General features: G+C 42.2%; 6 protein-coding genes across 21 annotated transcripts in view; 3 read left to right on the top strand and 3 right to left on the bottom strand.

Annotated features, from left to right (window-relative positions):
- The window catches only part of LOC110527111 (SLIT-ROBO Rho GTPase-activating protein 2), a 127,596-nt gene extending 119,439 nt beyond the window's left edge, over positions 1-8,157 (bottom strand). For both annotated transcript variants that reach the window (XM_036983320.1, XM_036983321.1), the window contains exon 1: positions 7,647-8,157. In XM_036983320.1, coding sequence (XP_036839215.1) covers positions 7,647-7,713 — 67 coding nt within the window. In that variant the 5' untranslated portion in view covers positions 7,714-8,157. The remainder of the gene's footprint in view (positions 1-7,646) is intronic.
- Positions 8,158-9,325: 1,168 nt separating this feature from the next.
- Positions 9,326-14,293, top strand: LOC110527846 (protein FAM72A). The gene is made up of 4 exons (XM_021609398.2): positions 9,326-10,570; positions 10,813-10,890; positions 11,391-11,515; positions 11,950-14,293. The coding sequence occupies exons 1-4, from the start codon at positions 10,425-10,427 to the stop codon at positions 12,042-12,044; spliced, it is 444 nt and encodes a 147-aa protein (XP_021465073.1). The 5' UTR covers positions 9,326-10,424; the 3' UTR covers positions 12,045-14,293.
- A 21,406-nt stretch (positions 14,294-35,699) lies between these two features.
- si:ch211-222l21.1 (prothymosin alpha) lies at positions 35,700-38,533 on the top strand. The gene is made up of 5 exons (XM_021609397.2): positions 35,700-35,995; positions 36,744-36,830; positions 37,210-37,300; positions 37,423-37,508; positions 37,641-38,533. Exons 1-5 carry the CDS (start codon positions 35,945-35,947, stop codon positions 37,707-37,709), a joined length of 384 nt encoding a protein of 127 aa, XP_021465072.1. The 5' UTR covers positions 35,700-35,944; the 3' UTR covers positions 37,710-38,533.
- A 959-nt stretch (positions 38,534-39,492) lies between these two features.
- On the bottom strand, positions 39,493-52,876 carry slc45a1 (solute carrier family 45 member 1). Of its 15 annotated transcripts, none has more exons than XM_021609396.2 (10): positions 52,561-52,719; positions 44,826-46,258; positions 44,562-44,654; positions 44,228-44,452; positions 43,125-43,996; positions 42,879-43,032; positions 42,537-42,713; positions 41,738-41,943; positions 41,288-41,513; positions 39,493-40,389 (listed from the first exon to the last, which is right to left on the bottom strand). In XM_021609396.2, the coding sequence occupies exons 2-10, from the start codon at positions 45,259-45,261 to the stop codon at positions 40,364-40,366; spliced, it is 2,415 nt and encodes an 804-aa protein (XP_021465071.1). In that variant the 5' UTR covers positions 45,262-46,258; positions 52,561-52,719; the 3' UTR covers positions 39,493-40,363. The 15 variants fall into 15 exon arrangements, 13 of the variants coding, with proteins under 13 accessions (XP_021465071.1, XP_021465070.1, XP_021465066.1 ...); XM_021609395.2 differs by having other exon boundaries at positions 39,498-40,389; positions 41,273-41,513; XM_021609391.2 differs by having other exon boundaries at positions 39,500-41,513; positions 44,826-45,303; positions 46,037-46,258.
- A 7,614-nt stretch (positions 52,877-60,490) lies between these two features.
- Positions 60,491-68,168, top strand: prxl2b (peroxiredoxin like 2B). Its single transcript, XM_021609388.2, has 7 exons — positions 60,491-60,672; positions 61,851-62,055; positions 62,637-62,688; positions 62,803-62,866; positions 63,028-63,103; positions 63,980-64,098; positions 67,630-68,168. The coding sequence occupies exons 1-7, from the start codon at positions 60,613-60,615 to the stop codon at positions 67,654-67,656; spliced, it is 603 nt and encodes a 200-aa protein (XP_021465063.1). The 5' UTR covers positions 60,491-60,612; the 3' UTR covers positions 67,657-68,168.
- A 350-nt stretch (positions 68,169-68,518) lies between these two features.
- Positions 68,519-114,262, bottom strand: mmel1 (membrane metallo-endopeptidase-like 1). Its single transcript, XM_021609387.2, has 24 exons — positions 114,033-114,262; positions 106,070-106,359; positions 105,517-105,561; positions 101,818-101,877; positions 101,494-101,655; positions 100,822-100,902; positions 100,562-100,657; positions 98,452-98,570; positions 98,272-98,337; positions 98,051-98,185; positions 97,700-97,789; positions 93,487-93,623; positions 93,161-93,254; positions 92,925-93,053; positions 92,651-92,749; positions 92,464-92,547; positions 92,251-92,354; positions 92,081-92,139; positions 74,381-74,500; positions 74,101-74,234; positions 73,284-73,349; positions 73,047-73,142; positions 72,053-72,129; positions 68,519-71,957 (listed from the first exon to the last, which is right to left on the bottom strand). Exons 2-24 carry the CDS (start codon positions 106,224-106,226, stop codon positions 71,858-71,860), a joined length of 2,310 nt encoding a protein of 769 aa, XP_021465062.1. The 5' UTR covers positions 106,227-106,359; positions 114,033-114,262; the 3' UTR covers positions 68,519-71,857.
- Positions 114,263-114,889: the final 627 nt, after the last annotated feature.

The following is a 114,889-nucleotide window of genomic DNA, read 5'->3' as shown; positions in this document are numbered from 1 at the left end:
ACACACACAGTTCGAAACACACACACACAGTTCAGCAATAATTGACTATGGGTCATTAGGAGATCGTACTAAAGTGGACAATGGGAGATTAGGGGAACTTAATGACCGCTTCCCAAAGCCTCTACTAGCATAAACATACATACACACACACACACACACACACACACACACACGCACACGCACCAGTACACACACAGGCAAGTAATCATGTATGATGATGACAGATTAGAAGGTAATTGCAGACGGGGCCAGTGTTTCAATAGGTTTGAATTCTATCGGTTTGACTAAGAAACGGTCGTCTGGCTTTCGGTTGCCCTGGATACAGACGGAGAGGCATTGCACGTTCTCACGTTGCTGTAAGACCAGCACAAAGCCGCGGTGGACTACGTTGTCAGGAAACGGAGGAGGTACGTCGACAGTTCTACCTGGACTTGTCCCGTGCCACATTCTCCCCTGAAAAAAAGACAGTTCTAGCAGCAGATGGCCTCTGCTCTCTTCATTTTTCCCTTTGTCTCTCTCTCTCTGTCTCTCTGTCTGCTGGTTGTGACCCATTTAATAGCAGACTCTGCTATAGACATAACACACTCAGTATTCAGCTGGCCCACTCTTTCCCTAGTGCTCCGTCTGATCAAATATACATTAAGTCAGACTGTGAACACGCAATGCGCGTAGAGTAGAGGTACCAGAACACACTCTTAAAAACTCACATATTGTGCCTCCTCCATTTTCCGCCATTGTGTGGAAGCAAAATCAGCCTTTCACAATCAGACACACACACACACCGCTGACATCATACGTCTCCAAGAGAGTTACTTAAGCTCGCAGACCATTTTACTATGGAGCTTAGAACTGTTCGTGTGGTGTGTGTATGTGTAGACGCGAGTGTGTGAACCCATAGCAACTCTCCACCAAGTATCTTTTGGGGGGGAGACGGGGGAGACGGACAGCCTAAAGCAGATATGAACTACGATTTCTCATTTGTTGTCCCCAGAATGGTTCCCTACGGAATCAGGGCAGCTCAGAGCTCAAGAGTTCAGCCTTCCAACACTCAGACCTCATTCCAATCAATATTTCTATCAGGAATATAAATGGATTCTTGTTTGTTTGACCAATGCAACAGGGAGAATTTAAACCCTTTCTCAGACATGTGATAGGGTTTATTTCTAGAGAGAGAAGACGGAGGATCTCCCTAGGAAAACAACCTGATGCCTCTTTGAGTGAGTGGTTCTCTCTCTGTGTCACACTTGAGACCGTTGTGTGTGTGTGTGTGTGTGTGTGTGTGTGTCCATTTGTGTGTTGTTACTGTCTAACTGCGTTTTGAGTAATTGTGTCGTAGTCGAGATGGTGATCACGATTACGTTTCCTCTTAACATTTGAGTCCCTGCATCTCCGTAGGAGTGACATTCCTTTCTCTCTCTCACACACACTCACACACACACACACACACCACCTGGGATTGGACTGGAAATAACAGGGGGGGGGGGAAAGTCTGCCTGTGGAATTCCAGAGCTGTGAAATGGGGTGTGCTATTCTGCTGAGCTGCTGGTTCTGGGAATACAGGACTGAGGAGTTGCATACATGCATTTTTCCAGAGTCCCAGAACAGCCCTGAGGACGGAGTGAAAGAGGAAGAGGGGGAGAGGAGAAGGGGGAGCTGGGGGAAAAGACAGACAGGCAACACCTCCACATCCCATCACCTCCTCCCCCTTTCAAGAACCTGACAGAATAAACTGTGTGTGTGTGTGTATAGCTGCCATGGCACAATATTGCTATCAGGCCTGTAGATTTCTATTCATTTTCCTTGGAGGCGACATGTGCTTTCCTTGCAGGGTGCAGATTAATGTCTTAGTGGGGCTCTGCTGGGATTGAGAGACACCACAGCTATACAGAGAAAGATAGAGAGAGAGATACAAGCAGAATTAAGAGAGAGGGATAGATAGGGGAATATAAACAAATAAAGATGCTTTGTTCACTAGACTTTTTACACTCGTAAGCACAATAGAAATCCTTTCCAAACTGGTAAAACACAGACGTGTTACCCTGTACGCTGTTTAAAGACAGCGATGACAGGTGTGGTAGGGGAACAGGAGGCCTCGGCAGGGGAACAGGAGGACGCGGCAGGGGACAGACACACAGCTAACCCAGCCTGCTGGAGACTCACGAGTTTCAAAGCCCTAGCACGCCACTGATGCCAGGGTGCCAATCTGTCCACACAGGCTGGTCACAGGAAAGAGCCGTCGATTTGGGACGTTTGAAAAGGTCCCGAGGACGTGGATATATGCCTTCGTCGGCGCTCACCAAAACAAAAACAATGGCACAGCGCTGGAACTGACAAGGCTCAGAGCCAGAGCGCGACCCTTAGACCACCGCACAACGGCAATTCACAATTCTCTAACAAGCAGGGAGAGTACTTGATGATACTTAAAACGCATCGTTTTTAACATTTATATTTGAAGCTTTCCCCAAACCATAGCCCTAACCTTAACCACTCGAAATGTAAACCTAAACTTAACCCTTTGAGTGGTTTCTCTTTTAACCCTGTAACCATGTGGAATTAACCCTGTAACCACGTGGAATTAACCCTGTAACCCCGTGGAATTAACCCTGTAACCACGTGGAATTAACCCTGTAACCACGTGGAATCGATCCACAAGCTCAACACTGCCATGTTCAATGGGCATCAGTGGTGTCGTGGAGGATATACACAGCTATACGCTGCATATCCACTTGTTCTTCAGAGGGCATTGCGTATACTCACTTCTTAATCCCCATGATGCCTATCAAAGTAGTGGGGTGGAGGCCTACGCCGTATCAATGAACAAGGCTGATGGAACAGAACAGAACGCTTAGCTTCAAGTGTTGATGAACTGTTATGTCTTCACATTTTAGGCGCCGCGGTGTGCACACGGCAGTAGCGCGAATGTTACAAAATGCAATTTGCGGAAAGACACCGTTCTAAAATGCACACGTGCAAACGGTTTCATGGACCGAGATGGAAATATCGGTTAGACATTTAGAAAGCGGGGAGATCTAAAGATGCAACAACTATTATGGGTTGCTAATGTGACTAGGAGAATGCCTTTGGCTGCTAGACAATGAAATAAAGTTGAAAGAAAACCAATAGAACAGGAGAACGCATAATAAGGAAGTCTTCGTAAAAGAATTGCCTCCACGTTTCCATGGTGGGATTTTGGTTATAGGTTACTTTGAATCAAGGTGAGACATGCCTCATAATATGAAGTAAAATGTCCAGGTTTAAAACAATTAAGGTATGGGAAAAAATATATAGTGATGCTAATGACAGGCCTAATCGTGTTCTTGTAGATGGAAAGGCTTTCCCAGAAACCATCTCAATGAAACGTTCACAAGCTACAGAGTAGCCTATGCCTACCTGGATGAATGACATCATGGTTACTTGCGACCTCCATCTCATGTGCTACAGGAACACTGCTAACTAAACAGCAGTGTTAGGTGCCTGTGCACTTGAATTAAAGGGTAACTACACAACAACAAAAAATGGGGGAAAAATAAATAAATCGGTCTCCTGATGTGGTTTAAGCATAGTTATGGACCTTTTCTATTTTTCTATTAAAAATACGTGACTTTGAGAGTGAAAACCTGGGGGGGGGTTTCAAAAATCAGAAACATGTGACTCCGTTGACAGGCTAATTTATCTGTTTTAATAGACGGCCTACTATTAGCCTACTTGCACAGTACAGCTTGGGTTGGCCTGACTCATAGACTAATATGGGATTCCTCATTTTAGGTCATTCAGAGTGTGTTACTGTTTCTCATAGAACTTCACACAGATCACCTTTCCTTCGCTGGGTGGTCCGTTTGGGAAAACGTTGGCTACATTAGAGTATATCCAAATCTCCTGGCGCCACTACACCACCGATGGGCATGAAATGGGAGAAAACATGAAGAAAAAGAGGACGTAGGTGTACTCCCTGAAATTGTTGTACATTCTTATAAAACTTTAGTAAGAACACATTGTCTGCTTCAGAAAGCAGACTCACTGCAGCAACCTCAGACACTTGGCCAGGCATGAAACCCATGTCATTGTAGGAACACAGCAACAGCCTTCAGGGCAACAAGCAGTGTTGGGGAAACTACTCTGAAAAGATACTTTACCAAGTTACAAATTACTTTACACTGAAAGAAGCAGTGTTGGGGAAACTACTCTGAAAAGATACTTTACCAAGTTACAAATTACTTTACACTGAAAGAAGCAGTGTTGGGGAAACTACTCTGAAAATATACTTTACCAAGTTACAAATGACTTTACAGTGAATGAAGTTAAGCTACACGAAAGCTACCCTTAAGAGAAATATAGTTTACTTAACTACTTTCTCAAAGTAACTTTAGTTAACTACATCCAAACTAATTTGTGAAAAATACTCATATGTAAATCTGAAATGTCAACAACAAACTACAAGACCAGTTCACTTTGGGGTCATATGTTAACAGAATGTGTAATTTAGCTATTAAACACAAAAACGATGTTTCAAGTGAGAATTAGGCAGGTCTGATGCCAAAAAATGAAGGAAATGATTGCCCATATCTTATTTTTGCAAAAAAAAAGTAGTGTGTAGTTCCAGTAGTTATCTAGACAGCTACATGGCAAAAAAAACAGTTATTAACTACTAAAAACACCACCTAGATTTGAATTCAGTTCAAATACCACGAAGCTACTTCAAAATGTACTTAAATTACTCATTTAACTACATGTAGTTCACTCCTCCCCAACACTGGTCAAGAAGTCACTGCCAACAACTCAGATCCTACAGGGTTATGGCTCCATTGAGATGCTGCTAAGCAATAGAGAGCCATACTATCTGTGAATACATCTGACCTGCTTTCATGCTCCATTCCCTGGGTGGGGAGAGAAAGGGGGAAAAGAATGAAAGAGAGAGAAAAGGTATGGGGCCTACTTCCCAGCCTCCTCCTCATTGGACCATGAAAGCCTCTCTTTCTACCCCTCTGTTCTCTTCTGTGTATGGCAGCCGGAAATACATTCGTATCCCTCGTGGACCGGTTCGTACCTAAAACATTTTCCATTCAGGCTGCATAGGCTTCGATCTCCTCCTTAACGTTATTTAATGGTGAGAAAAGAGGAAATAAACTGGTCAAATATGTGTACTTTCCTTATGAAACACCATTTTCCACCACCATGCAAGAGTGGCTAAATGCTAATCCTGTGTATTGCGTTCAGGCAATCAGGCTAAATCTATATGACCAGAGGTTAATTTATTTTATTTTACGCCTCCTGCAGTTTCTTTTGACGCGTCAAAATGTGCGTGCGAGAGTAAAGAGCGTCAATTCACAGGCACCGCGTTGCCAAAACCAACTTAAATGTCAAGAGAATCCATTTAAACAGTTGTATTTGTTATGTTCGCTATGTAGCCCTTACATACTATTGTTGTGTGTTCGTTTTGACTCGCCTTATATGTCCTATGGGAGCTACTGTACCTGCCTGCCAGCACCAAACAGTTGTTATGTTGGCTCACCAACTGTGAGGAGAGTTGTAGATACATCCTAGCAGTTCATGAAGAATTTAGCTAGAATTTAGCTAGAATTTAGCTAGTCTCATCGTTTAACATAAAAGTATTCTCTCTTATCTCTCGATTTTTCCAGCTCAGCCTGCCTAGGCTATAGGCTATAGCTATATACAACTAGACTATATACAACCAGGCTATATACGACTAGGCTATATACAACTAGGCTATATACAACTAGGCTATATACGACCAGTCTATATACAATTAGGCTATATACGAGCAGGCTATATACGACCAGGCTATATACGACCAGGCTATATATGACCAGGCTTGAGAACAATACACTGTTGACGCTTACGCCGGTTTGTTTTCTCAGTCACTACCAAAAACACTTTTCGTTTGAGTTGGGCTTCAGCAGCATCGTATTAGTGGAAACCAAGACTGTTCTCAGGGCAGACCTGGTTGTAGATAGATGTGTTTGATTCGCGTTGGGGACAATTTTAACATTTTAGCTAACCCTAACCCTTTTCCAAACCTTAACCTAATTCTCCTAACCTACTGCGTATGTTCTCCTCACCTGCTACGAAAAGGGTCAAAACCGACAGACCCGCTCTGAGAAGAGTCTTGGTTTCCACTAATGAGATACAGCCCTGCATTAGGTTAGGGGTGAAAAACCAGACTGCTGTAACATGATTGGCTGAACACGATACACAATCGTCTGGGATTAGCATTCAGCCACTAGCATTGTGGTGTAAAAATTGAAATATGCATAAAGAGGAAATCGAAGCCTTTGCAGCCTGAATGGAAAATGTTTTTGGTAAAAACCGGTCCACAGGGAAACGAATGTACTGCCGGCGGAATACAATGCATTTGGACGGTAAGATGACATGACTCAATATCGCCATCTGCCAGCCTCTGGGCTAGTCTTAATGGTCTGTTACAGTCACAAACACACTGTGCCAACTTAATCAAATGTTTCTTCTCCTTCTCTCTCCTGTTCTTCCCGTCTGTCCATTGTTGGAAACCTGTCCATTAATTTCTCCTATATGGATGGATTTGGGTATAGTTATAGCAGGGGTTGTGAATTAAAGATGTAAGGAGAGGGGGAGCGCTTTCAGACTCTTAGGATGCAGCTAACCTGACTAGTTTATGATGAAGTGGTGTCTGTCCCCCTCTCTGTCTCCTTCTCTGACCCATAACAGGGGGGGGGGGGGTCACCTAATCTTCTGTGGATGCAGTGCTGTTCATTAGGAAGATCATATCCTGTCCTCTCTTTCACTCTACAGTTTCCTCTCCAATCCTTATTACCACTCAGATATAAATCTAGTATGACTGACTCTCTAACTACGAAAATACCACGATCCCCTTGACAGCAAACATCGATAAACCATCAGCGAGTAAACAGTTAACCCGCTAAACACTACCCCTCTCATCCTCTCCCCACTCCCCCGTGACAAACCTCGCCAAAACCCTCCCGTGCGCCCATGTCCTTGGTTCAGGCGACATTCGGTGAACCTCGGACAGACCCTCGCACGTGAGGCGACGGGCCATTTAATTCATAATTCTGTCCTCTATTCCTAACGTTGTTCTGAATGCCTAGCACCACACCAGAAGGCAGGGAGACCTGCAGGGAGAGAAAACGCCCTGCGTTGTTTCACAGGCATGTGGAATCTGTAGGCTACATACATAACATCCCCATGGAGAGCAAAAACACATTTCATACTGTCTTATTAATGCAGTATATGGATGCACCGATACCGCGTAATTCAGACATAAGGCTATCGGATGTATTTTTATCAACTGTGGGCCTGATGATTTGGTAGGCTACTCTCGATAAAATAGGTTATCAATATGTTATTAATAAACAGAACGCTTCGATGTGACACCACGGTAGACTATGATGACAATTAACAAGAATAATCTGCCTACTAAACCCGTCGAATAGGAACCACGCGGTGTTACCCTTTGTAAAATGAATAGGCTATTAGTTTGAATATTGGGGTAGGCTTAGACAGGAATAACTGATCCACGTTGACGTATCCACGAAGCGGAAAATAAATGCGCCAAGGCATTGTGGGCTGGATAGCCAACATGGGCGCAAGGAACAGCATTTATAACAATATAAAACTTGGTAGAAAAGTATTACCTTTGGCTTGAGTCTCATATTCGGCTACGATCTCCTTGTCCTTTCGGAATTTGGCCGTAGACATCATGGCTTGTTCTTCTAATCAAAAACACTATTCGTCGCAATAATGGGTTATAGGAGCAATCAGAGAAAAAAAATGGAACTGTAACTATTCGCTTGGAAGCAGACCCCACTGAAATATTGATAGCGAGCAGCCCCACAGCCCGTGGAATGGTATTGTCTTCTACCCCCTTCACTCTGGCCGCATTGCAAGAGTTTGGCGCTGCCGTATTCCCATTCGTGTGGACCCCTTCCTCAATGCGTTCCCAAACCCGTTTATAAAGCAAACAGAGGAGAGATGCATTCCCCTAAACCAACAATAACCAGTCAGCCAGCACGGCCGGATGCGGAGACTCCCAAAAAGTTTAGTCCTTCAGTGAGTGGCTGTAACCACGACGGTCGGAGGATGGCTTGGCTCCGTGGCTCTCTGCTCTTCCTCCTAGAGTCAGAGTGGGGTACATGGATGAGCTGGGAATGGGAAGCCAATGCGCAGGCATGGGGAAAAGCACACACACCATGCATGTATCGCATTTATTTGGTTGATACATAAACTGCTGAGTGCTTGTCCATACATATTCATTATCACACTAGCCCAGTATTTAATACTGTGTATGTATGGATAAAATAGTGGGCTTTTACACATCATTCAAACCTATAACAATGGGCAACTTTATTGATACTGCAGTGATTCGGCCAGATGCTGGGTGTTGCCATGTGTCTGGGGGTGGGTGTAGGGCCTTACAGGGTTGGGAGGGCAGTCAGATGATATCCAACTGTAGTTCTGAACAGTGACGGACCCTTGCCTACACACTACACTGTAATAACACATAGGGCTAATCTGACTCAATATAATAGCTGTACTCTTGAATTGTGATCGACTAATTATCCGGCCGGCAGAAATGCATTACATTGTTTTAGGGTGGGGTCATATCTGGCAGAGCCCAGAGAACATAAAGCTACAAATATATTTCAGTTCAATGTGGTCCAACGTGCCCATGACATTGACAATATAATTGACTAAAAACAGTTTAACTCCGGGTGTGTTGTGAAAAGCAAAAACTCAGAAAAAGGTAAGAACACTTAAAAACAAACTGGGGTACCTTTTATCCCCTATAAAAGGTACCCCAGTTTGTTTTTAAGATAAAAGGTACCCCAGTTTGTTTTTAAGTGTTCTTACCTTTTTCTGAGTTTTTGCTTTTCACAACACACCCGGAGTTAAACTGTTTTTAATTTTTTTGTAAATTATATAGGCAGTTACACTTTGTATTAGTTTATTGGTAGCTTAGAACACGTTACAGGTCATATAGCCTAGGCCTATATCATTGTGTGAAATAGAGTCATGTGGTGCTTGCAAAACATGGGCATATCGCAATGTCAACCAATCAATGAGTTATAGCTGTTTTACTAAACTAACTATAGCAGCTGAGCGACAACCCCTTTAAAGAAGGTGCAACTGTTGCATTTGAGCATGTGTGGCATAAGAATGAAAGCCCTGTGGAAGCAGCCTGTTGCTAAATTCACAAATATTTCCTTTTCACTCATCCATAAGTGAAGGGGGAAATAACAGTGATCAAGCTATATACGAATAAAGTATTTCGCTTTTTTTTTGCCATAGAAAAGTCTCAGGACCAGAGGTAGGCTAAGGAGCTAGCTAGTCAAGTCCACTGAGATATAATAAGAAGGTACAGTCTCCGGGACACCGTTAGCCAACTAGCTAGATACCCATTGTCTTTCTACAAACGTTGACATACATCCAAGTTATAAGTTGCAAAAGTTACTTTTCTAACTATTTGTGTCATATAAACGCATACTGCATCGCACACGCTTTACAATGCAAGTTGCTAAAAGCCAATCTTATTCATGCACCACATTGATAACCACAAAATAACCCCGCCTCTTCATGGAAATATATTAGATTTTACATCTTTCGATTGGTTGAATTGATTATGAATGACATAGCATCCTTTAAATCGACTGTCAAGATTACCTAGGTAGGCGTGATTTACGATTATTACCCAATGGAATAGTCATTATTGTCCCCGAGAGCCAATCGAAATTTGACATAAAGCCGTTTAAAAAATGTTTCAGGAAGTATCGGCAGCTAACAGGAAGTTATAAACAATCAACACAACAGTGAAACTAGCTGGCTACTACTACAACAATTGACTGAATCTGTGAATGCAACGACGTAACTGAACAAAGATTCAGGAAATTGTTTCATATGAGAAGAGCACGTCGAAGATAAGTTGAAATGGCAACAGACCATTGGCTATTTTGAACATCGGATGCTGTGTTATTGTGGTCACTCGTTACTTTAACGAACGTAGCTAACGATAGCTATCTTGCGGCTCTGTGTTGACAAGTAGTTAACGTAGCTAGCTTGCTATCAACAAGAGTCGGTAGCTATCTAGTTAGCTAATTATTGACACCTCCAATATAGACGTGGAAACGTTAACGGTAGCTATATGACAACGTTACGCCATCTGATTTGTGGCGTATGTTTTATAACCAACCTGCTGCTAGCGACGTCCAGCTAGTTGTTGCTAGCTAAGTTATCCACTAAGTTATCCAGTAACAATAGTGTTTAGCTAGCTAACTTAGGTAACAGTTAGCGATACATTTTTATTTTTGGTAACGTTCGCTTCAGAGGAGCTACCATTGCTACATTGATCGATCTGTTTTGACACATTTCCTCTGGACACTGGGATTCTGGGGCTAGCAGAACAGTATTTGAAGAGCATGTCTACCTCCAACTTCAAAAACAAATGTGTCACTCAAGTGAATTGTATATACTGTGAGAGTCTACTCTGCACAAGAGGAATGAAGGCAGTACTTCTTGCAGACACCGAAATTGAGCTGTTTTCTACGGACATACCTCCCAACAGGTAAGCAATACCGCCACTATGGTGTTATGACATGATCACTGAATGTGTGGATGTAGTTGTGTCTAATTAGCTAATATTATGTTTTCTATTGGGGGAGGGGATCGCTCAGTTGTTTTTGTTTGAGTGTTTGTGATTACAGTGAGATATAGTGAATACTTTATACATTGACATAAGTTCTTATCAATTATCACACTCTATGGCTAGAATGAGATGGTGCCCCTTTGTTCTCTCCCCCCTTCTAGGACTGTTGACTTTGTGGCCAGCTGCTACTCTACAGAAAGCTGCAGATGCAAACTGAGAGATATCGCCTGCCTGAAATGGTGTGTATTTAACCTTACTGTAATCACAGATTTGCCTACTCCCATCACTCTAACCTGTTTGCATCGCCATATAATCCTACGTGCTTTGTGTTTACAAAATAACAGTGCAACACTGCTGTGGCTGTTTTGGTGGGGGTGTTGTTTATTCATGTTTATAATGACAAATACCAATGTAAATGTGTGCAAATGTCCATGTGTTGTGCTTCAGTAGGAAGTTGTTCAGCCAGCAGTTTGGTGGGTACAGGGAGGCTTTTGTCAGGCCCCTTTTGTTTCTCCGGTGCTTTGTTGTTGTTCACAGAAACGCATTGGGTAGATAATAGACACCTACTGCCTACTGATAGTTAGCACTTTCACAGGTGCTCCCTATAAAAAGCTGACATGTTTTTTTTTTTGTTTCTCTCTCTCTCTTCCCTGTCTCTCTCTCTATATATATATTTCCCCCTACCCCTTTCTCTGTATCTATTTCCCACGCTCTGCCTCCCCTCTCTCCCCCTCTTCAGTGGTAATGTTGTGGGGTATCACGTGGTCGCTCCCTGTAAGCCCTGCTTGCTGTCCTGTAACAATGGCCATTTCTGGATGTTTAACAGTGATGCTGTGTCCACCCTCAACCGACTGGATGTTACAGGTTAAAACTTCTTCACTTACTGTCTCCCCAGCACACTGCCCTCTTACAGTGCCTGCTCATGAACAATACAGACTGTATCACAAGAGGAATGTCCTGAACCCAAAGGAGTTAGTTAAAGTAGATGTAAAGAAGAAATTCCCCTAAATACATAGTTTGTGACAAGACACAGTACCCTCTGCCAGACCGACTGACACAATGTTTGGCATTGTATGTGTACTCTTCCTATCTCTACTTCCACATCTGTAAGCACCAGCAGAAAAAAAATGCAGAGGTTGAATATATTACTTGGGGTCGTTGTGCAACGCCTGGATGCTAGCCTGTTTCCGCTTTGGCCAATTTTTGATTGGCTTAGCGAGTTGGCGAGACTTAATTAAACTGCTGCACCACAGTCTGCCACACACAAACTTTGGTGTTGACTTTGTCTTTTGTTGCAGGTTTAAACTTGTTGCTGTGGGGAGACCTTCCCGAGCTAGAGGACAGCGAGAACGAGGAATCAGAAAGCCCATCAGAGGAGGAGTGTATCAGGTAGAGAGGGATGAGAGATGGAGGAGCGAGATGTTACCCTGTGACCTACCAGAACCCCCAGGAACAGACAGAGAAGAAGCAGTGAGCGGAAGAGGAGAGGGGGGGCTTACCCTGTGACCACATCCCCCTTCCCAACATCTGCCCGTTAGAAACACACTCTCCTCTCATGGTCCAATCTTTCTCCCTTTCACTCTCTCTCTCTCTCTCCCTCTTTGGGTGAAACCAATGGTAGAACTGCCCTCTCTCCTCAAACTCACAACTGAACCCCCACTCAAACAAACTCATCTTTCTGATTCACCGACGGACTGCCGGATGGATGGATGGATGGTCTTACCATTTCACATGGCTATTTTATACCCTTTGGGTTGCCTATTGCCATTGGACACTGGATTAAACATTGTATGCTGTGTTTTAGATGTTTGTCAGTCCTGTGTTGCTCCTTGAACAATCACGATGATGTTGTGTTTAAGTTTCAGAATCTGACATTGTTTACATTGAGTATTTGCCAGTTTATCTTGTCACTCTCTCACGAGGAGGGCCAGTGTGATCAACAGATGGTACTAGAACATACAGTATAGATACGAGTTTGGTTCTAGGGCGACTCTGGTGGGACTAAAGATGCTCTAGGAAAATAGATTAGGCCTAATTACGCGCATGTCATCTGAACTTGGCGAAGGAGCCGGGCAGAAAATACATGATCGTGAAAAGGAAAGCTGATGTCCACTCACTACATTGTTGACATAGTAACAATATTGCAGCAAAAACAGTGAGAAAGTTGCAATCCAAACCCTGTATGATTGAAAACTTGAACGGTTGTGTGCTTGTCAGAGCACTGTATGAGTATACTGTATAATTGAGTATGGATCACTTACATAAAGGAGTGCCTGTGTAGAGCAGAACTTTCTATTGCTGCTGAAGCTTTTGCTTCAGCCGACCTTCTCAACTTGTATTCTAATGGCCTTGGATCTGATTTTTATTCTGTGGAGAGCTGTGGGCTGACTGTCATTGCAGGAGGTCATGCTCACCCTCTCACTGGAACTAAAATGTGTTCGCTAGCATTGTTTTGATGCATCGGTGCCCAGCAAGTACTGTCGCAATGAGTGACATATCTTACATTAGCGTTAATATACCTCCCAGTTCAAGCAGACAAGCTATGCCTGTGTTAAAAAGATATGTTGAAGCTTACATGGGATATTATTTTAGGGGTCATAACGAGCATTACAAAAGGTATACCTACACACCAAATACCTGAAATGGCAGTCACCAAGGCCCAGCGCAGTCAAAAATGTGATTTTTATGTTTCTACACTGAGGATGGAATAATACTGTGAAATTGTGAATATGATGATAATGCCTTTTTAGAGTAAAAGCTGTTTGAAAAGACCACCTGAAATTGCAGCCTGTTTTGGTGGGATGGAGTTTTGACGTGCCTGGTATCACCACCGGGCAGTAAATTGGTTAATGGACCAATAAGAAAGAGTTCCAAACCTCTCGGCCAATAACAACTAGTTTTCCGTTTCCCCTCCCCACTCAGACCACAAAATTCTTGCTTGAGAAATTGCTCTTTGCTAAGAAGCTATTTTAGTTTTGAATTAAACATTGTCAAAAATAAACTATCACATCAAGGTACTTGATTGTTACCCAGAAGTGAGTTCATATTGAGGTGAAAGCAGTTGCATTGGACCTCATTTTAAATGATGTTCTAAGCTCTGGTTTAGTGGATCACGTCTTGTGACGTGATTAACAAAATGATTAGCCATTTATCTAAATCCCACAGACAATCTCTTTCCACTTAAATGTTCCTTTTGTTTAATTTCCATTCACAAAAGCAATGTTTTGTAGTGTACTGTTAGTTTTTATTTTTCTCTTGTTTATTTCACATTTCACTTGCATTTGAGTGTTACGTTTGGAGGCTGGTTTTTGTTTTGAGGTTTTACCTTAGTGACGGTATCACCTAAGAGCTTCCTATAGCATAGGACAATAGGGAGATAATCAATGACCATCAAAACCGTGACCAATTAAAAAAAATATTAAAAAAAAAAAAAATCTCCCTTGAATATGATTAACTTAAGGAGCGTGCTTTTTATTTATTCATTTTAATGTATGTATTTATTAACAGGCATTTGCTGTGTTTATACTGATGTGACTTGCCCTGCTGAAAAAATATGTATATTCTGAAACTGCACTGAAACTGCATTGGTAGTTTGAAACGTTTGTTATGTTTAAGGCTTCTTGTATTGATAATACACCTTTTTCCAAAATATCTATTGTTGTGTGAACTTTTTGGTCACAAAGAATCTTCAGGTACTGAAGCAACTCTTCACATGTGAGTTCTCTAACATTGAGTTCAGTCCTAACTGTGTAGGTGTGTAATGTCTGTGGATGTGATGTTGGAATGTTGCTCTGACTGTCCTGGTCCTGATCTGCCAGCCTGCCATGGCAGCTCTCAAGTGATTCCGCCAGCACTGGGCTCCCTGCAACACACAATACATACAGCACAGCCATGGTAGGAGTCCATATGCACACTCAGCAAACCTGCGTGTTTAGGTTTTACCAGAAGTCCTCACAAGAACAGTAAACCAACAAGAATTCTGAGAAGTGAGGCCATTTTGCCATCCACACTTTGAGAAAGGCTATTTTATGCTTAGGAGTTAGGGTTAAAATTAAGGTTAGGGAAGGATTTTTAAATGGAAATTGTTGGTCCCCAAAAAGTCCTAAAGTATAGTAAGACATGCTGCCTTCAGAAACTATTCAGACCCCTTGACTTTATTCACATTTTGTTACATTACAGCCTTATTCTAAAATTTATTAAAATGGGTTTTTTTTTTCCCCTTCATCAATCTACACACAATACCCCATAATGACAAAGCTAAAACAGTTTTTCTAGACCTATATTTACATAAGTATTCAGACCCTTTACTCAGTAGTTTGTTGAAGCACCTTTGGCAGCGATTATAGCATCGAGTCTTCTTGGGTATGACGCTACAAGTTTGGCACCCGTATTTGTGGAGTTTCTCCCATTCTTCTCTGTAGATCCTCTCAAACTCTGTCAGGTTGGATGGAGAGCGTCGCTGCACAGTTATGTTCAGGTCTCTCCAGAGATGTTCGATCGGGTTCAAGTCTAGACTCTGGCTGAGCCACTCAAGGACGTTCAGAGACTTCTGCGTTGTCTTGGCTGTGTGCTTAGGGTCGTTGTCCTGTTGGAAGGTGAACCTTTGCCCCCAGTCTGAGGTCCTGAGCGCTCTGGAGCAGGTTTTCATCAAGGATCTCTCTGTATTTTGCTCCTTCTCATCTTACAGCATTAAGATCAGGACCAGTCTACTGTCAGTCTGTATGTACACACACGTCACACTGTGCAATGTAACCCCCTCTCTGTTTCGTCTCACAGGATATTGATGAGGAGTATGAACCAAAAGGCCTGTCCTGATTTTTCTACTGGGTTAGAACCCAGACGTCACCAGACTGAATATCATCATACAGCTTCCAGTCACTGGGTTGGTACTTTTGTGTATTGGTTTTAGCTTGTGTGTTTCTACATGTACCCTGTGTGTGTGATGGCGCTCCTCAGGGATGACTATAACACGGAGGAGTCTCCACTTACTGACGAGGAAGAGCAGGAGAACTACGCCAGAGAATCGTACCCTTCCAACAATATCATTTTTGGTTATGATACTTTGCAATCTTTGTTTTTCATTCCCTTCACCTTGATCACCAGACTACTAAGACTGTCGATGATGATCAAACCGTTCCAAACATCCTGTACTTTCAACATGAACCCTCTCAATTACTGTATGCCCGCTATAAGTGATAATGTTCCATAGGTACTGCTGAAGGAGGGATCATTGCGTCATGCAGGAGCGAGGAGAAAGATGAGTTTGCCGTCCAACTGCCACCGGCGTCCCCCAGTGGCTTGAGAGGAGCGGCACACACAGACAGCCATAGCTACCCACCAGGTGAAAGACCTCGGCCCTGGGGCGAATGGCTGCTCTTGTCATATAGTAATATCACCTGAATTTCAACCAAGAGTAAATTACCAAATGTCTCCGTTTCAGTTCTGATTTAATGTATGATAGACTTGCACTTCTATAACACTTTTTTTTAAATTATCAAATTAAAATAAAATGTTATGTCACATGCGCCGAATACATCAGGTGTAGACCTTACTGTGAAATGCTTGCTTACGAGCCCTTAACCAACAATGCAGTTTTAAGAAAAATAAGTGTTAAGTAAAAAATAGATAAGTCTAAAATAATAATTCAAGAGCAGCAGTAAAATAACAGTAGCGAGGCTATATACAGGGGGTACCGGTACAAAGTCAATGTGTAGGGGCACAGGTTAGTCAAGGTAATTGAAGTAAAATGTACATGTAGGTAGAGTTGGTCACTATGCATAGATGATAAACAGAGAGTAGCCGCAGTGTAAAATAGGGGGTGGGGGGACAATGCAAATAGCTGTTCAGGAGTCTTATGGCTGGGGGGGCAGAAGCTGTTAAGAAGCCTTTTGGACCTAGACTTGGCGCTCTGGTACCGCTTGCCATGCAGTAGCAGAGAGAACAGTCTATGACTAGGGTGGCTGGAGTCTTTGACCATTTTTGGGGCCTTCCTCTGACGCCGCCTGGTATAGAGGTCCTGGATGGCAGGAAGCTTGGCCCCAGTGATGTATTGGGCCGTACGGACTACCCTCTGTAGTGCCTTGCGGTTGGAGTTCGAGCAGTTACCATACTAGGCAGTAATGCAACCATGCTCTCGGTGGTGCAGCTGTAGAACTTTGAGGATCTGAGGACCCATGCTAAATCTTTTCAGCCTCCTGAGGGGGAATAGGCTTTGTCGTGCCCTCTTCACAACTGTCTTAGTGTGTTTGGACCAAGATAGTTTGTTGGTGATGTAGACACCAAGGAAGTTAAAGCTCTCAACCTGCTCCACTACAGCCCTGTCGATGAGAATGGGGGCGTGCTCAGTCCTCCTTTTCCTGTAGTCCACAACCATGGTGCTGCTTCATGGTCTGTTTCAACAAAGTGTGATTTGTTTAGCTTGAACTAATTAGGTTAGGAGACTTCACTCAGTCTGGCAGCCAGCTGTTTTTTTATGTGTCACAGGCCACCCGGCTGCCTATTCAAGTCTGTTGTCAAGACCCCCCTGCTGTCCTGCTGTCCTGCTCTCTGACAACCAAACACAAGAGGGCAGCATATCATTGCCATTCCACTCATTGTAGGTGCACATATAGATTGATAGCCACAAAGGACAATCCGCATTGTTAAAGGGCTTCAAAGGCTTTAATATGTGATGAAAGAGTTTGAATGATTTTGAATGACAATGTGTGTCAGGTGGTTCCTACCTCTATCCTTCCGGGTCTGTTTCCTGCTTGTCACTTACTGGTACCGAGGGACTTTTAATTTCCTTTTCATATCTAAAAGTTTGATCATGAATATTTGTAGGATATTGTTTTACGCCTATTCAAACAGATAGGGAACTATATATAAAATGTGATTGCGGTCCAAAAATGCAATTATATTCCTCAATGCCGAGTCTTTCCAGATCCTTGCCCTCTTCAATTCAAACCAGAGGTTTCCAATGGGGTTCAAGTCTGAAGACTGAGATGGCAGTTGCAACATGTTGATTTTGTGATCAATTACCAATGACTTAGTGGATTTTCAGTTGTGCTTGAGCTTATTGTCTTGCTGTATGATTCACTTGCGTCAAAGTTTCAGCCTCTCGGCAGAGGCAACCTGATTTTTGCCTAAAAATGTTCTGGCACTAGGTGAAGTTCATGATGCCGTTGACCTTAAAGGCCCCCAGGACCAGTAAAAGCAAAATGGCCCCATAACATCAAAGATCCACCACCATATTTTACAAGTAGGTATGGGGTTATTTTCTGCATATTTCTTTCATAGCAAAAACCCACCACTGGTGTGCGTGGCCAAAGAGCTCTATTGTCATGTCATTCAACAAATGTAAACTCCAGGAGTTTGGCTAAACGGCGTTGGCACTTGGATTGGAACCGGTGCTATGGTCAGATGACATGAAAATAGAGCTCTTTGACCACACACATCAGTGTTGGGTTTTGCGGTTTAAAAAATCTGCATATACAGAGAAGGGCTACTGCAAAATATGTTGGCAGCAACAAACCTGGATGCCTCTAAAAGGAGGCTGAAATTTGGCCGCAAAGTGGATCTTCAGCAAGAAAACAACCCCAAGTACCAATTACAATGTGTTCCAATAACCCCAAACACACATTAGTATCAAAATAATTTCCCCCCAAAAAAATTGCATACAATAATAGCTCAGTATTTGTATTATTTTATGCAGTCTTTTTTTGTTCATCTTTATCAAGGGTGCTAATCATTTTGGACCTGACTGTATCTGTCCCTATACAGAGAGATTTGACAGCAGTTTGTAAAGAAGGGAGACTGTGACTAATCCACTCTGAAACTCCACTGTGTAACTATGAATAAAAGATTTAAAAAATCAAAGATAAAAAAGGAAATATGAGAAAGAGGCAGGGCAAGAGAGATGATATGGAGGAGGATGTTTGCTTTGAAATTCGACTCTTACTGAGCCCCCTCCACGCCCAACTAAATTCTCTGTGCGCACAGCTCGCTGCATTGCCATAGAAACCTTCCCTTTAATCACAACAGAACCTAATTTCTTCCTCCTGACAAAGGCTCCACATCTGCCTTGGAGACCGCCTGCACCAGCCAGTCCCCAGCCCAGTCCCAAGGCCCACCTCCTACTCTCTAAGCCCTGCCAACCAGCAGGCCACCACTACTCTTCCTACTCTCTCCTCTTTTCACTGTCTCCCTCACTTTCTTATTTCCTCCCCATTTTCCTTCTCTTATTACTCCCATGCTCTTTCCATTCACTTCTCCACCTTCTGCCCCCACTATCCTTTTTGCCGTCTACTCTGATTTGAGCCCCTATTCTTATCCCTATTTTGCTTCACATGAAATATTGCGAGTAGTCTCAGACAAAGCATAAGAGCAGCTAGTGGAAACTTGCTGAGAGACATTTTACACCCACACTTGCCAGACCTGCATCTACAGGAACACTCTCTGTCTCTCTCGCTCTCGCTCTCTTATCTGAGCTTTCCAAACTGGCCTGTTTCCTGTTCATTTTTGCCATTTCTATCTCACCTCCTCTATGTCCTTATCAGTTACAGTCAATGTCCTGTTTTGTATTATTTTTTTCCTGTGTTTTTGCCTTCACTCTCTCTTTTGGCTCTCGTCACTGTAGGTCGAGTCAAAACGACACTTAATTTATTTTACGTAATACTTGCATGCAGTTCGTCAATCCTTTCCAAATCCGTTTAGATATGTGTATGTATGACAACATATTTTCCCTCTCCCCTGGTAGGATTCACTTTTTATATGGCATGTTATCAGCTTCTAAGCACAAGAGAGGGCAATGGATTTTTATTGCTCCGATAAATCACCTCCCTTCACACAAACCAGAAATATAATTTATTTGCAACAACTCCGTGATCTGCACCGGTTAAGACTCTCACCCTAATTCCCTTTTCTCTCTCTCTCCTTTTCAGATTGTCTTTTTGGGAATTGTGCCAGGTATTTCCCTAGTCTGCCTGCTGCTCTGGAACATGACTAAAGAGCCCAGAGCCCTCCCCCCATTCCCCTCCAATTCACCCACCAATATGTGCTGCTAGGCAACCAGCAGACCAAGAGTCTCCAACCAATCAGGCTGTGCTGTTATTTTTCAAATCCGTTGATTGAACCTCTACCTTCAGATACCATTTTATTCATGTTCTGTTTTAGGTTTTATTCTCACTTTAAAGGGTCAGTTTTCCAGGCTTTGTGTATTTTGGGGGGTGAATGTTGTGCCTAGTCCTATACTTGGCATAAAGGCAGTCCACCACTAAGCGGCAACACTAGCAGTTTACCTTTGCTTTCAGCTGGGCAAAAAAACAGGCTACCGGGCAGTGGATGCTAAGTAATCTAGATCCTTTACCTGTAGATATTTTGTAATTGACTGTGTGATTGACACAGATGTCCGTTTAATATGATTATACAACGTTATATCATTATCAGCAGTGCTACTATTGTCAGTACACTTGCATTAAAGTCATGATAGTCATCACTTTTCAGTAGTTCTAAATTAAAAAGCAAGCGATGTTATTATGCTCTCTTTCATAGTGGTTTTCCCTTCTATGAGAGGACATACATCTGAAATACTTGTGTTCTGGTGTGGACTTAAAACCCCTCAGTTTGTGGTAAATGTGAAATGTTGAGATGACCAAGTCTGCTGGAACCAGAACAGGCCCTGGGCTAGGTTAAACATTAGTCTTGATCAGCCTTCTGAGTTTCAGTTGACTTGGCGTCATTCTGCCATTTACAGGAAGTTTGCTCATGAATAATTACAGCGGCCCTCCATTTCACAGGCTGCTAAGGGGGTTCTAGTTTGTGTGTCTGAGGAGCCATGTAAATCCCCCACTGGTGGAAAAAGTACCCAACTGTCATACTTGAGTAAAAGTAGAAAATGACTCAAGTGAAAGTCACCCAGTAAAATACTACTTGAGTACAAGTCTTTGGTTTTAAATATACTTATGTATTAGAAGTAAATGTAATTGTTAAAATATACTTAAGTATCAAAAGTAAAAGTATAAATCATTTCAAATTCCTTATATAAAGCAAACCAGACAGCACCATTTTCCTGTCCTGGTAAGTATTAAAAATGTAACGAATACTTTTGGGTGTCAGGGAAAATGTATTGAGTAAAAGGGCATTATTTTCTTTAAGAATGTAGTGAAGTAAAATTAAAAGTTGTCAAAAATATAAATAGTAAAGTACAGATAACCCAAAAAACGACTTAAGTAAAAAATACTTTAAAGTACTACTTAAGTACTTTACACCACGGAATTCCCCTGAGCCCCAACTTTATTTCACCATGTGCACTGGGGACCACTGCTTTTTACGAGGGCTCCGTATTCCCTGTTATTACAGGTCCAAACATCTATTCTCTTATTCCTCCTCGTCCTTTCATTCCACTTGAATAAGTTTGCCCTAAATATTTCAAAAACTAAAAGTTTGTATTTGGGACAAATCATTCACTAAACCCAGACCTCAACTAAATCTTGTAATGAATAATGTGGAAATTGAGCAAGTCGAGGAGACTAAACTGCTTGAAGTAACCCAGGATTGTAAACTGTCACGGTCAAAACATACTGATACCACAATAGCTAAGATGGGGGATGTCTGTCTGTAATAAAGTGCTGCTCTGCCTTCTTAACAGCACTATCAACAAGGAAAGTCCTAAAGAGGGACTTAGGAAAATTACAATTGGTATTGAAATGTTGAATACTCAGAGCTGTCTGTTTAAACTACAAGCACACAGCTCAGACACCTATGCATACCTCACAAGACATGCCACCAGAGATCTCTTCACAGTCCCCAAGTCCAGAACAGACTATGGGAGGCGCACAGTACTACATAGAGCCATGACTACATTGAACTCTATTCCACATCAAGTAACTCACGCAAGCAGTAAAATCAGATTTAAAAACAGATAAAAATACACCATATGGAACAGCGGGGACTGTGAAGAGACACACACACAGGCACAGACACACGCATATACACACACACATAATAACATACGCACTATGTACACATGTAGTTTGTGTTGTAGAAATGTAGCAGTAGAGTAATGGCCTGAGGGTACACACTTAATGTGTTGTGCAATCTGCTGTGAAATGTAATGTCATGTTTTTTTGTATAACTGCCTTTATTTTGCAATACCCCAGGAAGAGTAGCTTCTGCCTTGGCCACAGCTAATGGGGATCCATAATAAATACAAATATCTCTCGGCCAGCCCTGGTTCTTTCTCTGTCCTTCCTTAGTCTCTATGCTCCTATCAGTCCCTCCCCCACCCTATCCCCCAAGTGTCCCTCCTCGTCTCTGCTCTCTGGTGGCTGTGCAGATGGTTCTTTGTTGGTGTTTCATTATGGGGCCGAGGTCAGTGTGCCCTAACATTAACCCATGGACACTCCTCCCTCGGTTTCTCTGTCTCACGGCCTCCGAATGGTACGCCATCATTTCTCAATCAACGTTCGCTTATCTATGACGTCTCCTTAACTACAGCTCCACCAATGTTTGAGAATACACAGAATGTCAGTCTCTCGCTACCTTGGTGATGAGGAAGGAGCTTTATAAACCCCCAGATAAAGATCTAGCCAGTAGCCACCCTACAATTCAACTGTTGTGGTTGTGACTGAAAGGAAGAGCATATCTGTATTACCAACCATAATTTACCTATTACATCAGAAGATAGTCAAATTTCAGAAGAGCTGAGACATTTCAATTTGGACACCGTCTCATTGGTGTTCAATCTACACTGAACGAAAATACAAACGCAACATGTAAAGTGTTGGTCCCATGTTTCATGAGCTGAAATAAAAGATCCCAGAAATGTTCCATATGCACAAAAGCCTTATTTCTCTATAATGTTGCGCACAAATTTGTCTACATCCCTATTCGTGAGAATTTTTGCTTATGCCAAGATAATCCATCCACCTGAAGGGTGTGACATATTAAGAAGCTGATTAAACAGCATGATCACAGGTGCACCTTGTGCTGTGGACAATAAAAGGCCACTCTAAAATGTGCAGGTTTGTCACACAACATAATGCCACAGATGTCTCAAGTTAAGGGAGTGTGCAATTGGCATGTTGACTGCAGGAATGTCCACAAGAGCTGTTGCCAGAGAATTGAATGTTAAGTTCTCTACCATAAGCCATCAACATTTTTTTTTAAATTCAGTACGTCCAACCGGCCTCACAACTGCAGACTACGTGTATGGCGTTGTGTGGGCGAGCGGTATGCTAATGTCAACGTTGTGAACACATGGTGGGGTTATAACACAATTGCACAGAGATACATTGCCATGCCATTCATCCTCCGCCATTGCCTCATGTTTCAGCATGATAATACACTGCCCCATGTCACTTTAATGAAGACGCAGAGAGTCAGGAAGCAGGTACAGATGACTAGTTTAATAATGTCCCTAGAGCGTTACAAAACAAGAGACGCGTCTGACATGAAAACAGAACCAATACTGCCTGATGACTGAGGTTGGTGAGGGCTATAATAAGGGAGAGTAGTCAGGGTGGTGCTGAAGTCCAGGTGTGCTTAACGATGGGAGCAGGTGTGCGCAATAATGGTTGCCAGGTGTGCGCAATGTGGGTTGCCAGGCCCGGTGGTTAGTAGACAGGCAACGTCGAGCGCCGGAGGGAGGAAGCAGGCGTGGCAGTGGCAAGGAAGGATCTGTACACAGAAGCTGAAAATGTTCCAATTCTTCCATGGCCTGCATACTCACCAGACATGTCATCCTTTGAACATGTTTGGGATGCTCTGGGTTGACTTGAACAACAGCGTGTTCCAGTTCCCGCCAATATTCAACAACTTCGCATAGGCCACAATCAACAACTATGTGAAGGAGATCTGCATGATGTAAATGGTGGTCACACCAGATACTGACTGGTTTTCTGATCCACACCCCTATCTTTTATTTATTTTTACCCCCTTTTTCTCCCCAATTTCATGGTGTCCAATTGTTAGTAGTTACTGTCTTGTCTCATTGCTACAACTCCCGTACGGGCTCGGGAGAGACGAAGGTCGAGAGCCATGCGTCCTCCGAAACACAACCCAACCAAGCCGCACTGCTTCTTAACACAGCGTGCATCCAAACCGGAAGCCAGCCGCACCAATGTGTCAAAGGAAACACCGTACACCCAGCGTGCACTGCGCCCGGCCCGCCACAGAGGTCGCTAGTGTGCGATGAGACAAGGATATCCCCACCGGCCAAACCCTCCCTAACCCGGACGACGCTAGGCCAATTGTGCGTCGCCCCATGGACCTCCCGGTCGCGGCCGCTGCGACAGAGCCTGGGCTCGAACCCAGAGTCTCTGGAAGCAGCTGCGATGCAGTGCCTTAGACCACTGCACCACCCAGGAGGCCTATCTTTTATTTTTAAGGTGTCTGTGACCAACAGATATCTAAACTCAGCAAAAATAAATAAAACATCCTCTCACTGTCAACTGTGTTTATTTTCAGCAAACTTAACATGTGTAAATATTTGTACGAACATAAGATTCAACAACTGAGACAAACTGATCAAGTTCCACAGACATGTGACTAACAGAAATGGAATAACGTGTCCCTGAACCAAGGGGGGGGTAAAAATCAAAAGTATCTGGTGTGGCCACCAGCTGCATTAAGTTCTGCAGTGCATCTCCTCCTCATGGACTGCACCAGATTTGCCAGTTCTTGCTGTAAGATGTTACTTAGCTCTTCCACCAAGGACAGTTGTTGTTGCCATCCTGTACCTGTCCCGCAGGTGTGATGTTCGGATCCACTGATCCTCTGCAGGTGTTGTTGTTACGTGGTCTGCCACTGCGAGGACAATCAGCTGTTCGTCCTGTCTCCCTGTAGCGCTGTCTTAGAAGTCTCACAGTACAGACATTGCAATTTATTGCCCTGACCACATCTGCAGTCCTCATACCTCCTTGCAGCATGCCTAATGCATGTTCACACAGATGAGCAGGGACCTTTGGGCATCTTTGTTTATGGTGTTTTTCAGAGTCAGTAGAAGAGTCAGAGTCAGTATCCTAAATTTTCATAACTGTGACCTAAATTGACTACTGTCTGTAAGCTGTTAGTTTCTTAACGACCGTTCCACAGGTGCGTGTTCATTAATTGTTTATGGTTCATTGAACAAGCATGGGAAACAGTATTTAAACCCTTTACAATGAAGATCTGTGAAGTTATTTTGATTTCTACGAATTATCTTTGAAAGACAGGATCCTGAAAAAGGGAAGTTATTTTTTTTGCTGAGTTTATGTTCCCAGTCATGTGAAATCCATAGATTAGGGACTAATTCATTTATTTCAATTGACTGATTTCCTTATGTGAACTGTAACTCAGTCAAATCTTTTAAATTGTAGCATGTTGTGTTTATATTTTTGTTGAGTATAAATTGGAGGCAAAATGTCTGATCTACTGGAGAAGGAAATGTAAATGTATCATCTGTTCTGTCATCCCACAACAGCTCTGCCTCATCATTGGTCAGAGCCACCATTATTGAGCCATTAGCCACGGATTCTAAGTTCAACAGCGATGCTGACTGACCCCACGGGTGATGGCGTTTTGCACCTAGTCCAAGTGTGTGTGGTCAAATCTGTTCAGAGAAAAATAAAATAATACTACATTTGAGAGCAACAATCAAATAAAATGTTATTGGTCACATACACATGTATGTTAATGCGAGTGTAGCAAAATGCTTGTGCTTCTAGTTCCGACAGTGCAGTAATACAGTACCTTACAAGTAATCTAACAATTCCCCAACAACTACCTAATACACACAAATCTAAAGGGGTGAATGAGAATATGTACATATAAGTATATGGTTGAGCGATGGCTGAGCGGCATAGGCAAGGTGCAATACATGGTATAAAATACAGTATATGCATGTGAGTAATGTAAGACATGTAAACATTATTAAAGTGCCATTTTTCAAAGTGGCATTGTTTAAGTGACTAGTGTTCCATTTATTATAGTGGCCAGTGATTGGGTCTCAATGTAGGCAGCAGCCTCTCTGAGGTAGTTGCTGTTTAGTAGTCTGATGGCCTTGAGATAGAAGCTGTTTTTCAGTCTCTCTGTCCCAGCTTTGATGCACCTGTACTGACCTCGCCTTCTGGATCATAGCGGGGTGACTGATTTCCTTATGTGAGACATGTAAGCATTATTAAAGTGCCATTTTTCAAAGTGGCATTGTTTAAGTGACTAGTGTTCCATTTATTATAGTGGCCAGTGATTGGGTCTCAATGTAGGCAGCAGCCTCTCTGAGGTAGTTGCTGTTTAGTAGTCTGATGGCCTTGAGATAGAAGCTGTTTTTCAGTCTCTCTGTCCCAGCTTTGATGCACCTGTACTGACCTCGCCTTCTGGATCATAGCGGGGTGAACAGGCAGTGGCTCGGGTGATTGTTGTCCTTGATGATCTTTATGGCCTTCCTTTGACATCGGGTGCTGTAGGTGTCATGGAGGGCAGGTAGTTTGCCCCCGGTGATGCGTTGTGCAGACCGCACCACCCTCTGGAGAGCCTTGGGTTGCCTGCGGTGCAGTTGCCGTACCGGGCGGTGATATAGTCCGACAAGATGCTCTCGATTGTGCATCTGTAAAAGTTTGTCAGGGTTTTGGGTGACAAGGCAAAATTCTTCCGCCCTGATGTTGAAGAGGCACTGTTGTGCCTTCTTCACCACACTGTCTGTGTGAGTGGACCATTTGAGACATGTGGACCATTGGAGACTTATATCTCCCTCACTAACTTCAAGCATAGCTATCTAAGCAGCTTACCGTTCGCTGCAGCTGTACACAGCCCATCTGTAAATAGCCCATCCAATCTACCTACCTCATCCCCTTATTGTTTCATTTACTTTTCTGCTCTTTTGCACACCAGTATTTCTACTTGCACATCATCATCTGCACATCTATAACTCCAGTGTTAATTTGCTAAATTGTAATTACTTCGCTACTATGCCCTATTTATTGCCTTACCTCCTCACGCCATATGCACACACTGTATATAGACTTTTTTTCTATTGTGTTGTTGACTGTACGTTTGTTTATTCCATGTGTAACTCTGTGTTGTTGTTTGTGTCGCACTGCTTTGCTTTATCTTGGCCAGGCCGCAGTTGTTAATGAGAACTTGTTGTCAACTGGCCTACCTGGTTAAATAAAGGTGAAATAAAATACATTTAGTTTGTCTGTGATGTTTACGCCAAGGAACTTTAAATCCTTCCACCTCCACTGCTGTCCCTTCAATGTGGACAAGGTGTTTCATGTTGTTTTGTTACATAACAAAAAAACACTTAAGGCATGACTTATGAATATAGATTCGGAGGAAAAGGGTAGTGAGGAGGGTCCACCAATGAGATGTCTCTGAGCAGGCATTACACAGACCAATAGTCGCAGTACGGAACAGGTAGAATGAAGGCGGGAAACCTAGAGGGAGTTGGAGAAACTGAATTAGTGGAAATTTCCACTTTCCTGGCAAGGCAGGAGTGTGGGTGGGGCTTGAGATGGAATAAGGTGGTGTTGTACAAACACAGGGCACATGGAGTCATTCCCTTTTCTCCTTACTTCGACTCTGCTACTGGGGTGGGCTGCCATTAACCTTTTTCTCTACCACAATCTCTCTATAGAGCTCACCTTATCTATAGGCTATTCTTTCTACCTGCCACAGATGTTTGCACTTGGGAAAGCAGGAGATAACACCAAGAATAGAGTACAATAAGAATTCTTAAAATAGCGCTCAGCAGGTTGGCCTATCGGGTTGAAGTAAAACACATTTTTTTCTCCACTTGCTCATCCATTCAGTACTTTTTCCTCTCTCCTTTACACTCTGTCCCTTTTCAGTCTCTTCACAAACTCCACTATTTTGGTACTAGCAGAAATAAAAGGTGGCATCCATTTTGCAAACCTTTCCACCCAGTCCTTTTCATTTCAGTCCTCTCTCCTTTAATGCTAATTTGACAAAACGAGAGATTAAATCAATGATTACATGCTTCAATGTTCCTGTCACCTTAAAATGAGCCGGACACCTCCGGGTTGGGGCCAAGGGGCCACATTCCAGGAGGTAGCCGGCCATGTGGCTTTGTAAGTCCACAGTCTGTAAGGATACAGAGAATACATCATGCAAGACCAATTACAGTGGTGAAGGTACGATAGCAATCATAGGTGTTTTCATTGTTGCATGTACAGTGCCTTGCGAAAGTATTCGGCCCCCTTGAACTTTGCGACCTTTTGCCACATTTCAGGCTTCAAACATAAAGATATAAAACTGTATTTTTTTGTGAAGAATCAACAACAAGTGGGACACAATCATGAAGTGGAACGACATTTATTGGATATTTCAAACTTTTTTAACAAATCAAAAAATGAAAAATTGGGCGTGCAAAATTATTCAGCCCCTGCGATTACAGCTGTAAGTCGCTTGGGGTATGTCTCTATCAGTTTTGCACATCGAGAGACTGAAATTTTTTCCCATTCCTCCTTGCAAAACAGCTCGACCTCAGTGAGGTTGGATGGAGAGCATCTGTGAACAGCAGTTTTCAGTTCTTTCCACAGATTCTCGATTGGATTCAGGTCTGGACTTTGACTTGGCCATTCTAACACCTGGATATGTTTATTTTTGAACCATTCCATTGTAGATTTTGCTTCATGTTTTGGATCATTGTCTTGTTGGAAGACAAAAATCTCCGTCCCAGTCTCAGGTCTTTTGCAGACTTCATCAGGTTTTCTTCCAGAATGGTCCTGTATTTGGCTCCATACATCTTCCCATCAATTTTAACCATCTTCCCTGTCCCTGCTGAAGAAAAGCAGTCCCAAACCATGATGCTGCCACCACCATGTTTGACAATGGGGATGGTGTGTTCAGGGTGATGAGCTGTGTTGCTTTTACGCCAAACATAACGTTTTGCATTGTTGCCAAAAAGTTCAATTTTGGTTTCATCTGACCAGAGCACCTTCTTCCACATGTTTGGTGTGTCTCCCAGGTGGCTTGTGGCAAACTTTAAACGACACTTTTTATGGATATCTTTAAGAAATGGCTTTCTTCTTGCCACTCTTCCATAAAGGCCAGATTTGTGCAATATACGACTGATTGTTGTCCTATGGACAGAGTCTCCCACCTCAGCTGTAGATCTCTGCAGTTCATCCAGAGTGATCATGGGCCTCTTTGCTGCATCTCTGATCAGTCTTCTCCTTGTATGAGCTGAAAGTTTAGAGGGACGGCCAGGTCTTGGTAGATTTGCAGTGGTCTGATACTCCTTCCATTTCAATATTATCGCTTGCACAGTGCTCCTTGGGATGTTTAAAGCTTGGGAAATATTTTCGTATCCAAATCCGGCTTTAAACTTCTTCACAACAGTATCTCGGACCTGCCTGGTGTGTTCCTTGTTCTTCATGATGCTCTCTGCGCTTTTAACGGACCTCTGAGACTATCACAGTGCAGGTGCATTTATACGGAGACTTGATTACACACAGGTGGATTGTATTTATCATCATTAGTCATTTAGGTCAACATTGGATCATTCAGAGATCCTCACTGAACTTCTGGAGAGAGTTTGCTGCACTGAAAGTAAAGGGGCTGAATAATTTTGCACGCCCAATTTTTCAGTTTTTGATTTGTTAAAAAAGTTTGAAATATCCAATAAATGTCGTTCCACTTCATGATTGTGTCCCACTTGTTGTTGATTCTTCACAAAAAATACAGTTTTATATCTTTATGTTTGAAGCCTGAAATGTGGCAAAAGGTCGCAAAGTTCAAGGGGGCCGAATACTTTCGCAAGGCACTGTACTTATGAAAGTGTGCATGACCAACACCCTTGTTGGCACTGATAGCAAAGACTGAGCTCCCCCGCTGGCACATCCACTGTCTAGGAACTCTTCAGAGGTTCTGTGCACTCTGTCACTGTGTAGCAGTCAACTTATATGTTGTCCTGCTTCTTTATTGGATCTGCCTGGAACTCCGAGAAAGCCATTCAGAGCGTGCAAGACACCACTGTTCAGAAGAATAGAGCCCAGTTAGCCACTGCCAATTCTTCTAATTATGGGGACCCTTGCCCCTCCTAATTCTGACCTCTGCTCTTTGATGCCCCCCGCTCTGCTCTCCCCTCAAGCACTGACATTCCATGGATCAGGTCTTTTGTCTCCCTGTTTGTCAGGTGTGATTGATTGTGAGTAACTCTGTTTTATGTTTATTCAGATTTTGAGGGGGTACAATCACGAGCAAAAAAAACTCTGACGTTGAAAGTTCTTTGTTTTGTGATGGTGGTGGTGGTGGTGGAGGGGATGCCTGATGGCCAAACGACTCACTTTTGCCTGTCATTCTAAAACTAAAGATCAACTTCTTGAGCACAAAGACTCTATTCTCTCTGCCTGGCCCCGACAGTTATAGAGACTCTCTGTTGCACCGCATCCGTTCATAAGTCAAAATAATGTTCCGTCATGGCTTTCTAAGTCGTGTAGCAACTGTGAGGAAAATACTCTTACTGTGTCAGAGGGTAAAATGGAACACTGCCCATGATTCTGAGACCTTCTCCTGCAAACCGTAAAGATGATAGATCACACAACCGTGAACAGCATACAGATGTAGGATATTTCTCTCACTCTCTCTTCACTTTTTGCTCGAACTCACTCTTTCTCAGTGAACTTCTCTACCTGTTTCAAGCAACCTACTACAAGGGACCAGCAGGGGGACATTTCTGGAATAGGTCCAGTATCCATGGAAACAAGTTGAGGTGGTAGGCATATGAAAGAGAGAGAGAGAGAAAACAAATGACAGGAAATTATCTCACAAACACTCCCCTCTCTGATTGCCCCCATTTTCCAGTCACAGAGAATGAGTAATGCTTGGACTGACTGCTTTTTTTCGGGCAGTTAGACTGCTTCTCTTTTGGTTCCGGACTACGCAAAGACTGGGATCATTAGATTGCAGATGTCTGTTTCAGTGCTCTGTGGTCTCCATGTGGTCTTCATTTCCAAAATAAAAGGACTACCGTAACTGTAGGCCTATATATACACTATGTCAGCCTTCATTGAATGCATTTCCTTTGCTGTCGTCTATTGATTTAGTGCCATTAATGACCAGGAAATATTGGGAAGTATTTGATTAAACTATTAGTGTAAGTATTTACCAGTTAAAGTTTATTTTTATTTTTATGATGGACACAATAGTTTTCCTCTTCCCCACGAAAAAAACAAGATTCCCAGACACAAACTCCCATGGACTGAGATAACCCACTATGACACTGACACAGCCCTTTGATCTCGCCATGTAATTATAGCTGTTTTCCACCGGTTATAATTACATTTGAGTCAAATCTGGGATTAATGACTGAATGAGCTCTCTGAGGCTTCCTCAAATAAAGCTTCTGTATTCTGGTGAACATAATATAACCAAACCAGCCAGCCAGGGTAATACTCTTGAGGGTGCCCTGAAAATAAAGTCTGGGCCTTCATTTAACACTTGTTTTGATATTCTTCATATATAAAGGGTGCACATGCATGAGTCCCAATCATTTCAACCCCGAGAGTAGAAATATCAAAGCTATGGATATGGAAGATGAGCAATATCAGCAAAAAAAATGCAAATCATCTCATAAATTCTCTCTCTTGTCACTGTTCTATCATTTTAAAGGTTGTCTCAGCCTAATGCCAAAGAAGGATATTCATATACATCAGTAAATGTTGGCCAGGCGGAGACAAAAGCTCATGTAACAAAAACGCTCTCCATCTAGGACCTCAAAGAGGGCTTTGTTATCAATCTTGGTGATCTCTGACATCTCTAGTGAGCACCTGGAGAGAAGCAAATGAAAATATTCTGCCTAGTGGCCCCTACCGAGCTGCGACACAAGCTGTTACAGCACCATGTTCAGGTGATCCCCGTTTTTGGTGGCCTGTACATACTTCCTGAATCAGCCCGACTAACCGGTGCCTGTATGTAGCCTCGCTACTGTTGTAGCCTCGCTACTGTATATGGCCTCGCTACTGTTATTTTTCACTGTCTTTTTACTGTAGTTTTTATTTCTTTACTTACCTATTGTTCCCCTTATACCTTTTTTTTTTTTGCACTGTTGGTTAGAGCCTGTAAATAAGCATTTCACTGTACGGTCTACACCTGTTGTATTCGGCGCACGTGACAAATAAACTTTGATTTGATTTAATCACCTTGAGATCAGTTAAGCGTGTTCAGTGGGATGGCTCTGGGCACGTGATGTGCCATATGTCGCGCCCTGAGGTTAAAACCATGAGATGAGTGAGAAACGGAGCAGAAGGGCTCACCTTAAATTACCCAGGAGAGAGGAATCAGGTGTGATCTGTGATATGCAGTACCACTTTCTAATACTCTGGAGCAGGTGCTCACCCCACCCTCTTAGTGGGGGACAAATGAAAAGTCTCATTTCATAATAGTAATAATAATGAAAACGGTTCTTAATACCGTGATACTAATGACATACATGTATCATATCAGAGGCAAAACTGGAGTTATCGTATTTGAGCATTGATTGTATGTCTGGGTCTGGGTAGAGGAGATTGACAAGATAATATTCCACAGTGAGTGAGTCTGCATTATACTGGAACAGATGCTCAGTGTAGCCATATTTGCAATACAATAGCCCCCACACAACAAGCTAAACGAAACGGTGACCATAAACAAAAGACTCCAAAGTGGCTTGGCGTGGTGTGTGTGTGGTGCCTGCATCTGTGTGTAAGCGCGTGTGTGTGTGTGCGTTTGAGTGCGCGTGCAAATACACAGGCATAGAGCCCCAACCTTAGACCAAATGATGACTGTGTGAGGGCTCACCAATGCCACACTCAATTATCTAATTATATTTATAAAAGCATCCAGGTGTTATAAGGAATCAACTTTAAACGTACAGTGGGCAAAAAAGTATTTAGTCAGCCACCAATTGTGCAAGTTCTCCCACTTAAAAAGATGAGAGAGGCCTGTAATTTCATCATAGGTACACTTCAACTATGACAGACAAAATTAGAAAAAAAATCCAGAAAATCACATTGTAGGATTTTTAATGAATTTATTTGCAAATTATGGTGGAAAATAAGTATTTGGTCACCTACAAACAAGCAAGATTTCTGGCTCTCACAGACCTGTAACTTCTTCTTTAAGAGGCTCCTCTGTCCTCCACTCGTTACCTGTATTAATGGCACCTGTTTGAACTTGTTATCAGTATAAAAGACACCTGTCCACAACCTCAAACAGTCACACTCCAAACTCCACTATGGCCAAGACCAAAGAGCTGTCAAAGGACACCAGAAACAAAATTGTAGACCTGCACCAGACTGGAAAGACTGAATCTGCAATAGGTAAGCAGCTTGGTTTGAAGAAATCAACTGTGGGAGCAATTATTAGGAAATGGAAAGCATACAAGACCACTGATAATCTCCCTCGATCTGGGGCTCCACGCAAGATCTCACCCCGTGGGGTCAAAATGATCACAAGAACGGTGAGCAAAAATCCCAGAACCACAGTGAGGGGGACCTAGTGAATGACCTGCAGAGAGCTGGGGACCAAAGTAACAAAGCCTACCATCAGTAACACACTACGCCGCCAGGGACTCAAATCCTGCAGTGCCAGACGTGTCCCCCTGCTTAAGCCAGTACATGTCCAGGCCCGTCTGAAGTTTGCTAGAGAGCATTTGGATGATCCAGAAGAAGATTGGGAGAATGTCATATGGTCAGATGAAACCAAAATATAACTTTTTGGTAAAAACTCAATTCGTCGTGTTTGGAGGACAAAGAATGCTGAGTTGCATCCAAAGAACACCATACCTACTGTGAAGCATGGGGGTGGAAACATCATGCTTTGGGGCTGTTTTTCTGCAAAGGGACCAGGACAACTGATCCGTGTAAAGGAAAGAATGAATGGGGCCATGTATGGTGAGATTTTGAGTGAAAACCTCCTTCCATCTGCAAGGGCATTGAAGATGAAACGTGGCTGGGTCTTTCAGCATGACAATGATCCCAAACACACCGCCCGGGCAACGAAGGAGTGGCTTCGTAAGAAGCATTTCAAGGACCTGGAGTGCCCTAGCCAGTCTCCAGATCTCAACCCCATAGAAAATCTTTGGAAGGAGTTGAAAGTCTGTGTTGCCCAGCAACAGCCCCAAAACATCACTGCTCTAGAGGAGATCTGCATGGAGGAATGGGCCAAAATACCAGCAACAGTGTGTGAAAACCTTGTGAAAACGTTTGACCTCTGTCATTGCCAACAAAGGGTATATAACAAAGTATTGAGATAAACTTTTGTTATTGACCAAATACTTATTTTCCACCATAATTTGCAAATAAATTCATAAAAAATCGTGCAATGTGATTTTCTGGATTTTCTTTTCTCATTTTGTCTGTCATAGTTGAAGTGTACCTATGATGAAAATGACAGGCCTCTCTCATCTTTTTAAGTGGGAGAACTTGCACAATTGGTGGCAGACTAAATACTTTTTTGCCCCACTGTATGTACAATATGAACCACAAAACGATGAGAGACATGCTGTACAATCATGGCCATGGGACACAATCTATGTTGGACATGACATCAAATCTGTGAAGGAAACATTTAGGCCTACTTTTTTTGAATGACTTCCGAGGCTTTGGTAGCGTTAAGTGAGAGAAGTGGCCAACGGTCCATACAAGTGCAGTAATCCAATGTGCCGAGCAAAGTTTCTCCAGATTCACAAAAAAAGGAGACCACCCTACTCTCCTCCCCTCACACCCCATTCTCCTTCCTGCCATCATTGTCTGTCAGACTCAAATCAGACGGCCACACCTTAATTGCTGACCCTACGACCAAAGACATTGTACTGCATGTGGACTTTCCTGCCATAGAACACAGACCAATGATTTCTGACCAGCCCTCAGCCTGTAGTCCATTGCGTTATGTTTCATAAAGTTACTGAACACGGATAAAGTATTGGTGGGACACAGAATCAGAAGTTTTATGAAACATGTTTCGAAACAACTTAGAAAAGAACACATAGGCCTAGTTGATCCCATGATTCCCATCATTCATAGATGACCCTGCTGGTCATCTATGAACATTTGAACATCTTGGCCATGTTCTGTTATATTCTCCACCTGGCACAGCCAGAAGAGGACTGGCCACCCCTCATAGCCTGGTTCGTTTCTAGGTTTCTTCCTAGTTTCTGGCCTTTCTAGTGAGTATTTCCTAGCCACTGTGCTTCTACACCTGCATTGCTTGCTGTTTGGGGTTTTAGGCTGGGTTCCTGTAAAGCACTTTGAGATAACAGCTGATGTAAGAAGGGCTTTCTAAATGCATTTGACTAGACATGCTGCTTGTTTCCCAATTATTACTCTGGCCCAAGAATTGCAATGGTTAACATTCACATGGATCACCATTTGTGCTTTACAGTTCAGATATTTCATATTACACAGACAGTCACAGACACAGCGAATAAGTGTAGGTAGCTTACTGGCTTGCTTGTAATAGGCTTATGTAGGCTAGCTATTGTATTCAAATACAAAAGCCTCCTTCTCATTTTTTTCATACGAGGCACTGTGTTCCTGACCTTCATGTTTAAAATAGAGAAGTCTAACCGAGGCAAGAGGTGTGGTTTAGTTAGTAAATGGTTTCACATCATATCATCTTTGTGCTGTAATTTGATACTTAGGCACTGAAGACAAAGGGATTAGAGTCTCTACCGGGCTTTACACATGTTTCTAGATGGACGAAATCAAGGACAACTTGTTTTGAATACAAATATGTCAAAATCAAGACAAGAAAGAACTACAATTGGCAACAGCATTAATGATAAAAAAGATTGTTGTTTTTGAATGTAGGGAATGCTTGCAGTCACACAAAGGAACTGCATTCATCAACGCGCACTTCAAGCACGTTCTTAGAATAGGCTATTGCTTACATTAAACACCATTAATATGTCAAATGTAATTCATGAGAGAAAATAACAATGTTAATATCCCTAAAATACTTTCAATTTAAATAATTTAATGTTATCACATGAACACTTTCTTTCTGCTTTACATCAGACTGCACGCTTTACATTTTCAACCAATTAGGAGAAGGACAGCTGGGAGGAGCTTGATAATCGGGCTCAAATTCGGAAGATTGACAACAATCTGTCCAATAAGAACCGCTTTAGCGTGTTTGTTACTTTAGATTGTCCAATTACGTTTTAGATCGACGGTCTTCATTCTAACTAATGGACTACAGTTGAGCCTAACAGATGTCGCTGGTGTTCATAACTCTCTCCTCAGCGTGTCATTGAAACAGGCTTATATCACTGCCATACACATCAAACTAAGTATTTATTTCGGAAGTATATTATACCCTTAAATTAAACTAGCTATGGCTGATACCGCAGTAGAGACGACCACAACCACCGAGATTTCAGCAAAGGTGAGTTTGATTAATTTGACTAGCTAACAACTTTACTCTTCAGCTAAGCCTGCATTACCAGCTAGCTAACTTGAGCTGTAATAGCAAGCTACAGTAGCCAGCCGTGTAATAATAACCAAGTAGCTAGCTAACATTAATGTTAGTCACTGTCAATGGCTGAAACATAGTATGTACTTCTCAAACATTTAGTTAGCTTTTTAACCTATTCAATAACTTTCTTTAGCTCCATTAGTAGTACTACATTGATTACTGCGTTGTTTTGATTTTGCAAGAAAGAACTTTCACTGTACTTCAGCACGTGACATTTAACTTCAACTATTGGCGACTTGGCCTGTGACTAACTATCCTAACCAGCTAGTTTTATCGTCACATTTGCAATGTGGCTACTGTAGCAAGTTTAAGTTATTACTAGTTAGTAAACGTTAGCTAAAAAGCACCTCAAATTGAATGCGCTCGAGCTACACTGTTGCGCGATGGCGGGAAGGGATAACGTTAATCTTTCACAGTGCGAGAGGAGTGTGCACGCTTATCTTTCTCGTAGGGAACAGCGATGCTAGTTCCCGATGCCTTCCGTTGTGTGCACTTTGGCAGTGGTCGGGCATGCGCCGCTAGTAAATACTGGAGATATGTAGAAAGGTTACTACAATTTTAACCATCCGAATTAAAGATGGCGACGAGTATATGGCCACATCGTGGTGGACATGCTTCAGTTGTGTCAGTGAGACAACCAAGAATAACATATTTTTAGGAGCTTAAAGAGAAGAAAGAGGTTACCGAGGAGGTGATGGTGGAGAAGAAGGAGAACGGCAGTGGGGACGTACCTGGCAATGAAACAGTGAGTTGATGCCGAAGTTTATTTCCTTGGGAGCCTCATGGCCTTTTGTCTTGGCGCCATCATCATACAGGTGTCTCTAGACTCAGCCCCAACTACCCCACCCCCACTCCCTACTCTTTGTTTATTTTGTGAAATGGCACAAATGTTTCTTAAGACATGTGTTGGACGTCATTGCATTCCCTTTCCTTATTCTCAGGGGGAATTAAGTATAAACTGCAACATGTGCCCTGTTTTAACTCTGAAGCGTGTTGGCTGGTACTCTTGGGTTAACTTTTTCAGAATACTTTTCTCAAAGAAATTCCTTATCACTCATGCATACAATTAACCCACATTTATGTGAAATATTAAAGTTTGTCATTATTTGATTCCTTCCCTCTAGCACACAAATGGTGCAGAGGAGACAAATGGTGCAAAGGAGAAGACAAATGGTGCAATTCATTCTGAAGTAACTCCAGAGGTTGAAGAGGATGGTAAATTCATGTCCCTCTTTGGACTAACAGCTGGATAAAAAAAATGAATGTTTAATGGTTATTTGATACATGTGAGGTGCTTGAAGCCCATGTTTTTACTTCATATATGAATGTGATTGCAGGAGAGGGAGAGGATGCAGAAGAAGATGCAGAAGAAGCTGCTGATGAGGAGGTTGACCACCCTGTGAAGCGCCCAGCTGAGGAGGAGGTACAGTTTTGTCCGATTTTAAAACCGTCAATATACAATAGTCTCAGTAAAAGTTGAGCCATCTTTATTACTGTTTTATATCTGGCCACTAAGTTCTCTCCTCACTTAAAAAATGTTTATGTTTGCCCTCAGGAACAAGGGGAAACAAAAAAACAGAAAACAGAAAACGATGACTCAAAGGAAGCTGAAGTGGAGGCCTAGAACACTCCGCCTGTACCCTTCCGCAGCTCTGTCTACATGACGTTGTCAACTTCACCTTGTAGAGCTTGTGCTTTATGTATGTTTTACAGATTTTGTTTGCCCCCAAGATATTACATTGCACTGGAGTCCTTAAACATAGTGGCCTCCTCCCTTTTTTTATAAGATGTTATTTATTGGTTTCTTACGCAAAAAAAACTTGTGCAAATAGGATCCATGCTGTTTTATCAGTATGTTAGTTTGTGTCTGTATGAGTTAAGCACATTCTCTACGTTGTTACTGCTGACCAGTTGATTCAGGCAGGCAGCTGCACCCTTCTCCACATTTTCAAGGTGACCTCAGACTCACTAAAGACCAAAGATAAGTTTTAAGCAGGGGCTAATGGACTATTGTTAGCATTATTAGTTCAGGCTTTTTTAATACCTTTTGTTTAGTGCTGCTGCTAGTAGTTAATCCTTTGTCTGACTGATCTGTTAACACAACAATGGCACAAATAAAATAACACCTCCGTGATCAAAGATGGCTTGATCCTGTTTAGGGGTCTGGCTTCTGCAATGTTAATTACCCCCTGTTAATTCTTAAGGCGTTGGTCATATGTTTTGTATGCATTTTAAAACAAGTTTGTACCCAAGATACTGTTTTTCTGTTTTATTTTCAGTTATTTTTTGTCTGGTTGACTCAAATTGTCTACAATGGTCTTTATCAGAACAACATTCCCAACCTAGTGTTCTTTCTCTTCTAGTGCAGTTATATTTCATGATTGCTTTGGCCACTGCTTTGTATATTCTGGTTGTTGATGATTAAATAAGTCAGTCTTGTCTTTTTAACCATGGTGTTTTGTTTTTGCATACGCTGTAGTTAAATGTGCTGGATATTTCACCTCTGTTTAAAGGGCAATTCTGCCACTTTTCAACCTCTTATTCTTGATCTCCAGTGCCATACTAGTGTCTCCATGGTCTGCGGTTAAGGGCCTAAAAAGCGCTTCTCGGTGACATCGCAGGGTAGATTTCAAAGTAAAAAATGTAAATGTCAAACCCTGCCACGAGTTTCTAGCCATAGAGGATATTTTCTTACTCCCCACGTCACTACGAATCTCAGGGTTTTAAAAATCATTGCTTTAACTTTATCGGGTCGAATTTTGTAACTTTTTTCTACAAAACAGTAATGCGCTGTTAAACACATGTAGACACTGGTATTGTGCTGGAGATAATGAAAATGAGGTTAGTGGTGGAATTGCCATGTAAGATGCTTTACACTTGTTAACACCAAATTACAATTGTGCCTAACACTAGTGTTAACAATGAAATAAGGGATGCTTTCAGTTAAAACAGTCCTAGCCATGTAAAGTATCTGATGTCAGTTGACTTAAGGCATAAGACTGAATATGGATGGGAGTAATTCCCAAGATGATTTTGTAACTGGGAAAGGGGTGATTCTTGTCATCTGGATTTTGGCTACTTTTTTTTCTCCATAGAACTACACTACACGTCAATCAATTGAAGTTGTTGCAGTTTAGACCCATCTAGTGGTGTAAACTGGTACTGTAGGTCAATTCAGGGTAGAATTGATTTTTGAGAATCGTTTTTATTTGATAGAACCCCCATGTGGATAGAGGTTTTCTGATAATGACCAGTTATGAAGATTACATAGCTGTAAATCTAATACCAATATTTTAAAAGGAAATTAAGCCTAAAGTACACATATGCATAATTATCTGCATAGAGGAGACCTCTAAGATGTGTGAAGTTCTATGATAGTGAGCTTAATAAAAAAGGACAATAGCCCAAAAAGTAAAAATTATCATTTTAATTGAACTCAACCCTAAAGTAGCTGTTACAGTAATACAGTTAATATTGGAATTAAGGATGAAGAACATCAGAAAACACTTTATTGTAAAATACTAGAAATGTTGTGTTGAATTGAAGCAAGTTGCAACAGCATGATGATCCATACAGTTGCTGTTTTCTCAAAAGAAACCAGTCAGAAACATGACATCATCATGGCACGTGTTCAGTCTGTTATGGAGGCTTTAGTGGTAGACCCTGATCAACATTCCGCTGAGGCATCAGCTCTAGATGACTCATGACAGTGGGGTGTTTCACGGTGGTGGGCATTTTAGTGAAACTTACAAATGAAGCTGAACGCAGGCATGAGTTATTGATAACAATTCATTAAAAAAAATGCCCCGAAACAGTCTCGGTGTCAACTAAGTGATGTTCAAGGTAAGCAATGGCGAGCAAGTTTTTTTAGCCTGTCATAGATTTTCTCAATTGAAAAGTAATTATGATTTCACCAATGTTTTATAATTGGCTGATTACATGAAATGTTATTTGAGCTGTTTATAATCAAATGAATTGAGTGAATAAATGCAGCAGCGTGTGATGAGACTGGATAACTAACCCAAATGTGAGAGGGTCACCAGTGAGCCAGTTTGGGTCGTGTGGTGAAACAAGCCTAAACCTTAACTAAAGCATGCGCCTTAGCGGTGAAAATAAGCACTTGCTGTTGGCAAATATGAACCCAAAAGTCTTCCCTCTCAAAGTTGTCCAGCGCCATCTTAAGTATAGTTCACATGCATCTTCCTGAATTCTTTCTCGCCACCAAAACAACAGATTTGTTGTTCTTCTTTTTTGTTCGGTTTCCGATGGAATGCCGAATCACACCCCAGTTTCAACTTCTCTTCCTGGTAATGACAAGAATCACTGTCATTACAACAGTCACGCCAGGAGCAAGGTGACAGGACAGAGTGATGTCCATGGCTTAGTAAAGGGTCCATCTCTGTGTGTATGTTTGTAAACGCATTAGTGAGTGTCAAGTCAAAATGGTAATAAATAATGACCATAATAATCTGAGTGCCTTGTGTGAAAGATGTAAAACCTCAGAGGCACAGTTTGGCTCTTTATTGTTCACATAGTACAAACTACATTGAGTGAGGGTGGTCCTATGGCTTGCATGTGTGTGTAAATGTACTGTAGATATGCTACTGTGCTTACATGAATTCAGGGCTTCAAGCAAAAGGTCATTGGTGACACATTCAGACAGTCCCTAAGCCTGCCTACAGTGGGATGATAGTGTGCTGACAGAGAAACAGGCAGGTAGACATTCCCTCGGACATCAGACCAAAACAGAAGATGCAGGGCATTGAGGCTACAGCGCATGCATATATTAGGCGAGGCCAAAACAATTAACCCCTTCAAAGATTGTTACATTTTTTTCCTGATGTCCTGGGGAATAGGAGCTGTAGGGCCGTAATTATTTAGGCACGCACAAAATTAACATAAGTGCCGCTTTTTAGTGGAAATTATGGGAGAGAAATACATGGACACACTATAACACACTGACGCCGCAGAACAGTGGCCTCTGTCAGTCTAAGCTCTAAGAGGAGCTATGCTAAGTAGTGCGAGAGAGTACAGTACTGTATGTGCTTTGCAGAGAGACAGAGTGTGTAGGCTATACGCGGTGTGCGTTGTGACAGAAGGCTGCAGTGTGATAGTGTGTAGTGCAGTGTGAGACAAGGGGGGGGGGGGGGGGGGTCTAAATGTGCACCAGTAGTGGCTGGGCCTCACTTTCGGAAGGCTCACCCTCAGGGGGGGGCAGGTGGTACACCACGCAGAGGGAGGAGTACAGACAGCCCACGAATGACATCGCGCTAGAAAAGTACATCACTCCCTGGGCCCCGCCCACCAGCGAGGTCAGAGGTCCCATCGCCACGGAGACTATGATCTGAGCTAGGAAGTACTGGCAGCTGAGCAGAGAGATGTCCACCCCCATCCCTCTCCTGGTCCCTTCCTCTGACGAGCCACAGAACTACACAAACGGAGAGAGATGGCACATGTATGATTGATACTGTGAACACTTTTACAACAAACACATTTTTACAAATAAATCTATAAAGACACAGTACTGTGCTATATCAAAACACTTGACCAGTACTGTATAAAATACTTTCACAAAAACCCAATTCAGAACATTATATAATATGTTCACATTTCTGTGTTGTATTCAGTGTATACCCATTCATATTCACTAACCTGTGGGCTCTGGTAGTATTCACACAGCAGAGAGTAAGGCAGTGTGCACAGAGAGGAGAAGAGCACCCCGTAGGTGACACAGAGCGACAGCACCACATAGAGGTTGGTGGAGAGTGTAGCAAGGCCCGTGCCAAGGCCAAACGCCAGGTAGGCAAAGAAATAGAGAGAGCGGAGGGAAAAACGCTCCTCCAGCTTCTCCAGTATGGCTATGAATAGAAACAAGAGGAGAGGAAGATAACAGAAGGGGAAAGCCTGTAAAACAACTATATCTGATAAAGAATCTAAATGATGGCTGTTGTGTGAGGTGTGTGTTCTATTTCTGTGTTTTTGTGAGTGTGGAATGTTGAGTGGATTTACACTTGCTACCAGACTGAATAATCCGCTGAACATGCTCAACAGTGACGATGCGGCAGTTAGCCAGAGCCTTCCTCCTTCCTCCGTCAGTCCATAAGGTCCCACTGGCCACGGACAGTGGCCTCGGACAGTTAGTATCACTGATATTTGGCAGTCTCTGCAATGTATATAGGCTCACAGTACTTGGCCTCCATTTTGCAGGCCTACCTAAGACTTAAGCAAAGTAACTGGCTAGGTATGGTTCTTTTTCAGCTGTAATAGGCAGCATAGCTGTTTGGAAAACAGGGTGTTTTCTGTATCCTTAAGTGTCCATGCATACAAAGACCTTTGAAATGTTTGAATCCTTCTTGAAAGTAATGTGATTTGTGGATTCAAATAAAGTATTTAAAAATGTGTTTTTCTTTTTTTGTTTATGAGTGTACTGGTGTGTGTGCGTAGGACTCACCTGAGTAAAAGGCAGCACTGAATGCATAGATGCACATGCCCCAGCAGCCCATGCTGACCCCAGCATTGTAGCGTTGGTAGGCCTCAGAGTCATGGGGTGCTCTGGGGTCTCCCTCAAACACTACCTCCCCCATGAAGTCAGTGTAGAACAGCAGCATGCCCTCAAAGGACAGCCAACCTATAGGATCAAGACAGGGTGGCAGATGGCTCATGTTTACATAGACATACTCACACAGCTTCCACTGGAGTACAGATAGGTTAAAATCATCAGTGATGATGTCACCGCAACCTTAGTGGGCGTACAGACAATAAAACACAAGCACATGAGTGACAAGACTCTCACCCAAGAAATGGTTAGTGCATAGGCTGCGCAGTGACGGAGGCATCCTGTAGATGGCGATACACAGTAGCCTCATTGACATCTGTGAATCTGCTGTCTCCACATTTTCACTCAGGTCACTCTCATAGCGCACCCCATTCAGCAGAATGTTTGCCACCTTTATTACAGGAGGAAGAAGAATCAGAAACATTAATTATCTCAACATGATGATTTGTTAAACTAATCAGAGGAATTAAACTCCAGGCTGACCTGCTGACTGAAGGTCACGGTTCTTCTGCGGCCATTTTCCAGCCCTTCACTCTGGATCACCATTGGCTCCTCCACAAGCGCAAGGCTCTGAGGGCGCTTCAGGATACCAGCGGACGAACCTCGATGGGACCCTGCCTCCATCTGAGCCTCCCCGGCCTGAGCCCCGGCCTGGGATCCTGCCCCAGCCAGGGCTGCTGTCCCAGCCACGGTTAGTGCTCCAGCCTGGGCTACTGCTCCAGACTGTGACCCAGTTCCAGGTTGAGATCCCTGGGGAGGTGGGGTGTCCCCTGGAGGCAGTGGTCGGGCTGCAGTGTCCTGGTCAAGGGGCTGTGGAGATGGCTGTCCGGTGTAGCAGTCGATGAGCACACTGTCTATATAGGAGGTTCCCAGGGATGAGGCGAACTCATTGATGCCAGTGAGAGAGTTATCCCGACTGATAAAGCTGCCATATTTAGGAGTAAGGGGGCTGAGGGGGGAGATGGGGCTGGTGAGGCCGGCACAGAGGCGTGCATTGGCACTACAGGAGTGTGCCATGGGGTTAGGGTTTGAGGGGCAGGGTTCAGAGAACTGGTAGCTATAAAGCCTCTCCTCTGCCTCTTCCTCCTCCAATCCCAGGCTTGCCCCCGGAGGGACGGGGGGAGAGGGAGGCAGAGGGAGGATGGGGCTCTTTAGAGAGTTTTTAGAGTTCTTCTGAGGCTGTGTCTTTGGCAGGGGCCGCTCGGGGATGCTGTTGAGGGTCATGCACGTGGCAATGACTAATGTGACACTGGTGAACATGTAGATGACTCGAAGTTGACCTCCCATTGACCTCCCAAACTCAGTGTGGTCCCAGTTAATTCCACCCACGATGTACCCGAATCCACCACCCAGGCCTGCATAGATTGAGTGGGACATAATCATCATAGAACTGGTCATCATATCAGTGACATTGATTATGCTATCACATCTTAAACTTATTTTATATGTTATGTTTAACTCTACATTGTCAGAAGTGTTTTATATGTACATTTTACTGTCTCACCTACCAGTGGTGAGTGTTATAGCCAGCCAGTAGTGTATAGCGTTCTAGTGACCAGTAGTTAGTGCATACAGTGCTCTCTAACCTGCCAGCAGTGCGTGAATATTGAGGCCACGGTCCTGGTCCTCTGGCAGGCACACGTCCATCATGTAGGCGTGGCTGGGATTATCTGCCGAGTCCGCACAGAAGTCCATCAGAACCACTCCACAAATAGTTAGTATGATGCCCCACTTGTGATTGGTTGCTGTGTCTGCCACCGCAGCTCCAATGTCTCGCCCATTCAGCACCATTGTCAAACCAAGCAGAGCTCCTATAAAGTTAAAACAGAGAACTCCACTTCAGGACTACAATATTAGTTAAAAACAGGAACAGAGTTTCACCAGAGGAGGGAGAGCCTTGCAATACAGAATATTCCTTACCAATAGCCAAGGCTAAAATAAACGGTCTCCGACGGCCAAAGTGGGATGTACAACGATCACTCCAAGCTCCTAGGAGAGGCTGGACCAGGAATCCTAAAAACCATGAGGAGAAATTAGAAGGATTTAGTGGCACTCAAATGGGCAATGCTGATGGGAACAGCAATATAATCTAACTCTACTATTCAAAGCACAGTTATGCATTATCTTTATCTAATCAAACAGGACTTTCTGTATCTACTTCATCTCTCCCTGCCACTTCATTACCCAATATAGGACTGATGAACCACACCAGGCTGTAGAACTCTTCGGGCAGACCCATCTGTAGCAGGACAGGGGTGACATAGGCCGTCTCCATGGCGTAGCTGAACTCAATGCCAAACAGGACACAGCCGTTGAAGAGCAGCTCAGGGAAGGTGCGGCGAGGGGGCATCTCACTGAGGTCCAGCTGATCTAGGGGGCAGGGGGTGTTGGGCGGGGGGGGTGGGGACGGTCTTATAAGCTTCCGCCGCTTCGGGTGTCTCTGGAAGTTGTTGGCACGGTGACTCAGGAGGCGTGTGGTAGACGATGGGAAGCTGACAGTCTTGGGCATGGAGCTCCTCCAGAGGCCATCATTTGTGGCACCCAATGACCTCTCTGATGACCTCCCTCCTGGGCTGGCCAACAGGGGGTCACTGGGGGTGCCCATTCCTGGAGATGACATCACTCTGCTGGGCCCAGTTTACTCTGGACACACTAGGAGATTCTCATTCATAGATCAAAATGCAATCACATTAAAGTCCAAAAGATAAATGTACCATTGTATGAGGAGGAAGACTTTACTGGAAGGATGTAAGGAGGCAAATCAATAACAGAATTGCAGTAATTACATCCATAAAGTATTAGTAGCTTGGCAAGCTACTTTTAGAGGACACTCAAGGTAACATCTGCTCATATGGCTAGTACTGTAAAACAGGAGAGGAATAGTAGACACCAAGGTAACCGGCGGTAAGGCCACTGCCAGCCTATGATGGCACTATACTCCTCATGGGCAAGACGCACTGCAACAAATGTGCATGTTGATGGTGATGTGCACAAAACCCATGTGCTCTAGTACAGCAGTGTGGTATGCGGCATCGTCTCTTTTTCCGTTTAGATTTTTTTTATGGGTGTATTTTGCCCATGTTACAAGCTAATCGGATGCGTAGGTGCTATAAAAAGCCATTGGCACAAATCGTCTCAAATAATACGTTTTAACATGCAAGGCTACACATTATTTATTTGTGAAACACACGTCCTTAAACATTAAACATGTTTGGCATGTGACTACGGCTTGATAGGTCTGGTTTGTCATCATTTATTTTCCAATTGTCATCGACGTTATGCTCGTTGACTTGAAAACATTTTTGTTCTCGAGTCAAGGTGAAGATTATACAATCGAATTAACACATGGTCTTAGACGGGGCAGAGCGTGCAAATTGAAACGTTAAATAAATTACCTTATCACCGTTTCTCTGTCATTTATTTCAGTTTTCTCTGTTGGTAAACAAGTCAATCATATTTATGATTTAGAATATTTACGTTGGATGAGAGAAATGTGTTTGTTTTTTCCTTAGATGCAGTCATCTCCCTTCTTTATCCTCCGTCCCTTTTCCTTCCCGTCCCTCAACCGTGACGTCACCATCACCCCTCCTGTTCCCTGCGCTTGGTTCTTGGTAGACCTGCAGCCTCAGCACCAATACATATGAAGTTAGCGTCATCCATATTTAAAGGCCCAGTGCAGTCAAAAACATGACTGTGTTAAATATATCCACACTATGAGGTTGGAAGAATGGCACTGGAGGGGATGGATGCCGTTTTATGGCCTACTAAGCAATTGTGCTATTTTGTGTGTTTTTCCGTGTTGTTTGTAGCTTATTTTGTACATCATGTTTATGCTACCGTCTCTTATGACCAAAAAGAGCTTCTGGATAGCAGAAGAGCGATTACTCACCTCGAAAGGGACAAATATTTTTTCTTTAATGAGTCTGACCCAAAGGATATAATGTTGCTCCCGGACAAAGGCCAAATCCTCATCATTCGCATGAAGAAAATAAGTAAATACAGGGGCCTCAGGTCAGGGTGCCTTGTGAGAATTCGTCAGTGAGTGGGTAACCCGCTTCTACCATCATTCTATTGGCCAATGTGCAATCACTGGAGAATAAACTGGATGAGCTCGGTTCGAGACTATCCTACCAACGGGACATTAAAAACTGTAATATCTTGTATTTTACAGAGTGGTTGCTGAACGACAACACGGATAATATACAGTTGTCTGGTTTTTCCGTGCATCTGCAAGACAGAACAGCTACGTTCGGTAAGACAAGGTGTGGGGGTGTGTGTTTATTTGTCAATAACAGCTGGTGCGCGATGTTTAATATTAAGGTAGTCTCGAGGTATTTCTTGCCTGAGGTAGAGTACCTCATGATAAGCTGTAGACCACACAATATACCAAGAGAGTTTTATATTTTTCGTAGCTGTCTATTTACCTCCACAAACCGACGCTTGCACAAAGACCGCACTCAACAAGCTTTTAAAGCCATAAGCAAACAAGAAAATGCTCATCCAGAAGCAGTGCTCCTAGTGACCGGGGACATTATAATGCAGGGAAAATGAAATCCACTTTACCTAATTTCTACCAGAATGTCACATGTGCAACCAGAGGAGGAGAAAAATAAACAAAAAACTCTAGATCACCTTTACTCCACACACAGATGCGTACAACGCTATCCATCACCCCCCATTTGGCAAATCTGACCTTAATTCTATCCTCCTGATTCCTGCTTACAAGCAAAAACTAAAGCAGGTGACTCAGTGACACACTTAATACGGAAGCGGTTAGATGACGCGGATGCTATGCTACAGGACTGTTTTGCTAGCACAGACTGGAATATGTGCCGAGATTCATCCAATGGCATTGAGGAACAGTGGCGTAAAGTTCTTAAGTAAAAATACTTTAAAGTACTACTTAAGTCGGGTTTTTTTGGTATCTGTACTTTGCTATTTATATTTTTGGCAACTTTTACTAAACTACATTCCTAAAGAAATAATGCACTTTCTACTCCATACATTTTCCCTCACACCCAAAAGTACTCATTACATTTTGATAGGAAAGTGGTCCAATTCACACACTTATCAAGAGAACATCCCTGGTCATCCCTACAGCCTCTGATCTGGCGGACTCACTAAACACAAATGCTTCGATTGTAAATTAGTGTTGGAGTGTTCCCCTGGATATCCCTCAATAAAAATTGTGCTCTCTGGTTTGCTTAATATAAGGGGAGTTGAAATGATTTATACTTTTGATACTTAAGTACATTTTAGCAATTTTATTTACTTTGATACTTAAGTATATTTAAAACCCGAATACATAGACTTTTACTCAAGTAATATTTTACTACTTTACTACTATTGCGTGACTTTTACTTGAGTCATTTTCTATTAAGGTATCGTTACTTTTACTCAAGTATGACTATTGAGTACTTTTTCCCACCACAGTTGGAGTATTTTATTTTATCTTTAATTAACTAGGCAGGTCAGTTAAGAACTAATTCTTATTTTCAATGACGGCCTAGGAACATTGCGTTAATTGCCTTGTTCAGGGGCAGAACAACAGATTTTTACCTTGTCAGCTCGGGGATTCGATCTTGCAACCTTTCAGTTACTAGTCCAACACTAACCACTAGGCTACCTGCCGCCCCTTGAGGAGTATACCACCTCAGCTTCATCAATAAGTTCATTGATGACATCGTCCCCACAGTGACCATACGTACATATCCCAACCAGAAGTCATGGATCACAGGCAACACCAACACCGAGCTAAAGGCTAGAGCTGCCTCTTTCAAAGAGCGGGACACTAATCCGGACGCTTATAAGAAGTCCCGCTATGCCCTCAGATGAACCATCAAACAGGAAAAGTGTCAATACAGGACTAACATTGAATCATACTATACTGGCTCTGACACTCGTCGGATATGGCAGAGCTCGCAAACTATTACGGACTACAAAGGAAAATCCAGCCACCTGCTGCCCAGTGATGCGAGTCTACCAGATGGGCTAATTGCCTTTTATGCTCAAGTGAGAGCACCAGCTGTTCCGGATGACTGTGCGATCACGCTGTCTGTAGCCGATGGGAGCAAGGCCTTTAAACAGGTCAACATTCACAAGGCTGCGGAGTCAGACAGATTAACAGGACGTGTACTCAGAGCATGCGCGGACCAATTGGCAAGTGTCTACACTGACATTTTCAACCTCTCCATGACCGAGTCTGTAATACCTACATGTTTCAAGCAGACCACCATAGTCCCTGTGCCCAAGAAATCGACGGTAACCTGCCTAAATGATTACCGCCCCGTCGCACTCACGTCAGTAGCCATGAAGTGCTTTGAAAGGCTGGTCATGGCTCACAACAGCCTCCTCCCGGACACCCTAGACCCACTCCAATTCGCATACCACCCCAACAGATGACACAATCTCAAATTGCACGACCCTATCCCACCTGGACAAAAGGAACACCTATGTGAGAATGCTGTTCATTGACTACAGCTCAGTGTTCAACACCATAATGCCCACAAAGCTCATCACTACTCCAACAAGCCTGGGACTTAACACCTCCCTCTACAACTGGATCCTGACGGGCCACCCCCAGGTGGTAAGGATAGGCAACAACACATCTGCCACACTGATCCTCAACACGGGGGTCCCCTCCTGTACTCCCTGTTCGCCCACAACTGCGTGGCCACACACACAACAACATCATTAAGTTTGCTGACGACAACGGTGGTAGGCCTGATCACCAACAACGATGAGACAGCCTATTGGGATGAGATCAGAGACCTGGCATCGTGGTACAAGGACAACAATCTCTCAATGTGAGCAAGACAAATTAGATGATCGTGGACTACAGGAAAAGGAGGGCCCGAACAAGCCCCCTATTCACATCGACAGGGCTGTTGTGGAGCGGGTCGAGATTTTCAAGTTCCTTGGTGTCCACATCACCAACAAACTATCATGGTCCAAACACACCAAGACAGTTGTGAAGAGGGCACGACAACACCTTATCCCCCTCAGGAGACTGAAAATATTTGGCATTGGTCCCCAGATCCTCAAAAAGTTCTACAGCTGCACCATCGAGAGCACCCTGACCAGTTACATAACCGCCTGTTATGGCAACTGCTCAGCGTCTGACCATAAGGAGCTACAGAGGGTAGTGCGTACAGCCCAGTACATCACTGGGGCCAAGCTTCCTGCCCTCCAGGACCTTTATACTAGGTGATATCAGAGGAAGGCTCCAAAAATGGTCAAGGACTCCAGTCACAGACTCCAGTCATAGACTGTTCTCTCTGCTACTGCACGGCAAGCGGTACCAGAGCACCAAGTCTTGGTCCAAAAGGCTCCTTAACAGCTTCTACCCCCAAGCCATGAGACTGCGGAACAATTAATCAAATGGCCACCTGGACCATTTGCATTGCCCCCCTCCCCCTTTGTTTTTACACTGCTGCTACTTGCAGTTTATTATCTATACATAGCCACTTTACCCCTACCTACACTACTGTTCAAAGGTTTGGGGTCACTTAGAAATGTCCTTGTTTCTGAAAGAAAAAAACTATTTGTTTGTCTATTAAAATAACATCAAATTGATCAGAAATACAGTGTAGACATTGTTAATGTTGTAAATGACTATTGTAGCTGGAAATGGCTGATTTTGAATGGAATATCTACATAGGCGTACAGAGGCCCATTATCAGCAACTATCACTCCTGTGTTCCAATGGCACGTTGTGTTAACTAATCCAAGTTTATCATTTTAAAAAAGGCTAATTGATCATTAGAAAACCCTTTTGCAATTATGTTAGCACAGCTGAAAACTGTTGTCCTGATTAAAGAAGTAATAAAACTGACCTTCTTTAGACTAGTTGAGTATCTGGAGCGATTACAGGCTCAAAATGGCCAGAAACAAAGAACTTTCTTCTGAAACTCGTCACTCTATTCTTGTTCTAAGAAATTAAGGCTATTCCATGCACGAAATTGCCAAGAATCTGAAGATCTCGTAGAACGCTGTGTACTACTCCCTTCACAGAACAGCACAAACTGTCTCTAACCAGAATAGAAAGGTGTGGGAGGTCCCGGTGCACAACTGAGCAAGAGGACAAGTACATTAGAGTGTCTAGTTTGAGAAACAGATGCCTCACAAGTCCTCAACTTGGTGTTTTGCTGGCCAGTCTAGTTCATAGTTCTGTCCTTCACGCTCATACCATTCCCCGACAGTCCTAGCAAAATTATTGCTTGAGAAATTGCTCTTTGCTGTGCTATTGTCGTTTCTTTTGTGTAATATTTCAATTGAAAACAATAGCAGTAAGGTACTTAACTGTTACCCAGAAATTATTTTATATTGAGATAAAAACAGCTGCATTGGACCTTTAAAATTTTTGCCAACAATAACTAATAGTTAAAAGCAGTACCGATATGTCGACCATTTACCATACAAATAAGCCTGGGCTCAGACTACCTAGACAAACCTCTGCATTTGGTTTTTGTGGTGTCCAGACAGTTTTAGCCCAATACGCAAGGGAGTTTCATAGAAATGCTCTCTGGTAGAAGTACAGTAGCCTAGTAGTATAGTAACCTAGTAACCATAATGAGCAACATGAAAGCTGATGCCAATACTGTCTCCTCCTGTTAATCTTTGATCTCACCAACATTTCATAATAGAACACTTGCCACACCTTTGTTAACTTATGCAACTTGTAAACCCCAGCCCCTATCGAAGCACAAGGTCTCATAACACCAGGCTCAGAGAGTTTCTATCTACAAGCCATCAGACTGCTGAACACTTGAACTGGACTGACAACCTGCTCTGATTCTCAGCAAATTAGCACACATGCACTCAACTCACACTACCACCCACCACAGACATGCACTACATCCACGCACACACATCTGCTGCTACCAAACTCTTATTGAGTACCACAGTATGAGTCATAATACCCATAAAACCTAGCGGTAAAACCCAGAAATGGTTCCAATCATTTTTCCACCATTCATTTTTCCATAGGGGATTTTAGAACTACTGCATTTAAGGTCTGTGTTTCGTGTAGGCTTACTCTGGCTTGATGTTTTGATAACCATGCAAATCTCTCTCGGGCAAGGAAACTTTTAACAATACATTTGCCTGTAATTGCCCCCCCCCCCAAAAAAAGTAATACTAATTAGCCGCTAATGTAGCTATCATACAGAACTACACATCCTGTCCCAAGCTTTGATGTAATCACTCAAGGTGCAGGGTGGGGAAAAAAACTCCACATTTCTCCATGCAAACTCTCATCGACAAGCTTTAAGTAACCTAACAAGTAAATGATAGCCTTTGTTTGTGTAAATAATTGATAGGGATACAGCTAGCTAAATATCGCCTGGTGGGCTAGCAAGTTAGGTACCTTGGTTGGCTAGTTGGCTACATTAGCTAATGTTGTACTCTATCTCACCATGGGGTAGTCGGACTTTCCCAATAGGCATATTCGATAGCATGTTAGCGCTAACGTTAAATATTCCTGCCCTGGTGGACTAGTTAGCATGTCACCATCCGTGGTGTCTGGGGGAAACTTTGACTACACGAATGATGAGCTAATGTAACTACCTAGCTAAACATTACCTAAATATTCCTGCCCTGGTGGGCTAACATTAGCTAGCATGTTACCACATGGCAAAGTTTGACTACACGAAAGGTGAGCAAAAGTTAACTGGCTAGCTCACAAAGGACTTGTGGGCTCAATGTTTTCCCATTCAAAACAAATGCCTTTGTTCCAGGAGTGCATCTGTTGTACATGGCTAATATGTGTGAAGTCAGTTATGCATGTCAGCAGGGATGGAAATCAGGCTAGTACTTTTCAGACTGGAATAGGAGACAATGTGCCAAATTAGCCTGACACAGCAGTGAAATTTTGCATTTCTAAACATTGCATGCCACAGATTTAGGACCTGAATGTTACCGGGGCTGGAGGAAATCGTAGTCTGCTGGCCAGTACATCTCAGGCTTTTTCAGAGGATCCCCTATTGCTGTTGGTCCTTCTCAGTGACCTCATGGTTAAGGGTTGTAACTTTCCTCTTTAGAATCAGAAGTACAACCATATACTGTAGCTAATTGCAATACTTACCCTAGACTGATCATTTTTCCATTCCAGCAGAAATGTCCCAGCCACATAGTTGTCATGTCTACTCCCACTCCTCCTCGTTGTTGCCAGTTGTCTCATCATTGCGTACACCTGACACCATCGTTACGCGCACCTGCGCCTCATGACACTCACCTGGACTCTATCACCTTCCTGATTACCTCCCCTATATCAGACCAGCCTTTGTGATTGAACTTATGTTAACTGCATTACTTCAGTTGGCTGCTTTGAGTGAAACCTCAAGGTAACAGAATCTATTCTAGGAGCCTGTTTGTGTATGGTCTTTATTAATTGTTCACTTGTTTTTCAACCATGTCAGCTACAGGCAGGGATGACTGGGGCCTTCAAGTGAAACAGGGGTTAAGAAATAATTGAAACCTCACAGCTACTCTAACTGAAGCCCATGGGGAAAGTTAAGTAAATTACCCTTATTTAGGGTTGCACATTTTGGGGAATATTCAGAGGTGGAAACTTTCCATGGGAATTAATGGAAATATATGGGAATTAATATGAATACCATTTTAAATGTTTATTTTTGCATTGGATATTTTATATGGAGACAGAAACATAGACCTTAACATAAGTAGACATAATTGCAAATGATTAAATCCTTCCAATAGAGAAATTAATGTGGTGTTACAAAATGAACTTTAAATTAGTTGACTCTTCACATGATGATTTCACTGAACAACAAAAGGGAATATTGACTGTCCCGTGTATGCTGTGACGTGCATGGTTCTTCATGCTTCTTTATGTATGTCAGGACTGCAGTTTGTTCTGCTTGAAGCAACAGTGAAGTGGGCAGGGCAGTACGGATTTCTTCTTACACCTGCAAGCAGCATCTGAACATCAGACAGTATGGCATTGTCTCCCTCAAGCTGTGCAATGGCTACTGCTATAGGTTTCAGGCTGCTTACCACTCTCTCCCAAAATGCTTCAACCAGAAGGATCCTCTTGATGGGGCTGTCCATATCAGCAGACTGTGACGTGGCCATTTCTTGGCGAGACTCCTTCCCCTCCAGGTGACTGTCAAACTTGACAACACAACCCCAAAGGGTGTTTATGGACAACTTCAATATGGTGCTCTTATTCTTCTCACTTTGCTTGGTGAGGTAGGTTGCTGCTATAACTTGATGACCCATCACATACCTAACCAATTCCTTGGTTCTCTTGTAGAGTTTCCTTTCAGTGCCATGATGTCCTTGAGGAACAGATTCAATGCATGAGCAGCACAGCCAATGGTTGATGTGAGGGTTGGACTCCACTTTAGACCAAGCAGCCTTCACGTTCGCAGCATTGTCGGTCATCAGTACAAATACCTTCTGTGGTCCTAGGTCATTTGATTGCCTTCAGTTCATCTGCAATGTAGAGACCGGTGTGTCTGTTCTCTTATAGAATACTGGTTGAGGGGTGGCGATGTAGTTAATTATTCCTTTCCCACAAACATTCGATCACCCATCAGATGATTGCAATAGTCTGCTTTCTGATATGCTTGACCTTCACTTGAACTCTATTGAACTCTGCATCCAGCAAATGAGTAGATAAAGCAAGTCTGATTGGAGGGGTGTATGCTGGGCAAAGAACATTCAGAAATCTCTTCCAATACACATTGCCTGTGAGCATCAGAGGTGTATCAGTTATGTACACAGATCGAGCAAAACATTATCAGCATTTCTGACTAGGTTCCTCCATTTGAGTTTTAAAAAATTGGATTCTAGGAGGACCATGAGCTGTTTCTATCGAATAGAAGTAGAGGGACTTTTGTCAGAGGCTGCTTGTTGTGAGCGCTGAGGGAATTTTATGCACTTGGCCAAATTCTGCGTCTTTGTTGCGTTCTTCACATATTTGGCACAGTATTTGCAAATGTACACAGCTTTTCCTTCTATATTAGCTGCAATGAAATGTCTCCACGCATCAGATAGTGCCCGTGGCATTTTCCTGTAAAGATTAGAAAAAAAGGTGTAAAAACACAATTAGTTAAGCAGATAGATTAAACAACTCCTTTGTAAGATAAATGTTTTAAAATGAAACATGTATGTTAACAGGTTTATTAACACGCAGTTAGCAGGCTCAAGCAAACTAAAACCCACATGGTAGCAAAAACAAACTAGAAGAAATTGTTAACAAGTTAGAAATGATTAAAATACACTTTGCTGGAGGCTACTATTTACTAGTTAACAAAAAATAATGTATGTCATAAAATACATTCACCCCACCCAGTATTGTAATCAAAACTTACCAGAAACCATGCAGTCCTTGGCTCAGACAGTGTAGTAGTATGGGCTCGATAGCATCTCATTAGTGCAAGTTCTTGATAATCAGCTGTATGTGAGGGAAGAATGCACTGTACATGCAGAGGGTTGCAATTGGGGATAGTTTAACCAAAATATGCCCAAAGACCTAGATGTGGCTTGTGTATCCAACAAAGGTCCACTGTCAAGTAACTTTTGTGGTGATTTTTAAGCAATTCCCAGTCTTCCCATGGAAATGTTTGCAACCCTACTTGTATGTAATATAACCTTTTCTGGGAAGTGTGTGTGCACGTATGAACTGTGGAATATTTGTGGACCATTGCCTTCCCTGAAAACAGGTCCTGACAGGAGGAGGAGCAAAATGAGTGTCAGAGGTTGTCATGCTGGATGTTGCTGGAGGCTTTGGTTGTCCACACAGCGAAGACGCATGTGCTGACCTTGGTGCCAGTAAAGATGGTTTTCACGGAGGCTATAAAACCCTCTGTCCTTGCTAGAGAAATCCTTCTACTTCACTGCCTCTTCAATGGTAAGGTCCCTTGCACCGTAGGTACACTTGACCTCCAGCACTGCTGTGGTGCCCACCAGACCATCCAGTGAGGCACCCAGGATCCCAGACCTGTGACCCCAAGCCCTGACTCCTGCACATCCATCCCTGTAGCCAGGGATGAATGCCTTGATTCCCTCTTTGTAATCTGTGCCCCAATTTACAGACCACACCCCATCCATTGATTGTGATGAGGACCCTTTTTAGCAGTGAGGGGAGTAACCACTGCTCCATATTTGCTGGCCGTCAACCTCCCTCATGATGTGCCAGTTGGGGTTGGTGCGCTGTCCAACTGTTGCCTGCCGCACAGCCTCCTGCTGCTCCACTGATAGCACCATGCCAGCCAGAATGCCTGCATGCCCCAGGTGCCCCTTTTTTTTTTTTTTTTAACAACACCTGGGTACTGATGGAGGATAGCGTTTTTGTTCTGGCGCAGGTTCAAGGAGACACGCCATTCCACTGAACGTGCCCCGGAGATGGTTTCTTAGCCACTGAAGATCCTCCTCTGTGGGCTCTCGGGACAGAGGGCTGTGTACAGGGCCTCTACTGACTGCACCTGCTTGGGCACAGCTGGCTTCCTCCACTTGGATTCCACATCTGCAAGGTCAACATTGTGAACCGCCAAGATAAGCTGCATGGCTACACTTACAAGCTCCACGGAGTCATTCACATGTGGTAGAGGGAATCCCCTGGCAGGATGTTAAGTGCCACATGCCTTTCAATGCAAGAAATGTGCTATATACTGAATTGATGTAAAATATATCACTAGCCACTTTAAACAATGCTACTTAATATAATGTTTACATACCCTACATTACTCATCTCATATGTATATACTGTACTCTATACCATTTACTGCATCTTGCCTATGCTGTTCTGTACCATCACTCATTCATATAGCTTTATGTACATATTCTTTATCCCTTTACACGTGTGTGTGTGTGTGTGTATAAGGTAGTAGTTTTGGAATTGTTATTACTCGTTGGTTAGTACTGCATTATCGGAACTAGAGGCACCAGCATTTCGCTACACTCGCATTAACATCTGCTAACCATGTGTATGTGACAAATACATTTGCTTCGGTTTGAATATTTAGCTTTATGACATTGCACCTGTAGAATACTTAAGCTGTCATTTTCACATGCAGTTTTTCCATAAACTTTTAATTGTTAACTTGGGATTTTACCACTTGACATATCAATCATATATTGGGAAGGATCCTATAAATCAAGACTGAATGCATGTACCACTGACTAAATACTGTGCTTTTCAATATTTGTCTCTGGTCATGAAACTACAATACAGGCTGGATGTCTAAACAAAGTCAATTCTGAATGTCAATAGACTTTGATTAATTCTCATTAATGACAACATTCTAGAACTGAGTTCTTGCAATATAATCTGGTTAGTGATTATATAATTAAGTGGTTCTTTCCCTGAATGTTAGCAGCTATACAGAACACATTGTATTGCTAAGATGCTTTAACTTAACTGCTACACAACTCAATGGCATTGTGATTAGTTTTGGCCCTGAGAATGGAAGGTTGTGAGTTCAATCCCTGGCTGAGTCATCCCAAAGACTAAAAATGGGACATGATGCATCTCTGCTTGGCACTCCGCATTAAGGAGACAGATTGGAGATAAGGCTCTGCGATAGACGACGGTCATATCCAGTGGGTGTACTTGTACATCAAGCTACAGAAACAGGAGATGGGCTCCTGCCCTATGAGCCAATGCTACTTCACTCACCAACCCAAATGTTATCCCTCACAATTCTCCACATGGACAGATTTAGGGGTCCTCTCCCCTTTCAATGCTCTTATGCTCATCCTTAAATTCCATAAGGTCTGAAATGGACATAAGTCGACATACTGTACAATTATCTAGGCTAAGTAACACAATCTACTATAACTAGTTACTAGTTAAAGTGTACTTAGTAGCTAGCTGATACGGAAGAAGTAAAACCCTTTAATTTCCCTGGGACGGAACACCTCCCTCTGCAACTGGATCCTGGATGTCCTGACAGGCCGCCCCCAAGTGGTAAGGGTCGGTAACAACACATCCGCCACGGGGGCCCCTCAGGGGTGCGTGTTCAGTCGCCTCCTGTACTCCCTGTTCACTCATGACTGCAAAGCAAGACTCCAACACCAAGTTTGCTGACGACAACAGTGGTAGGCATGACCAACGACAACGATGAGACATCCTATAGGGAAGAGGTCAGAGACCTGACCGTGTGGTGCAAAGACAACAACCTCTCCCTCAACGTGAGCAAGACACAGGAGATTGTGGACTACAGGAAAAGGAGGACCGAGCACGCCCCCATTCTCATCGACAGGGCTGTAGTGGAGCAGGTTGAGAGCTTCAAGTTCCTTGACGTCCACATCACCAACAGACTATCATGGTCCAAACACACCAAGATAGTCGTGAAGAGGGCACGACAACACCTTTTCCCCCTCAGGAGACTGAAAAGATTTGGCATGGGTCCTCAGATCCTGTACATAGTCCATCTGTAAATAGCCCACCCAATCTACCTACCTCATCCCCATACTGTTTTTATTTACTTTTCTGCTCTTTTGCACACCAGTATCTCTACTTGCACATAATCTGCTCATTTATCACTCCAGTGTTAATCTGCTAAATTGTAATTCTTTGCTACTATGGCCTATTTATTTCCTACCTCCTCGTGCCTTTTGCACACACTGTATATATACTTTTTTCCCCTACTGTGTCATTGACTTGTTTATTGTGTTATTGGCTTGTTTATTGTTTATTCCATGTTACTTCATGTGTAACTCTGTGTTGTCTGTGTCACACTGCTTTGCTTTATCTTGGCCAGGTCGCAGTGGTAAATGAGAACTTGTTCTCAACTAGGCTACCTGGTGAAATAAAAAAAAAATAAAAAAATCCTTAAAAGGTTCTACAGCTGCACCATCGGGAGCATCCTGACGGGTTGCATCACTGCCTGGTATGGCAACTGCTTGGCCTCCGACCGCAAGGCACTACAGAGGGTAGTGCGTACGGCCCAGTACATCACCGGGCCAAGCTTCTGCCAATCCAGGACCTCTATACCAGGCGGTGTCAGAGGAAGGCCTTAAAAATGGTAAAATACTCCCGCCACCCTAGCCATACTGTTTTCTCTGCTACTGCACTGCAAGCGGTACTGGAGCGCCAAGTCTACCCGCTTCTAAACAGCGTCTACCCGCCAAGCCATAAGACTCCTGAACAGCTAATCAAATGGCTACTCAGACTATTTGTATTGCCCCCCCCCCCCCCCCCCCCCCCCACCCCCCACGCTGCTGCTACTCTGTTATTATCTATGCATAGCCACTTTAATAACTCCACCTACATGTACATAATTACCTCGACAACAGTGCCCCCTGCACATTGACACATTGACTCTGTACCGGTACCCCCTGTATATTTACTGCTGCTCTTTAATTGTTTGTTATTCTTATCTCTTACTTTTGTAAGGATTTTCTTAAAACTGCATTGTTGGTTAAGGGCTTGTAAGTAAGAATGTCACTGTTATTTCACTGTTTTGTATTCGGTGCATGTAACAAATACATTTGATTTGATTTTAATTTGGCACATGGATTAGTCATGAATTGGGCACAGGTCTCTGATCGCGCTGGTGAACGGTAGCTGACAATGTTGACTGATAATGACAAGCAGGAGCTTCCTGCAGGAATTTGTAGTCTTGCTGAGTGAGCTCTTCTCTGTAGCTAATTAGCGTTTCAATTTTTTTTTGTAAATTCGAGGTGAATATATCGAGAATACTCACCGTGTCCATGAGAAAATTACATGGTAATCAAAACATCACGCTGAGGTAGGCCTACACCAAACACATACTTATTTTGAAGTGTTTGTAAAATTCACAAAGTGAAACATTAATGCTGAAAAAACGATTGGAACCATTTCGGTGTTTGACCGCTAGGTTCTATGGGTGTTATGACCTGTCTACTGTGCAGGACTATTACGATTGCTAAATATTGCACAATTTGAATACTTGCCCACCAATCCCACCTTCCCCAAATACGTGTAAATATTGGACAAAAAATGGTGGCTCCTGTATTAGATTTATGCTAAAATATGTATTATATTCTACAGGGCCATTTACTTTTTGTTCGTATTCTTATCTTTTATTATTTCTAGTTGTTGCATTGTTCGAGAAGGAAACCTGCATTCTACCTGTATGCAACCTGGACTCAGGGGTAGACATAACATAATACATGTAAACACGTGATATTTTAATTAGTATGATATGTTTAATTTCATATGGTATGTATTATTTTGTGGATGTCCATCATCCATTTCATATGAACTACTACCAATTACAATGTGTATGGTATGCTACGAATTAGAATTACTACTATATGTTACAAATTCCAATTTGTTGTAGCTAACGTAAACCTTAGCTAGATGGCTAAAATTAGCTAGGCTAGTGGTTAGGTGTTAGGGTTGACTAACATGCTAAGTAGTTGCAAAGTAGCAAGTACCTAAAGTTGTCTGTAATGAGATTCAAACACGCAAACATTGGGTTGCTAGACGTTCACATTATACACCTACCTACTGTCTGCCTTAAGTAACCTTCTGTCTTACGTAACCAAAGATCATATCATACTAATTTGAGAGTTCCGGATTTAAATTGACTGTGTTACGTCTAGTTTATGAGACCAGGCTGGTGTAAACCCGTACATATAGTAATAATACTTGAAACTTGAAAATATGTCTGTTTTGTGCTTCAAAAGCTGCGTGAAATTATACCATCTTTGAATACATAGCTATATATAATCCCAGCTATTCACTTTACTCAACAATACTGGAAATTAGAATATAGGCGACTTTGTATCTGCTCATAAAAATGTATACTTTATGTTATCAAACCCGCCCACGTGCGTTCATCGCGCCAGGGTGCTGTTCTCGATTGTGATTGGATATCAATATGGAAATAGGCGTGGTCGTTGTACATTCGCTTAGCCGGCTCGTTGTGCAACTAGCGTGTCTACTATAGTCTGTTGTGTAAGTCGTTTTTACTCACGTATTTTGTCTCTAGCCAATTCAATACATTCTGTGGAAATGGCCAAGATTGAACTAAAGCCAGTTGGAACGAACTTGTTGAAGAGTGTTTCTGGAGAGGTACGTATGTGTTGAAACGTCAATGTGTGTGTGAGATAATGGTGGGTTTAGGCTCCTAGCTAGTGTAAGCTAGCTGATTTGGAAGATGTAACGATCCTGGGTTTATAAGCGAGGATATCGACTCTGCCGCACCAGCATGGTTTTGCGACACAGTCGATAGCGCGCTGGACTTTGGGATAGAAGGTCGAGGGTTCGAGACCTACTCCCTCCTTGTGTAATTTACAATAATAAGTAGATATAGACCCAGGTTTTTACTGGTTTGAACAGATCTGTTTTCTCTTTATCAGGTTGTGCCAGGGTTAGAAAGGTCGTGAACGGCTTTCCTAGCCAGCTAACTCGCTACTTTGCGAGACACAAGCAGCACTTTAATGATTGATATAATCCCTCCATTGCTGAAATCACAACCTTATCATTACCTCTTCATCCATATTATTATTGCAGCAAATTGTAAATGGCATCCCCTAGGTATGGGTCAAAATGATCAATACAATTCAGTAGAGGGAGCATAAACATTGATCTTCCCCATCTCAACCACTCCCTATCTATCACCTCCCTCAACGTTTCATACCTCCCGCTCTCCCTTGCTGACTTCTATCCTGCCTCCCTCCTCACTCTCTCAATGTTTCATACCTCCCACTCTCCCTTGCTGACTTCTATCCTGCCTCCCTCCTCACTCCTTCAATGTTTCATACCTCCCGCTCTCCCTTGCTGACTTCTATCCTGCCTCCCTCCTCACTCCTTCAATGTTTCATACCTCCCGCTCTCCCTTGCTGACTTCTATCCTGCCTCCCTCCTCATGCTCTCAATGTTCATATCTCCCGCTCTCCCTTGCTGACTTCTATCCTGCCTCCCTCCCCACTCCGTCAATGTTTCATACCTCCCACTCTCCCTTGCTGACTTCTATCCTGCCTCCCTCCTCACTCTCTCAATGTTTCATACCTCCCACTCCCTTGCTGACTTCTATCCTGCCTCCCTCCTCACTCCTTCAATGTTTCATAACATGAAAGTGTTACTTTGTTCTGACTGACTTTTTTACATTGATTATTCACTCAGCCATTGTTTGTGAGCCACTAAATGTACTTCATTCAATTTAAACAGATACAGATAACTATTCAGGGAGGTAACCTCCCTCCCTCAATATTTCATAACATGTCATTTTTCTCTGTCATTTGTTGCAGAGTGTGGAGCTCCAGTCTTTATGGAGTGACAAGCCTGTGGTGCTGTTCTTCCTGCGCAGGTTTGGCTGCCAGGTGTGCCGCTGGACAGCTGCAGAGATCAGTAAACTGGAACCAGACCTGACAGCCCACGGCATCGCCCTGGTGGGCATTGGACCTGAGGAGACAGGCCTGGAGGAGTTTAAGGAGGGGGGATTCTTCAAAGGAGGTTAGAAAAACCATTGCTGCTTTGCAAAAAAACACATTCTCGATTGGGGGCACAGAGTCAGTTGTCCAAAGTCACATTACAGTTGGCTGTAAGTGTCAATACACTAATGATGTCTACAACCCAGCCTTTTTGAATTCTCATGCAACCACAAATGTATTCAAGCACAAATGACTTGAAAAAAAAAAGTTAAATACACTTTTTTTTTTAAGCAAATAAAATATTTACTTAAATAGTATATATATATATATATATATATATATATATATATATATATTTTTTTTTAAAGTATATAAAAATATATTGATCTTTGAATACCATTTTACATTTTAATGACAGTTTGTCATTTAGAATCAATAGAAGCTTTGTCACCCTTACACAACATATGTAGCTTCCTTTTGTAACACTCAGTGCAAGCGGGAGTGTCCTAAGTAGCCATCGTTACATAGTTATGGCCATTTACTAGGAAAGCAATAAACTTGCCTCCTGATGGATTCCACAGCCGACCATAAAGGCCCTGCCATAGTAAGACTTTTGAGAATTTGTTGATCGTATCATTATCCTCCTGTTGTCTTCTGTGGCAGACCTTTACATTGACGAGAAAAAGCAATGCTACAAGGATCTGGGCTTCAAAAGGTAAGCTGGGTCGTCTGAGTACTATTTACTTCCCTAGGTGTACTACTTGGACTGCCAAGATGAAAAATAGCTCTTGAAAATAACTTACATTTGTAATTTTACATTTGTTAACAGGTACACGGCTCTGAGTGTGGTTCCTGCAGCACTGGGGAAGAAAGTACGAGAGGTTACGACAAAGGTAACGCTTGTGATTTCACTTTGTCCAATAGCATTTCTGTATTCATGGTTGACACGGGAGGGGGGTTGTTCAGTTGATACTGCATGTATATGTCCTCGTCTGTCTGTCTGAGTGGAATTGGAAGGTGTTTTACATGATTTGACCTCTGCTCTGTCCTCCAGGCCAAAGCTCAAGGGATCCAGGGGAACTTCACTGGGGACCTCCTACAGAGTGGAGGCATGCTCATCGTGGCCAAAGGTAGGTCCATACACAGACATGGGGAGAAAAGGTTGAAGTACATTCCAGATAATCGCCATACGGAACCATATATAGGTCAGAAATACAGCTTTCAGGGGTTGACCTGTCTGGAAAAACATATCAAAGCTGTTGTGATTAGAATTGATTGCTGGAAAGATACGTTTTTCAAATATTAGTTAAATACATAAAAAATAACCATGTGTGATAAAAAGTTTCATAAGTTAAGATCCTCATGGGATTTTTTTCATAAATAGATGTAATGCTGTGGCCACTTTTTGTGTACTGTACCAAAGATTTTTTAGAACTAACCGAAGATGCACTATAGCATGCCGTTGCCAATGGAGCAAATGAAGCATAGTAGGCAGAACAAGCAAGGAGGTGGGCAAAACCAAGCACGCGCTAGCGAGATCCAATTGGTTCGTTCTACCATGCGTTTGCATATTTCCAATAGTGAATGCCTATGAAGTACGCGTGTGCAATGACTCAATTCGCCCTTGCAGTCTTTCTAAACAACGCAATTATTAGGGTAAAGTCTATAACACATAATCATTTTTTGGTCATCAGAAAATTGTATTGAGATCAAATGTTTCATAGATGAGAAAATTAGCAGAATGTCGGCCCAGTCTCGCTCCATTTTCTCCCACTCCTGGCCACTGGGCTTCCTCTCATCACAATATTTGGTGGTGAGTGGAAATTCCAACCACATGCTTCAGATTTATACTTCTGCCTAAACATCCTTCTCCTTGTTCTATCTGTGACTGTACTATACTCTCCACCAGAGGGCAGTGTGATAACATCAGTTCACACTAGACTGGTATTTGAGGTTGTTGGTATGCATCTCAGGCCTGTCCATGCTGTGTTTTGTGTACTATAAAGGTGGAGAAAAAGTACTGCTACACTTTGTCCAGGATTCACCCGGAGACTATGTACCATTGGAGGACATTTCCAAGGCTCTTGACATCTCAGCCAATGTACAAGCAGGGGAGAGACCACAGGTAATTTGGCAACCAACCAATGACTGGCAAGACAAGAACATTCTTGAGAGAGACCATGTTCTGGAATAATTTATATTATCATGATTTAGTGATACCTGCTGTTGTGAATGAGCTCAGAGTAGAACATTTTTAGATCTGATCATGTCACTCTGAGATAAAGAGCTGAGTTTTTCCAGGCTGCGGACAAGTTCCTTATGGTGATTTTCCCACTGATGCTGTGTGCAGACACAGCCACACATATATCAGAGAATACTCCTTATTGACAATGCCACACACATTCTGCCTGCACTCCATGATCCAGATCTCTTCTTCAATTTTAGATAGGCAGCCTGTATTATCACTCTTAATTCTCCAAAGTCCTTTGAACCTTGACAATGGTCTTTTTGGCTGGTGTAATAGTTTTTCAGCATATCCCTACAGTGTGAGATTTTGAAATAGCTCCCATGAGAACCTGATGATTTCTCAGTGCTCCTATGGAATCAGGAAGAGAACAGATAGACCAAGAATACCATAGCTGCTGTTTCATCTCCTGAGGATGTTCCCGTGAATAGGTTGAGCTGTTGATAATTTGTTGTAGGGAGAGGTCAGACTGGCAGGGTTTATATTTTTAACCTGTAGAAAATCTTCAGACTCTCCATTTACCCTTTCTTGGTGATTTAATAGATAATGTGTTATAATCTGTCTAAATCATGCGTTATCTTAAACCACCATTCAGATAAACACAAATTGGAGCTTTAACGATGAGTGCCCGGTCTGGCCACCTTGAACCTATGTGGACGTGAATAGATTACATAGGAAACGACAGACATCTTGGACGCATTCTCCAGTTCTTATTTTACCTCTGTGGTCAGTGTGTGAATGGGCGCAGTTTGACTATGCTACTGATATTCCCTGGGGTTGACTTGTAAATTACTTGTAGATCTATGAATGTCAACACAGTTATATGCTTAGTTCGACACTGAAGGATAAGTTGTCACAAAAGATGAGGTATTTTTGGAAGGTAGAACTTAGTATGAGCAAAACATTTGAGGAAATCGACAATTCGGAATGTTTTAAATGGATTTTCTGACTGACGCATGCTACATTTGGATCAGTTTGGGGAATGTGGATTGATGCAGTCGTATCTTCAACATTTTGAATCAGGGACCGATGCGTGTCGGTGAATCATTACATCCCTAATAGTCACGTTTACGTCCACCCACCCATCGTTTGTCATTCAACAACACAATAGGGGTTTTGTAAGCACATGCCTCGAGAAATAAACAGAGTCATACTTCCAGACGACTGAGTGGCTGGTGACCCGGTGATTGTTAGTGATGTCTGCAGGCCTAAGAGGCTCAGCATGTGGGACACAACTGCAGGCTGCCCTCAGGCAGGCCGATGTTCTGCTAACACTTCAGTGCCAGGCCTAGAGCCAGCAAGGCATGGGTGTTTCCCCGTGACTGCTAAGGACAAGCAGATGTCCTCTCACCAGCTCGGGAACACAGCAACCTTTATGCTTTCTTTATAAGGGTGAAGAGGTGGGTGAAATAAGCCTTTAGGCTCCAACGCCTATATTGCAGTGCCGCGGTCTGTAAGCCCGGAAGGCGATGCATTTCATGGATAGCCATTTTATCACGGTTATCATGAGCTAAACATGACAGCATTAGTTAAAAAGGCATGTGGCTGTTTGATAATCACAGGAGAACAAGTTTCAACTTAATCTGTCCATGGTGAGAAATGACCCCAGCTCACCCAGTGTGGGTGGGTTAATATGCCCACATAGGTCCTCTGGCCTGTCTGGTAGTAAACACAGTGTCACTCACAGGCTGCTATCTGTGTCTGAATCAGAGCTGGAAATGCTCCATTTCTCCCAGGGGAATCACTTCAGTCCCCTGCATTTTATTTGATTTATTTATATTTTATTTTACCTTTACTTAACTAGGCAAGTCAGTTAAGAACAAAAATCTTATTTACCATGGCAGCCTACACTGGCCAAACCCGGATGATGCTGGGCCAATTGTGCGCCACCCTATGGGACTCCCAATCACAGCCAGATGTGATGCAGCCTGGATTCGAACCAGGTACTATAGTGATGCCTCTTGCACTGGGATGCAGTGCCGTAGACCACTGCACCACCCAGGAGCCCCTGTGCCCTACCGCATCTCCAGCTCTGCCCCTGGCCAGGGGCACCAGGGACATTACTCCACCCTCTCCCTCAGGCCAGGCGATTTCCCCTGGACAGGGCTTGGTGCGCAGGGCATTGCGAGGTGGATCCTAAATTCTACACTACAGGCCAGCTTCTGTGAGGTGTGCTGCACGGCAAATAAGCTATGTTTTGTTATTGGTGGACTGAATTAAGTTAATGTCATTGAACCTTTTATGAGACCTAATGTCAGTTGTACGTCTATGGCAGGAGAGTGTTCCTGTGGCTGAAGGCCAAGTCCTGTTCTCAATGACGATTTAAAATGTATGTTTGAGCCAACACTTAGCTGTCCTAGTTGGCTGTAAATCCAGCCATTGTAGCATTTCATTTGACAGCAAAATGGATTAAATCTCATCCCTTCTCTAGAATGGACTAAAAGCTCTCCATTCCTGACTTACCACATCTCTGAGAGAGTGGCAGTCCGAAAGAAGGAAAATATTTGGGTCGCATAAATCAAACTACAGAACCTTTATCTACAGCATAAATTAATCAAGCCCAAGGACCAGTAACTCCTCATCAATGCAGCCCACATAACTCAAAAGGCACAAAGTAAAAGCAAATGAAAATACTGTCTTTAAAACAAAACAGTAGCTATGACGAAGTCCAAAACATATGGTGTATATATAGTAGTACTAGCTATGGAAAAACGTGACGTGTCTTCCCCTGGCTTTGCACCTACAGGCACGCAGACTGCCTACAGTGTGGGCCGCAATAACATCTCCAATTTCCTCTCGACGACTACTGTAGGCAGCAGAATATCCGAGAAATCTTACTACTGTGACCTTGGAGCAGTGTGCTTATTATGTCACTCACAGTTGACTTACCTGTCTGAGTACATGTACAGCAGGGGTAGGACACCCCGATCTTTGAGAGCTGTAGTCACTTCATGTTTTGGATTTAACTGACGGGGAAGACCAGATGTGTTGGATTTAGGCAATCACTGAACTGATCAATTAGCTCAGGTGTGGTGCCTAGTTGGAACAAAATCCTGCAGTACCTCCGGCACTCCAGGAACAGGGTTTCCTACCCCATGTATTTCCATTATCCTCATCCCCCTGAGTTGTTTTTGAACTATTGTTTTGGCTTTATGAGTATATCTATGAAAGAGTACCCATTTTTCGGCCTTTCACCATGTAATAACATGCAGAATCTACTGCACACACAGCTGATTAGTGAAGGTGCTGGAGGCAAAAGTCTTTGCCACACTTCCAGTCATGTGCAAATGTATTTAATTGTGGCTGAACTTTCAGTCAGTCAGCCTTTATCAGAGCACTATGTAAAATACCCTGTTGAATGTTAATCCATGTAGTAGTATAACCTCGGTATCTCACTGCATCTCCTCCCAGTGCAACGATGATGTTTGTACCAGATGAAGCCTGAACACACCCTGGACTGGTGACAACTCAAGTGCACTTTGGGGAGGAGAGCTGAACCCCGACCACCAATCAAGCGGGGGCAAATCTGGACTGTGAAGCAGGATGATTATAACCTTTTGAATCTGCGTCAATGTTTATTATAATGGATACCCCAACTCGGTACAACCAAATCCATTTTGATTCTCGATTATAGTAGAGTACTAGATGTTTTCCAGTTTGTAAATCCTTATTTATAAATGATTGTGGATAATGTTATTAAATAGTACCAAGTTGCTTGTTTACTGGTGAGTGGCCAGTCACTCCACTCTGACTTACGCACGCCTCGCTAGACATTCCCATAAATTATCCTGATACTTTTTCCTTAATCAGATACATAACATTTAACATTGAAGATTTTATTGTATAGTAATTTCTCAATGGTCTGTGACATTCTACGACGTACTGTGTTTGAAATACTTTTTTGTATGTATGTGTCGTGCCCAATTAAAATGAAAACTTGCTGTTTCGTGGCTTACGGGATTGAATACAATGACTTCACCCTGATGTTGGTGAGTGTTTTGCAGAGATCTGTGAACAATTTCCACACTCGTGAAATACAAACATGGAGTTCAGTCATCTGATCTGGACAGAGCTGCCAGGTGTTGGTTGTAAGACCTTACAGTAACCATATTATTTTTGACATAGAGAGCTGGAACACACACAATCAACATCTTATGAATCAAATATTTGTACCTGATCTGAAATAGCACCATTAGATCGACTTAGGTTTACCTAGGTTAAAATGTATATACCTTATGTAAGGTCATATAAACTGTTAAAATATCCAACTTGCATTCCACAAACTCAGGCCAAACACTTGTTATGCTTAGATAAAAGTGAATTTAATCCATTTACGTAATATCTTCAATAAGCATAGCATTTGTTTTTACACCAAGATATACAGTAACATAATTTGCATATTACTAATGCAATGCGATATGCATTTTTATCACAAAACGGCACAAATTCAGAACATTGTGATGTACACAAACATTTAACACAAGCTTGAATGACTCACTAGTTTGATAAGTGAGGATTTAGCTCCATAGCTCTTTAAAATGATCACAATAAAACATTGGAAAAAAGAGACTTGAAACGTCTCAGGTAAACAACCAATTGATAGCGCTAATAACAGATTGAGTCGCAAAAATAGCTGTTTATATATATAATTATATAGCAGCATGAGCTTTCACCTGTAAATACCAGAGAAGCACACAGCACTGACAAGGTATCTTATTGTTGCTTCAGAAATATATTTGATTTGTGTTCCATTTAGGTTTATAGTTATATCAGCTAGTTATGCACGAAAAGTACAAATCCAATTGCAGATAGCTGTAGTTTGGGTATTTGATTCTAATGGTCTAAGGAATACAGGTGGCAGAATGTATATCTATCACAGGTTGGAGAGGCTATTTTGTGTGTGTGTGTCAATGTGTAAGAGGTATGTACAATTCTCAAACTGATTTTGTGCGAATGGTATTGTTTAAATCTTATGTGCATGAGGAAACCATTATAACAGATTGTTTAAATGGACAACCAAACAACAAATCCCAAAGTAGTGTACTATATAGGGAATAGGGTGCTATTTGAGAAGCAACCCAAGTAGCTTATCTAGATGTTATCTTTATATTGTCACTGTTGGTTATTTTAATTCCTTGTCAAGTCGCTTTGATTGGCAAACTACTTCACCACTCACATCCCAAGTGAAACAGGCACCAGTAACACAGCTATTGGAATCCCCTGCACTGCACTGTACAACATCCAAGCCATTACAAGAAGTAAACAGGCAAAGTGATTGTAAATAAAGCTTCAAAGGCAAGATACATGTACCATGAACATTCACTAAATCAGCCTCTGATCAGACATAACAGTCATGTTCAATTGACAAAGGCATCCTGAATTTTCTCAATAACAATGTTGAGCTTTTAACAATGTGTGTTTTCTTTCCTCAGCAGTGCTTCAAACCCCTCTGTTCCACCACCATGGCAATCTGTTTGATCATGTTGTCAGTTTCTCAGTCGCTCTCTCCTGTTCTGCCCTTTAGTTCTGCTGTCATTAGTTGTTAATCAAGGTAGAAAATAACACTCCTGGCCTTGACTGGGAACTCTCTAATGAGAAGCTATTTCCCCAGTGTCAATCTGTCAAGTCTGTCCAAGAGGCCCCTATAGCGGCTAGTTACCAGGCTCCCAACTGTCCCCACACACGCACCAGCACAGTCTTTCTCTGGGCCACTAGTCAATGGCAGAGATCAAGACGTGCCCCTTCACCTGGCCTTCACCTGCTTCTCTATTCAAACCTACGTTCCACTTCTGTGTGGATATGCCAATGGGATTTTGCCTCAAAGGTTGCATACAATAATGAAGTTCTAGCTTTTAGATGTTCTCAGAAGAGCATGTGTTCAATCATGGCAAGATACACAACAACGGGTAAGGAATTATGAACAATGGACATTTCTAAAAAAACGTCTTTGTCAAATTGTGAACATGTGTTGCCTGTCCTGGAAACTATTGTGGAAACACCTCGTAGTGATATCTGAAATATTGGCATTTTAGACATCCAAGCCACACCATAAAAAATGTCACGCCTAGTATCCCTTTTTTGGGGGGAATATAATATTTTATTTCATTTCTCTATTTCTTGCACGCCCAATATGGAAAGGGGTATCCGGATCCAAAAGTAAAGATTGTATTTGTCTCTGTATATATTTTTTTAAACGGAGGAAGGAGACATGGCTGCACATTCCTCATTATATGAAGTATCAACCCCAGGACTATTGGTAGGCGAAGCCAGGACTATTGGTAGGCGCTAACCCCATGACTATTACGGGATGCTGGGAACAGTTTTCTGTTCTGTTTTTTATTTTATGCCGTAAACACAAAGCATTGTATACACTTTTTGAAAAACACTCCTCTAAACGTTTCTTTCTGATCATATCCTAGTCCCAAATGCTGACTGGTGCTGTGTGGACAAAGCCCGAGATCAGAAACACTGTTGATCAAATGTCTGTCTCTGAAACATCCTTTAACACAACAATAAGTCAGTCAAGTAAGTCAAATCACTTTCAGTTGTGATCGAGTATAGAGTATCTAATATAAATAAGACACTGATCACTCCATGGCAGATCATTATCACTATAAATTAATCTCAAACAAAACCGTGCTAGCCTAGCAAGTATTTCAACTTATTTCCAAGCATTTATCTTCGTAGATCTCACATTTATATATGCTATATCAAAAACATTTTAAGCCATTATTATTATATTTTTTTTAAATGTTCATATAAGGTTAAAGCTGCAAAGGTTTAACAGTCTGATGTCTTCAGGTAAATGGTTTCATTTCAAAGAGTGACGCAGCCAAGCCTTAGCCTAGGAGTGAGACTAATTATGTCCATCTCTAGGTCACCGCTGCTCTTCATTTTCACAGAGCCTTTATTCATTTCATAGTCACACTGTAATGTCAGACTTATTATTCACTTTTGCCTCTTGCCCTGTGGCAAAATGTCTTAAAAAACAAATGTTCCATATCAGACAGGATCATACCAGGCAACTCAGTACCAAAATATACTTTTTGCACATAAATGAAAGCCACTAAATATGTGGGCTTAAAAGCGCTGTGGATTTGCCATCTGAATGACTTGGCAAAAAGAACAAAGAGTTTAGGAAATTCTTTAAAAAGTCAGTTAAAGCGTATTAAGCCAGCTTGGCTCAAACATATTCTACAAGGTCTTAGGAATGTCCTACTTTTGCCCGACTATGCATGTATCCACTGACCACCCACAATTGTCCATAGGAGCTTCAGATGTATGCATGTATACAACAAAACCACTTGTAAACAAGAACAAGCTAAACTGTTCAACCACAGACAACATCTTTAGGTTGAGTAGCCATATAAGTATATACGCATTCCAAGTGTTTTTCCTGTCTCATCATAGTTTACGTCTGCTTCAAGTGGTGATACTAGGGTGTAGTTTGGTCAGTCATCCAATCTGTAACACTTATGTAAATGTCTTATCTTCTGCCATGTAAATCAATCGGACATACTCCAAAGCGGGATGCCTCTTTGGTGTCAGTATAACACAAGGTGGTTGTTAAGCATGTTCTTTTGTTTAGCTGCCCCAAGTCAAGAAATAAATAACAAGAGTAGAGAAAAGCCCAAACTGGCTACCACACCCGACATTTCATCTCAGGATTCATGGGAGTACCCGGTTTGCACTGGAATGCATCTGAGAATGCTCCAAAATTCTGTAGGGAGCCGAGTACCCTGTGAGAGAAGATAGGTAAAGAGTGTTAACCGATTGACAGAAAATACTGTATGATGGAATAGCCAAGTGCTACATTTTTACTGTTGGTCGTTACCTGTATTCCAGGGGACTGTGGGAGTCAGTCTTGATGCACTGGCTGGCATATTCAGGCCGATAGGCACCACACCATACCTGGAGGAGAAAGATGTATCACTAATTAAATCAATTCAAGTTCGAAACAGTAAAAGCACATTTCTTTTCTCAGCTACATGTGTTCGCATTTTACCAGTGCTGATATTTTTTGCCTGAATATACAGTAAGTGTAAACCATAAAATGATCATGAAATTGATATGCCTGAGAAAAGTATTTTTTCCAAAGTGCCTTTCGACAGCCCAACTGAATAATCCCAGCAGGGATTTTGTTTGGCTGTTATGCAGACTTTGGCTTTTGACCTGGTTTTGGATAAGGACTATAAAACACTAGTCTGGCTTTGCTCTTGCCTTGTTTTCCCTGGCACTGCGGTGGTCTTTAAAAACATTCTGTACCCCTAGGTAGGTCGCTTGATATAGTCATGATCTGGTGTAGTTTTAAACTCCTTGGTCCAATTGTTTATCTCTTGAAAACCAAGTATTTAGGAAAATATAATCTCTTTGTGTTTTTGTTCTCAATGGTCTGTGGACAGCAGTGGAGGAGGGACGCTAATATAGCTTTTAGGTCCCATGGTGTAATAAAGGTTGAGAAACAGTGGCCTACTTTAGACCAGGGTTTCCCAACCTCGGTTAGCACTACACAGCTGATTCAAATAACCAACTCATCATCAAGCTTTGATTATTTTAATCAGCTGTGTAGTGCTAGGCGCAGGGGTGGGCAACTCCAGTCCTCGAGGGCCTGATTGGTGTCACACTGTTTCTCCATCGCTAGCAAACACAGCTGATTAATCAAATTGCATTCTAAACTGAAGATCATGATTAGGTGATTATTGGAGTCAGGTGAGTTAGCTGGGGCAAAACTGTGACACCAATCAGGCCCTTGAGGACTGGAGTTGCCCACCCCTGTAGGGGAATCCTGCTTTAGACTACTCAATTTATTAAAATGGGAGCTTACTCACTTGGGCAAAGTTAAGGAAAAAAAGTTGCTTGTGGTCCATGTCCAGACCAGGTAAACGAAGCTCTTCTCCTTCTCTCTCCACCCACTTCATATAGGCCTGACCACAAACATAAAAAACATACAAATATAAAATATAATTAGTATTTAGTCAGAGATTTTTTGTTGTTGTTATGAAGTGGTTCATTGTGTTTTATGGGGGTTGAATGCGTTTTGTCAGGGTGCTATGATTGTGTCGCACCTTGTAAGCTTGCCGAACTCCTCCGTTGTCTGCGATGTTCTCCCCCAAAGTACTAATTCCACTGACCTGAGGTAACACAGAGACAGTCATTAAAGTCCTACTCCAGTCTCCTTTTCACCTCATTTAACACCTGATTTAGGTTGTCTTAAGTGTTTGTACATAAAATATTGGAAAAAGTTCCAAAAATCATCGTAGGACGTATTTAACACACACATTTAATCAAATCTATTTATATAGCTGATCTCTCAAAGTGCTGTACAGAAACCCAACCTAAAACCCCAAACAGCAAGCAATGCAGATGTAGAAGCACGGTGGCTAGGAAAAACTCCCTAGAAAGGCCGGAACCTAGGAAGAAACCTAGAGAGGAACAAGGCTCTGAGGGGTGGCCAGTCCTCTTCTGGCCGTGCCGGGTGGAGATTATAACAGAACATGGCCAAGATGTTCAAATGTTCCTAAATGACCAGCATGGTCAAATAATAATAGTAGTTGTCGAGGGTGCAGCAAGTCAGCACCTCAGGAGTAAATGTCAGTTGGCTTTTCATAGCTGATCATTAAGAGTATCTCTAACGCTCCTGCTGTCTCTAGGGAGTTGAAAACAGCAGGTCTGGGACAGGTAGCACGTCCGGTGAACAGGTCAGGGTTCCATAGCCGCAGGCAGAACAGTTGAAACTGGAGCAGCAGCACGGCTAAATGGTAAACACTCAATCGAGGTTCTTTCAAAAAGAAATCTAGCATCTTCTATAATCTTTAGTTTTAGTCATTAAACCAAAATACATATAACATTTTGCCCATGCTTCTGCTACATTGGGAAACTCACATTTTGTCCTCCTGCAAGCTTCCAGTTGAAGTTGCCATATTGTTGCACCATGCACTGTGACTGGTCCTTAAAGTGCTCAGCAGAATAATTACTCCACCAGTTAAGCATGTTACCATCCTTGTCAAAATTACGGCCTGTTTTTGAAAGATATAATGTGGAATTAATTGTGATGCAATCTCTTTGACATTTTCCCATTAATTAATGCTCTATACTAAAAATGATTTTGCAACACATTGGACACAGACATGGACAGTGACTGTAAATATGAGGACTGCCTCACCATTGTCATCAAACCCGTGGGTGATCTCATGTCCAATAACCATCCCTATTCCACCAAAGTTCAGGGCCTGGAGCTGCTGCTTACTGAAGAAAGGAGGCTGCAGGATACCGGCAGGGAATACTAGGAAAAGGGACAGAGAGAATCGTACAAGGAACAGATTGGGCCAAATGAACTAAGACCGTCTATGATCGTTATGATGGAAACTAATGTTGGTGCTTTTCTTTTTACCAATTTTTGTGTTCTATGTTTGTGCTTTTCTAATAACCGTTTTCATGCAAGTGACTGATAGAATGAACCTTCATGATCAGTATCTGCAATTTGGCAGTACGCCCAGACCCTTATTTTGAGAACGAAAGATACAGTGCCTTGCAAAAGTATTCACCCCCCTTGGCGTTTTTCCTATTTTGTTGCATTACAACCTGTCATTTCAATGTATTTTTATTTGGATTTCATGTAATGGACATACACAAAATAGTCCGAATTGGTGAAGTGAAATTTAAAAAATAACTTATAAATAAATAAATAAAACATGGAAAAGTGGTGCGTGCATATGTATTCACCCCCTTTGACATGAAGCCCCTAAATAAGATCTGGTGCAACCAATTACCTTCAGAAGTCACATAATTAGTTAGATTGCACACAGGTGGACTTTAAGTGTCACATGATCTGTCACATGATCTCAGTGTGTGTGTGTATATATATAAATATAATCTGTTCTGAAAGGCCCCAGAGTCTGCAACACCACTATGCAAGGGGCACCACCAAGCAAGCGACACCATGAAGATCAAGGAGCTCTCCAAACAGGTCAAGGATGAAGTTGTGAAGAAGTACAGATCAGGGTTGGGTTTAAAAAATATATCTGCAACTTTGAACATCCCACAGAGCACCATTAAATCCATTATTAAAAAATGGAAAGAATATTGCACCCCAATAAACCTGCCAAGAGAGGGCCGCCCACCAAAACTCATAGACCAGGCAAGGAGGGAATTAATCAGAGAGGCAACAAAGAGACCAAAGATAACCCTGAAGTAGCGGCAAAGCTCCACAGCGGACATTGGAGTATCTGTCCATAGGACCACTTTAAGCTGTACACTCCACAGAGCTGGGCTTTACGGAAGAGTGGCCAGAAAAAAGCCATCTCTTAAAGAAATAAAATTGTTGTTTGCCAAAAGGCATGTGGGAGACTCCCCAAACATATGGAAGAAGGTACTCTGGTCAGATGAGACTAAAATTGAGCTTTTTGTACATCAAGGAAAACACTATGTCTGGCGCAAACCCAACACCTCACATCACCCCGAGAACACCATCCCCACAGTGAAGCATGGTGGTGGCAGCATCATGCTGTGGGGATGTTTTTCATCGGCAGGGACTGTGAAACTGGTCAGAATTGAAGGAATGATGGATTGCACTAAATACAGAGAAATTCTTGAGGGAAACCTGTTTCAGTCTTCCAGAGACTGGGGCGGAGGTTCACCTTCCAGCAGGACAATGACCTTAAGCATACTGCTAAAGCAACACTCGACTGGTTTAAGGGGAAACATTTAAGCGTCTTGGAATGGCCTATCCATTTTAATTCCAGGTTGTAAGGCAACAAAATAGGAAAAATGCCAAGGGGGTGAATACTTTCGTAAGCCACTGTATCTGAGTTTCAAGGTCTCAGCTTAGAGAAGAAGCCTCGTGAGGTATTGATCTGTCACATGCATGACCCAATATTGGTCGGATGAATTAATTATAGATAAGCTAAATCATGCAAATATGACTTGTCTGCATCATATAAGAGAATTAATGACTGCCCCGTGAGAGCTCCTGACAGACGTTCACTATGGTGCATCAAGTTTTTTGGAACCTCTTCAGCACGCTGATAATAAACAATGATTCATTTATGATTGCCTTTGAGTGTCCCTGTGTAAAGATTTCCACAAAATATTGACGTCACAAACTGGATTATTCATTCTGCCTGCCGAGCTTTCCAGTGGGGGGGAGGCATTGTATGACGCATGAGGGAAATTCCTGTCTGACCAAAAGAGGACAAGACCCGCCCAAACCAGAGCCTTACTATGAGCTGCCCAGGAGGAGATGTATCATCCGCGAACAACTGATTTCAGTAAGCCAATTATAAATTAATCAGTATAAAAAATAAATTATACAAAATAAAATGAAGGTGACCAATGCATAAAAAGGTACTCATATTCTTATAGAGAGAAGGCTATTCACTAGTCTAACGAGAAGACTAGAGCGAGGACGTAACGGTACCATGGAAAGCCTCGCTGACAGCTGTCTACAGGCATTTATAATAAATATCTACAGTTGAAGTCGGAAGTTTACGTACACTTAACTGCAGAAACATTTCAGTTTCCCTAACTGACTTGCATAGTTATAGGTTAAATAATAAATAAAAAAGTAAAGGGTCTGAATACTTACAGTTTAAGTTGGAAGTTTACATACACCTAGGGGGGAGTCATTAAAACTTGTTTTTCAACCACTCCACAAATTTCTTGTTAACAAACTATAGTTTTGGCAAGTCGGTTAGGACATCTACTTTGTGCATGACACAAGTAATTTTTCCAACAATTATTTACAGACAGATTATTTCACTTATAATTCACTGTATCACAATTCCAGAGGGTCAGAAGTTTACATACACTAAGTTGACTGTGCCTTTAAACAGCTTGGAAAATTCCCAAAAATTGTCATGCTTTAGAAGCTTCTGATAGGCTAATTGACATAATTTGAGTCAATTGGAGGTGTACCTGTGGCTGTAATTCAAGGCCTACCTTGAAACGCAGTGCCTCTTTGCTTGACATCATGGGAAAATCAAAAGAAATCAGCCAAGACGTCAGAAAAAAATTGACTATGGTTTGCAACTGCACATGGGGACAAAGATCGTACTTTTTGGAGAAATATCCTCTGGTCTGATGAAACAAAAATAGAACTGTTTGGACATAATGACCATCATTATGTTTGGAGGAAAAAGGGGGAGGCTTGCAAGCCGAAGAGCACAATCGCAACCGTGAAGCACGGGGGTGGCAGCATCATGTTGTGGGGGTGCTTTGCTGCAGGAGGGACTGGTGCACTTCACAAAATAGATGGCAGCATGAGGCAGGAAAATTATGTGGATATATTGAAGCAACCTCTCAAGATATCAGTCAGAAAGTTCAAGCTTGGTCGCAAATGGGTCTTCCAAATGGACAATGACCCCAAGCATACTTCCAAAGTTGTGGCAAAATGGCTTAAGGACAACAAAGTCAAGGATTTGGAGTGGCCATCACAAAGCCCTGACCTCAATCCTATAGAAAATGTGTGGGCAGAACTGAAAAAGCGTGTGCGAGCAAGGAGGCCTACAAACCTGACTGTTACACCAGCTCTGTCAGTAGGAATGGGCCAAAATTCACCCAACTTATTGTGGGAAGGCTACCCATAACGTTTGACCCAAGTTAAACAATTTAAAGTCAATGCTACCAAATACTAATTGAGTATACTTCTAACCCACTGGGAATGTGATGAAATAAATAAAAGCTGAAATAAATAATTCTCTAGTATTATATTCACATTCTTAAAATAAAGTGATGATCCTAACTGACCTAAAACGGGGAAGTTTTTCTCAGATTAAATGTCAGGAATTGTGAAAAACTGAGTTTAAATGTATTTGGCTAAGGTGTACAGTATGTAAACTTCTGACTTCCACTGTATGTACAGGATATACATATTGTGCATAGAAAGTAATGACAAGAGAATTGTTGAAGATGCACATGGGTAATAAGGGAGATTATAGAGTGTGTTTGGGAATAGTACTAAGTGGATGTGAAAGTTGTGTGATTGTGAGAAATGTCTTATTAAACTGATTGAAATTTGTATGATTGAAATTTGGATAATAAATCGATTGACATGATTACTATTACGTTTGAAATTTGGATATTAAGAGTGATTGAAATATGATAATAAACTGATTTGAAAATTGGATTATAAGAGATTGAAATTTAGCTGTAAATTACTGAGTGAATGAGAGCTGTCAGGGGACTAGCTCACGTGTGAAAGAGGTGAATGAATGCCCCAACCAGTTCTGTGAATTGAGTTTTTCAGTCTGTAACGTTATCTAGGGTTTTGTCCACCACCACCCGTTGGATCTACAGGTGGAGGATAACATGATAAGTAACGAGGATTACATGATAACATGTCTCAGAGGATAACGTGATTACACGTCTCATTAGTAACAAGGATAACATGTCTCTGATGGTAACATGCCTTTAGAATACATGAGGATAACATGACTCATCAGTGGAGTTTGATGGTACAACGTTATTATATATGTGGAGATATGAAAGGAGAAAGTACTATTCCCAAATATTCTGTTAAATAGAGCACTAGAGTGAATATTCAAACCCCTGTATGAATAGAACACTGGTGTAGAGGAGGAATTTGTGATGTAAAACATGTGTGTAATGGGTTACTAGAGAAAAGTAACATAATATTGAGTATAATGGGTTACTAGAGATAAAGTAACATAATATTGAGTATAATGGGTTACTAGAGATAAGGTAACATAATATTGAGTATAATGGGTTACTAGAGATAAAGTAACATAATATTGAGTATAATGGGTTACTAGAGATAAAGTAACATAATATTGAGTATAATGGGTTACTAGAGATAAAGTAACATAATATTGAGTATAATGGGTTACTAGAGATAAAGTAACATAATATTGAGTATAATGGGTTACTAGAGATAAAGTAACATAATATTGAGTATAATGGGTTACTAGAGATAAGGTAACATAATATTGAGTATAATGGGTTACTAGAGAAAAGTAACATAATATTGAGTATAATGGGTTACTAGAGATAAGGTAACATAATATTGAGTATAATGGGTTACTAGAGAAAAGTAACATAATATTGAGTATAATGGGTTACTAGAGATAAGGTAACATAATATTGAGTATAATGGGTTACTAGAGAAAAGTAACATAATATTGAGTATAATGGGTTACTAGAGATAAAGTAACATAATATTGAGTATAATGGGTTACTAGAGAAAAGTAACATAATATTGAGTATAATGGGTTACTAGAGAAAAGTAACATAATATTGAGTATAATGGGTTACTAGAGAAAAGTAACATAATATTGAGTATAATGGGTTACTAGAGATAAAGTAACATAATATTGAGTATAATGGGTTACTAGAGATAAAGTAACATAATATTGAGTATAATGGGTTACTAGAGAAAAGTAACATAATATTGAGTATAATGGGTTACTAGAGATAAAGTAACATAATATTGAGTATAATGGGTTACTAGAGATAAAGTAACATAATATTGAGTATAATGGGTTACTAGAGATAAAGTAACATAATATTGAGTATAATGGGTTACTAGAGAAAAGTAACATAATATTGAGTATAATGGGTTACTAGAGATAAAGTAACATAATATTGAGTATAATGGGTTACTAGAGATAAAGTAACATAATATTGAGTATAATGGGTTACTAGAGATAAAGTAACATAATATTGAGTATAATGGGTTACTAGAGAAAAGTAACATAATATTGAGTATAATGGGTTACTAGAGATAAAGTAACATCATATTGAGTATAATGGGTTACTAGAGAAAAGTAACATAATATTGAGTATAATGGGTTACTAGAGATAAAGTAACATCATATTGAGTATAATGGGTTACTAGAGATAAAGTAACATAATATTGAGTATAATGGGTTACTAGAGATAAAGTAACATAATATTGAGTATAATGGGTTACTAGAGATAAAGTAACATAATATTGAGTATAATGGGTTACTAGAGATAAGGTAACATAATATTGAGTATAATGGGTTACTAGAGAAAAGTAACATAATATTGAGTATAATGGGTTACTAGAGATAAGGTAACATAATATTGAGTATAATGGGTTACTAGAGAAAAGTAACATAATATTGAGTATAATGGGTTACTAGAGATAAAGTAACATAATATTGAGTATAATGGGTTACTAGAGATAAAGTAACATAATATTGAGTATAATGGGTTACTAGAGATAAAGTAACATAATATTGAGTATACTGGGTTACTAGAGATAAGGTAACATAATATTGAGTATAATGGGTTACTAGAGATAAAGTAACATAATATTGAGTATAATGGGTTACTAGAGATAAAGTAACATAATATTGAGTATAATGGGTTACTAGAGATAAGGTAACATAATATTGAGTATAATGGGTTACTAGAGATAAAGTAACATAATATTGAGTATACTGGGTTACTAGAGATAAAGTAACATAATATTGAATATAATGGGTTACTAGAGATAAAGTAACATAATATTGAGTATAATGGGTTACTAGAGATAAAGTAACATCATATTGAGTATAATGGGTTACTAGAGATAAAGTAACATAATATTGAGTATAATGGGTTACTAGAGAAAAGTAACATCATATTGAGTATAATGGGTTACTAGAGATAAAGTAACATAATATTGAGTATAATGGGTTACTAGAGAAAAGTAACATCATATTGAGTATAATGGGTTACTAGAGATAAAGTAACATAATATTGAGTATAATGGGTTACTAGAGAAAAGTAACATAATATTGAGTATAATGGGTTACTAGAGATAAAGTAACATAATATTGAGTATAATGGGTTACTAGAGATAAAGTAACATAATATTGAGTATAATGAGTTACTAGAGATAAAGTAACATAATATTGAGTATAATGGGTTACTAGAGAAAAGTAACATAATATTGAGTATAATGGGTTACTAGAGATAAAGTAACATAATATTGAGTATAATGGGTTACTAGAGATAAGGTAACATAATATTGAGTATAATGGGTTACTAGAGAAAAGTAACATCATATTGAGTATAATGGGTTACTAGAGATAAAGTAACATAATATTGAGTATAATGGGTTACTAGAGAAAAGTAACATCATATTGAGTATAATGGGTTACTAGAGATAAAGTAACATAATATTGAGTATAATGGGTTACTAGAGAAAAGTAACATAATATTGAGTATAATGGGTTACTAGAGAAAAGTAACATCATATTGAGTATAATGGGTTACTAGAAATCTGATGAAGTATCAATAGAAATAATAATAATATACAACTTGCAAACCCACACATCAATGTGCTTAAGTGGTGTAAAAAATTTGGAGTAATCTTCAATGGTCCCTTTATGGATCATTTGATAAAGATACGGTTAAAGCATTGTACGGGACTTGAATTAAACCTAACCAATAACACTATAAATGCTTATGAGACTTCCTCCACCTTGGTAATACATTTTGAAATAAATCCCATACCCTGTTAAATAGACCCAATGATTTTCTGTATTCACCTACTCAACCATTTAACTTGCTAGCTAGAGACTTATTATGGACAGAGCACCATGCCATCTACAGGGGACTGATAGACCATGCCAGCTCAGTTAATACGTATTGATCCCTCCAAAGCATTACATGTTAATCTTAAAATAATAGACATTTAATAAGTGTGAAGCAGAAAGTGAATATCCAACAGAAATTTGAAATAAATATATAGAGTAACATTGTTAGGGTCGACTAAAATGAAAACAATGCCTTCCAATATGGATAAAGTTATCATATTTGTTTTGTTTTAAACCTTGCAATGGGGGAAAAGCAGAATGTTGTTTGAGAGTGATCCATGTGTATTAGTAATAGTAGATTAATGCAACCGCTGTGTCAGATTTTTTTTAAACTTGACGGAAAAAGCATAATCTGAGAACGGTGCTCAGAGTCCAATCCAGCAAAGAAATATCCGCCATGTTGGAGTCAACAGAAGTTAGAAATAACACTATAAATATTCACTTACCTTTGATGATCTTCATCAGAAGGCACTCCCAGGAATCCCAGTTCGACAATAAATGACTGATTTGTTCCATAAAGTCCATCATTTATGTCCAAATATCCACTTGTTGTTAGCGTTTTCAGCCCAGTAATCCATCTTCATGAGGCGCGAGCACTTCATCCAGACAAAAACTCGAAAAGTTCTGTTACAGGTCGTAGAAACAAGTCAAACGATGTATGGAATCAATCTTTAGGATGTTTTTAACATAAAACATCAATAATGTTCCAACCGGAGAATTCCTATGTCTGAAGAAAAGCACTGGAACGAGAGCTAACTCTGTCGGGAGCGCGCGTCACGAGCCTGAGACACTCTGCCAGACTACTGACTCATTCAGCTCCCATTCCCCCCTCCTTTATAGCAGAAGCCTGAAACAGTTTCTAAAGACGGTTGACATCTAGTGGAAGCCGTAGGAAGTGCAACTTGACTCCATAGACACTATGTATTCGGTAGGCCAAGCTTTGAAAAACTACAAACCTCAGATTTCCCACTTCCTGGTTGGATTTTTCTCAGGTTTTCGCCTGCCATATGAGTTCTGTTATACTCACAGACATCATTCAAACAGTTTTAGAAACTTCAGAGTGTTTTCTATCCAATACTAATAATAATATGCATATATTAGCATCTGGGACAGAGTACGAGGCAGTTCACTCTGGGCATGCTATTCATCCAAAAGTGAAAATGCTGCCCCCTATCCCAAAAAGGTTTAGAGTTCTTCCTATTGGGAAGGGAGTCCTAGTTGAAGGAAACTGATATGGAGACTCGTGAAAATAACAAAGTGAATGGTAAATAGGCTTTCAAATTGCACTCCAATAATGCAATATCTTAGTAATTTGAAGAAGTAAGAGGGATCGAGCATTGGGAATGATATTAAATTAGAGGCTGCTAGTCATCTAAAACAATATTATGTTTCCATTACATGGAACTGTGTCCAGTGACTTGCCTCTTTAAATAAAAATGTTAAAATGTAAGTAAGGAATATAATCTAAAACAATTTAAAAAATCCATTACGTGGAACTGTATCCAGAATGAAGTAGATCTTAGTAAATGTTTTAGTACCGAATATTGAGTTGATAAGCCAGCATTAACTTTTTGAAGGTCCTAGTAGATTTCATTTTTTGACTAGTTTTATGTCCCAGGGACAGTTTGTACAGAATTGTATGTTAATGCAACAGGTCAAAATGACAAGGTTACAAGAGAGGGGCTCTGGGATTGTTTACTTTAGAAAGTGCCTATTCAGCTTGACGGGACACTGCATCATCATCAAGTCTGAAGTATAATTATGTATACGACTGATGGAATGTCCACTACCAAGTTTTTTTTAACATATTTATCAATTATTGTTTTCTTTTGTTTTTTTCACCAACCAGGTAGGCTAGTTGAGAAAAAAGTTCTCATTTACAACTGCAACCTGGCCAAGACAAAGCAAAGCAGTGTGACACAGACAACAACACAGAGTTACACATGGAGTAAACAATAAACAAGCCAATAACACAAACAAGTCAATGACACAGTAGAGAAAAGAAAGTCTATATACAGTGTGTGCAAAAAAGCATGAGGAGGTAGGCAATAAATAGGCCATAGGAGCGAATAATTACAATTTAGCAGATTAACACTGGAGTGATAAATGAGCAGATGATGATGTGCAAGTAGAGATACTGGTGTGCAAAAGAGCAGAAAAGTAAATCAAATAAAAACAGTATGGGGATGAGGTAGATAGATTAGGTGGGCTATTTACAGATGGACTATGTACAGCTGCAGTGATCGGTTAGCTGCTCAGATAGTTTATGTTTAAAGTTGGTGAGGGAAATAAAAGTCTCCAACTTCAGCGATTTTTGCAATTCGTTCCAGTCACTGGCAGCAGGGAATTGGAAGGAAAGGCGGCCAAATGAGGTGTTGGCTTTGGGGATGATCAGTGAGATATACCTGCTGGAATGTGTGCTCCAATCTTTAGGGATCTCGGACGATACAAAAGAGAGGTTGAACAGGCTGGTAATAGGGGTTGCAACAATGGCGGCGGATAGTTTTAGAAAGAGAGGGTCCAGATTGTCTAGCCCCGCTGATTTGTACTGGTCCAGGTTCTGTATCTCTCCCTTTGAAAGCCTTCCTAAGGCAAGTGCCTTGGGAGAGCAGTTAAAGCTACCCGGATCCAGCTGTTAAGGGAGCTCCCAAATTAAGTTAGGCCTGGCCATTTTAGTTTGTTTTTACCCTATGATTTTTTCCACACACGCCAGCACCCACACACAACCCACCTACTCACAGGTTAGAAAGGATGCTGTACACAAATGACATTTTCTGAAGTTTCTATTGTCAGCGTTTTGGTTGCACACATGTAAATTATCTTGATAAGAAATGTACTGAATAACCCAATGTAAGCCTGATACACAAAATGTTTGAAATATATTTAAATAATGTCTAAGGTACAGGAAAACAAACACTCACTGAATTGGGCTGACTGACCTTGGACCTCTGTTCTGACTTCCTGGGGAGGCCTGATCACCTGCACTAGAAATACTAGAGAATTGAGTGAGATTTAAATGGGCTATGTAAACTCTAATAATTAAGAAAAAGTTTATCATTTATCAATCGTCCTATGTGTGATTCGGACCACGAGAAAGACAGAGGGAGAGAGCACTGCCCCTGAATCAGGAACACCTGTCTCTAGTCTATTTTACCATTACCTTTTGGGATACAATTATTTCCTGATGGAGTTATCAAGAGTTTTAATTCTAATTTGATTTGTTATTCTAATTAGTTTATTTTTTATTTAACAGGCAGTATTGTTGTTTTCTTGGACGCATGAATCACGATGTGAGTCATGTCCAAAGGGGAATTACCAGTCCCCTGGGCCTTTGGTAAATATGCAAATCGTTTTTCTACACATGCCTGCCAGTAAAAGGAAAAAGATGGTGGGAATGGTTGACAGTTACTCCAAATGGACTGAAGTTTTCTCCAACTCGAGTGATATATTTGTATTGCTGTTGTTGTTTTGTTTTCTTTGTTTTTGTCTTGCTTCAATAACAAATCTCACCAGATTGGGTCTGCTGGATGGTCGTGATTTCTCCCTAAGGATTCTCCCTTAGCCCTCTAACTCCCTGACCCTGTAACTCTGCGATGAGATCGCCAAGATGATAGGGGAGTATAAGCCAATTTGATAAAAAAAATATTTTCAACTGTGTGTCAAGAGTATTGGTAGTCGTAATAAATTGTCATAAATGATTTACTGTATCTGGATTTCCTAAATCAGAAATGCCCTAAACTAAACTGTTGTTCTGGTCTGTCCTCTCTCGAGGTTATGGCGAAGGTGGCCACAGATGGTATCTAGATGCATGGAAGGGATCATTTTACCAAGAACAGTGTGAACCTCAAACGCCCCCTAACCGGCTGAAGCAATGGCTACAATGGCGTTCAGTACGGTCCTTCACCACATCTACCGTGAGACCTGATCCGAGCCAGCACCCTGCACAAAGCATCCAGTCGAAGCTATCAACTGCCTTTTCTCTCGGGAGTGCGACATAGTTCATGTCATACTGTTGGTGTACTGGTTGAAAAATGGACAAAGACATAATGGACTGTAAAGGATTGTGGAGGCTCAGGTAAGAGACATTATCAAGGGCCATCCACTTTGAACATGTGCCATTAAGAGGACAAAATTAAACACTATCTGAAGAAGAACATGAAGAAAACGGCAGAAGGATGAGTGCCGGGAGGGTTGAGGGGGGTCAACCGTGCACGTAATTGATTTAGGCTTATCCAAAATTGTTTATTTGGGATATCAGGTTGATTGTGGAGGTCTGCAGACTGCGAAATTGAGTGTAATTTAGACTAAGAATGCATTGAGATACCAATCTGTCATTACCACAAATTGGGGCCGTGATGAGAAACGTTAATGTTAGAAAAATAAGAGAAATATACTGTATGTCAATGTAAATTTACATTCCGCCAGTATTGGTGTGTGCTAAGTTGAGGGTCTTAAATGAAAGTGATAGAAACAACGTGAAGCACTAAGGACTGTCATTCTAAAATTGGGGTATAATAAATCAATAGTTATAATTCGAATTTGGAAAGGCGAGGCTTCTATAGACAGAGCAATGCCCCTAAATTGTGAGGAGAGCCACTAGATTGTAGCTTGGGCAAACCTTGCCCCAATCTCATTCTTTTAAAGGTTGGTGTGAAACTGTTATAACATGTATTCTCTCTTCCCTGTGAAAGTCACTATGCGTGTGCCCTAGAAGAGATTCAGGAGATCTCTAGAGACGTAGAGAAAATTGGAAATGCTAAAAGAATTGCTTAAATTGGTTTTGCAAAACAGAGAGACTATCTTTTGGCAGGTCAAGGGGGCACTTGTGCAATCATTGGCGATGAATGTTGTACTTTTGTCCCAGATCACTCTTCTAATATGACTGATCTCGCCGAATACATTGCCACTGTTGCTAAGAATAATTCCCCACAACCAGAGTGGACATCTGCAACTTGGTTGGAATCCCTGTTTGGAAGTTGGGGATCCCAAATTGCCCAATGGGCTGCAACATGTTTTTTATTTTTTATTTTGTCTAAATTGTGTTATTTAACATGCTGTGTATGTGTATTCTTGATAAATTCACTCCTGCTAATAAAAGTATAACCTTTATTATGATGATAGTATTACCCTACTAATAAGAATGTATAACCCAAAATGAAGGGTTTGAAATGATCTGTGTTTTCTGTGTTGATTTCCCTTACTTTAATAGGAGTATAGAATATTTTGATATTGAAGCTAAAATCGAAATGCTTACATTAAAATGTAATGATTATTATCACACGAGATAAGAGAATGGAATGTGATGGAACATTTTATGTTGGTGCTTTTCTATTTAACAATTTCTGTGTTCATGCAAGTGACTGATTGAATGAACCCTCAATATCAGTATCTGCAATTTGGCAGAATGCCCAGACCCTTGTTTTGAGAATGAAAGTCATCTCAGTTTCAAGGTCTCAGCTTAGAGAAGAAGCCTTGTGAGGTATTGATCGGTCACATGAATGAAGTAAACGTTAATGATGAATTAATTATGAATAAGCTAAATCACTGCCCCGTGGGAGCTCCTGACAGACGTTCATTATGGTACTTCAAGTTTGTTGGAACCTCTCCATTTAAGATTGACTTTGAGTGCCCCGTGGTAGAATTTCCACATCATGCAACCTTTTATATCAAGTGAATGAAACAAAATTCTTCACATCTGACTAATCATTGCAGCATTGTCTGAGTTACATTCATTGTTGCTGGCGCCCCAAGCCAAGTCCATATTTTTTAACCACAAAGTTTGTGTGCACTGGAGCCTGAAACTATCAACAGCAGAACGGATTACCGCCAGTCATTGTTCTCAATGAGGTGAGAGTGGAGGTGAGCCAGTCCTTATGGAAAAACCACATGATTTCACATGTGGAAAATCACGTTTTGCACATGTGAAATCATGTGAAACCACGTGTTTTTGGAACAATTCACATGATGAATCTATATCCACAGTAAAACAAGTCCCATATCGACACAACCTGAAAGGCCGCTCAGCAAGGAAGAAGCCACTACTCCAAAACCACCATAAAAAAAAGCCAGACTACGGTTTGCAACTGCACATGGGGACAAATAACGTCCTTTTCGAGAAATGGCCTATAGACAAAAAGTCAATGTATTGGAGTGGCCATCACAAAGCCCTGACCTCAATCCTATAGAAAATGTGTGGGCAGAACTGAAAAAGCGTGTGCGAGCAAGGAGGCCTACAAACCTGACTCAGTTACATCAGCTCTGTCAGGAGGAATGGGCCAAAATTCACCCAACTTATTTTGGGAAGCTTGTGGAAGGCTACCCAAAACGTTTGAACCAAGTTAAATCATTTAAAAGGCAATGCTACCAAATACTAATTGAGTGTATGTAAACTTCTGACTCACTGGGAATGTGATGAAAGAAATAAAAGCTGAAATAAATCATTCTCTCTACTATTATTCTGACATTTCACATTCTTAAAATAAAGTGGTGATCCTAACTGACCTAAGACATGGAATTGTTACTAGGATTAAAGGTCAGGAATTGTGAAAAACAGAGTTTAAATGTACTTGGCTAAGGTGTATGTAAACATCCGACTTCAACTGTATTCACATCACCAAATAATTGATTAATACACAGTATTACAATGAACGTCTACAGTAGCCTCAACAGCACTCTGTAGGGTAGCGCCATGGTATAGCCAGAGGACAGCTAGTTTCCATCCTCCTCCGGGTACATTGACTACAATTTGAAACCTAGGAGGCTCATGGTTTTCACCCCCTTCCATGGACTTACACAGTAATTATGACAACTTCCGGAGGATGTCCTCCAACCTATCAGAGCTCTTGCAGCATGAATTGACATGTTGTCCACCCAATCAAAGGATCAGAGAATTAATTTAGTACTGAAAGCATAAGCTACAGCTAGCAAGATCTACAGTGCTTAACATGTGGTGAGTAGTTGACTCAAAGAGAGAAAGACAATAGTTGTACAGTTTTGAACAAATTCAATTCTTTAAAAATTAAGAAGCAAGAGAGAGACAGAGAGAGAGCTTTATTTTGTTGTATTTTTTGTTCACTTTCACTTTTACTTAGCTAACGAATGCAGCTATCTAGTTTAGCCTACTCAAACACCTGGCTCAAAAAGATATGACGCTATGTTTGCTAGCTGGCTATGGCTGTCCAACACTGGAACTCTTCCAAGTCAAGGTAAGCTTTTGGTTTTTATTGATTTATTGACACCGGACCCGCCAGTTTAACTGCTAAACTACGTGCTGACTGTACACTACTGTATGATTGTTGCGGGGTTTACTAACGCGTTAGTTCTAGTAGCTACGGCACTGTAGGTAGGCTGCGTGTAGCAGTTAGTGGTTATGATATGAAGGTTTGGGTTGGAAAGGTTTTTTCACCTGGTCACAGATAGCTGATGTGTTGTGCACTGATGTCCCCAAGTGAATATAAAAGGTGAGAGGAGGAGAGGGCGTAGATGAGAGAAAGAATTCTACAATGAGCAAAATGATCATGCTGTTTGTATGTGGCGGCTGTGAAAGTGAACTATGTTTGGGTGTGCTTCTACACCTGCATTGCTTGCTGTTTGGGGTTTTAGGCTGGGTTTCTGTACAGCACTTTGAGATATCAGCTGATGTACAAAGGGCTATATAAATACATTTGATTTGGATTTGATTTGTGATCAGGGGTGTATTCGTTCTGCCGATTCTGTTAAAAAACGTTTCTTAAACAGAAACAAACGGGTATAAACATGTCTAAATTTGTCCAATAGAAACTTTGTTTGCAACTGTTGGGACTAATGATTACACCCTAAATCAGCTAGATGCAGGCAAGGCTAGGTTGTAGCAGCCTCATGACGTGTACAGGGAAAGTTTGAGTATCATGTAGCAACCTAAACCTATCAATGTTACATTGAGCTGGGTGAATGGAATATGAATGACAGTCATCCAGTATGCTATAATAGAAATAAGGCCATGCTCATAAAAACGCTCCTCCTTCCTCTGCAAGGTCACCAACCGCAGCTGATATAGCATCATACTGTCCTTTCACATTAACACCTTAAATTAGCTGTAACAGTATGATATTCATGTTATCACGTTGATATTTTGACTCCCCATGTTGTCACATTTATGCTTCACCAAAGGGTGAGGTTTCCTCCAGATGTGACGAGTTCAATCTTGGTTTCATCAGACTAGAGAATCTTGTTTATTATGGTCTGAGTCTTCTGGACTCAGGTGCCTTCTGGAAAACTCAGGTGCCTTCTGGAAAACTCCAAGCGGGCTGTCATGTGCCTTTTACTGAAAAGTGGCTTCCGTCTGGCTGCTCTACGATAAAGGCCTGATTGGTGGAGTGCTGCAGAGATGGTTGTCCTTCTAGAAGGTTCTCGCATCTCCACAGAGGAACTCTGGAGTTCTGTCAGAGTGATCATCGGGTTCTTGGTCACCTCCCTGGCCAAGGCCCTTCTTCTCCAATTGCTCAGTTTGGCCAGATGGCCAGCTCTAGGAAGAGTCTTAGGGGTTCCAAACTTCTTCCTTTAAAGAATGATGGAGGCCACTGTAATCTGGAGAACTTCAATGCTGCAGAATTGTTTTTTGGTATCCCCAGATCTGTGCCTCGACACAATCTTGTCTCGGAGCTCTACGGACAATTCCTACAACCTCATGGTTTGGTTTTTGCTCTGACATGCACTGTCAACTGTGGGTACTTTATGTAGACAGGTGTGTGTGTGCCCTTCCAAATCATGTCCAATCAATTGAATTTACCACAGTTGGACTCCAATCAAGTTGTAGAAACATCTCAAGGATGATCAATGGAAACAGGATGCACCTGAGCTCAATTTTGAGTCTCATAGAAAATGGCCCTTAACCAACAATGCAGTTTTAAGAAAATAGAGTTAAGAAAATATTTTGTAAATATATTTCTAAAGTTAAATTTTTTTTTTAAAGAACACAATTAAATATCAATAACCAGGCTATTTAAAGGGGGTATCAGTACCGAGTCAATGTGCAGGGTACAGGTTAGTCAAGGTCATTTGTACATGAAGGTAGGGGTAAAGTGATAATAAACAGCTACTGGCAGCAGTGTAAAAACATAGGAGGGGTGGCCATTAGTACGGGTGGCCATTTCATTAATTGTTCAGCAGTCTTATGGCTTGGGGGTAGAAGCTGCTAACGAGCCTTTTAGACCTAGACTTGGCACTCTGGTAACACTTGCCGTGCGGTAGCAGAGAGAACAGTCAATGACTTGGGTGACTGGAGTCTTTGACAATTTTTTGGGCCTTCCTCTGACATGCCTAGTATATAGGTCCTGGATGGCAGGATTATTGGCCCCAGTGATGTACTGGGCCGTATGCACTACCTTCTGTAGCACCTTACGGTCAGATGCTGAGAAGTTGCCATAGCTGCCGGTGATGTAACCGGTCAGGATGCTCTTAATGGTGCAGCTGTAGAACTTTTTGAAGATCTGAGGAACCATGCCAAATCTTTTTAGTTTATTGAGGGGCAATAGGCATTGTCGTGCCCTCTTCATGACTTTCTTGGTGTGTTTGGAACATGATAGTTTGTTGGTGATGTGGACACCAAGGATCTTGAAACTCTCAACCCACTCCACTACTCTCGACCCACTCCACTACTACCCGCCAGGAAGTCCAGGATCCAGTTGCAGAAGGATGTATTTAGTCCCAGGGTCCTTAGCTTAGTGATGAGCTTTGTTGGCAGTATGGTGTTGCACGCTGAGCTGTAGTCAATTAACAGCATTTTCACATAGGTGTTCTTTTTGTCCAGGTGAGAAAAGGCAGTATGGAGTGCGATAGAGATTGCGTCATTGGTGGATCTCTTGGGGCGTTATGCAAATTTGAGTGGGTGCTGTTGATGTGAACCATGACAAGCCTTTCAAAGCACTTCATGGCTACTGATGTGAGTGATATGGGGCGGTAATCATTTAGACAGGTTACCATCGCTTTCTTGGGCACAGGGACTATGGTGGTCTGTTTGAAACATGTAGGTATTACAGACTCGGTCAGGGAGAGGTTGAAAATGTCAGTGAAGACACTTGCCATTTGGTCCGCACATGCTCTGAGTACACGTCCTGGTAATCTGTCTGGCCCCACAGCCTTGTGAATGTTGATATATTTAAAGGTCTTGCTTACATTGGCTACGGAGAGTGTGATCACACGGTCATTTAGAACAGCTGGTGCTCTCATGCATGCTTCAGTGATGATAGCCTTGCAGACGATAGCTAACTGTGGATGGGTGACAAAAGTTGCAGCTATTGTGTTGGCTGTTGTCATCTTACCTATCTGGTTTCTGTTTGGCGAGTAGAAAGCATTGACAACAGCAGCGCCAATGATCCACCTAGAAAAACCCCAATTAGAATAAAGATCCCATCATTTGAGAGGGAATGTGTGCTCAGTGTTCAGTTGGGGGTGCGTCTACAGTATGTGAGGCTAAATGGATGTATCTTACATGTCCGGGTCGACTGGCTCTCTCAGCTTCTTCAAAGTCTTGTGTGCTTCAGCCTGCAGGTTCTCAAGGACGTTCTCAAAGTAGTTCTCCTCACTAAAGTTCAGCTGCAGAAAGAGACCAGATCATCAGAAACAATCTAGACAACAAATTCTACATCCATTTCTCTTTCAAATTGGAAGATGTATCACAGTACTTTGGCCAGGTCACACATACATGGGCATACTCCTGGTCAAGCTTCAGATTGCTCTCTTCCAGAATGTGGTCAGGATAGCCAATATGCTCCTTAATGGCCATGGCCTGTAACATAGAGCAGTAGAACAGTCAGCTGGTAAGTTCTTTGAATTACACTTTCAAAATGCTGAGGTACATGGTATGTTTGTTTGCACTGCTTTGTTTGTACCTTCTCTCTTGCCTTCTCCTTAGACTGGTCATCCATCCAGTTCAGCTCCTCAAGTGTCTCCACGTACGCTTCCTGGATCTTACTGATGAGGTCACTGACCTGTCCACACAAAGAGTTAATAAATCAACATATACACACCCGTAACAACTCACATGGACACAAATGGGCACGCATGTTAAAAGTGCAGCCTAAACTGCTTTAGTGACAGTGATATAATATGCCGGAGAGGGATTATCCCTGTTTTGCCTGCATCTCGTCAACAGGAGTGACTCACCATGCGTTTACTCTCACCAGCAAAGGTCTCTCGCACATACAGAGCACCCACTGCGTTCTCCATGCTGCCCTGGACGTAACGCACACAGTCTCTCCACCGTGCCTCTTCCACGGTGGTCCCGTACAGTGCCTAACACACACAGACAGTCTAATTTGCCACACGTTTACACATGAGTTTGCTTTTCAATGTGCTTGATTTGACGTGTGCTCCTAAGGGTGCTCAAATATCTGTCTCACCTTTCTGTAGTGTGCCCTGGCATCTTTGAAGCGGCGACTCAGGCTGCTGACTCTCTCCATGACGAGCTGCCAGGTAAGGTAGTTCTGCAACGTTCTGGAGGAGAAAAACATGGACATATTTCACCAACTATGTCCCTCAATCGCTCAAGCAATGTATCTACATGACACACACAGCCCAAGACGGTGTGACCACAATCCACCCTCCTGCATGACTCGCGTGATAATTCACAGTAGATACTATACTGATAGAAGCACGTTTGAACCATGGGCTTCTCATGATCCTACCATTGTTCTACATGAACAGCTGCCATTGGGCAGAGTCTGACCTGACAGTGTGTTTGGAAAGCACGTCGTTCATCTTCTCCAAGTAAGGAGAGCTGTAGACCACCACCTCCTCCTCTCGCTGTAGGTCCACAGCCACGCTGGACAACACTCCACGCACAAACCTTGTCCAGTTAAAACCCTGTCAAAAATATATATGTGCTGCTATTACTATCAGGCTGAGCCTTCTTCTGCAAGCTACAAATACATACAGTGAATTCGGAAAGTATTCAGACCCCTTGACTTGTTGGTTACGCTACAGTCTTATTCTAAAATGGATTGAATTGTTTTTTCCCCCCTCATAAATCTACACACAATACCCAATAATGACAAAGCAAATATATATTTTTTTTAATTGTGCAGATGTATAAAAAAAAACTGAAATATCACATTTACATACAGTTGAAGTCGGAAGTTTACATACACCTAAGCCAAATACATGGGGGGGCAGCAGGGTAGCCAAGTGGTTAGAGCGTTGGACAAGTAACCGGAAGGTTGCGAGTTCAAACCCCTGAGTTGTTGTTCTGCCCCTGAACAGGCAGTTAACCCACTGTTCCTAGGCCGTCATTGAAAATAAGAATTTGTTCTTAACTGACTTGCCTAGTTAAATAAAAAATAAAATAAAAAAACATTTAAAGTCAGTTTTTCACAATTCCTGACATTTAATCCTAGTAAAAATTCCCTGTTTTAGGTCAGCTAGGATCACCACTTTATTTTAAGAATGTGAAATGTCAGAATAATAGTACAGAGAATTATTTATTTCAGCTTTTATTTCTTTCATCACATTCCCAGTGGGTCAGAAGTATACATTCCCTCAATTAGTATTTGGTAGCATTGCCTTAAATTGTTTAACTTGGGTCAAATTGTTTCAGGTAGCCTTCCACAAGCTTCCCACAATAAGTTGGGTGAATTTTGGGCCATTCCTCCTGACAGACCTGGTGTACCTGAGTCAGGTTTGTAGGCCTCCTTGCTCCACACACTTTTTCAGTTCTGTCCACAAATTTTCTATAGGATTGAGGTCAGGGCTTTGTGATGGCCACTCCAATACCTTGACTTTGTTGTCCTTAAGCCATTTTGCCACAACTTTGGAAGTATGCTGAGGGTCATTGTCCATTTGGAAGACCCATTTGCAACCAAGCTTTAACTTCCTGACTGATGTCTTGAGATGTTGCATCAATATATCCAAGTAATTTTACATCCACATTTTGTTTTTATTTAACTAGGCATGACAGTTAAGAACAAATTCTTATTTTCAATGACGGCCTAGGAACAGGGGCAGAACGACAGATTTGTACCTTGTCAGCTCTGGGATTCGATCTTTTGGTTACTAGTCCAACGATCTAACCACTAGGCTACCTGCCACCCCGGTGCACAATTGGCCCAGCATCTTCCAGGTTAGGGGAGGGTTAGGCTAGGGTAGGCCGTCACTGTAAAATTATACAAAGGAGGAGGCTTGCTATCCTCATGATGCCATCTATTTTGTGAAGTGCACCAGTCCCTCCTGCAGCAAAGCACCCCCACAACATGATGCTGCCACCCCAATGCTTCACTGTTGGGATGATGTTCTTCGGCTTGCAAGCCTCCCCCTTTTTTCTCCAAACACAACGATGGTCATTATGGCCAAACAGTTATATTTTTGTTTCATCAGACCAGAGGACATTTCTCCAAAAAGTACGATCTTTGTCCCCATGTGCAGTTGCAAACCATAGTCTGGCTTTTTATGGCAGTTTTGGAGCAGTGGCTTCTTCCTTGCTGAGCGGCCATTCAGGTTATGTCGATAGAGGACTCGTTTTACTGTGGATATAGATACCTTTGTACCCGTTTCCTCCAGCATCTTCACAAAGTCCTTTGCTGTTGTTCTGGGATTGATTTGCACTTTTTGCACCAAAGTACATTCATCTCTAGGAGACAGAACACGTCTCCTTCCTGAGTGGTATGACGGGTGCGTGGTCACATGGTGTTTATACTTGCATACTATTGTTTGTACAGATGAACGTGGTACCTTCAGGCATTCGGAAATTGCTCCAAAGGATCAACCAGACTTGTGGAGGTCTTTTTCTGAGGTCTAGGATGATTTCTTTTGATTTTCCCATGATGTCAAGCAAAGAGGCACCGAGTTTGACGGTAGGCCTTGAAATACATCCATAGGTACACCTCCAATTGACTGAAATGATGTCAATTAGCCTATCAGAAGCTTCTAAAGCCATGACATCGTTTCTGGAATTTCCCAAGCTGTTTAAAGGCACAGTCAACTTAGTGTATGTAAACTTCTGACCCACTGGAATTGTGATACAGTGAATTACAAGTGAAATAATCGGTCTGTAAACAATTGTTGGAAAAATGATTTGTGTCATGCACACAGTAGATGTCCTAACCGACTTGCCAAAACTATAGTTTGTTAACAAGAAATTTGTGTAGTGGTTGAAAAACGAGTTTTAATGACTCCCCCCTAGGTGTATGTAAACTTCCAACTTAAACTGTAAGTATTCAGACCCTTTACTTTTTTATTTATTATTTAACCTATAACTATGCAAGTCAGTTAGGGAAACTGAAATGTTTCTGCAGTTAAGAACAAATTCTTATTTAACAGTGATGGCCTACCCCGGCAAAACTCTCCCCTAACCTGGAAGACTCTGGGCCAATTGTGTACCACCCTATGGGACTCCAGATCATGGTCTGTTGTTATACAGCCTGGGATTGAACCAGGGTCTGTAGTGATGCCTCTAGGACTGAGATGCAGTGGCTGAGACCGCTGCACCACTCAGGAGTATGCAGTAATTTGTTGAAATAGCTTTGGCAGCAATTACAGCCTCGAGTCTTCTTACAAGCTTGGCACATGTGTATTTGGAAAGTTTCTCCCATTATTCTTTGAAGATCCTCTCAAGCTCTGTCAGGTTGGATGGGGAACGTCGCTGCACAGTTATTTTCAGGTCTCTCCAAAGATGTTTGATCGGGTTCAAGACCGGGCTCCCCCTGGGCCACTCAAGGACATTCAGAGACTTGTCCCAAAGCTACTCCTGCGTTGTCTTTGCTGTGTGCTTAGGGTCGTTGTCCTGTTGGAAGGTGACCCTTCGCCCCAGTCTGATGTCCTGTGCGCTCTGGAACAGGTTTTCATAAAGGATCTGTCTGTACTTTGCCCCGTTCACCTTTCCCACAATCCTGACTAGTCTCCCAGTCCCTGCTGCTGCAAAACATCCCAACAGCATGATGCTGTCACCACCATGCTTCACCGTAGGGATGGTGCCAGGTTTTCTCCAGATGTGAGGCTTGGCTTCCAGGCCACAGAGTTCAATCAAGGTTTCATCAGACTAGAGAATCTTGTTTCTCATGGTCTGAGTCCTTTAGGTGCCTTCTGGCAAACTCAAAGCTAAGGGGTGGCTTCCTTCTGGCCACTCTACCATAAATGCCTGATTGGTGGAGTGCTGCAGAGATGGTTGTCCTTCTAGAAGGTTCTCGCATCTCCACAGAGGAACTCTGGAGCTCTGTCAGAGTGATCATCGGGTTCTTGGTCACCTCCCTGACCAAGGCCCTTCTTCTCCGATTGCTCAGTTTGGCCAGATGGCCAGCTCTAGGAAGAGTCTTGGTGGTTCCAAACTTCTTCCATTTTAGAATGATGGAGGCCACTGTAATCTTGGGGACCTTGGAATGCTGCAGAATTTCTTTGGTACCCTTCCCCAGATCTGTGCCTCGACACAATCCGATCACAGAGCTCTACAGACAATTCCTTCGGCCTCATGGCTTGGTTTTTGCTCTGACATGCACTGTCAACTGTGGGACTGTGGGATGTATGTGCCTTTCCAAATCATGTGCAATAGATTGAATTTACCACAGGCTGACTACAATCAAGTTGTCGAAACATCTCAAGGTTGATCAATGGAAACATGATGCACCTGAGCTCAATTTTCGAGTCTCATAGCAAAGGGTCTGAATACTTATGTAAATAAGGTATTTCTGTTTTTTATTTTGTATAAATTTGCAAACATTTCTAAAAACCTGTTTTTGCTTTGTCATTATGGGGTATTGTGTGTAGATTGATGCGGGAAATCAATAATTTAATCAAATTTAGAATAAGGCTGTAACGTAACAAAATGTGGAAAAATGGAATGGGTCTGAATACTTTCAGAATGCCCTGTACATATAGTACAGTGTACTATAAATAGACAACGCCATCCGACTCAAGTCTCATCCACTTGAAATCACTGGAGTGGAAGCACTTACGTTGAGATTGAAGGACTCCTGCAGTTTACTAAGGGTCATCTTATTGTAGAGAATCGTGACATCCTGACGTTCCTCTGCAGGGGATGTGGCCTATGACACGACAGCACAGAAAGTATAGGTGTACAGTAATGTCTGATGTATTATAATTTGAGGTGACAAACTGTATTTAGCAGTAATATTGATCTATTCATGATATTCATCAAGTTTATAACATGCGGACAACATAAAGTAGAGTGTAGTTGATTTCATGAGTCTCTATTAGATTAGTTTCTTGCTGTAGACTAATTCATTGAAGTCTATTTTTCATTTCTGTCCCAGTTCTGGTTCCCATTGTGGCAGGTTGGCACTCACATTGGCTATATCTGTCTCTAGATCCAGCACCTGCACCATTTCCTCCACCACACGGTCATCATCCTGGGTCAAGTTCCTGTCCTCGCGGGCAATCCTCGCCATGGAAACCATGAACTGCAAGTAGGCCTCTCGCACCTAAAGAGCCATACGACACATAACTGCAAAGTTGACCTGCAATGACATCAATATAACGTTATTAAACACGCTGTTGATGAAAGTACCCTTTTGTAGTTTCCATCGTTGAAGTAATAATCTCTGGATGGCATTCCCAGTCCTGGCTGGTCAATCTGTAAAATATAAACAGACATGTCAGTTTTCTATCACCAAATCACTATTGGTGAAGATTGACAAATAAAACACTGAACTTTGCGAACATTGTGTATTCAAGACACTGTCCTTACGTAGATAATGTGGCGACGGGAGTCGCGGTCATCCGTCCACACATACATGTCCAGAATAACCTTTTTGTGGTAATGAGAGTTGAGGGTGGCTAGAGTATCTTCCAGGCTCCAAGCCTGTTCTGGTATAATAACATTAAACAATTATATACAAGGCCATTTAATATAACATTAATCATCTGGCTTGCAGAGAGTACACTGACTACCTCTCACACAGCCAAGCATACAGTGCCTTCAGAAAGTATTCATATCCCTTGATTTATTCCACATTTTGTTGCGTTACAGCATGAATTCAAAATTGATAAAATAAATACAAATTCTCACCCATCTACACACAATGCCCCATAATGCCAAAGTGAAAACGTGTTTTTAGAAATGTTTCCATAAGTATTCACACCCCTGAGTCAATACTATGCATAAGCACCTTTGGCAGTGATAACAGCTGTAAGTCTTTCTGGGTAAGTCTCTAAGAGCTTTCCACACCTGGATTGTGCAACATTTGCTCATTATTCTTTTCAAAATCATTGCTAGACAACCATTTTCAAGTCTTGTCATAGATTTTCAAGTAGATTTAAGTCAAAACTGTAACTCGGCCACTCAGGAACATTCACTGTCTTCTTGGTAAGTAACTCCAGTGTAGATTTGGCCTGGTGTTTCAGGTTATTGTCCTGTAGAAAGGTGAATTCCTCTCCCAGTGTCTGGTGGAAAGCAGACTGAACCAGGTTTTCACTTGGATTTTAACCTGTGCTTAGCTCCATTCCGTTTACTTTTTATCATGAAAAACTCCCCAGTGCTTAACGATTTCAAGCACACCCATAAAATGATGCAGACTCCACTATGCTTGAAAATATGGAGAGTGGTTCTCAATTTTGTGTTGTATTGGACTTGCCCCAAACATAACACTTTGTATTCAGGACCAAAAGTTAATTGCATTGCCACATTTTTGTTGACTTGTTGCAAACAGGATGCATGTTTTGTAATGTTTAAATCTTTACAGGCTTCCTTTTCACTCTGTCAATTAGGTTAGTATTGTGGAGTAACTACAATGTTGTTGATCCATCCTTTGTTTTCTCCTATCACAGCCATTAAACTATGTAACTGTTTTACACTCACCATTGGCCTCATGGTGAAATCCCTGAGCGGTTTCCTTCCTCTCCGGCAACTTAGGAAGTTAGGAGTTAGGAAGGCCACCTGTAACTTTGTAGTGACTAGGTGTATTGATACACCATCCAAAGTGTAATTAATAATTTGACCATACTCAAAGGGATATTCAATGTCTGCTTTTTTTTTTTTACCCATCTACCAATAGGTGCCCTTCTTTCCAAGGCATTGGAAAACCTCCCTGGGCTTTGTGGTTGAATCTGTGTTTGAAATTCACTGCTCAACTGAGGGACCTGAGGGACATATCATTGTATGTGTGGGTTACAGAGATGAGGTAGCCATTCAAAAATCAAGTTAAACACTATTGTTGCACACAGAGTAAGTCCATGCAACTTATTATCTGACTTGTTAAGCTAATTTTTACTCCTGAACTTATGTAGGCTTGTCATAACAAAGGGATTAAAGACTTATTAACTCAAGACATTTCAGCTTTTCATATTTTATTAATTTGTTCAATTCCATTTATGGGGTACTGTTTGTAGATCAGTGACACAAAGTCTACATTTAATCAATGTTAAATTCAGGCTGTAACACAGCAAAATGTTCAGAAAGTCAAGGAGTGTGAATACTTTCTGAAGGCACAGCACTGTAGATGGCCACTGCCGCACAATTTACAGTCATATATCTGCTTGTGAAAATGCACCAGATGCACTTACGTGTGTTCAATTTTGTTTGATCCGCCGTCCTTGACTACATTTAATTATACTGGCGGCAGTCAGGAGGTTTGGCGCAGAGCACAGTGGTCTATTTTAAGAATCAGTCACAGTCCTGATTGAGGGCTGTTCTGCTGCCCACTCAACCCCCCCCCCCCCCCCCCCCCTCACAACACCTGAGAGCTGGGAGGAGGGGCAGGTTGGACGAGCACGTCACACGTCACTCTCACTCATATCACTCATCATTTCAGCTGGTGTGTGTGTGTGTGTGTGTGTGTGTGTGTGTGTGTGGTAGGTACCTGTAGCGCTGTTCCAGTCCTCTGAGGCAACAGGCCAATCTCCTATGCTGTCGATGAGATGCATGAGAGGCTTGGAGTCGAGCTGCTCTATCAAAGCTACAGCAGACAACACAGTAACACCTTTATGAGTCAATCTTACATACTTACTGTTGATTAATATTACAGAGTATGCAACTAATTCTGATGAGACCAAAGTGCTGTGTAACAGTGTTAACTGCTGTTGAGTTAGTATGAGTTTAGACGTGAGAAATCCTACTCACTCTCATTCATGCAGGAGCTGTAGAGAGTTTTGGCCTTCTTGAAGGCATCACGGTCCTGATCACTCTCAGTCTCAAAAACTCCTGTGAGAAGATAACCGACAGCATTGCAAAGATTGACCTAATTTTATTCATTGATTTTATCTAACACAGCAAGTTGATGATAACACCGTGTAATCCTGCATACAAGACAGTAGCTCACCATGGGTCACTTTTATCACATAATGGCTGACCCTGAGGTTACTATGGAAACATGTTGCTGACTGACCTTTAAAGGCCCATTGATTTTCCTGTGTTTTATATATATTTCCACACTATGAGGTTATGATCATTCTGTTTTGGTGTAAGAACTGTTTGAAAAGACCACCTGAAATTTCAGCCTGTCTTGGTGGGATGGAGTTTTGGCCTTCCATGGTGACATCCCCATGCGGTAAATTTGTTAGTGGACCAATAAGAAAGAGAGTTTCAAACCCCTCTGCCAATAACACCTCATTTTCAGTTTTCCCCTCCCCACTCAGACCACTCCTGGCAAAATTCTTGCTTGAGATATCGCCTTTTGCTATTTTTGTTTCTTTTTGACCATTTTAATTGAAAACAATCACAGTAAGATACTTCAGTGTTACCCAGAAATGATTTGACATTGAGATAAAAAAATAAAAAATGGCTGCATTGGACCTTTAAGCACGATCTCCAGCTTGTCTCTGAGGATGTCGAAGACGCTGTGGCGGGAGCTGGTCTCTGGGATGACATGGCGCTCCAGCCATCCCCCACAGGCATACTGGTAGAAGTTCTGACAAGCCTCTACCGTTGCATCCATGTTCTGCAGAAGACGAGCAGCTGTGGGGCCACAGTCAGATGAGGAGTCAAGAGAGGGGAATATGGGATTACATAGCAGTTAAGGGAAACTTGTGATGTAGTTATCTGTGATGTTGATGTAATATTGAGTGATGAGTTTGTTTTGGGAGGAAGAACAACCCCATATGAAGGCAGAATGCTCACCTGCAGTAACACACTCAGGAGTTGTGCAAACATTGCTGGGGGCAGAACGATACTGCTGCCCTGAAAACATGACACAGGGAATGGATATAAGAGGAACTTTTAATAGAAAACAACTGTCGTCATTCCTGGCAAAGAGTATGAATTTATTTTAACAGCAGCATTAAGGACCATTTGGATTTCTCTGTCAATCATGGCTTGATACTGTCTGTCTGTCTGGTCTCTCTGTGTCACGACTTCTACCGATGTCGGTTCCTCTCCTATTTCGGGCGGTGTTCGGCGGTCGACGTCACCTGTCTTCTAGCCATCGCCGATCCATTCATCATGTTCCATTTGTTTTGTCTTGTTTTCACACTCACCTGGTTTCAATTCCCTAATTACATGTTGTATTTTTTCCCTCTGTTTCCCCCATGTCCATGTTGGGAATTGTTTATTTTGTAAGTACGTGTTCTATGTGTTACTGGTGCGCTACTGGTTTTATAGCCATGTGTTTGTTGTTTTGCATGCAGTTAGTTTTATATGCTCCAGCTATTCACCACTCCACCACTTGTCTTCCAATCCTTTGTAGATTAGATTTTCAGGGACCTGCACGGGCAGGGTGTAGTGGTGTATATCGATGACATTCTGATATACTCCGCTACACGCGCCGAGCATGTGTCTTTGGTGCGCAAGGTACTTGGACGACTGTTGGAGCAAGCCGTCTTTCAGCAAGCCGTCTTTCAGCAAGCCGTCTCCTTCCTAGGGTATCGTATTTCCACATCGGGTAGAGAAGGAGAGTGAGCGCATTTCAGCCGTGCGTAATTGGCCGACTCCCACCACGGTAAAGGAGGTGCAGCAATTGTTAGGGTTTGCCAATTACTCCTGGAGATTTATCTTGGGTTTTGGTCAGGTGGCTGCTTCCATTACCTCACTGCTGAAGGGTGTCCTGTACTTCTGCAGTGGTCAGTTGAGGCGGACAGGGCTTTTGGGAAACTAAGGGCTCTGTTTACCTAGGCGCCCGTGCTGGCCCATCCGGATCCCTCTTTGGCGTTCATAGGGGAGGTTGACACGTCTGAGGCTGGGATAGGAGCGGTGCTCTCTCAGCGCTCGGGTACGCCACCGAAGCTCCGCCCCTGTGCCTTCTTCTCGAAGAAGTTCAGCCCAGCGGAGCAAAACTATGACGTGGGGGACCGGGAGCTGTTGGCTGTCGTCAAGGCCTTGAAGGCGTGGAGACATTGGCTTGAGGGGGCTAAACACCCTTTTCTCATCTGGACTGACCTCCGCAATCTGGAGTACATCTGGGCAGCGAGGAGACTGAACCCTCGCCAGGCAATGTGTGCCATATTTTTCACCCGTTTTGTTTTCACCCTTTCGTACAGACCAACGTTAAGGCAGACGCACTGTCCCTGTCACACCCTGACCATAGTTTGCTTTGTATGTTCTATGTTTTGTTTGGTCAGGGTGTGATCTGAGTGGGCATTCTATGTTGGATGTCTTGTTTGTCTGTTTCTGTGTTTGGGCCTGATATGGTTCTCAATCAGAGGCAGGTGTTAGTCATTGTCTCTGATTGGGAACCATATTTAGGTAGCCTGTTTGGTTTTGTGGGTGATTGTTCCTGTCTCTGTGTTTGCACCAGATAGGGCTGTTTTGGTTTTTCACATTTCTTGGTTTTGTTAGTTTATTAATGTATAGTTTCTTTATTAAAGAAACATGAATAATAACCATGCTGCGTTTTGGTCCGCCCCTCCTTCAACAGAAGAATCCCGTGACAGTCCCGGCTGTATGACACAGAGGAGCAGCCCATGGATCCCACTCCCATACTCCCTGCCTCTTGCTTGGTGATGCCGGTAGTGTGGGAGCTGGACGTGGACATTGAGCGGGCGTCACGTGCAGAGCCCGCTCCCCCTCAGTGTCCAGCTGGGCGTCTGTACGTTCCGTCTGCTGTCCGCAACCGGCTGATCTATTGGGCCCACACGTCACCCTCCTCTGGTCATCCTGGGATCGGTCGGACGGTGCGCTGTCTTAGTGGGAAATATTGGTGTCCCACTTTGGCTAAGGGTGTGAGGGTTTATGTTTCCTCCTGCTCGGTGTGCGCCCAGTGTAAGGCTCCTAAGCACCTGCCCAGAGGTAAGTTACAACCCTTACCTGTTCCACAACGCCCGTGGTCGCACCTGTCGGTGGATTTCATAACCGATCTTCCACCTTCACAGGGTAACACCATGATCCTGGTCATTGTGTCATCTCCTCCCTTTGCCCGGTCTCTCTACGGCCCTACAGACTGCGGAGGCCCTGTTAACTCACGTCTTCCGGCACTATGGGGTGCCTGAGGATATAGTGTCTGATCGGGGTCCCCAGTTCACGTTGAGGGTCTGGAGGGCGTTCATGGAACATCTGGGGGTCTCGGTCAGCCTTACCTCAGGTTTTCACCCCGAGAGTAACGGGCAGGTGGAGAGAGTTAACCAGGATGTGGGTAAGTTTCTGAGGTCTTATTGCCAGGGCCGGCCGGGGGAGTGGGCAGCGTTCGTGCCCTGGGCAGAGATGGCCCAGAACTCGCTCCGCCACTCCTCCACTAACCTCTCTCCCTTCCAGTGTGTATTGCCGGTTCTGGCGACATGGCATCAGGGTCAGGCCGAGGCTACTGCGGTGGACGACTGGTTCAGGCGTGCAGAAGAGACATGGGAGGTGCAGACCGTCACCGCAGTGAGACCCCGGTGTTCGCACCCGGGGGACCGGGTCTTACTCTCAACCCGAAACCTGCCCCTCCGCCTGCCCTGTCGGAAGCTGGGTCCACGGTTTGTGGGGCCATTTAAAGTCCTCAGGAGAGTAAACGAGGTATGTTATAGGTTACAGCTTCCCCCCGATTACCGCATTAACCCCTCGTTCCATGTGTCTCTCCTCAGGCCGGTGGTGGCTGGCCCGCTTCAGGAATCTGAGGTGCGGGAGGTTCCTCCGCCCCCTCTGGACATTGAGAGGGCCCTGGAGTACTCTGTTCGATCCATCCTGGATTCGAGACGTCAGACGAGGGGCCTTCAGTACCTCGTGGACTGGGAGGGGTACGGTCCAGAGGAGAGATGCTGGGTTCCGGAGGAGGATGTGTTGGACCCTTCTATGCTGCGGGATTTCCACCGTCTCCGTCCGGATCGCCCTGCACCTCACCCTCCGGGTCGTCCCCGAGGACGGTGTTGGTGCGCTGCTGGAGCCGCGTGTCAAGGGAGGGGATACTGTCACGACTTCTGCAGAAGTCGGTTCCTCTCCTTGTTCGGGCGATGTTCGGCGGTCGACGTCACCTGTCTTCTAGCCATCGCCGATCCATTTATCATGTTCCATTTGTTTCGTCTTGTTTTCACACTCAATTCCCTAATTACATGTTGTACATTTTCCCTCTGTTTCATCCATGTTGGGAATTGTTTATTTTGTAAGTACGTGTTCTAAGTGTTACTGTTACGCTACTGGTTTTGTAGCCATGTGTTTGTTGTTTTGCATGCAGTTAGTTTTATATGTTAAACTGCTCCAGCTGTTCACCACGTTCTGCTCTCCTGCGTTTGACTTCCCTGCCAACAGTTACGCACCCCTTAAACTCTGAAATGGCTGTGTCAGCGATGACTATTCTCTCACTTTTGTCAGAGGGAATTACAAGGGGAACATCCTCTGGCCAGTTTACGTCGTAGCGTATCCTATAACATGGATATAATCACATATTTCAACTCAAGTGTCAAGACTCACCCTCGGTGACTGAGCTCCTTGACATACCAGATCTATTAGATTGCTCTGCATTGGAGAGAAAATAAACATGGAAAATGCTTGATCAGAACACTTACTGTTACAATAGGCTGGAGTGCTTTGCCCACCTCAATGGACATTTTATTCTGATTAGAAAATTGGTTGCCTATTTATCCCTCAATATATTTTACAAAACACTCTGGGTTAGTTGTCACAAGATGCTCATAAAGTTTTTCAGATACTGCTTGGCTTTGTGCTTTCCAACTAGGCAAATAACATGAAACCCTGATGAATATCACAGTAAGATGTGAGTGTAATTAGTGGAGGTCAAATTCTATTTGTATTTCTACTGCCCAATGACCATTGCCCAACTATAGCCAAACCATATGACCTCCACAATTTGACATACCTGTTAAAATATAAATTGCATTACTATTAGTGGAGAAAATCAGAGGGTCACAGACCAATTCTGGACATTAAGCACTTTACTTTACAAATGGAATGGCATTTAGCAATTGATTAAGGGAATAGTCCTCAGTCGTTGGGTTGAGCCTACCTCTCAAAGCCGAAGTGTAGAGGACTATCAGTCCAGCTAGGGCACAGCTGACCAGCAACAACAGCACAGATAGCACGATTTCCACAACAGTCCAACGGCGCTTCACTGGTTTGGTTGATTTTTCCATGATATCCATTTGGCTTTCGGATTTTCCCATTCTCACCTCTCCGGGCTCTCTGGGAAATGAGCGTGCAGAGTGAAGGGGACAGGGTACAGGCAGAGAGCCTGCGTACCCGTTTGTGAGTGGGCTGTGTCAAGTGATGCAGTGCAATGCCAGTCGTTCAAGTGACCTAGACCGAGTGAGAGAAAACATTGTTGAACCTTCAACTTATCCCTTCGTAGGAAAGTGTCTCCTTTCTATGCTAAAGCTTATTTATAGGCTAATAGCCTAATGAATCACACCCTTCCATTGGGCCTACTGCGCACCTGGAAATAAATTATTGTAGTGTCCGATGTGACCATGGTGTTCCCTTGACTGCTTCTGTGATATGACCCAGACACAGCTGACAACAATGTGCAGAGCTCAGCTTTGCCAATTTGCTATTTTGAGAAAATTCTTATTTTGGGGCATAATATTTGCTCATTTGACTTTGGATACGTTTTTAGCCTTACAAGTGGTCATATTAGGCTTAATGTTAGATATAACGTGGGTTTCTTCACCCACTCGTATCTTAAAGCATTTTGAATGAAATTATGCATTTGTGCTCTTAGCACAAAAAAAATGTGTAGGCCTAACTCAATAGGGTTAATGTGGCCCTTCATAATTCTACAGCTGGCCGTACACCTCCTGCACAATATTTCCTACTCATCATAATGTTTTATCTGAACACAATATTGCAAATGAGCATTTCTGGGGAACAAATCCCAATGACTCATACCTTTCAGCATCACTTTGAATCTTTTCACTCATCAACACCTGTTCCTCCTCCAATACCAGCCTGTTGCACACGCTCTCTAGCTGCTCTTCTATTAGGAGTGACAGGAGGCAGGGCTCTAAATCAGAGGTTCATGCCGCGGTGCCCCATTAGCTTCTCCTGATGAATACTCATGGGCACGTCTGGCACGGCTGTTGGAGGTTGGAGGAGCTGCAGGTCTTTACTGCCCGTCTCGAATGTATTCGCAAAAGCTGTCTGTCTCAATGTCAGAGCTACATATCTCTGTAGTCAACAAGACCAGGTTGCTGTAGTAGGCCTATATCCAAGCCAAAAATCTGCTTTCACCCCTCAGATAGACGATACAATGAATTCCTTATTTTGATAATTAGATATTGCATATTTGATATCTAATAGTGATATGATTGCACTGTCATCTTCAGTTTTCTTACAAAGGGTTGTGGTCATTTATGTATTAAATTCTGTTGATATATGCTAAACAAAAATATAAACGCAACATGCAACAATTTAATTGATTTTCCTGCGTTACAGTTCATATGAGGAATTCCGTCAATTTAAATAAATTCATTAGGCCCTAATTGATGGATATCACATGACTGGGAATACAGATATGCATCTGTTGGTCACAGATACCTTCAAAAAATGGGCCTCGCACTGAGCCTCAGGATCTCGTCACAGTATTTTTGAGCATTCAAATTTCCATCGATAAAAAGCAATTGTGTTTGTTGTCCGTAGCTTATTCCTGCCTGCCCATACCATAACCCTACCGCCACCATGCGGCACTCTGTTCACAACTTTGAGATCAGCAAATCGCTAGCCCACACGATGCCAAACATGTTCTGCAGTTTGAAGACGGTCAGGACGACTGGACATACTGCCAAATTGTCAAAAACAACATGGGAGGCGGCTTATGGTAGAGAAATTAACATAAAATTCTCTGGCAACAGCTCTGGTGAGCATTCCAATTGCACACCCCCTGAAAACTTTAGACATCTGTGGCATTGTGTTGTGTGACAAAACTACACATTTTATAGTGGCCTTTTATTGTCCCCAGCACAAGATGCCCCTGTGTACTCAAAGCATGCGCGGACCAACTGTCAAGTGTCTTCACTAACATTTTCAACCTCTCCCTGACCGAGTCTGTAATACCTACGTGTTTCAAGCAGACCACCATAGTCCCTGTGCCCAAGGAAGCAAAGGTGACCTGACTAAATGATTACCGCCCCGTGGCACACGTCAGTACTTTGAAAGGCTGGTCATGGCTCACATCAACAGCATCCTCCCAGATATCCTAGCCCCACTCCAATTCGCATACCACCCCAAACAGATCCACAGATGACGCAATCTCAATCACACTCCACACTGCCCTTTCTCAAATAGACAAAAGGAACACCTATGTGAGAATGCTGTTCATTGACTACAGCTCAGCGTTCAACACCATAGTGCCCTCAAATCTCATCAATAAGCTAAGGACTCTAGGACTTAATCTTACGGAGGTGGTCCCTGCACAGGAACAGCTCAGCGGAAATTTCAGAGCGCCACCTATAGTACTCGAGTATAGTACTCGATAAATCTCAAACTTTCATAAAAATACACATGCAAGGTACTGAATTAAAGCTACACTCGTTGTGAATCTAGCCACCAAGTCAGATTTGTAAAATGCTTTTCGGCGAAAGCATGAGAAGCTATTATCTGATAGCATGCACCCCCCCAAAATACCAGCACGACACGTAAACAACAGATTTTGCGGTAGCCGGCGCTACCCAAAACGCAGAAATAAAATATAAAACATTCATTACCTTGGACGAGATTCTTTGTTGGCACTCCTATATGTCCCATAAACATCACAATTGGGTCTTTTTCCCGATTAAATCCGTCATTGTATACCCAAAATGTCATTTGCTGAAGGCCAGTCTGATGCTGCAAAAAGCCCATTTACAAGACGCAACGTCACTTTTTAAAATTACAAAAGTCGCCTATAAACTTTTACAAATCACTTCAAACGACTTTTCTAAACCAACTTTAGGTATTAATAAACGTTAATGATGTATCAAATTGATCACGGGGCGATCTGTATTCGATAGCAGCAAGTCTGGAAATCATCGTCCATTTTTTCAGTTTCACAACATACTGTGGTGCGCCTCAAGAAAGGAGGGGCCTATTCGTGTTGTAACCAAGGATAAATGAGTCAGAAATTGACAGCAATGGCGACATCGTGTGGAAGCTGTAGGCGTTTACAGGGGATCATTTATTTTAGGTCGCCTTAAACAATACATTGAATGGCGGACAAATATTTTTTTTGTGTTTTTGGTAAACAGTTTTACCAGGGATTTTTACTCCTAAACACGTTCTGTTATAGCCACAGACCCGATTTAACCAGTTTTAGAGACTTCAGAGTGTTTTCTATACACACATACTTATCATATGCATATACTATATTCATGGCATGAGTAGTAGGACTTTGAAATGTTGCGCGATGTTTAACAAAAAGCTGCGAAAATTCGCATCATCCATAACAGGTTTTAACACCTCCCTCTGCAAATGGATCCTGGACTTCCTGACTGGCCGCCCCCAGGTGGTAAGAGTAAGCAGCAACACATCTGCCACGCTGATCCTTAAACTTCTTATGGCTGCAATCCCGTTAACGGGATGATATGACAACAGCCATTGAAAGTGCAGGGCGCCAAATTCAAAACAACAGAAATCGAATAATTAAAATTCCTCAAACATACATGTATCTTATACCGTTTTAATGGTAATCTTGTTGTTAATCCCACCACAGTGTATGATTTCAAATAGGCTTTTCAGTGAAAGCACTGAAAGCACAAATAGAGATCAAATTAATCACTAACCTTTGATGATCTTCATCAGATGACACTCATAGGACTTCATGTTACACAATACATGTATGTTTTGTTTGATTAAGTTCATATTTATCAAAATATGAGTTTACATTGGCGCGTTACATTCACTAGTTCCAAAAACATCCAGTGATTTTGCATAGCCACATCATTCAACAGAAATACTCATGATAAATGTCAATGATAATACACATGGAATTATAGATATACTTCTCCTTAATGCAACCGCTGTGTCTGATTTCAAAAACCTTTACGGAATAAGCAAACCATGCAATAAATAGCCAGAATAGCCGCCATGTTGGCGTCAACATAAACAAGAAATTACATGATAAATATTCCCTTACCTTTGATGATCTTCATCAGAAAGCACTCGAGGAATCCCAGGTCCACAATAAATGTTTGTTTTGTTTTATGTTTTATTTATGTCCAAATACCTTCTTTTATTAGCGTGTTTGGTATACATATCCAAACGCTCATTCTGGTCAGCGTTACGTTGGACAAAAATGTAAAAAAGTTATATTACAGGTCGAAGAAACATTTCAAACTAAGTACAGAATCAATCATTAGGATGTTTTTAACATATAGCTTCAATAAAGTTCCAACCGGAATATTCCTTTGTGTCTTGATGAGCAATGGAACGCAAGTGGATACCATGAGGAATGCGTGTGATCAGAAAATGGCTGACTGCCAGTCACCTGATAGATTCTGCTCTCATTCAGTACCACAACACAGTAGAAGTCTCATTCAAATTTCTATAGATGGTTGACATCTAGTGGAACCCCTAGGAAGTGCAGCATCATTAATATCCCAAGGGGATTTCATTGGGAACTGTGGTGAATACATACCAAGATCAGATTTCTCACTCCCTGTTTTGATTTCTCCTCAGGATTTTGCCTGCCATATGAGTTATGTTATACTCACAGACATTATTCAAACAGTTTTAAACTTTAGAGTGTTTTCTATCCAATACTAATAATAATATGCATATATTAGCAACTGAGACTGAGGAGCAGGCCGTTTACTTTGGGCAACTTATTCATCCAAGCTACTCAATACTGCCCCCCAGCCATAAGAAGTTAACACTGGGGCCCCTCAGGGGTGTGTACTTAGTCCCCTCCTGTATTCCTTGTTCACCCACGGCTGCATGGCCAAACACGACTCCAACACAATCATTAAGTTTGCTGACGACACAACAGTGTTAGTAGGCCTGATCACCGACAACGATGAGACGGCCTATAGAGAGGAGGTCAGAGAACTGGCAGTGTGGTGCCAGGACAACAACCTGTCCCTCAATGTGAGCAAGACAAAGGAGCTAATCGTGGACTACAGGAAAAGGCGGGCTGAACAGGCCCCCATTAACATTGACGGGCTGTAGTGGAACGGGTTGAGAGTTTCAAGTTCCTTGGTGTCCCCATCACCAACGAACTATCATGGTCCAAACACCAAGACAGTTATGAAGAGGGCACGATAAAACCTTTTCCCCCTCAGGAGACTGAAAAGATTTGGCATGGGTCCCCAGATCCTCAAAAGGTTCTACAGCTGCACCATCGAGAGCATCCTGACCGGTTGCATCACCGCCTGGTATTGCAACTGCTCGGCATCTGACCGTAAGGCACTACAGAGGGTAGTGCGAACAGCCCAGTACATCACTGGGGCCAAGCTTCCTGCCTTCCAGGACCTATATAATAGGCAGTGTCAGAGGAAAGACCATAAAATTGTCAGAGACTGCAGTCACCCAAGTCATAGACTGTTTTCACTGCTACCGCACGTCAAGCGATACCGGAGCGCCAAGTCTAGGACCAAATGGCTCCTCAGCAGCTTCTATCCCCAAGCCATGAGACTGCTGAACAATTAATAAAATCGCCACAGGACCATTTACATTGACCCCGCCCCCCCTCCCTTTGGTACACTGCTGCTACTCACTGTTTATTATCTATGCATAGTCACTTCACCCCCACCTACATGTACAAATTACCTCAACTAACCTGTACCCCCGCACACTGACTCGGTACCCGTGCCGCCTGTATGTAGCCTCGTTATTGTTATTATTATTGTGTTACTTTTTTATTTTAGTCTACTTGGTAAATATTTTCTTAACTCTTCTTGAACTGCACTGTTGGTTAAGGGCTTGTAAGTAAGCGTTTCAGGGTAAGGTCTACACTTGATGTATTCAGCGCTTGTGACAAATAAAGTTTGGTGGGATTTGATTTGATTTGTAACTATCATGCTGTTTAATCAGCTTCTTGATATGCCACACCTGTTAGGTGGATGGGTTATCTTGGCAAAGGAGAAATGCTCACTAACAGGAATGTAAAGAAATGTAAGCGTTTTGTGCATGTAGAACATTTCTGGGATCTTTTATTGCAGCTCATGAAACATGGGACCAACACTTTACATGTTGCGTTTATATTGTTGTTCAGTGTAGGTTATACCCTCAAATGTCTTGGGGGAATAGATGAGATTTAGTAACCTTTAAAGGTGTATTTGTGAATTAGAGCAATGATGCAATGTTATGGTGCATAACTAGACATCAAAACGAAACCTTTGGGTGGAAAATGTCATGGATTTAGACTTTCTTTGCTCTAAGCACCTTTTCTCGTTAGTTGGGATTACATGTTTGGTGACTGGCACCACAGCCACGTCTCTAAACTTCTCAACTCGGTGCCAGGGATTAGTGCCTGTGCCAGGTCAACAGAATGAACTTACTCAATGTTTCTGAACTCTGAGCCTATGTTTTGTTTATACACTACATGACCAAATATATGTGGACTCCTGCTCGTGGAACATCTCATTCCAAAATCATGGTCATTAACATGGGGTTGGTCCCTCATTTGCTGATATAACAGCCTCCACTCTTCTGGGAAGGCTTTCAACTAGATGTTGGAACATTGCTGGAGGGACATGCTTCCATTCAGCCACAAGAGCATTAGTGAGGTCGGGCACTGATGTTGGGTGATTAGGCCTGGCTCGCAGTCGACGTTCCTCCTGAAAGAGGAAAGGGCCTTCCCCAAACTGTTGCCACAAAGTTGGAAGCACAGAATCGTCTAGAATGTCATTGTATGCTGTAACGTTAAGATTTCCCTTCAGTGGAACTAAAGGGCCTAACCCGAATCATGAAAAACAGCCCCAGACCATTATTCCTCCTACACCAAACGTTACAGTTGGCACTATGCCTTTGGGCAGTTAGTGTTCTCCTGTCATCCGCCAAACCAAAATTTGTCCGTCGGACTGCAAGATGGTGAAGTGTGATTCAACACTCTAGAAAACGCATTTCCACTGCTCCAGAGTCCAATGGCGGCGAGCTTTACACCACTCCAGCCAACGCTTGGCATTGCGCATGATGATCTTAGGCTTGTGCTCCAGCTGTTCGGCCATGGAAACCCATTTCATGAAGCTCCCGACAAACAGTTCTCGTACTGATGTTACTTCCAGAAGCAGTTTGGAACTCGGTAGTGAGTGTTGCAACCGAGGGCAGACAATTTTTACGCACTACCCGCTTCAGCACTGTAAGCTTGTGTGGCCTACCACTTCACGGCTGAGCTGTTGTTGCTCCTAGACTTTTCCACTCCCCAAATAACAGCACTTAAAGTTGAACGGGGCAGCTCTAGCAGGGCAGAAATTTGATGAACTGACTTGTTGGAAAGGTGGCATCCTATGACGGTGCCACGTTGAAAGTCACTGAGCTCTTCAGTAAGGCCATTCTACTGCCAATGTTTGTTTATGGAAATTGCATGGCTGTGTGCTCGATTTTATACACCTGTCAGCAACGGGTGTGGCTGATATAGCCAAATCCACTCATTTGAAGTGGTGTTCATATACCTTTGTATATATAGTGTATCTATATAGTGACAAAGAACATTTTTTTTTTTTTGTTATTGTTCTCTAGTTTGTTAAGACATTTCAGGTGGCTTTGGGGGTATTTTTAGGATGCACACATGTAGTATTTATGCTCAAAACAATCCATAAAGTAGGCAGCATGCATGATAGAGTATTCATGCAGCACAGATAGATAGAAAAGTGTTATCTGACTGGTAGCAAAATTAGTATACATTTTTACATTAAATAAAATGAATAGCAAAGATCATACAAATGAGTTTCAATCCTATGGAAACTTGAAACTATAGCAGCTCTAAATGTATATCTGTTTATGCACCAGTCGTGGTTAAATGTGTGCTAAGGTATGTAGCAATGTGAGGCAGTGCTCCTTACCTGGATTTAGACGGTAGAACTCCCTGAGACGTCTCTCACAGCAAGCTGTTTTCCCAAACACCCCTACTGAGCTGTCACCCAGAGCTGGTGTGTGAAGAAATGACGCTGTGGCGCTGGATGCTTGAGAGATACTATCTGGTCCAGTTTGCAGCTCAGGGAGGGAGTGAGAGAGAGAAAGAGTGAGAGAGAGAAAGAGTGAGAGAGAGAGAGAAAAAGATGGAGAAAGAAAGAGAGAGGGAGCGAGGGAGGGAGGGAGAGGTAGAGAGCATCCCTTACAAAAATACATTATTAAAAGAAAATAAAAAAATATTTCCTTGCAGTATTTTGTTTTGCTGTCAATACTTTTGGGTTTATGTTTTGCTTTCAATATAATAGTTTTTTTTTGCAATACTAAGAATTTTGTTCTCTACTTCAGAAGCGTTGCTTGATATTAATGGCACAAAATTATCTCACTCACTAGAGGATTGCACCATATAATAACACTATTACTCTATTGAAAGTGTTTAAAGCAACAGTCCTTAATTGAAAATTAACAAAGTGAACTCCCTGCCAGAGTTTCCGTAAAAAGCTGAGGGATGGAGCTGGAGGAATGCAACCACTCTCAAATCCATAGACTGCTCTATGGATGCAAGGGCTGACCATCCATGATATCAAACTAACAGTTTTAACAATGTTTTTAGGCTAAACAGTGGTTGTTTAAATGTACTTTGCTTACAAACATTGGGGTAAAAGAAGCTTATATGTGGGGTTCTGATGGGCGACAACAGTTGAACTAAACTTATGAGGCATTTATGTTATCGGGCGCAGTGCGCGCTAACCAAGGTTGCCAGGTGCACAGTGTTTCCTCCGACACATTG

The sequence above is a fragment of the Oncorhynchus mykiss genome, chromosome 7, assembly GCF_013265735.2.
Source record: "Oncorhynchus mykiss isolate Arlee chromosome 7, USDA_OmykA_1.1, whole genome shotgun sequence".
NCBI classification, from domain to species: domain Eukaryota; kingdom Metazoa; phylum Chordata; class Actinopteri; order Salmoniformes; family Salmonidae; genus Oncorhynchus; species Oncorhynchus mykiss.
The sequence above is the reverse complement of the archived record's forward strand: the minus strand, read 5'-3'. Positions and strand labels throughout refer to the sequence as shown.

Excerpts from the sequence above, each read along its gene's own strand:
- LOC110527846 (XM_021609398.2), top strand. The coding sequence starts at position 10,425 with ATGTCTACCTCCAACTTCAAAAACAAATGTGTCACTCAAGTGAATTGT. Across the intron at positions 10,571-10,812 it reads ACGGACATACCTCCCAACAG|GACTGTTGACTTTGTGGCCA; the intron begins GTAAGCAATACC and ends CCCCCCTTCTAG. Across the intron at positions 11,516-11,949 it reads CAACCGACTGGATGTTACAG|GTTTAAACTTGTTGCTGTGG; the intron begins GTTAAAACTTCT and ends CTTTTGTTGCAG.
- si:ch211-222l21.1 (XM_021609397.2), top strand. The coding sequence starts at position 35,945 with ATGGCTGATACCGCAGTAGAGACGACCACAACCACCGAGATTTCAGCA. Across the intron at positions 35,996-36,743 it reads CCACCGAGATTTCAGCAAAG|GAGCTTAAAGAGAAGAAAGA; the intron begins GTGAGTTTGATT and ends ACATATTTTTAG. Across the intron at positions 36,831-37,209 it reads ACGTACCTGGCAATGAAACA|CACACAAATGGTGCAGAGGA; the intron begins GTGAGTTGATGC and ends CCTTCCCTCTAG.
- slc45a1 (XM_021609394.2), bottom strand. The coding sequence starts at position 45,261 with ATGTCATCTCCAGGAATGGGCACCCCCAGTGACCCCCTGTTGGCCAGC. Across the intron at positions 43,997-44,227 it reads TATTCACGCACTGCTGGCAG|GCCTGGGTGGTGGATTCGGG; the intron begins GTTAGAGAGCAC and ends CAATCTATGCAG. Across the intron at positions 41,944-42,536 it reads CAGTGCTGCCTTTTACTCAG|CCATACTGGAGAAGCTGGAG; the intron begins GTGAGTCCTACG and ends TTCTATTCATAG.
- prxl2b (XM_021609388.2), top strand. The coding sequence starts at position 60,613 with ATGGCCAAGATTGAACTAAAGCCAGTTGGAACGAACTTGTTGAAGAGT. Across the intron at positions 62,867-63,027 it reads TACGAGAGGTTACGACAAAG|GCCAAAGCTCAAGGGATCCA; the intron begins GTAACGCTTGTG and ends TCTGTCCTCCAG. Across the intron at positions 64,099-67,629 it reads AAGCAGGGGAGAGACCACAG|TGCAACGATGATGTTTGTAC; the intron begins GTAATTTGGCAA and ends ATCTCCTCCCAG.
- mmel1 (XM_021609387.2), bottom strand. The coding sequence starts at position 106,226 with ATGGGAAAATCCGAAAGCCAAATGGATATCATGGAAAAATCAACCAAA. Across the intron at positions 101,656-101,817 it reads TCCTGAGTGTGTTACTGCAG|CTGCTCGTCTTCTGCAGAAC; the intron begins GTGAGCATTCTG and ends GTGGCCCCACAG. Across the intron at positions 98,338-98,451 it reads CCCGTCGCCACATTATCTAC|ATTGACCAGCCAGGACTGGG; the intron begins GTAAGGACAGTG and ends TATATTTTACAG.